Source organism: Microtus pennsylvanicus, chromosome 3 (genome assembly GCF_037038515.1).
Source record: "Microtus pennsylvanicus isolate mMicPen1 chromosome 3, mMicPen1.hap1, whole genome shotgun sequence".
NCBI lineage: Eukaryota > Metazoa > Chordata > Mammalia > Rodentia > Cricetidae > Microtus > Microtus pennsylvanicus.
The window spans coordinates 49,833,748-49,977,171 of NC_134581.1; the positions used below are offsets into that span (position 1 = coordinate 49,833,748).

Here is a 143,424-nt window from a genome sequence, read left to right on the forward strand (position 1 = left end):
GGCTGAGGAGGGGGGGGACTTAATTGGGGGAGGGGGAGGGAAATGGGAGGCGGTGGCGGGGAAGAGACAGAAATCTTTAATAAATAAATAAATTTAAAAAAAAAGAAAAAAGAGCCGGGCGGTGGTGGCGCACGCCTTTAATCCCAGCACTTGGGAGGCAGAGGCAGGCGGATCTCTGTGAGTTCGAGACCAGCCTGGTCTACAGAGCTAGTTCCAGGACAGGTTCCAAAGCCACAGAGAAACCCTGTCTCGAGAAACCAAAAAAAAAAAAGAAAAAAATGTCTCAGTGTGTGGAGATAGTATGTGTTTGTGCATGTGTGTATTAGTGTGCTCACCTTTGAAGATTGTGTAGAGGTCAGAGGTCAATCACTCCCTCCTCAATCACTTCCCACCTGGTTTGGGTTTTGTGGTTTTTGTTGTTGCTGTTGTTCTTGCTTTGTTGTGGGTTTGTCTGGTTTTTTTGTTTGAAACAGAGTCTCACTGTTTTGCTCTGGTTGGCCTGAAACTTGCTATGTAGGCCTGGCTGGACTCAAACTACAGAGATGCCTCTACCTCCTGTGTGCCGGGACCAAAGGCATGGACCACCACACTCTACCCTCTTTGTATTTGAGACAGTATCTTTCATTGAACCTGAAGTTCACTGTGTCAGCTAGACAGGCAGGTCAGAAAACCCTTAGGTCTGCTGTCTCTGTCCCTCCACTGCTGAGATCTCAGGTATGTACCACTGCACTTGGCTTTTATGTGGATGCTGGGGCCCCAAAAGCCAGTCTTCATGCTTGTAAAGCACTAGCGGAGCCATCTCCCCAGCCCTTATCAATATCTTATTTCCCAAAGTAAGACTTGTTCTTTATCTCTTTCTCCTATGTCTCAATCCCTAACACTACTAAGTACTTGTTACTGATGCATCTGTTTCAATACCCTTTGGAAAATACAAAGGTGGGACTGGAGAGATATGGCTCAGCTGCTAAGAAGATCCAGACTCAGTTCCTAGCACCCACATGATGGCTCACAACTGTCTGTAACTCCAGTTCTGGGAATCTAATACCTTCTTCTGACCTCTGCAGGCACCAGGTACACATGTACGCAAACCCCTCATTAGCATACAATAAAAATTAATGAATCTTTTTTTAAAAAAACATGATATCAAAATGATAATATAAAATTATAATCAATATCCTAAAATATAAAATAAAAAAGAACTACAAGGAATATTTGAAAATTAAAGCTATAAAGAAAAAATTGATAAAGACTGTAAAATCAAGAAAAGTCAGGAATTATTAAAGAAATAATCCATTCCCCATAACTGAAGAACATAAATTTCTGTACTGACTGTAGTTACCAAGTACACAGCACAACAAACACAAAGAAATACTAACTAGTACAATGTCAGAACATAAAATAAGAAGAAATCTGGTGGGAGGCTGGGGTAGGATGAGCGTGAGTTCAAGCTTAGTCTGGGCTACACAGCACTTTCTCAAAAGAAAGAGAAAGAAGAAAAGAAAGAATAAAGACAGAGAGAGAAGGAGGGAGGGAGGGAAGGAAGGAGGGAAAAGGAATTAGTACTTTATATGAGCATTACTATCATGACAAAAAGTTTAAAATGTATATGTTAATCTTACAAATTTGAGATAATATTTATACTTTAAGAAAAGCCTTAAAGAACCGAAATAAAACCAAAGGATTATGAGATTAGTGGCAATAACATAGTCCCTTAATTTTGGTTGTTCTTCTGTCCATATCAGGTGGTTCTTCTGACATGAGACAGATTTTGGATATTTTGGATTTTACTTTAACAAGCATGCTTGGGTTTAGAGAAGGAGAGAGCCACACTTCAACTCCAAAGCCAGCTCTAACCTTTAATTGGACAGGGACTACAGAAAGACTATTTGCATTATATGTCTGGGAATTCCAAGCCAGCCAGGGCTACATATTGTGACTCTGTCTCAAAAACAACCCCCCCCCCAAAATACCAAAAAATAAATAATAAAGTAAAACAAAGTGATTGATTCCCCGCATTGAAAAAAAGAAAGGCGCGGCAGAAAAGAAAAGAAAAGAAAAGAAAAGGAAAGAAAAGAAGGGAGGGAGGGGAGAGTTGGAGGAGGAAGAGGAGAGAGAGGTGGAAGGGAGGGCCAAGAGAGAAAGACCGCAATTCCTGAGAAGATAACAATGACCCGTTCAGTGTAAAACACAGTACTCAGAAACATACTTGATGCTAAAATGTTAATGAGCAAAGCAAAGCATTTAGTTTGTCCACCTTTCTAACCAGTAGAGACAGGTGTATCAGGTATTTGTATGTCTGACCCTGAAGGAAGACCTGTCTTGTTCGTTTTTATATCCTCTGAGCCTAGACAACTTTGAAATCCTTTTCGGAAACAGGTCAGAAGATCTGTATCCACTCTTGCAAAAAAAAAAAAATTGTACAGGCAACTCTGGCCTCTTTGCAGACGTCAGGGCTTCATGGTAAGTCAATTCTAATTAGAAAAAGTCACTTTTTCTGGAGCAGGCGCTTCCCACTCCGTGCAAAGAGGAGCCAAGTGAACAGAACCGCAAAGACTTGGCTTACTTCAAACGCAAACTAATTTATTATTATTGGCCCAAATTTACCATCTCTCCTGGGGCGTAGGCCAATATCCACAACCGCACTGAAGCCTCGGCAAGGCATACCAGTAGCTAGTGGGGAGCGGCGATTCTCAGCCAAAACCCAGGGAGAGCTGCCCCCGTGCAGCGCAGTCTTCCAAAAGCCTCCCACAGATCTCCGCCTTTAAAAATCTGCATTTCCTAAGAAAGGCTTCCAATTTTCGATATTAAAAGCTAAAGAAACGGCTCTCCGGAGCCCTTCAGAGAATGGCTCTCTTCCAGCGCTACTGCCACTGTCGGGGTTCACCAGGCACAAGCCCAAAGCTGGACCACACTCGCTCCAGCCTTGGAGACTGCCTTCAAAGTAACCGCGCGCAGCGGGCGTGCCCCGGAGTTCAACTTCCGGCCCCACACAGAGGCTATTTTCCTACCGGCCTTGCGGCTGCCCAAGCCGCGCCTTTGGTCACGCCCCAGACACGCCCCCAGACACGCCCCTAGCCTGGCTCTGCTTTCCTTGGCTGGAACGCGCGGGAGGGGCGTGGCCTCGGGGGAGAAGCGCTCTCGGTGTGGGTCCCCGCGCCTCACCGAGCGCAGTCACGCGAAGGCAGGCTCCGCTCGGGCGGGCGCGCGATCGCGCGCGCTCCCGCCGCCCTCTCCAGTGACGTGCCTGACCGAGGCCGCGCTAGGGCGCTGGAGCTGCCACTGAGCGGCTGTCATGGCGTCGGAGGCGCTGACTGAGGAGAGCCGGCCGCGCTGTCTATAGGACCAGGGGCGGGCGGCCGGGCATGGAGAGCGGCCCTGACAGCCCGCAGCCTCTGGATCCCGGGGTGGCGGCGGGACGAGAGTCGCCGCCGGAAGGGCGACGGCACGGCGGGCGCGAGGCTGAGGATGGTCTCGCAGGACGCGCGGTGGAGAGCGGCGGGCAGGGGGCGGCGGCCGCGCGGAGCAGCCCCGGGGACCCGACGTCCCTGTCACAGCTCGGCTGCGGCGCGGACTCGGACTTGAAGGACAGCTTGTCGCCGAGCCCCGCCGCCTCGGAGGCGCCTCCGAGAGGGCAGCACAAGGTGACCGCCTCCCCGGAGCTGGCCGAGGCCGCGGCGGGCCGAGGGTCGGGACCAGTGGGCGACGCGGGCACCTGCGGGGTGGAGCAGGCGGCCGAGGAGCCCAGCAGCGCCGGCGCCCTGAGCAGCAGCTGCAGCGAGCCGAGCCCCCCTGGGGACTCGCCCAGCCTGGACTCCCTGGAGTCTTTCTCCAACCTGCATTCTTTCCCCAGTAGCTCTGAGTTCAATAGTGAGGAGGGAGCGGAGACCAGGGTCCCAGAAGACGTGGAGGAGGGCGCGGCGGGGCCGCCCAGGGCTGCACCTCTGTGCAAAGAGGAGGAGGAGGACCCGGCTCAGGTGCTAGCGGCCTCCAAAGAACGCTTTCCCGGACAGTCAGTGTATCACATCAAATGGATCCAGTGGAAAGAGGAGAACACGCCCATCATCACCCAGAATGAGAACGGACCCTGCCCTTTGCTGGCCATCCTCAATGTTTTGCTTCTGGCCTGGAAGGTACAATCTGCAGCTTTCTACTTCCTACAGCTTGTGGGGAGGGGCAAAAATGGGGTGAGGAAACGGCTGTTTGTCAGCTGATGGCTTCCTTGTTTCTTCATTCATCAGACCTCCTTTTTTGAGACAAGGTTTCTCTGTGTAGCTTAAGCCGTTCTCGAACTCATGATCTTCTTGCTTCAGCCTCCGGAGTGCTGCTAGGTTTAAAGGCGGCACCACCACTTCTGACAGCCCCTCCTTACATGAAATTAATTTCAGGATTTCTTTATTGAATGATTATTCACCTGTGTGTCAGAAAGAATTGCCCCTAGCTTCAGGTCCCTTTTGTTTTAAAAGTTCAACATTCAGTTAAAGGTTGTAACTGATGGTGTACTTGTAAACAGGTAGAATCTAGACCCTACACCTACACTTTCTGAATATTTTTACTCTATTCGCCCGCATACTACTCCTTCTTACTGACATTATCACATATGCAAAACAATCGAAATTGGAAAAAGTGATCTTCAGAGTTACTATCAATGTGATATCATGGAGCAAGTTTTAATGGTTATATATATATACTGTTTTCTAGAGAATACTGGCCTGCCACCCTTGGGTGTAATACATGAAGGAATAGAGATAGGGAAGATGCAGCCAGCCCTTTTAGATAAATTCCACTTAAGGAAAGCTTTGATCTGACTCCACTTAGCATAAATTACTTATTTTCAAAGACTGTATTTTCTGCCTTTGTATGATTTTTTTTTTACTTGCCTTGTTTCTTTGGCTCTACTTCAAGGGACTGACCAGTAACTATACATTAGAATGTGTTAAGGAAGCTAAAACTTTTAACAACTAAAATAAGAAATGATAAATCTAAGTTACTGGAGCATTAAAGGGGAACGACAGGTGTATTGAGGCCTCAGAATAAAGTGTCATATTTAAGCTTGCAGTTTCTGGGTGCTGAGAAAATACATTTCCACACTTATTTTCAAATTGATAATTCCATTTGCATTTACAATGTTCCCTAGAAGAATAGCTTGAATTTTACTAGCCATTTATGAAGAAGTGAGATGGATAGTGAGAGGAATCCCAAACACCAAATGTTACAGTTTCATGTTGGGTATCTGGGGCACTTGATGGAATGAGTCATCTGGGTTCCAATCATCTGGGTTAGTCTGTGAATGAGTGTGCATGCTAATGAATTTGAAGATTATTTTGAAAATCGTTGGTTCTCAGCCCTTTTTCTGCCTGTAGGCTATTTATGCCAACAAAACTCAGTCATCATTAATGATTGATGGGGAGACGGGTGAGAGAAACAACGTCAAGTAGGATTCTCAAGCTGAGCCAGGGTTTCTAGAGGTCAAAACTGTTTCCCTAATAATACAAAAATGTTATTTACCTTTTGGAAGTCAGCAGAGATTTCTAGATTCTTTGATGGATGGATAATAATTGAGGTTAAAAAGAAGAACAAAAGGGCATTCACTATACACAACACATAGAAGTATTTGTTGGGTTATAATGTCTAAGAACGTGTGTGTGTGTGTGTGTGTGTGTGCGTGTGCGTGTGTCGTGTGTGCGCGCGCGTGCGTTTAGGTGTGAAGGTCAGGTGTTTTTCTGTATGACTCTCAATATTTCTTGTTTTGGTTTTTTGGAGACTGAGTTTTTCAGTTGAACTTGAGTTCTGGGTTTGCCTGTTCTACTTCACCACCTTTTGGTGCTGAGTACAGAAGTTTGACACTGCAGTTTCTACATGGGTGCTGGGAAGCCAAACTCTGTTGCACTTTTTCCACTGAGCCATTGTCCCAGCTTCAAGTTTCTTTTTGTAATTACTGTTATATTGTACAAAATAATGGGTTTCACTATGACATTTTTATACATATATATGACATACTTTGATCATGTTCATCTTTTCACATGATACTAATTATATAGAAAATAATGGATTATACTATTTGATTTTTCTTTTCTTTTTTTTTTTTTTTGGATTTTTCGAGACAGGGTTTCTCCGTAGCTTTTGGTTCCTGTCCTGGAACTAGCTCTTGTAGATCAGGCTGGTCTCGAACTCACAGAGATCCGCCTGCCTCTGCCTCCCAAGTGCTGGGATTAAAGGCATGCGCCACCACTGCCCAGCACTATTTGATTTTTTTGTTTGTTTTTGAGATGGAGTCTTAAATATCACAGATTGGGCTCCAGCTTGCCATGTAGCCTGAGGATGATTTTTGAACTTCCGGTTCTCCTACCTCAGCCTCCCAAGTACTGGAATTACAAACATGTGCCACCACTCCCAGTTTATGTGGTTCTGCGGTTAACCAGGGCTTCATGTATGCTAGGCAGGTACCTGTCAGCTGAGCTACATCTGCAGCCCTCGTTATCACATTTTCAAACATATTTGTAGTGTGCTTTGTTTGTCTTCACCTGACTCCAGTACTAATTTCTTCTTTAGTATATATGGGTGTTTTGTCTGAATGTGTATCTGTACACTGCATGCATGAGCACCAGATCTCCTGCAACTGGAATTTCTGACAGTTGTGAGGCACCATATGAGTGGTATTGAATCTGGATTCTCTGGAAGAGCAGTCAGTGCTCTTAACCACTGAGCCATCTAGTTTCTTAGTTTATAAAGAGCACTTAAAAATAAGCAAGAATAAAGCAGAGCAACATAATGACAAATGGAGAAAAAAATCAATAGCAAAAAAATTTTACCAGGTGATAGTGGCACACACCTTACTCCCAGCACTTGGGAGGCAGAGGCCAGCAAATATCTGAGTTTGAGGCCAGCCTGGTCTACAGGGTGAGTTCAAGGACAGCCAAGGCTACACAGAGAAACTCTATCTCAACAACGAAAGAAAGGAAGAGAGAAAGAGAGAAAAGAAGGAAGAAAAGAAAGAAAAGAAACTTTAACTTCAGATGGTCATTTCTTATTTTATCACCTTGAAGTGAAGTTCCATGTCTTTGAGCATCTTTCTAGCAGTGACTGTTTGCTATGGGTCGCCCTACTTTTTGATGACATCTCATCTCTTCTCCCCTGTGTTTTTCATAAATCCTTCACACTACTTTCTGACCATTCTGCCCCATCCTACCAATCCTGTAGAAGAACTGCAGTCACACTAATTTTTTCATGCTCTCTTTTCCTAAAGTAAGCACAAAACTCTTTTGAGGTTTTCCAAGTGTGTTTATCACTTATAAAAAAGGGAAAACAGATGGTGAGCCAAAGGTTTTATCTTAGCCTCTGCCTACTCTGTTTTAAATATAGATCTTGTAAGGAGAAATTTAAAACTTTATACAGTGGTAGGACCTTATCTACATAAAAGATTTGAGGAACAGTTCTGGAGCTTCCTTTTCCAGCTTCACTCAAGAATTAGAAGTATTATGTGTCTCTGGATTTGTGAGCAAAGTAGATGCGAACAGCGTGATCCTGCATGGGTGGATGCCTGGTTCTGATAGTAATTCCTCCAATGAAAAAGCCTTGCTTTTCCTTTTCCAGTCATGCCTATGGAGGTCCAGGTAAAGGATGTTTGATATTTGAATACACGTGGTACCAACAAACTAGGCCTTTGAATATAGTCACTTTTTGTTTCTACTTTGGTTTGTTTTGAAACAGGGTATTGCTATTTAGTCACTGCATTTGAGTTTTAGAATTACAGGTGTGCAGCAACATACCTGGCTTAAAGTCCACTTTGATACTGTTCCCCCATTATCTTCCACTTTTTATAAAAATAAGATACTCCCATGTATCTTTTTGAGGGGGATCGGCTGTTTTCCATGTATGCATGCATGTGTACCACATGTATGCCTGGTGCTGGTGGGGGCCAGATCAGAGTCCTTGGAACTGGAGTTACATATGCTTGTGAGCCTAGATGTGAGTGCTAGCGATGGAACCCTGGTAAGTGCTCTTAACCTTTGAACCACCTCTTCAGCCACTTATTCTCTACTTTTATTTTTAAATTATTTTTATTTTATCTTGTATGACTGTTTTTTTCTGTATGTATGTCTATGTACCATGTGAATTCCAGTGCCTTTGAAGGCCAGAGGAGGCCAGAAGGCGTTAGATCTACTGGAACTAGAGTTAATAGGCAATTGTAAACTGCCACGTGTGTGCTGGAAATCAAACTTGGGCACTCTGAAGGGACAGCCAGTGATCTGGAGCCACTGTACTGTCTTTCCAGTCCCTTTTTTCCACTTTTTAATTGATTAAGTTGCTTTTTCTTTAATTTAGTTTTGTGACAGGTCTCAAATTCACTATGTAACTAAAATTGGCTCTGATCCTTCTGTGTCGTCCTCCTGAGAGTGGGATTGCAGATCTGGGTCACTATGCACTGCTTGTTTTGAATGTTTTGTTTTTATTGTGTTTGGGATCTGATGACATTAAAAAAAAATTCTTACCTTAGGGTAGGTTTGATGGCAGCTTGTACTATGTTGAGAGAGCCTGTCTGAAAAGATCAGATCAAACAAAACAAACAAAAAAGTGTTGGGCAACTATTTATTCTGGAGCCAAAAGTGAGTGGCCCTGTCCTGGGAACACAAAATTGGTTACCCCAAATCCCATGTACTGATATGGTGACAGTTTCATGAAATTGTTAGAGTAACAGAGCAAAGAATATTTCAAATACATCGGTGGAAACATCAAATAGGTGAGTTATAGCAAAGTGAGGGCATGAGGGAGGTCAGAAGAACCTCAGCTGTGGGTCTCAGATGCCATCTACTGACTGTCTTCGATTTTAGGTTAGTGGAAGCTAGTGGTCTGCTACATTAATACATTCCAAAGATGATAGGCCAGGCACAGAGGTGAGCTATGAAGAGGACTAAAGATAGTCCAGGGTAAATTATAATTAGACTCTGGACCTACAATGTTCCTCACTAAATTTCTATCAGGTAATCAGGCTTTGTAGAATATTTAATATGGGTGCAACTTCTTTTTGGGAACTAAATTTAGTATGCTAAGCAAGTACTCTATCACTGATCTCTACACTCCACCTTCAGGTACTTGGCTGCTTGCACCTCAGGATAGTATGAATGTGCCCTAAAGTATAATCATTAACTTACTTTAAACATTCTGAAATTTTGTGTGTGTGTGTGTGTGTGTGTGTGTGTGTGTGTGTGTGTGTGTGTGAACTTTGTGGATGACAGTGTCATAACATAATGTGCCAGGTTGGACATATCTGATTCTGACAGACATTTTACTGACTGAACATGTTATTCATTCTTTCCTCTCTTTTTTCTTTTGAAGTTCATGCTGTTATAATGAAAAAGGAACTTACTTTGCTGTGAGTCCCAAGTCATATTACAAGTCATCCACTTACTTTGGATAAACATTTCAAAGACTTAATTTATTCTTTGAATTAATTATATCTTGCCACTTGTTTCACAGTCATCAACTAAGGTGACAAGAAAGTCGAATGACAGTAGGTAATTTAATAACTAGACGGGACAAGCTCAATTGTGTCTCTACTATTAAAAAACTATTGGAGCTGGGCATCCCAACACTTGAGAAGCTGAGACAGAAGGGCCACCGGGAGTGCTGTGTCCTTCAACAAGACAGGTGTGCTCTAGAAACTTCTGTAATCCCCGTGCTGAGGAAGGACAGGGTCAAGAAAATCACTGGGGATTACTGATACAAACTTATCTAAAAAATGTATAAGCTTCAGGTTCAGGGAGTGACCCTTCCTCAGAGGAATAAAGAGAAAAGTGACAGAGGGAAGGTCATCCAATGCTGTCCTCTGTTCATATGGAGACAGACATGGACACACATAAGCACATTAGAAAAGTTGTTAGAATTTAACCGTATGTCTCTTCAATACTTACTGACATTGTATTAAGAATTTAACAGTTACCTATGATAACTGATCAAAAACTTTTTTATCCTTGAGACAATGTCTCTTGCAATCCGAGATTCTCTGTGTGAGTCAGTGTACCTCAAACTTCGAGTGGTCTTTCTGCTTCTGCCTCCTGAGTTTGGGGACTAAAGGCTTTTATTAGTATCATCTATATAAGCTGCTCCTTTTTCCTTTGTATGACGAGTCCTCTGCATTTACTATTTCCCCATCCCCTTAAAATCTTAGCCTATCGCTTTTAGAAAATTTTACATTCCTGTTTAAAATTCCACTAATATATTAAACACAAGATTTTATTGTTTTTACCTTTGACCTCTCTTGAGGCTACTTCTAATATCAGTATAGAGGTAGTCATTCTCATTTTATGTGCTTAGGACAGGGCACAGTAGGCAGTCTCCTCTTGGAAAGCTCAAGACCATGATCTGAAATTACATAGACCCCTAGGATTATAGAATGTATATGCCAAATTCATATACTCTTCAGTGTCTCCATCTTATTCTTATCCTCTGGTCTTGGTGGCTGAACCTCAGACCTTGTCCATGGTGAACGCAGCTCCACCACTAAGCTACAGCCCCTGTCTCTTCAGCTTCTTAATTTTACAAGATTGCCGAAATTAAAAAGAAGGGTTTCTTTTTTCTTGTTTTTACATTTATTTATGTATTGGGAGGGTACACCACAGTCCATATGTAGAGGTCAGAGGACAACCTGCTTCTCCCTTCATTATAAGGATTCAGAGAATAGAACTCTTAATTGTCAGATCATTGGGCTTGGAAAGTGCCTTTACCTGCTGGACTATCTTGCAGGCCCCTTGAGAAAGGATAAATTATTTGTCCATGAAATCTTTTGATGAATTTGTCACATTGAATCTGTCTTAAATAAGAGAACACATAATTCTTTAAAAAAAAACAGCATCATTTAAGTTGGCAACAAGATTCAACAGGTAAAGGTGCTTGCCACCAAGCCTGACAGTCTGAGTTCGATTCCTAGGACCCAAATGGTGGAAGGAGAGAATAGACTCTGGCAAGTTATCTTATGACCTCCACAAGCATCCTCAAGCACATGGGCACACCATACAGGTACAAACACAAGATAAATAAATGTCAAGAGATGTAGAAACAGACTGATGGTGGTATACATCTTTAATCTCAGCATGCAGGAAGCAGAGACAAGTAGATCTTTGTGAGTCTGAGGCCAGCCTGGTCTACATAGTGGACTCCAGGCAAGGCAAGGCTATATAGTGAGGACCTTTCCCAAAAATAATAATAATAATTTTAGAAAACATTAATGTGTATGAATGTTCCTTTCAGATTGCTGTGAAATTGAGAGTTCCATCTTTATAATACAAAAAATTAACTAGATATCAGCACTCCAAATATGATACTGAAACACCTTGATAAATACTGTATAATGATAACTAGAATAGTCTAAAGCAAAAGTTAGTAAATTGTCCTGTAAAAAACTACTTAGTAGGGATGGAGAGATGATAGCTCAGGGGTTAAGAGCACACTGGCTGCTCTTCCAGAGGACCTGGTCCAATTCCCAGTACCCTTTTGGCAGCTCAACAACCACCATCTGTAACTCCAGCTCCATTGGATTTGATGCTCTCTTCTGGCCTGCTCTTAGCTTCTATGGGCACCAACCATATGAATGGTGCACAGACATACATGCAGGCAAAACACCCATACATAAAACATAAAATAAAAAAAATTAAAAACTAGTTAGTAATCATTTTAGGCTTTGTGTTTTAGGAGTCTCTGTTAGAGAAATTAAACTTTGCTACTGTAATACAAAAAATGTAGAATATATTGAAATATGGCCAAAGAATACATAAATAATGTGAGTAAGAAACCCAACTTTTTGTTAGAAAATCACAGCAAGCTATGATTTGCAAGTGAGCTTCAATGTTAAAATTATGTAGAAAGTGGGCTACAGAGCTGGCTCAGTAGCTCAGAACACATACAACTCTTGTAGAGGACCTGAGTTTGGTTTTCCACACCCTTGCTGTGACTCATAACTGCCTATAACCCAGTTCCATGGGATCTAGCACCCTTTTCTGGCCTCTGAGTATGTGTACACACATGACACATAACCATTTAGATATATACATATAAGTAAACAAAGTAAATCTTTTGTTTAAAAAATTACTTTTTTTAGAAGGATGGTTTATTGAGTACACTACAATAAGGCATTAAACTAGACAGTAACTAGAATGCTGCCTGCAGCCAAAATTATTCTTTAGAATACATTGTTACAGAGAATAAAATTCATTAAGAATAATATGATGAGCAAGCTTGTGTGGTGTATCTTGGTTTTCACAGAGTGATAAATCCAAAAGATAACTGGACCCTAAGCATCAGCTGTCATATGTGTTCTCAGAGAGGCTAACACTGCTATGTTTTTTATCAATCATTTTGAAAATTTATCATTGATCAAAAACATTTTAATATGTCATCAGCACACTTGATAGCATAAACTTAGAATGCCTTCTTTAACAATTTAACAAGGGAGCTTTTGGAGAAATTGATAATTTAAACACTTTCCTTGGTTGAACAGAACATAGTGACTAATATATTTTTAATTATAGTCTTCTCCTATCATTGAATACTTACTGGCTGATTTAATTTCATAGTTTTTTTTCTATTATCCTATGTCTCTCCACAGCTGTTCCTTTCTCATTAGCATTTAAAATTTAAAGTTAATAAAACATTATGCAATCTTTTTCTGGGGGCATTTACCATCCGTTTCTGTTATTTTAACATACCCTTCATAGTGTATATGTGTGTATGAGATGTGAGTAAGGAATCATGTGTGTCTTGATGTGCATATGTATCACACAGTATGTGTAAAAGTCAGAGCACAACTATAAGAGTCCATTCTGTCCTCTCATCCCGAGTTCCCGGGATCAACCTCAGGTCATCAAGCTCACTTATCAAGCACTTTTGCCTGCTGAACTATTTTGTTCACCCTTATTTGCATTTTTTTTGAGAAAAAGTCACACTTTTTAAGTCAAGTTTATTTAAGACTCATGGTCATCCTTCTACTGAGTACTGGGAGTATACACATGAGCCACATGCCTGGATGACTTTATTATATAAGCATAAGTGTCAATATATTTATATAGTAGGTGTTTGTGTCTATCTGCCTGCACATGTGTACTTGCTTTTGACTAAAGGAAACAATCAGTCATCAAAAACATCTTTATAGAAATAACACTTTGTTTTTTCAGGTGAAACTTCCACCAATGATGGAAATCATAACTGCGGAGCAGCTGATGGAATATTTAGGTCAGTGCTGAAGACTAGGTGATTTTGTATCTTTTAAAAAGTTAAATAAAGTTTTCAAAGCTGTTATTTTACTGGTGCTATTATACAATCTGTTTTAAAATTGTAGTTCTGAATATACTAATTAAAAATTTTATCAGTATGTTACTATTCTTGGCTGTTATAACATTCTTCTGACCATTATTAGAATCCTAAACTATAAATAAGAAGACTGGGAAAAATCCAGAGAAAAACACACTAATTAATTAATCCCAGTAAATTTCAGAATGAGAAATGATACAGAAACTTTGGCATGAGAAAAATACCTTTTTAAAATTGTGTCGACTTGGATTAAAGTTGAAGGAGTTGGGTTGGAGATGTAGCTCAGTGGTGGAGCACTTGGCTAGCATGTGTGAGGTCCTGGATTTAATCAATAGAGCAGAAAATGCAAACATAACAAGCCATACACACACACCCTAAAACAAAACAAAAAAAACCTGAGGAGGTGAGATGAGATACTGCTGCCTAAAGTATAATGTGTAGACCTGTGTCAGTTACAGTGTATTTCATCTGAAATATCTTTCTTGGTGAGGAGGCAATGTGTTGAAATGCATTCTTTCCCAGGCTTTTTATCTTAGAACAGACTAGTAGGGGCTGGAGAGATAGCTAAGCAGTTAAGAGCACTGGCTGCTCTTGCTGAGAACTTCTATTCAATTTCCAGTACCTATAGTTTATGGTAACTCCAGTTTTCAGGGAAGCTACTTTGGCTTCTGGCTTCCATAGGCACCAGGCATGTACATTGTGCACATACATACACTTATACACATATAATAAAAATAAACTTTTTTAAAAAAAAGACTGATAATTCAGCTTGTAGGGTAGTTATATTAAATTGAACTTGTCTATAGAGAAGATGATTATACATTGTACTATGCCTTTTGCAATTTGGCAAACAACTTACATATTTATATTATTACCAAATAAGATACTTTACCCATACCTACAGTACTTTTAGTGATTAAATTTTTATTTAAAAATAATGTTAGTCAAGTACTGTGAAGATGGCTTAGTTGGTAAAATGCTTACTGCACATGCATGAGGACTGACTTTGAATTACCAGTACTCACGTAAACGCTGAGTACAGCAGCATGGAAGGTAGGAACAAGAGAAGTCCTGATGCTTCTTGGTCACCAATTTAGCCAATCGGTGACCTCTAGATTCAGTGATAGATCTTAATATAAGAGATCTGAATATAAAAGATCAAAAAATAAGGTGAAGGACTGGGGAGATGGCATGGTGGTTAATGACACGTTGTTGCAGTTGCAAAGGACCTAGAGTTCAGTTCCAAGCACCTATAGCAAGTGCCTCACAAGTGTCTGTAACTCCAGCTCAGGGGATCCAATACCTCTGGCCTCTGAAGACACCTATACTCACATGCACAACCCCCACATAGACACACACATATATATATACAAGTAATTAAAAATAAATCTTAGCGTGTGGTGGGGCACGCCTTTAATCCCGGCACTCGGGAGACAGGCAAATATCTGAGTTCAAGGCCAGCCTGGTCTACAGAGTGAGTTTCAGGACAGCCTGGGGCTACACAGAGAAACCCTGTCTTGTTTATAAATAAATAATAAATAAATACACAATAAATAAATAAACAAACTAAAGGAAGAAGTCACATCTTGAGATGCTCATACAAAACTGAAAAGCAGTCTACCAGAGAAAGGCAAGTCTGTTATGGCTTCTGCAGTCAACTCTGGATGATGGGAGGAAGCATTACAGTAAAACCTGGACAAAACATACAGTATCACAATGCTGTGCAAAAATGCTTCACATCCAGAGTACAACAGGTTACAAAATGTAACATTTTATCACAGGAAGTTGGACAGGGTGGGGGATCTATCCAACCTCACCAATGCTGTTGTAAACACAGTGCGGTTGGCTGTTTTACCACTAGTTATTTCAAGATAAAGATGAAAATCTTTTCTATCTAAACAACCCACAACAATTTTAACTCTGTTAAACCCAGTGAGGGCCGGAACCGGTCTTCCACTGGCTCTCTCCAGCTCTTTCTTCTACCTCATGGGTTTTTAGGTTTGTTTTCTCCATCATGTCTCAAAGGTCTCAGGTGCTTTGGCCATGCTCCTGAACTCCTGGACTCAGTGATCCTCTTGCCTTGGCCATCCATATCCTTGCAAGAGAGACATCAGCACAGTGCCAGCATGACAGTGTTTCAGATTACTTTCGCTTGCCTTTCTCTTTTATCAACAAATGTATTTACTGAGCAGATACCCCATGGAGGTATTTGGGAGTATGTATCATCAGTGGCCATCAATGTGGCTGTACAAGTGACTCCCACAGCATACCTATCAGAAGAGTATTTCACTTAGAAAAAGTAAATAATTAGCACACCTGGGTATGTTAACATATCTCTTTAGCTAGTAAAGCTCACAAAAAGTAGGACATATTACAGAGAATTTTAATAGGGAGAAAGAAAAAAACATGAAGAAGTTAGCTAGAGCTGGTAAGATTTCTCAGCAGGTAATATGCTCTTGTTGTATAAGCCTGATGATCTGAATTCAATCCCCTAGAACCCACAGTGGAAAAAGAGAATCTATTTCTGAAAGTTGTCCTCTGGCTCCACATGTGTCCCATGCATGTGTACACACACACACACACACAATATTATGAGATAAGAGAAAAGAAAAATCTACATCCAGGTAGCCAGAGGTTTGGGGTCATGGATAAAAGGATTTAGCTACTACGAAAGGTATAAAATTTAATCCAGAGGAAGGAGAAATGGGAGTGAAATGAACAGAGTCAATGCCAATGTGGAGGTCAGGGATGGGTTCCATGAATCAAACTTAAGTCATCAAGCTTGTTAGGCAAAATCCTTTTACCTCTTGATCCATCTTACCCCCATGAAATGTTATAACACTTGAGTTAATATGCAAACAATATTAGAAGGATTATAAGACAAACCATTAATTGTTTTCCTAACATCTAGGTGAGGTAGCCCAAAGGTTGGGTTTCATGTGTATTCATCTATGTGTACATGTATGCATGTGAAAGTACACATAAGTATATGCCAGAGGACAAACTCAGACGTTATTTTTCAGACACTGTCTTTTTTGTTTGTTTTTTTAATATTTATTTATTTATTTATTTATTTATTATGTATACAATATTCTGTGTGTATGCCTGCAAGCCAGAAGAGGGCACCAGACCCCATTACAGATGGTTGTGAGCCACCATGTGGTTGCTGGGAATTGAACTCAGGACCTTTGGAAGAGCAGGCAATGCTCTTAACCGCTGAGCCATCTCTCCAGCCCCCTTTTTTGTTTGTTTTTGAGACTGAATCTTTCACTGGTCTGAAGCTTGCCAAGTAGGCTAGGCTGGTCAGTAAGCCCCAAGAATCCCCACCTCTGCCTCCCCAGTGCTTGAATAACAAGCATGCACACTCAGATTTCAGAATTTTTATTTATGTATTTACTTACTCACTTAATCGATTTTGAAATAAGATCTTTATTTTATTTTTAGTTATTTATTTTTATTATGTGCATTGGTGTTTTGCCTACATGTATGTCTGTGTGAAGGTGTCTGATCCCCTGGAAATACAGTTACAGGCATTTGTGTGCTCTCATGTGGGTGTTGGGAATTGAACCCAGCTCCCCTGGAAGAACAGCCAGTGCTCTTAATCACTGAGCCATCTCTCCAGCTCTTGAGATAAGATCTTACTACATAAACCAAGCTGCCTTCTAACTCAAAATCCCCCTGCCTCAGTCTGCAAATGCTGAGATGACAGGTGTGCACACTCATACCCAACAAAAATGAGAATTTTGCTTAGTGGAGGATAGAGCAAAAACAAATGAGTTTCATTTTGGAAATCTCTGCTCCTAGGTAAAAGAGGGGCCAAAGGCATCTGTAGCTTGTTCAAGTATTTGACATAGAGAGAGGAACATAGGATGCAGATGCCTAGGCAGTGTTAAGAAGTCTAATAAAATAGAATGAGAACTAGCCGAATGAGATAGTACATACCTAGGCTGTGTGGGGAGACCTGGTCTCAAAAACAACATCAACAACAACAAAAAAAATGAGGTAGAAAATACAGATTCAGCAAATTAAGATACTTGCTGCTAAGCCTGGTGATCTGAATTTTAGTCTTGAGCCCCACATGGTGGAAGAAAGAAATGACTCCTGAAAATTGTCCTCTAATTTCCATATATCACCTCCCAGATAAATAAATACTGTTTTTAAGATCTTATGCAAGCTACAATGTACGTTGTGACTACAACCGTCTCCAGTAGTAAGATGCTGAGACAAGTATAGTATAGTAAAGAAAAATAGTTGGGATGAGATGATGGCATTGTTGGGCTTTTAAAAAATTACCCTTTGAATACAAATAAACTATAAAAGTAGACCAGTATTAAAACATTTTAATTTTGGCTACATTTAACTATGTCTTCTTTTCCAAGATCGTCTGGGATAAACTGACTACTTGCCAGATTTGATCCTCGACCTAATGTAAAGATTGGTGTTTGTTTCTTGATTTTTAGTTTGTGAAACAGCTTCTTAGTAGCGAATTCTGATTGGGGACTTTCTATGAAATTCTTTCTCTGTGCACTAATATTTCAGAAGCTGTGAATTCTTATTATTCTTCTACCTTCCAGGTTAGCCTATACCAGTATACTCTTCCAAAAACATCAATTTCATCCTCCATCCAATTTAAATCTCCAGGGGCTGGAATATAACTCAATGGTCAGCCATTATCTAGCAGGTGTGAGGTACTAGATCTTACCTCTACACTAGAAAAAGTAAATAAACACACACAGAGATATGTATGCATATATACATCCCTACAGTCTTTTATATTCAACCACACTTTAGATAACTTTGGATTTGGATATTTTTATAATCTTGTTAGTTACAAGCCATATTTCCTTCTAAAACAAATCTGACATATTCATCTTTTAAAATAACCCATTTTAAAAAACACACTCATTTGACTCAGCTGTTTCACAGGAGCCTTGCAGATGCTTGAAAAGCGTTTTATTACCCAGCTGCAATGCCAACCCTCTTTCCCTTTAGAGCGCTTGCTCACCTATCAGTTCAGATCCCAGCATCCATGTCAGGTGGCTTACAGCTGCCTGTAACTCCAGACCTGACACCCTCTTCTGGTCTCTGCAGGCACCCATGCTCACATGTATCCACATATAACATTTTTAAATTTTAGGTGTGTGTGTGCACAAGTACACACACACACACACACACGAGCACACACACACGAACACACACACACGAGCACACGCTCGTGCTTATGAGCACAGTGCCTATGGAGGCCAGTAGATGGCATTGCATTTCCTGTAACTGAAGTGACAGACCATTGTGAGCTGCCTGACATGACTGCTGGGAACCAAACTCAGGTCCTCTACAAGAGTAGTATATGCTCTTAACTGCTGAACTATCTTCCTAGCTGTCTCACACCTATTTTTTTTTTTTTTTTTTTTTGGTTTTTTGAGGCAGGCACACCTAATTTTAAAAATAAAATAAATCTTTTTTTTTTTTTTTTGGTTTTTCGAGACAGGGTTTCTCTGTGGCTTTGGAGCCTGTCCTGGAACTAGCTCTGTAGACCAGGCTGGTCTCGAACTCACAGAGATCCGCCTGCCTCTGCCTCCCGAGTGCTGGGATTAAAGGCGTGCGCCACCATCGCCCGGCAAAATAAATCTTTTTAAAAAGCAAAAAAGGGGGCAACGAAAAGAGGAAGGAAGGAAGGAAGGAAGGAAGGAAGGAAGGAAGGAAGGAAGGAAGGAAGGAAGGAACAGAAAGAAAAGAAAAGTGTTTCTGATACTTCTGTTTTGTGAAACAAGGTCTTGCTATGTCCAGGCTGTCCTGGAGCTGGCAGTTATCTCTTTCTAAGGCTCCAGAGGTGTGGAAAAGAAGAATCTTATTTTTTTTAAATATTTATTTATTTATTATGTATACAATATTCTGTCTGTGTGTATGCCTTCAGACCAGAAGAGGGCACCAGACCCCATTACAGATGGTTGTGAGCCACCATGTGGTTGCTGGGAATTGAACTCGGGACCTTTGGAAGAGCAGGCAATGCTCTTAACCTCTGAGCCATCTCTCCAGCCCAAGAAGAATCTTTTTATATAAATGATGTTTTTAAAGTAAGACAGACACTATAATATAATAATCTAGATAAAATTGTACTCAAAGGGATTATTTATTTCCATATCTAAAACTGAAAGATGCTTTCTTAGAAGCTTAATTTCTTCTTGTTTTAATATTTTATTGATTTCATTGAGCTATACATTTTTCTCTGCTCCCCTCCCTCTCCTCTTCTCTCCCCTTCTACCCTCTCCCGTGGTCACCATGCTCCCAATTTACTCAGGAGATCTTGTCTTCTACTACTTCTCATGTAGATTAGATCCATGTATGCCTCTTCTAGTGTCCTCATTGTTGTCTAGGTTCTCTGGGATCATGAATTGTAGGCTGGTTTGTCTTTGCTTTATGTCTAAAAGCCACTTATGAGTGAGTACATATGATATTTGTCTTTCTGGACCTGGGTTACCTCACTAATATGATGTTTTCTAGCTCCATCCATTTGCCTGCAAATTTCAAGATGTCATTTTTTTTTCTGCTGTGTAGTACTCCATTGTGTAAATGTACCACATTTTCCATTTTAAATTTTTTTAAATTATTATACAATGGTGTTCTGTCTGCCTGTATATCTGCATACTAGAAGAGGGCACCAGATCTCATTACAGATGTTTGGGTGCCACCATGTAGTTTCTGGAAATTGAACTCAGGACTTCTGGAAGAGCAGCCAGTGCTCTTAACCTCTGAGCCATGTCTCCAATTCTTAATTTCTTCTTTTAAAAAAGATTTGATTATAAGGGTTGTAGATTTAGTTCAGTGGTAGAGCATACCTTAGCACTCAACAAAGATCTAGGTTTGATCTCCAGTGTATACACACACAAGATCAATCAAATTCTTATACTATAAATTCTTCCTAAAATATATGGTTCCAGCATTGTGTGCCTAGTACATTAGTTGTCTTGTACTATATAACAAGTCATTCCAAACAATAATCATTTGTTATTTCACAGTATCTTTGGGTCAGGAATCTAGGTGACAGCCTTACTCAAAGTCTTAGGAGGCTGAAGACATGGTGGCCACCAGCACTGCCGCTTCAGGAGAATATACAGCTATGGGGAATTGGTGGTTATTAACACATTCAGTTAATGGTAGGACTCAGTTTCTCTTGAGTTGTGGTACTAAAGCCCTTAGTTACCTGATGACTATTGGCCAGAAGCCTCCTGACATAGGAACCTCTCCATAAGGAACTTCACAACATGGAAGCTGGCTGTCTTTAGAGTGAGCAGTAAAGAGCACAACAATAAACGCTACAGTATTTTGTATTCTCATTATAGAAGTGACATCTCATTACTGTCATATTTTATTCATTGAGGTAAATCAGCCAGGTATGGTGGAACCTACCTATAATCCCAGCACTGGAGAGGCTGAGGCAGGAGAATCATGATTTCAAAGTTAGCCTGGGCTACAAATATGACCCTGTCTCAAGAACACAGAAAAACCAAACAAGATGAGTCAGTAAATGCATTATATATGGGAGGATATATTAAAAGGTATAAAAATTACGACAGTCTCGTCATTAGTCCCCAAGCTTTTGTCTCTGTAAGCACATCATGTAAAACTGTCTCATATAATGTTCCACATACCAGACCAACTAACATGTAACATGGTAGCTAGGAAAGCACACATAGTCTTTCATCAAAATAAGCATGGAACACAAATGAAATACAGGATTCAAACAGACCACTCACATCCATTATCCAAATAAATATATATAATTTACTCACAAATTAGTTTTCAGTTAAATGTTACATCAAAACCTCAACCTAACCAGGTTTCATGGTACCTGCATGTAATTCCAGCATTCAGAATATCATAATTTTGAGGCACCCTGGACTAAATAGAAAGAAGCATTTCAATGATGAAACTTTTGAATACATGAGACCCAGAGTTCATTCCCCATAACAAACAAAACAATTTATATAATTTTAAAATTGCTTATGCTATTCCATAAAGCAACTATTTTAGTACTTTTGAAGTTTTTCTGTATAAGTAAAATAAAGTCATTGCAGGTATAACTGTCTTAAAGATTGATGTCTACAGGAATTCTTTTACTTTCAGAGTTGCCAATCTTAAGAGAATATTTGGTGTAGTCTTTATAGGTTTATTTCAGAGTAAAGGCTATATAGTAAAGTTGTTTTGTTAACTTGTTAGTTTGTGTAAGAAGCTATTCCATATCTTACTGTTTCTATCCAAAGAAATTCCATTTAAAATGAAAGATTTAAACATTTAAACAGGAGCACACAAAGGTTAAAGAGAAAGGATATATGAATATCTATAAACTCTAAGGTGGTGGAGATATTTCTGAACATAGCATCCAATTCAGAATCTACATAGCTATTTCCATTCAGAAAAAAATAGAACAAACAATCAATACCAAACTGTCATAAAGTGTAAAAAAAAAACCCTATAAGAAAAAAATCTTTACTAAATATATCACAGGGATTATGCCAATTCCTCTCATTCTGAAAGAGCTCTTAGGGTCAGTGAGATGGCTAGAAGCACCTGCCATCAAGACTGAACAACTAAGTTCAGTCCCCAAGACCTCCTTGGTTTGAGGAGAGATCTGAATCCCTCACTTTGTTGTCTGACTTACACACACATACACGCACACACATGCGCGCGTGCACACACACACATACACAATAATAAGAAATGTGGTAAAAATGTAAAAGAGCTTTTACAACTCAATAAAATGATGATAAATATACTAATAATTTAAAGAAAGCATATTCAATTAATAATTTCACACTCAATACATAGACTGGGGCTGGAGTTCAGTGGTAGAGCACATGCTTAGCGCATGTTCAAGGCCCTAGGTTCAATACACATGAACTCCACAATGTTTGTATAAAAATGCATGTCTTTATTTCTAGCTCTTGGGAAGCAGAAGCAGGTGGATCTCTGTAAGTTCCTGGCCACTCGAGGTTACATAATGAGACCCTGTCTAAAAAAACTAAAGCCAAGAGCAATAGCTGTGTTTCCAGTGGACCCAATTCAATTGTACCCACCTGGAGACAGCTCACAATTGTCTGTAGTTCCAGTCCCAGGTCATTTGAAATCCTCTTCTGGTCTCTGAGGTACGCACATGATACATAGACATACATGCAGACAAAACACCCATACACATAAATAAAATTATAAGAAAACTGTGTGTGTGTGTGTGTGTGTGTGTGTGTGTGTCTGTGTCTGTGTACAGAGAGAAAGAGACAAATACATACTAAAATTGTGCTCCATGTTTTTTAAGGTGCCACATATACTGAAAGGCGAGACATGCATTAAAAATGATAGTAGTGATTAGGGTGCCTCAGTGGCAGATTGGTAGCATCTGTCGTTTGTGATATCGTTGGAGAAGTACTTAAATTATTTATAGCAGTTGAAATAGGTACACTCTTTAGGTCATAGAAAGATGCTCAAATATGCTGTTAAAATGGAAAATAAGAAAGAAGATTCAAGTTAGGCCGGATGGCATAGGCCTGTAAATCTAGTTATTCAAGAGGCTGAGGCAGGAGAATCAAGGCCAACGTGGGCTACAGAGCAATATCAAGCCAATCTGGGCAACTTATTGAGACTTTGTCTCAAGGACTAAAAGAAGGGGTACGAGAGAGATGACTCAGTGATTAAGAGCACTTTCTGCCCTTGCAGAGTACTTGGCTCTGACTCCTAGCATCCACATAGCAGCTCACAACCAACCCTCTGTAACCACAGTTCAGGGATGCCGATACCTTCTTGGCTCCACACACACTTGTTATACACAGATATGCATGCAGGAAAAGCACCCATATATAATTAATATAATATAGCATAAAATAATATATAATATATTAAACATATATGTGTATATATAATATTTTTAGTGAAAAAAGGGCTAAAGTTAAAATTCAATGAGTAAAATGCTTGCGTGGCATGAATAGGGCCCTGGGTTCAATTTATTGTACCACAAAAAGGAAGAAAGGTAGAAAGGAAAGGCAAAGTTCATGAGCGTTATATGTATACATTAAAAACTGTGTGAGATGAATAGTTAACTTTGAATTTCTTTGGGTAGAACTAAGGGGTTGACTTTATAAGCAACCTGTTTAAAAATTTAAATATTTTAATTTAAGTGTTTAAAAATTTATAGGTAAAATATTTTATAAGCAGCAAGAATATTTTTAAAAGGTAATTTATAATTTCTTTTACAGGCGATTACATGCTTGAGGCAAAGCCAAAAGAAATTTCAGAAATTCAACGTGTAAATTATGAACAGGTAATAAACATGATTTTATATTAAGTTTTGTGTTATTTATAACACAAAATTATTTATAAAATATAATATATAAAATATAAGCATATTTTATATAATTTTTTTAAAAACCACATTGATCATTGTCTGTAGTTTGAAACTTTTTTCTTTCTTTTTTGTTTTTTGTTTTGTTTTGTTTTGTTTTTTTTCGAGACAGGGTGTCTTTGTATAACAGCCCCTGTCTCCTGAATGTTGGGATAAAAGGTGTGCACCACCATGCCTGCCCAGTTGAAACTTTTTCTATACAGGACTGGAGAGTAAATGTTTTAGGCTTTTCAGTCACATAAGTTCAAGTCTATTGCTTATTCCTTCTTTTTTTTTTAAGATTTATTTATTGCCGGGCGGTGGTGGCGCACACCTTTAATCCCAGCACTTGGGAGGCAGAGGCAGGTGGATCTCTGTGAGTTCGAGACCAGCCTGGTCTACAAGAGCTAGTTCCAGGACAGGCTCCAAAACCACAGAGAAACCCTGTCTCGAAAAAAAAACCAAAAAAAAAGATTTATTTATTTTTTTATGTATACAACATTCTTCCTCGATGTATGCCCGCACACCAGAGGAGGGCGCCAGATCTCAGTATAGATGGTTGTGAGCCACCATGTGGTTGCTGGGAATTGAACTCAGGACTTCTGGAAGAGCAGCCAGTGCTCTTAACCTCTGAGCCATCTCTCCAGCCCTTATTCCTTCTTTTTTTAATGTATATTTTTAATATTTTTAAAAATGTAATGTATATCCTAGCTCAGAACCATATTTGGTTCGTTGTAATTTTTGAATTTCTGTTTTCTAAGTATGTGCTAATGATGTATTGATATCATCTTATAAATCTGTACAGGATAAGTTGGCATTTTTCTTTAAAAAATTGACTCAAGTGAATTTTTTATTGATTTATCTTTTGTTTCATTTAAGTTATTATCATTTTTTTCTAGTGCTGAGAATTAAATTCATTACCTTGTACATGCTAGGTAAATACTCAACCAGTCCTCAAGTCATGTTTAGGATAAAGTTGAGTAAATGCTGACTGAGATGTCCAGACACCATCTGCAATTGTGTAATTTCAACACATCCACATTTTGTGGTTTGTTCTTTAGAGATCCTGTTCTGTAATGAAGGCACAGTAGATTGAAAATTACCAAAGCTGGGAGTAAACAAGCAAGCCTCATTTTCTTCAGTGTTCTTTGTGTTTGTCAGTAGAAGGAAGAAAAAGAAATTAGCTTCTTTTTGTGAAAGGAGCGATCACCTGGGGAGGAAATGAAAATCACTGGGGATGCATTCTCACTATCCAAGCAGCTTTTAAAATACGTGATCAGCTGGGCATGGTGAAGCCTGATCTGCATAGCTTCCATGCCAACCAGGGCTGCACAGTGAGCCCCTCACTCAGAAAATGAAATAACTGTCAGGAGCAAATTCACAACAGGAAACAAAATTCATTTCTGTTTTTCAGAGTTTATCTCTTTCATTCATTTATTCATTGATTCATTGATTGATTGAGATAGGGTCTCACTGTGTAGACTTGGCTTGCCTGGAGCTCACAATGTAGACCAAGTTAGCCTTGAATTGACAAAGATCTATCATCCTCTGCCTCCGAGTGCTGGGATTAATTTACAAAGTTTCTTGAATTTGAATGTTCATATGATCATATCCTAAATACAATTGAAAAACCAACATCTTGCATTATGGGCAATCTATAACTGAAGTCAATTTTGTATGCTGATTTACATTTTTATTAGAGAAGACTGAAGCATAGCTCAGAAGGACCTAGATTTACTACTCAGTAACTCTCCCAAAAATTGCTAGGAGAACCTGCAATATACAGCAGTGATTTTCATAGTTTTTAGCATTAGAAACCTCTTTCTCAATTAAATCTTAACATCAGCTGCTAGTATATAAAATTAATAAATGGTATTTTTATTGGTTTTTAAGCTAGCATACAAATTGTGTGTTTTAGTGTAGCATTTTCATGCATGCTTTGCTCTTATGTTATTCCTATCCTGCTCTTCCTGTTTTCTGGTCCCCTTCTCCCCATATCCTTTCCTACTCTCACTTAACATAAATTTCATTACTGCCAGGTTTTTTCTTTCTTTTCCTCTCACCTTTAGATTTCATTTTCCCCTTCAGAGTCCTTTTTCTAATTTCATGTCTCATAAGTCCACATAAAACCAGTAAGTAGGGCTGGAGAGATGGTTCAGCAGTTAAGAGCATTGCCTGCTCTTCTAAAGGTCCTGAGTTCAATTCCCAGCAACCACATGGTGGCTCACAACCATCTGTAATGAGGTCTGGTGCCCTCTTCTGACCTGCAGGCATATACACAAACAGAATATTGTATACATAATAAATAAATAAATATTCTTAAAAAACAGTAAATAATATTTATAAGTATGACATGGTAAGGTTTGCTATATATATATATATCTTATAAAGTTTATATAATTTCTTACTGAACCCAATGAGGCATCTTTAGGTAACATCAAAACTCAAATCCGGAATAGTGTTGGTCACCCTGGTGTCATTTTACTTCTGTTGACGAGCCCTAAGGATCCACCTGACAAGTGTTTGCAAATGTCAGCAGCGTTTTGTTCCTTCAAACTGCCATGCAGTCTGGACTCCTGAACAGTGGGAAAAAAGCTCTGTTTTACTTTGAGACAAAGGCTATATAAGGACTTAAGGCAAACATACCTGATCCCACTGAGATGATTCAATGCACAAAGGAATTCAATTCCTGGAGCCCACTTGGGAAAGGAAACAACAGATTCACTCAGATTGTCCTATGGCCCCCACATGCATGTCGTGGCACCCACAAACTCCTCCCCCAACCACAGTAAACATTTTTCAGACTACCCTGTACTTAAAATAAGTAAAAAAGTATTGTGGAACTATTCTGTATGAATATTCCCTTTAAGAATAGTGTGTAGGAAGCACCATGCTGAGGCTGAGCACCTGTTTAAAACCCACAGATATCAGGCACCTGATTAGATAGATAGATAGATAGATAGATAGATAGATAGATAGATAGATAGATAGATAGATTTTTATTGAGCTCTCCATTTTCTCTGCTCCCCTCCCTGCTTCTCTCCTCCTCTTCTTCCCTCTCCCATTGTCCCCATGCCCCCAATTTACTCAGGAGATCTTGTCTTTTTCTACTTCCTATGTAGATTAGATCCATGTATGTCTCTCTTAGGGTCCTCATTGTTGTCTAGGTTCTCTGGGATTGAGGCACCTGTTCTTAATGAGACTTTATATGAGCTGACATGGTCAGACCTACATTTGGAAAGACCAACACAGAGCTGCAATATTCATGTGAAACCTCTGCCAAAAGCCACTCCTAGCCTTGCCAAACAGACAAAGGCAATGGATTTGCATTTTTCATTTCACTTATTTATTTTTGTGGTTGTAGGGCATTAAATGAGGGCTTACACAGCTAGGTCAGGGCTCTATCACTAACCTGCACCTTCAGCCTGACAAGCTTTTAAATTTATTTTAATTAATTAATTAATAATTCATACATGTGCATGTGTCCCAGTTTGTATGTTAAAGTTATAGTGATATTTTATTTGTGTTTTAAATAAATAAAATTTGCCTGAAGATCAGAGTGCAAAGCTAACCACACTGGTCAGCCATACAGGCCAGACAGTGGTGGCACACACCTTTAATCCCAGCAGCCACACTGGTTAGCCACAGAGGCCAGGCGGTGGTGAATGCCTTAAATCCCAGCACTAGAGAGGAATATAAAGTGGGAGGAGACAGGAGTTTAGAATCTCGGTCCCAGTCTGAGGATTCATGGAAGCAGGATCATCTATTTTGGTCTAAGGTGGAGGTAAGAACTAGTGGCTGGCCACTTTGCTTTTCTGATCTTCAGCTTGAACCCCAGTATCTGTCTCAGGGTTTTTATTATTTGTGCTGTATCTGGTGCCCAACATTTTGGGTAAGAATAGACGACAAAGGTGTTGCCTGTGGCACAGGCCAGAGCTACATGTGGGGCTCCACCTGGAGCTGCACACAGGGCTCCTGCCTGGCTGCCTAAGCTTTCTTTTCTTTTTTCTGCAAACCTCTGAGCAAGTAAGTTTGAGATTTTCCTGTTGTAGCCTCTCTGAAACAGTCTCCAGCGCCCACCCAAACTCTAGAAGCAGCTGGGCTCCAAGCACCACAGGACTTACCTGGCCTGGACTGGCTGGGTCTACCTTCAGAGAGCCTCCCAACCCAACCCCTCCCCCCACAGTGCCACCACACCTGCTTTGTCCACACAGTCCTCTGCATTTTAAGACAGCTCTCTCTCTCTCTCTCTCTCTCTCTCTCTCTCTCTCTCTCTCTCTCTCTCTCTCTCTCTCTCTCTCTCTCTCTCACAGTCCTCTGCATTTTAAGACAGCTCTCTCTCGCTCTCTCTCTCTCTCTCTCTCTCTCTCTCTCTCTCTCTCTCTCTCTCTCACCGTGGGTTGCGTTGCAGGCTTTCCCTACAAGCCCTGTCCTTGGGCTGCCACTCGCTCAAGGCTTCACACTAGCAGCCACAGCTGTCTTCAGTCAGGTTGTTCACCAGCTGTGTGCTCGCCTCAAATATGTACTCCTCACAGTTCACTGACATTGTTGGCAGATTTGGAAAGACAATTGGGATTTCTTAAAGGAGGAATTAGGTAAAAGACAGAGCTTTTAACCACATTAAAAAATGGGAAAAACACTATTAATATGGAGAAATTTAGGCCTCTGTATGATAATATGCAGGACAGTTTGAAAATAGAACAGTTAAATGAGATGTTAACTAATTTAGGTGGGACTTATGTAATGTCAATTTTTATCATTTTTGTTTTTCACTAAAAAGTTTAGTTAATATGAGTGCTAAAATACAAGTTTTTTTTAAAAAAAAAACTTAATAAAACAGATCATGGAGATATTCAGATCCAGACAAAGAAATTTAATAGAGAACCAATTTCAGCATTGCATTATGAAGTTAGAGAGGAACAGTCTAAAGTTTTCAAACAACCTTAATATATCCAGTAACCTTACATGAATTGACAAATGATAGAGGCTCTGTAAAAGCTGAATGGACTCCTGTGTCAATGTTAGATTTAAGGAGATTCAAGGAACCAATAGTCTCAAATGGCATACATTCACCTTTTGCGAAGCAAACTTGTGGTCATTCTGTAATAGAGTTATCCCTAAAGCCCGGATAGACTTGGTTAAAGCAGTTTTAGAGCCTAGTCCATAATTACAGTGGAGTACCTGGTTCAAACAAGAGGCTAAGACTATTGAACAACAGAGTAAATCTAGAGATACGGAAACCTCTCAAGATCAACTTCTTGGAGAAGGAGATTATGGTGCTATAGAATGTTGGCCACATCCTGCATGGCACATGCCACACAGCAGCTTTGAATGCTTAGGGCAGAATTGAAGAAGTAGGAAAGAAGATTGAAATATTTACTAAAATCATACAGGTCCCAAAAGAAATCATTATGAATTTTTTTTACAAAGACTAGTATCAGCAGAAAATAGAATGATACCAAATTCAGAAGCTAAACAAATAATAATTGAATCTGTGGCTTTTGAAAATGCTAATTCTCAATGCAAAAGAATAATTAGGCCAATAAAGGCATGATCAGTACCTTGCCTTGAATGAATCCAAGATACAATAATATAGAATCTCATGACCATGATCATGAATAGAAGAGAAGATTTCCAGAGGTTAGAGGAAAAATCAAAATGTCAAGTTTTATAATTGTAGCAAAGAAGGTCACCTTAAAAGGGATTGTAAACAGGACATTCCTAGGAACAATGTTTTTATAAGTATAAGCCAAACAGAATGCCCCTTCCTTCTGGATTATGCAGAAGGTGTAGCAAAGGCCTAATGAATGTAGCAAAGGTCTAATGAATGTAGATCAACAAAAGATATTGAAGGTAACCTTTTGCCATCAAGAAACACCTTGAGGGCTCTCTTGCAGACCCCTATGCCAAGTCCAGTTCAGTTATTTTTTGCCATCATAGAGGAAACTCACTCCCAGAGCAGTTAAAGAACTTCATAAGGAAGGAAGGAATTTTCAGAGAGGAAAATTAAAGCCATATGTTGTGAACATAACAATGAATTTGTAGGGACATGATTGGTTACAGCAATGGAATACTCAGATTAACATTCCCCCAGTATTAGAAACAAACCATAAATTAAGGTATATTTCTGTGAAATATATTACAAGATATTTTAGAGAAGAGTCACCAACCATTTAGGTACAACAAGAACAGGGCACAACAGCTGCTGACTTTCTAAAGGCTTCTTATAGTTGTTGATTTAAAATATTGTTTCTTCACTATACCTTTACAAGAAAAAGAGAGAGAAAATTTTGCCTTTACGGTGCCTACTTATTATAATTCTCAGCCTGCTAAGAAGTATCAATAGAAGCTTCTCCCACAGGGAATATTAAATAGCCTCACCCTGTTGCAATATTTTTTAAGTCAGCCATTGGAAATGCTACATAAGCAATTTCCTCAATTTTAAGTTTACCATTGAGGAAGAGACCTTGTCAGTTGTCCTCATCAACTTAGAACATGAATCCCAATATGGACAAGTTCAACAGGACTGCCATATACGGGCTGCTCATGCATGCTTCAGCATTGCCAGGGTATAAATTTCAAAAAAAAATGTCATAGTTTACCATTAGATGAACAATATCTTATTAGCTGACTCAAACATAGATCCTTTAGAAAGAATGTTTGAAGAAGTAAAGAAAATTTTGCTTTCTTGGGGATTTCAGATTGCTCCTAGAAAAATATAAAGAAGAGATTCTGTTAATTATTATGACTATATGTGGATTGGGTGGATCCAAATATAACTGAATTCTGGTCATATTACCCCCTAAACACTCCCCTACAGGAATTTTAATGCAGTAGGGTCATGGATATTTATCATTGTTTATGGGGTTGGTTACAAGTTGTTACTGGTTATGGTCAGAAGGAAAGTTGAACAAAGGAGAATAGCTTCTGAGTTCTTGTTTTCAAAAGAAAAAAGTGGGATAAAGACAGAATAAAGGGGTAGATTATTGAATCTACTCTGAAAAGAAAAAAGGGAGGAAATAGATATGATAAAAAGGTAGATTACTGAATCTACTTTTTTAAAAAGCAACTATTAGTTTTAAATATTTTACATTGGATTATATTTTTGTATATTGTATATAATTTTGTATATTAATACAAATTTGAGATCAATTTTGATAAAACGTACTGCACATACATTTCTAATCTTGTTCAAGGTATGATACCTGTGCAAGTCATTTAACAATGTAATGTAAATTGCTAGCCCTTGAAAGTTTTTATTGCCAACTATTTAGGATAATGAAGAAATGCAGGTTAGCAATTAGTCACCTATTACAATTGAACTTGTAGTCATATTAGATATGTTTTCAAGTTCAAACATATATTTTAGATATACAGGTCATCTTCAAACACTTCAGAGATCCACTGAACATGCTACCTAAGATGTTTTAATAGAGACTCCTAGGACAGAGAGGGCCGGAGGAAACAAGCTCCACTGGGAGCAGAAGCCAGCAGCAAATCCAGCCCTGGGAGCCAACTTAGTCCTGGGACACCGGCAGACCAGGATTGAGTCAATGGATCTGACTCAGAGTCTGCAATCTCCACTGGAACCAGAGTGGGACTGAAGCAGTTATCTAAGACACAGAGAGAACAAGCTCCACCAGGAGCAGAAGCCAGGAGCAAACCCAGTCCTGGGACATGGGCAGATCAGGACTGAGCCAACAACCAGATCCAGAGTCAGCAATCTTCACCACAACAGGTCCACTCCAAGCCAGGGACTTCTGCAGGAGGAGATCCAGACCAGGATTTACAGAAACAGATCAAAGCCAGCAGCCTAGACCAAAGTAGGCCTGAGACAGCAAACTCCAAGGGAGCAGACCAAAGCACAGGAGCACTGAGCTTCCTCCAGGAACAGGAATAACCAACAGGGTAAATAGAACTGTGACACTGACTGTACCACGAGGAACAACCATCTGAGCTTTGGATTCACTGGCACCTAGAAGATTATTCAACAGAATCTCAGACAGCCCCAGCCACACCTATTAGAGGAAAAGATGAGTAGAAAAGGTAAGATCACATGCTACACCACAAAGAGCAACACAATACAGTAAAACCTAAAGACCCTACAAAAGCAAGACCTGAACAACCAAATATGGATGAACCAGAAGAAAATGATCTAAAAAATAACCTCAAGAGAATGTTTGAAATTCTTAAAGATGAAATGAGGAATTACCTTAAAGAAATGGAGGAAAAAACAAAAAATTGGAAGATATCAGCAAATTACTTAAAGAAAACCAAGAAAAAGAACTCAAACATATAAAAGAAACTATTCAGGACTTGAAAACTGAGATAGAAAAAATAAAGAAAACACAAGCCGAAGGAATTATAGAAACAGAAATCATGAGAAAAAGATCAGGAAACACAAATGTAAGCATGAACAACAGAATACAAGAAATGGAAGAGAGAATCTCAAGTGCTGAAGATACAATAGAGGAAATAGACTCATCAGTTAAAGAAAACATTAAATCTAACAAAAGCTTAACCCAAAATATCTATGAAATATGGGATACCATAAAAAGGCCAAATCTTAGAATAATAGGTATAGAAGAAGGAGAAGAAGTTCAACTCAAAGGCACAGAAAATTTATTTAACAAAATCATAGACGAAAACTCCCTACCTAGAGAAAGATATGCCTATGAAGATACAAGAAGATTATAGAACACCAAATAGACTGGATCAAAAAAAAGTCCTCTTGCCACATAATAATCAAAACACTAAACATACAGAGTAAAGAAAGAATATAAAGAGCTGCAAAGGAAAAGGCCAAGTAACATATAAAGGTAGACCTATCAGAATTACACCTAACTTCTCAGTGGAGACAATGAAAGCCAGAAGGTCATAGTCAAGCATAGGTGTTTTTTAAACATAAAGCAAAGAAAGCCAGCCTACAAACCACAATCCCAGAGAACTTAGACAACAATGCAGACACTAAGAGAGACTTACATAGATATAATCTACATGGGAAGTAGAAAGTAGAAAAAGACAAGATCTCCTGAGTAAATTGGGAGCATGGGGACCTTGAGGGAGGATTGAAAGGGGGAGGGGAAAGGCAGGGAGGAGAACAGAGAAAAATGTAGAGCTCAATAAATATCAATAAAAAAGATGTTTTAATAACATAGGTTTTTTTTCTTATGACAATGAGACATGTCTGGTCCTGGCAGTACCAATCTAATTCAGAGAATATATGGGCATCAAAGAAACTCGGTGGAGTTTTCTTTGTGGTAAAAGTAAGCCACTGGGCAAGAAAGTGCCCTTGCATTGACTGCTGGCAGTATGTTGTCTTAATTGGACAAGCAGGTCACAACAGAGATTGACTGTCAAACCTTGTCCAGATAAAGCAGGACAGTCCTTCAGAAATTCTGCTTTATTAAAAAGTTTGTCAAAGTTGCACAATGGTGGTGCACACCATTAATCCCAGCACTTGGGAGGCAGAGACAGCCAGATCTCTGTGAGTTCAAGCTAGTTCTAGGACAGGCTCCAAAGCTACAGAGAAACCTTGTCTTGAAAGATGAGAGAGAGAGAGAGAGAGAGAGAGAGAGAAAGAGAGAGAGAGAGAGAGAAGTCTGTCAAACATTCCCTATTATAATGCTGCAACTCAGATTAGTGCCTGGTACATAGTATGTACTTAATAAAAGTCTGTTAAGGGGTTGAAGATGTGGCTTGTCTGGCATGCACAAAGCCCTGGGTTTAATCCCTAGTGCTGCAGAACTATAAGAAAAAAAAGAGATAAAATCAGAAAATGAAAGTGAAAGTGTTGAAGACGGAAATAACATGGTAAAATGGAAATTTTAATTTTTCTTTTCTTTTTTTCTTCCTTCCTTCCTTCCTTCCTTTCTTTCTTTCTTTCTTTTTTAGAAACAGGGTCTTGGGGCTGGAGAGATGGCTCACTGGTTAAGAGCACTGGCTGCTCTTCCAGTGGTCCTGAGTTCAATTCCCAGTAACCACACAGGATTGAAGCTCTCTCTGGCATGCATACAGACAGAGCACTTATACCTGAAAACATACATAAATAAATAGAAAGAGGGTCTTAGGCTGGGCTGTGGTGACATATACTTTTAATTACAGCACTCAGGAAGCAGAGACAGGTGAATCAAGGCCAGCATGGTCTACAGAGTGAGTTCTAGAACAGCCAGGGCTACACAAAGAAACTCTGTCTCAAAAAAGGAGAGAGAGAGAGAGAGAGAGAGAGAGAGAGAGAGAGAGAGAGAGAGAGAGAGAGAGAGAGAGAGAGAGAGAGAGAGGAGGTGGTGGAGGGAGGAGAAAAGAAAAAAAGATAAGAAAAGAAACAAGATCTTGGTGTGATACCTAGGTTGGCCTGGAAATCTCAGTGAGAACCCTGCGAGGACAACTATAAGCTCCTGTCACCTGTCATTACATACATTTTTTTTTGTAATTCTTATTCTTCTGAATTCTACTTCTCCCCTTTGTATTTTCAGAATATGAGTGATGCTATGGCAATCTTGCACAAACTGCAGACAGGCCTGGATGTGAATGTCAGATTTACTGGTGTACGAGTGTTCGAGTACACACCAGAGTGCATAGTCTTCGATCTTCTAGATATTCCTTTGTATCATGGTTGGTTAGTGGACCCTCAGGTAAGTAGATTTTCAGTTATATAAATATAGGGGTCTTGAGAGATGTCTTAGTGGTTAAGAGCACTGTTACTCTTGCAGACAGGTCACAATTGTAATTTAAGTTCCAGCGAATTTAATGCTTTTTTTTTGACACATGTAGCTGCCAGGCATGCCACTGGTACATAGATGTACATGCAGGCAAAACACTCATACACATAAAAATAACAGTCACATAAACACAAATGCAGGAAAGTTCATCTAAATTTATATTTTTAATATGAATATGCTTGCTCTTTGACCTGGAATTAGCAAAACTGTGAGGGAACAGATAGTTATCCAGACTCCCCAACCTGCTCAAGACTTCTGACCCTAACTGCAGAGTTAAGTGAAGAATCCATCACTTTCACATCAATTGCAAGTTTAGAGGGTTTTCCCAAATATCCTAAGATTTAATAATTTGCTAGAACCCTTGTGGTAGTTTGTAAGAAAATGATCCCCAAGGGAAGTGGCACTAGTGGGAAGTATAGCTTTGCTGGAGTAGATATGGCCTTGTTGGAGGGTGTATGTCACAAATGGAGGCAATCTTTGAGGTGTTTCGCTTAAGCTCTGCTCAGTGTCACAATAGACTTCCTGTTGTCTGCGAGATGTAGGACTCCCAGCTACTCCTCCAGCACCATGTCTACCTCCATGCCGCTTGCTCCCCATCCTGATGATAATGGACTGAACCTCTGAAACTGTAATTAAATGCCCCAATTAAATGTTTTCTTTTATAAGAGTTGCTGTGGTCATGGTGTCTCTTCACAGCAGTAGAAACTCTAACTAACACAATGGGTGTACCATTGTATACAAATAATTCAGCTTATTACTATATTGGTGCACACAAGAGAAATCAGATACAGGTTTGTACTAACCAAGGAAGATGCATAGGACAAAATTTAGGAAGTTTTTACCTGGGAAGCTCCTGTCTTCTAGGCATGCTACCCTCCTATAATTGTTATATGGCACTATCCATACAGTATCCCAATTTTAGAACTCAGCCTTCAGAGTTCAGATTCATTATGGATTGCCAATGTGGTTGATCTCAGTCACCAACTAGACTTGATGCCACATTGTTCATGGGGGCCTTAATGAGTCACTGTGCTCTAGTGTAAGCTGCAGATGTGGCATGAAGGCTCTGCCATGAATAGCACTATTGGTCTTGTTAACTAGAGGAACCTCAAGAGCTTAGAGGTTGTACCCCATGATTCTGGAAAGGCCAGCCTTCTCCTTGGTCAAGAGCATAGCATTAAGGAAAGAGAGAGATCACCCTGACATTTATTTCAAAAACCACTCCCATATCCTCATCACTCTAATGTGTGGAAGAATTTTGCACCTTTCTGTATATCCAGTCTGCTGGTGTGTTGGTTTTTTTTTATTATTATTACTCTTTATTCTTTGTGGCACCTCCACCCAGCCCCCAAATAAATGCACACAAAGACTTATCTTTTTCTTATGAATGCCTGTTCTTAGTTTGGCTTGTTTCTAAAAGGCTATTCTTAAATTATCCTGTTTATCTTTTGCCTCTGGGCTTTTACCTTTCTCTGTTTCTGTGTATCTTTCCTTATTTCTTACTCCATGGCTTGCTGTATAGCTGGGTGGCTAGCCCCTGATGTCCCCCTCTTTCTTTTCTTGTTCCTTCTTCCCCTTTGTTCTTTTCCCCCTTCCTTTTATTCTCTCTACCTGCCAGCCTCTCCTATCCTTTATCTGCTTAGCTATTGGCATTTTATTAGACCAATCAAGTGTTTTAGACAGGCAAAGTATCACAGCTTCACAGAGTTAAACAAATGCAATATAAAAGAATACAACACATCTTTGCATCATTCAACAAATGTTTCACAATGTAAACAAATGTAACACATCTTAAAATAATATTCTACAACATTTTTCTCTTTTTATCTAAATAAAATGATAGGTTTTTAACATAGTAAAACTCTATACAACAGAAACATTTATCAAGTAAGAACTAATTTACAATATTCAGTCCTTTTGTATGTAGCAAATTCAGAGAAAACACTCCACCATCCATCCCATCTTAGTGAAGCCAAGTTTTATACTTAATTTACTTTCTATCATAACTAAGGAAAAATAACTGAAAATAGTTCATTTGGTTTTTAACTCAATCAAAGACCCAGAAGGAGGTCTTTGATGACCTACTAAAAGAGACATCTTGCTGCTTGTATCGTCACCCAAAGTTCCTCTGCAACATTGAAGCATACATCTTCAGCCTACTGGCCTAGAGTATCTGGCAGACTTTTCAGTGAAGCAAAAACACTAAAGGACTGTCCTACCTTGTATTAGCAAAGTTCATCAGTTGCTTTCCTTTGTGTCCTGCAGAATATCTGGCAGACTCTTTTGTGAAACAGGAATTTTTCCTTTGGGCCTGCATGTCTTGTCTGCACAGCACATTATTAGCAATCTAAAGGCAACAACAGTCTTTTTTTTTTTTAATTTTTCGAGACAGGGTTTCTCTGTAGCTTTGGTGTCCGTCCTAGAACTAGCTCTTGTAGACCAGGCTGGCCTCGAACTCCCAGAGATCTGCCTGCCTCTGCCTCCCGAGTGCTGGGATTAAAGGCGTGCGCCACCACCACCCGGCGAACAACAGTCTTTTTGCCCAGTGGCTAAACTAACCACAATGAAAGCAAACTCCTTAAGGAGTTTCTTCGATGCCCATTATCTCTGAAGTAAATTGGTGCTGCCAGGAGCAGATGTGGCTCATTATCATGAAAAGGCTTAGGTTAGCAAAACATTTTAAATGCCATATTCTATAGGTCTTTGAAGTGTTTGAAGACCACTTATTTATCTAAAATATCTCTGATCTTGAAAACATGCCTAACATATCTACAAATTTGACTGTTATAGATGACTAAATATTAACCTGTGTTTCTTGATTATTGTAAATAGTTTATAATAATAGCTTTCAACAACTAGAGCTTTACCTTACATTTTTAAATGAACTGCATAGGTACAATACCTTAAACAAGAGTAGAAATGTATATAAAGTATAACAAAATAACTTTAAATTTGTATCAATATACTATATTTCCCTAAATGATAACAAAGATCCATAACCCACCAAATAACCAAAAGCTTCTCACACCCCTTCTTGGGAAAGTGGATGTCATGTTCTGCAGACTGCTTCCTATTGTCTGTGGGCAAAGCATCTTTAGGGGTCCCTGAGAAAACTGAGATAATGGTCACGTCCTGAGAAGACCAGCTATAACCTTTGACGGTAGATATCACCTATCAAGTTTCGGGAGGTCTCCCTTGATCAAACTTGATCCATATTAATGTGGAACAACACAGCCTTTCATTTCCCATGGAAACAAAAACAAGACTGCTTCTCCAAAGCACTGCATCTTTTAAGTTCAATTTTACAAATGCATTTTTTTACTTCCATTTTAAAGTTAAAACATTTTTAAAATATCTAGGCCGGTTTATTTCATCAGTCCCTCTTTCATTCCCATATCTCTAAGCAGCTGTTGTTTACTTATCAACAATCAAAAATTCAAAAGAAATATAACAATATGTAAGATCCAGACTCCCTGTGTATTTCCCATCTACATGGCTCTTTAAAGACTTTGTGTTACTATGTTTTAAAGTATTTCTTTCTTTGTATGATTGTCTATATCCATATTCTTTCTTTCTTAATCCTATGCACATTGTAAAACACACTGGAACCTGTTTAGAGATTTTTTTCCATCTGGACCTCTTTTATCTATGGTCTATTTTGACCGTGTGAGCAAACTTTAAACTACTAAGCTACAGCTGAGTGCTCTGTGCCACTCTAATGGCTGACTCCACTTGCTTCTAGGTTCCTGAGAACCAAGCCTAAAGCTCGCAGTCCAGTTGGAGGTGCATTTGACCAGAACTGCATTCAACATCCCCAGAAATTTAGACTTCCAATGCTTGCACTGAGGCAGGCGCTTTTACATAGTTTTTGTTTCTATTTAGCATGAAAAAGGTTGTTTCTGTGTGGCAGAATTTCATTAGCTCACAAAAAAAACAATATAGTTGGTTCAAGGAGGCCATCACTTGCCCAGTCCCCAACACTAGAAGCCTCAGTGAATATCTGTACAGTTAGAATTCTTTCATGATTATTCTGAAGCAATGGAGCTATTAGAAATAAAAGGTTTACTCAGGGTCTGAACTTGCACTATCAATTATGTAGAGCCCATTTTAATTTTTTGGTTTGAACTTGTTGATTAGATTAAACCATTTGTAATTCTTTACTGCTGCAACACCTTGTTGAAGCCCTTGCAGAGTTTGACGTTGCTCTGGTTCTGGGCACACTCCAGAAACTGATCTCGAGAGCAAGGCCCATAAGATGCCTGGTCTAGCAGCTGGGCTCCCTGGGGCTCCTGGTAAGTGAGGTCAGGCAGGCTGAGCATTACCACCTCCACTGAAGCCTCTAGTGATGGCATGACCTAGGGTGGGCCCCACTGCAGAACCCACAGCCACACGGGCTGTAGTGGTTGCCATCTGGGCCGTTAGGCATGGCTGCCTGGCAGGTGAGTCAACTGGAGATGGTGCAGCTGCTGCTGGAGGCTGAACTGCAGGTGCTTTCCTGGGAGCAACCCTCATCTGAGGGGCCTGGCTGGCCAGAGGGACCACCCTGGAAGGCAGTTTCGGCTTCCACATAACATGCTAGGTACTCACACACTTGAAGTTCAAAGACAACAAACTCAAAGGAGAACTTTTTTTTTTTAAAGGGGCCGTGTTCTTTTTTTTTTTTTTAAGCTTTTTCAGGATCTGTGGAAATTCAAGAGACTCATGTCAGGCACCAAAATGTTGATGATTGTTTTATTACTCTTTGGGAGACCCACCACACAGCTCCCAAATACATACATACAGATGCTTATTCTTTCTTATGAATGCCCGCCTTAGCTTGGTTTGTCTCTAACTAGCTTTTCTTAAATTACTGCAGCTCTCTTTTGCCTCTGGGCTTTTACCTTTCTGTTTCTGTATACCTTTCATTATTTCTTACTGCATGACTTGCTGTGTAGTTGGTGGCTGACCTCTGATGTCCTCTTCCTTCTTTTCTCATTCCTTCCTCCTCTTTGCTCTTTTTCTTCTTCTATTTATTCTCTCTGCCTGCCAGCCCCTCCTATCTTTTCTCCTGCTTAGCTATCGGCCGTTCAGTTCTTATTAGATCAATCAGGTGTTTTAGACAGGAAAAGTAACCAGTTTCACAGAGTTAAACAAATGCAACATAAAAGAATACAATAATCTTTAAATCATTAAGCAAAATGTTCCACAGAATAAACAAATGTAACAACATATCTTAAAATAATAGTCTACAATCTACTGGTATTTAATAATCTACATTCCAGTTTCTGCCTCTTGCCAAGTACACCAGGGCCTTGACTTGAAGTACAGGATACACCCCAGTATAACCAAACAAAGTGTTAAGAAGAGCTTAGTTAGAAAGGTGTGGGTGAAGGTAAAGGAAACAACCAAGGGATAGTGAAGTATCTTAGAGCTGTCAGCAGCCAGGAACCATTTCCCCTTAACTCTGAAGACACAGTGGTTAAAACCCAGACACACCACTTGCTGAAGCATGAGAGGACCGTCTAGAAGGGAATAGTTACTGGCAGATGTGCCTAACAGCAGAGATAGACGGGAAGACCTCCTCTTCTGCCCTCCACTCTCTAGTGTCCATTATTATCATGCATTAGTCAAATAAAGAGGCAGCCTTTAGAATCAACTGCAGAAATGATCTTGGAAGAACCAAAGGAAGAAACAGCCTCTTTGTCTGTAAAGATTCGGCTATCCTGGACACTTCATGTCAATGAAAACATGAAATATGTGATCTTCGTTACTTCTTTATTTATGTGCATATGCGTGTAGACTCTTGTTCTCACAGATCTACCTTACATTTACCTCCTGAGTGATTGGATATATAATTTTGATGAGACTCAATTTATCTATTTTTTTATATTTATTTATTTGTCATGTATACAATATTCTGCAAGCCAGAAGAGGGCACCAGACTTCATTACAGATGGTTGTGAGCCATCATGTGGTTGCCAGGAATTGAACTCAGGACCTTTGGAAGAGCAGGCAATGCTCTTAACCACTGAGCTATCTCTCCAGCCCTCAATTTATCTATTTTTAATTTTGTCTTCTGTGTGGTCACCTAACCAAAAGTCACAACTGTGAACTCATATGTTTTAGTGTTTACATTTAGGAATGTGATCCATTTTGAATTAGTTTTTCTGTATCTGGAAGGGGCCCAACCTTATTCTTTTACCTGTCAGTATCCCATCACCCTGTTATTTGCTGCAAAGATCATTCAAGACCTACTGAACTGACTTGATACTCACTGGCAAAGTAACCTTCTTTTTTTATTTTCTTTAATCTCTAGTATAGTTGCAATAAGGTGAAATCATGATGGGTATTTGTTGAATTTTTGGTTTGTTTGTTTTGTTTAGTCTTTATGACAGAGTATGATAGCCTGGTTTGACCTGGGACTCACTATGTAGTCCAGGCTGGCCTTGAATCCACAGCAATTCTGCCTCAGTTTAATCCAGGTTTTTATGCTCTAGACTCTGCCTAACACCACTTCCTGCCTTTCTCTGACATTCTCACTCTACTCCAGTGACACTTGGTGTTTTTCTGTTAGCTAAGCAGGTCAGCTCATTCCTCTCAGAGCTGCTGATGTTGCTACAGGTCCTGGCATGGAACCCAGAGCCCTGTGTGTGCCAGGCAAGTCTGCACTCTTAGCCCAGCTCTGTTTTGTACTGACTGGATTATCACCTGTGGACTGACAGTCTTCCAGCACCTTGTTCTCCCAGGTCTTCACAGTCTTGGTTCTTTGTATTTTAAAAGTTCTTGTCAAATATTATCTTGTAAGAGAGACCCTCCCTAAAATTATTACTCTACCTCTTCTCAGCCATTTTCTCTCCTTTTACTATGTTTTTTTTTATCATTTGTCATTAAACTATAATTATTATCTATTCATTTACCTGACTGACTGCCATTTCCCAAGAAATGCTTATTTTATGGGATCTTATGTCTCAGTGTTTAGAATAGTTTATGTCAATAGTAGGTGCTTTGTTGAAATAGGAGCAGCGGGCTGGGCTGCGTCCCCGGCACCCGGCCGCCCCCACGGCTAGCTTTACCCGAAATAATTACACGGAAACTGTATTCTTTTAAACACTGCCTGACCCATTAGTTTCAGTTTCTTATTGGCTAGCTCTTACATATCGATCTAACCCATTTCTATTAATCTGTGTAGCCCACGAGCTGGCTTACCAGGAATGATCTTAACCTGCGTCTGTCTGGAGTGGGAGAATCATGGCGACTCCTTGACTCAGCTTCTTTCTCCCAGCTTTCTGTTCTGTTTACCCCGCCTACCTAAGGGTTGGCTTATCAAATGGGTCTAGGCAGTTTCTTTATTAATAAGAAATCACTCCCACATCAGTGCTTAATAAATACTAACTGATGGAGTGCATTGTGCCTGCATTAGCTATAGAGAAAGAGAACATCATGGCAGGGGGTTGCCTATATCCTCCATCCCTGAAAGCAACTGGTATTCTGGGCAATAAAAGGGTAGTTCACTTTAACCAGGACATCTGTGTTTTGATTGGCACACTGTCACTGAGGATATCACTAAAAGTCAACTTGTCACGCACTTTACACGTCCTGGGTGTAACTTGGCAGTTAGCAATACCAGGTACTTTCACTTCTTGTAAGTCACACGACAGCCCGAGGAACATTAGACTGAGTTCTTAAAAACTAAACTCAGATCACCTATTTGTGTGTATAGCTGTAAGTTGTTTAATATGGTTGAATAATATACTTACAGAAAAAAAATGAATTTCAGTGTAGTACAGAGATGGCTCATCGGGTGCTTCTGGTCTAGGCAGAGGTTCCCAAGAGAAGCCTCAGTGCTTTAGATCTGTTTCCCTCCCTCGCTTTCTAACAAATCATGGTTATCAAAAGAGAACAAGAAAATACAAAAGCTTAAAAAAAAAAAAACCTTTCAGACTGGGCAGTGGTCTGAATCCACGCCTTTAATCCTAGTACTTGGGAGATAGAGGCAGGTGGATCTCTGTGAGTTTAAGGCCAGCCTGGTCTACAGAGTGATTTTAAACAAACAAAAACCAAAACAAACTTTCAGACCTAGATGCTTCTTTGAATTTTAATTCTGTAGTTTATAAATAGGTACCTTGCTTGGATACAGTAATACCTTTTGTATTTGGGAGGCAGAGGCAGACAGCTCTCTCTGAATCTGAGACTATCATGGTTTTATAGAGCAAGTACCAGGACAGCTAGGACTGCATAGAGAGACTTTGTCTCAAGAGAAAACTATCTTGAACATAAATATCTATAGTCATCTGGATAATGGACACTAGAATTCAGTCATTAATTGGTAACTAATCATTTGTTTGTTTGTTTGTTTTCTTTTGAGCTAGGGTCTCAAGCATCCTATTCTGGCCTCAAACTCACTATGTAACAGAGGAATCAACTTGAATTCCTGATCCACCAGCCTCCACTGCCCAAGCACTAAAGTTACAGATGCAGGCCACTATACCCTCTAACTAGCCACTTGGGAGCAAAGGTGAAGGCTAGATAATAATGGGATGGCATCGGTGAACTAAAAGACAAAAGCTAACTCAATTCTTTCCATGTGAAGTAATTTTTCAAGAATGAAGCAAAGTTTTTTTTCAAATTACATTTTAGTGATTTGCTATTGCTAGGCCTTTATTAGTATAAATATAAGTATTTGGACAAGAAGTAAATACATCTCACATGTAAAGAAAAACTAGATATATTGCATATAATATAGATAAATCTATGTGACTGATGGTTAACAAATAGCATGATCTTTTGGGTACTTAAAATTTTTAAGTTTTGCTGAACTAATAACAGAAGTTAGAAGAATTAATGAAATTAAAGTTTCCAAGGACCTAGAGTTAATTGTTAAAGATGAAAATAATTAACAATTTCTGTTTTTAATTCTGTGGCAAGTCTTGCTTTGTTACTGAGGCTGGTCATAGCAAATACTTAAAAAGACAGTAACTTGGGCTGGATTAAAACACATTTGTGTTTTGCTGTTGATAAGATATATACATAAAATATAATAACATAGAAATACTGTAAGGAACAAGAAATGACTCAAAATTGATAAAAGTGATGGACAGATGGCATGGGCATTGTGAGTTTGTGGACAGCCTGAGATCTCAAAAACAAAATAAGTGTGAAAGTGTCACAGGTGGAGGACAGGCTCAGCATCAAGGTCACAGGCATGTGCCACCACACTGTTTGAAAACATCTGTGTTATCTGAACACTGAGTTTTTCTTTTTGTTTCTGTTTTATGTGTATGAATATTTTTGTCTGCCTATACATCTGTGTATCACATGTATGCAGTGCCTGTGGAGACCAGGAGAGGGTGTTAGCTTCTGGAACTGGAGAGTTGTGAGCACCTAAAAGAGTGCTGGAAAAGGAGCCAGTGCTTCTTAACTGCTGAATCATCTATTCCCCGAATTTTCTAATTTTTCCTCCTGAATACTTCATTTATTATAGTTCCTTAAATGCATCTTTATAGTCTTTACAGTTGCATGTAATAACTATCATTTTTGCACAGTTCAAATATAACTATGTTGGAGTTTTCATAATGTGTTAGACTGAGTTGTAAACAGAAACTGCTGGGTTCTGCCTTCTGAACTGGAGTTTTCCTAAGCATTTCTATTCAGTGTTGTATTAGAACACAGGCTTACAGAGTAATGGGATTGTTTTCATTATTGTTTCTAATCTTGCCAGGGCTAGTAAGACAGTCATTTGTTTTCCAGACTGATGACATTGTAAAAGCTGTTGGCAACTGCAGCTACAACCAACTGGTGGAGAAGATCATCTCCTGTAAGCAGTCAGACAACAGCCAGTTGGTTAGTGAAGGTGGGTGAGTGCGGATGATACCTGGTAAAATAATTTGTCTTGAAATACATTGAGTTTACATTTATCTTCTATAAGTAAACAAAATAATTGTTTCTTTATAACATTTTCATTATTGTAAATTTATTAGATAGAAATTCTAAAAATATAAGTGGTGGCTCTTGTAGGAATTAAAAGAAGCATTTGTAGACATGCAGGAAAGGATTCTTCTCAAGCCATCTTCAGCTGACTGTAAAATCAGGACAGGTTGCTAAGACCAGACTTTGGATCACTTGCGGCTTTGGTGAGATCAGATGTCCAACGATTACTACTTGTGCTTACCGAGTGGATTGTGTTACTGTCCCTAAACCCTCATCTAAAGAGCTTATATGTATTTCCCACAGTGTCTCAATGCAGTTCAGTATGAAAGCCTCATTCTGGAACATGAGTAACTGACTGAAATTACTAAATTCACTGTTATGGAGACAGGTCAATATTTTTTCAGGGTTTTCCTCCTTTGAAGCCCCTCTCACTCACTTTTCCTCAATAAATCTACATATACCCTTCTTTAAAAAAAATACATCTTTTAGATGTGCTCCAATTAATAATGAGTAAAAAGATTTGAAACCAGAATTCTCTCAGGTTGAAAGCCATTTCAATAAACCTTCACCACCATTCACTCCATTGTTTCATACAAGGACATACTGAAGCTGAAGTTCTCCTTCCTTAGCATGGAAAAGAAAGGAAGGGAAAATCAAAATAAGCAGGGGCAGGGGATGAGTTTCCCACTCTCACTCAGACACAGTTCTTCAAAATGCAGCACAATAAAGATTATAGTTAACGCATTTTTATAAATTAAAGCTAGTGAGTATAAGGATATATAATAGGCTAGGGGCTGGGCAAGATAGCACATGCCTTTAATACCAACACTCAGGAAGCAGAGGCAGGTGGATCTCTGTGAGTTTGAGGCCAGCCTGGTCTACAGTGCAAGTTCCAGTACAACCAGGTCTAGACAGAGAAACCCTGTCTCAAAACCAAACAAACAAAAAGAATGGACTAGGCTAGGGAAATGACTCAGTTGGTAAAATTCCTCTTGTGTAAAACTGTAAATAGGCATTTCTCTCCTGCCCACCATTCAAATATAACCTCTCACAGACTTACTAATTATGTTTGGCCAATGACTCAGGCTTATTACTAGCTAGCTCTTATGTGTAAATTAACCCATTATTTCTTTTCTATGCTTTGCCATGTGGTTCATAGCTTGTTACCTAATTTTCTACATGTCTTGCTTCCTCCATGACTGACTGGCATCTCCCAGATTCTGTCTTCTCCTCTATCTCTGCTTGGATTTCCTGCCTGGCTCTATCCTGTCTTGCCATATGCCAAATCAGCTTTATTTATCAACCAATGAGAGCAACACATAATCACAGCATACAGAAAGACATCCCACAGCATAAGACCTATGTTGGATTTCCCACATCACACATAAAAACTAAGTACTTTGAAGACAAGAACATCCTAGGAGCCAGTCTAGCTAAATTGCTGAGGACCTTGTCTCAGACACAAGTGGATAGCAACTGAGAAAGACACTCTAAACCAACCTCTGGTCATCCACAGGAACATCACACATACCAAAGAACAAGCAAAAAAAAAAAAAACTTGTTGGAGGAGGCTGCTAGTTAGTTCCCAGCTGCTTAACCCCCAAATAATCACACAGAAACTATGTTATTTAAATCACTGCTTGGCCCATTAGCTCTTACTTCTTATTGTCTAACTCTTATATCTTAATTTAACCGTCTCCATTAATCACCAAGAGGTCGTGGCCTACCAGCAAAGTTTCAGTGCATCTGTCTCTGGCTTCAGATCCATGGCTTCTCTCTAACTCTGCCCTTCTTTTCCCCAGCATTTAGTTTAGTTTTCCCCACCTCGTTCTGTTCCCCTATAGCTCTACTATAGGTCCAAAGCAGTTCCTTTATTAACCAATGGTAATCACAACATACAGAGGGAAATCCCACATCAAAAACTATATGCGATCATATAAAAAGATATATGCATGAATCTCATATTAACTAAGAGTCCTACTAATTGTGTTAATTATCCAGGAGTTTAATGTATTTATGCAAAAATGCAAGTAATAAAAGTTTATACCTGTCTTTTACTTGAAAAAATAACAGGAACATATAGGAGCATTGATAATTGATTTGAGTGATATCTGCTTTATTATAACTTAAGGCAAAATGTTTAAATTTTAGGAAGGAAACAAGCAATAAAGCCATCATAAAAATGTTTTCTACCAGTTATAGTGTCTCATACCTCCTCTAATCCCAGTGCTTTAGAATCTGAGATAGGAAGACTGCCTTGAGTTTGAATCCAGCCTGAGCAGTGTAGCTACTTAGTGAGTCCCAAGCCAATATGGGCTACATTGTGAGATCATCTCAAAACAAACAAGAAAATCTTTTTTCTCTCCATATGCAGAATTCTACTCACTAAATGTACTCCTTTCTATATTCCCGATGTCAGATGTATACCTGAAAGGAAGCCTTTAAAAAATTTCTATCTATGAAATCTACTTTATCAACAACACCCAATATACTGTTAGAATTATACTATTCTAGTGTTGGGGAAGCTGCGGGCTGCGTTCCTGCCACCTGACTCCCGGCCGCCTGGCTAGCTTATGCCCCAAAATAACAACACACAAACTGTATTCTTTTAAACACTGCTTGGCTCATTAGTTCTAGCCCTTACTGGCTAATTCTCATATCCCGATCAACCCATCTCTAATAATCTGTGTAGCACCAGTCTTTCAGGAAAAGATTCAGCACGTCTGACTTGGTGGCTTGCTTCATTGCATCTGCCCCGGAGGCAAGAGGCATGGCGTCTTTCTGAGGCATCTTACCTCACTTCCTCTTCCTCCCAGCATTCTGTTCTGTTTACTCCACCCACCTATGTTCTAACCTATCAGGGCCAAGCAGTTTCTTTATTAATTAACCAATGACCTTCCTCCATCATTCTAGGGTTGATGATATTGTTTGGAAGTAAAGGCACTTCCCACAACAAACCTTATAATCTGAGTTTGATCCCCAGAACCCATGGCAGAAGGAAAGAACCGATTCCTGAAAGTTGGCCTCTAACTTCCATATGCATCTAGCAACATGCATGCACAACACACACACAATAATAATAACAATAATTTAAAAAATATAATTCTTGCCAGCATTTGGGAGGCAGGGGCAGGCAGATCTCTGTGAGTCTGAAGCCAGCCTGGACTACAAGAGCTAGTTACAGGACAGGCTCTAAAGCTACAGAGAAACCCTGTCTTGAAAAACCATAAATAAAAAATATATAATTCTACTGTTCTGTGATAATTAAAAGAACAGTGAGATTCAAAAAGTGGTAAGAAGCAGAATGATATCATGAAAGAGAGTTTAGGTGGGCAGTTTATGGGTGAGAAGCCACTGGAAACAACCTGACAATATCCTTCCCATGCCAGGCTGCAATTCTACAAGGGTAGGAGTTGGTAACACACTAATTAAATATAATTAATTTGGGAAAGTCAGTTCCTCCATCACTTCTCTTTTTCCCCTAACATGACAATGTAAGTCATTGCCTCTCTGACACTGACTTCCCAGGATAATGGGTAGGTATAGGAACATAAAATGGATAATTGGAAAGAATATCTTGGCAAAAACAAGACGGAATCAGCTGCTCTGCAGTACATGGAATGTTCAATGTCCAATTTGATAGCAGTGATACTCCATATGATTTTTATACTAAGAAGTAATCGTGTGTGAAGTTTATCACAGTTAGAAAGCTAGACTAGTTTTCTGGTGGCAAGAAATAGCAATATGTAGTGCGTTTAAAATAATACCAGTCATGACTTGTATAAGGCCCCAAAGTTCACACAAACAAGGAAGAGCCATCTGGTTTTGACTCACATTCCAACAACTTCTTCTCACATGGTTCATGGTCACACCAACTTGATTCATGTTCAAGAAGTAGTCTAGTTCTTTTTTGTATGTAGCCTTTGACTGTATCTTCCTTTTGAACCAATAAAGTATCCAAACTTGTTTATCTCTAGTCTTAGAAGCTTTAATCTTAAATGACAACTACTTTTTTAAATCCAATCATTTCATATGCCATAAAGTCTTAGAATATAAAAAACACTTTTGCTAGCATTCTTCTTGATGGGGAAGAATGTTACATAGCTGGTGTCGGCAGAAGCAGCCTTTCTCTTGGTGCTGACACTTTGTGAGCACAGCACAGCATTGGTACAGTAAACAGAGTGTTCATTGTCTGTTTTCTCTTTTGACTGGCCATATCTTCTTGAATCTGGTTGTTTTAATGATTGCTTGTGACACAAAAATAAGAATCAATTAGAAAACCCCCACAGTACCAGCTGCCATACTCACCCAAAGACAGTCATTTAGTTTCACACCCTTTTAAAGTAACATCTTAACAACTATTCCTAGGATAAACACATACTTAGTAAACTGACTCCAGGATATTTATTCATTTGCCCAAACGTTTTTCCAATTGCATTCATACTGCCTTTATTAAGTAGTGGCAATCATTATTAATCTATGAAGTAAAACCATAATTTTTGCCCAACTTTTATTTTGAGAATTCTCAAAACCCTAAAGACTCTCTTGGTGAACATTCACAAGCTCTTAATTCACCAGTTGTTCAAGCATTGGATACTTGCCCTTTTTCTGTAGTCCTACACAACATATTTTTTCCTACTAAATAATATTAGAGTTAGTTGTGAGTGTCACATCACTGAAGTGTATCATCATTAAAAGAAAGAATTCTGTGTGACTTCTCTATTATGATCCAAGGACCTTGGGCAAGGCAATGTTACTGCTGTGTTGCGTAGGACGTTATTTGTGTGTTCCATTTCCTGTTTTTTTTTTAACCATTACCTCTAACTTTCCATCTCTTTCAATGTACACTCCAGCCAAGGATCAGTTAGCAGTTGCAACAGCTTCAATCTCTGGATTTAGAATAGAGTCCTGTTTTTCTTTTCCTTTCTTTTATGCCTCATTTTAAACCTTTGTTTCATTCTTTGAGAATTTCATACATTTTTTATCGTATTCTTCCCTTGATCCCCAACTTCTTCCAGATCCTTTCCTCTCCCTATCCACCCAACTATATGTTCTTTCTCTTTAAAAAAGAAAAGCCAGGGGCTGTAGAGATGGCTCAGTGGTTTAGAGCATTGTTTGCTCTTCCAGAGGTCCTGAGTTCAATTCCAAGCGACTACATAACCGCACGATGGCTCATAACCATCAATAGTGGAATCTTATTCCCTCTTCAGGCATAAAGTCATACATTCACATAGAATACTTATATACATAAAATAAATAAATAAATCTTAATTTTAAAGTGTGGTCAACCACTCCTGAGTATGGAGTCTGCCCTGGAGTGTGGGGATATACCCAGTGGTCACTCCATTGAAGTAAACTGATTTTTCCCTCTCTCTAGAGAATCTAGCTGGTACTCAACTGCAAGCTTCACCTCTGCTGGCTAGCATTCATAGCGGTAGGAGGTGCTACATACACTACTGGAGAAGTAAAGTAGTCATCAGTCTCACCCAGTTACAAACCCTGTGAGTTGTAATAACAACCTGCCTGCAAGATGTGCCGCTGGTACAATTAGTGGCATGACTACTGTAGGAATAACCAACTATTTTTTGGTGTGATGTAAGGTCCACTCCATGAGATGAAACCCATACCTTAGACTGTCAATGAGGCCAAGAACCAGACATTATATAGGTCATGGGCCCAGGGAAGTCCTACTATTCTGCTAAATGAACACAGCAATAAAACAATTCCCAATGACACATTGCTGTACCCATAGATCAATGTCTTGCTTAATCCACATCAGAGAAGCTTCTTATAGCAAATAGTAATTAACACAAAGACCCGCAGCTGGACAACAAGCAGAGAGAGAGAGACTTTAGAGTATTCAGCCCTGAAAGAGATGTCTTACCATATTCTCTCCCTGTCAAAGTTCAGGCATCTGTATGGGAATGGAAGAGTGGAAGAGGAGAGGTGGTGGATGATTTTAAGGAAACAGCATTGTCCAGGCACAACAGGGCAGATGCACATATGAACTCATAGAGACTGTGACAGTGACAGTATGCATGAGACTGACACAAGCTCAAGTCAGACAAACCTGCCACCCTCCACACCCCTACAAAGGAAGGGCATTGACACAAAGTTCTACCACTAGCCAAGAAGCTATTCTTTTAAACTTTTTAAAACCCATTGTGTGTGTGTGTGTGTGTGTGTGTGTGTGTGTGTGTGTGTGTAGGGGTGACCACTGAGCAGAAAGGGGCTTTAGATCCCCTGGAGTTATAGGCAGTTGTGAGCAATCCTAGGTAGGTGCTAGAAACCAAACTTGGGTCCTCTGCAAGATCAGTATGTACTCTTAACCACTGGGCCATATCTCCAGCCCCCTTTTATACTTTCATGTGTTTGTGACATTGTTCTCTTCCTCCTCCCTACCACCTCTCTCTACTCAGCCCTCATCTAATCCCACTCTTCTCTACTAACATTTTTTAAATAGTGAATGCCAGTATTTTATAGACTAGCCCCAATTTTGATTTATCTGATTGTTCTCTTATGAGTAGATACAGGCGATATAATTTTGGTTGGAATGCCACCCAGATGATGTCCTCTATAGTAGTCTTTTTAATTGCATCAAATTGGGTGCATGAGTCAGATTATTCATTATTAGTTACATTTAAACTTGAGTGAGGTAAAATAGGTCATATATCTTTATTGTAAAATTATTCTTTTGCTTTGTAATTAATAAGTAATAATGTGTAATTAATAATCTGTCATTAGACTTTGAAACTGTGTGAATAGCCTTTTTTTCCCTAAGAATTGTATACCCAATATACTTGGAACCATTGGTTTTTAACTGAATCAATTATGATTATGGTGGTTATTGTTTTTGTTACTTATTAGCTGTTATTCTTCTGTTTAAAAATTAGCTATTCAAAATTGAACCTATATTGGATTAAACTTACCATTTAAGAGACAACAAAAGAATTAGGAAATATTGTATTTTTAAATTCTTAATAAGTTTATACCTTATGGTTCGGGGCAATATGTAATTCAGGTGGAATTCACAATCATTTCTGCACTAAATTGGTAACATTTAATACCAATATTAATTCCCATGGTCCCAGTCTTCACTTTGTCATAGCTAGTTTGGGCAAATCATCTATTTGTGAGCCTATTTCGTATTCTATAAAAGATGTGTCTAGTGTTCATTTTTTAATTTCACACCAACATAATGGTAGTCTGCTCTGTCTCCAGTGAATTTTTTGTATTTTATCAAGGAAGCATTTATGAGCATGGATACTGCAACCAGGAGTACTTTTGAGCAAACAGTGCATTCTTCAATGTGGTACATAATAGTAAAAGCTTGAATATGTTCTGCTGAACAAGGTGACAACAATAATATGAAGGGGAACTCTTATTTCCCAACGTATAAACACAAGTGTGCTGTAACCCTCAAACTCTCCTCTCCCTAACGCAAGTCCTTATTTTTGTGCTGCATTGTAACTTTCTTTAACTCCTTTGTCCTGCCAAGTGCTTGACAAAAAGTAATGGAAAAGGAGTGCCCTAACCTGCCTTGACCAGCTATGCCGGGCTTGCCAAGATTCCCACCCAGTTATTTTCAGCTTCTTATTGAAGTATCTTTTAAAACAAACTCAACTTCACCTCTTTCTGCACCTCTTGGTGCGCTCTGTCACTCTCTGCATGAATGTGTGTCTCTCTGTCTCTCTTTCTGTCTCTCTCTGGCTTTTTGAAATAGGATCTCACTGTATAGCCCTGGATGGTCTGGAACTCACTCTTTAGACCAGGCTGGCCTTGAACTCACAGAGATTGAACGCTTACACCACCATGCCTGGCTTACCTCTCTTATAAAATGTTGTAGAGTAACTTCCCTGTTGTTAAATGTGTCTGTGTCTCTTGTAAACCACCTGAAAGAGTGAAAGAGTTTTCCTAAGAGACTATACTTGTGGATGAAAGAATTTTCACATCACTGTTTCTTCAGGACAGGAATGATCAGGGACACTGCTCCCATAAGAAAATTAGAAAGATGCATCTCCAATCTGGGGGCCATTATGTAATAGGAAAATTGGCCTTTGTATACAGTTGGAACAAATGTAAATAGGAAAAGTAACTTTCTGACTTTGAAATTCCTCCTTCTCATAGTACACATTGGTTCCATAGGCTTTGTAGCTGAGCAGTTTCTAAACAATACAGCCACTCAACTGACGTACCATGGATTATGTGAACTGACTTCAACCGTTCAGGAAGGAGAGCTCTGTGTGTTCTTTCGGAATAACCATTTTAGCACCATGACAAAACACAAGGTAGGATATAGAAACAGATATTATTTTTTAATCCCTATCAAAGGAGCTTGATTTAGAGATGTGTTTTGACCTGCTACAGAATAAGATTAACCATAATATTCCTTAGCCATCAAGTTGTGAAGGTAATTATTATTAAATACTGCATTAGAATGGGATGAATTAGCAATTGAAATGTTACCTTGATGAGCTTTTATTTTAAATGTAGTCTCAACTTTTTTTTTATCTCAGATTATTGCATTCAAGTGTTTACTTTTCTACTTTCTTGGAGAGAGGATTTCACTGGGTAACTCAACTAGCCTTGAATTTGATATCTTTCTGCCTCAGTCTTTGGAACACTGGAATTACAGGCATGTGCAATCATACCTAGCTAGGTTATTCCTTACTTAGAGGAAGCAAAATACCTGGAGCTAAAACCAGGGTGACTATGAATGAAGGATTTTATTTTAAGCATTAAAAGATATTAGAAGTTAGAATTAAGATTTGCCCTAAACTGGAATGTGTTGGTGCTTGCTGTGATGAAAGCTACTGAAGAGGCTGAGCAGAAGGATTGCAAGTTCAAGTCCAGCCTGGGTTACATAAGTAGATTCCCCACCCTGAGACATACACAAATTATCTTTATGACAATGTTGACTTTTGTTAAAATTATCAGTGTGTTTATGGTTTTGCACACAGACACACACACACACACACACACACTCTTAGGAATCCATCCCTTTTAGTCATCTCTTAGATCTGTCTCTTGATTTTACAGGTAACATCTGATCTAGCTCAGGTATTTATCATCAACCTAGACTCCTATGGCAGAATGCTGTTCTTACCATGCTGATAATACAGCACAAATGTTCAATTAGCACCTATCCTAGAGGATAAAACTCAGGTCCCCTCTGCCACAGTTCTCATCCTATATGAGTTTAATGTGTTCTCATTTACTGTCATTCTTATTGTTTCATACCATTTGGGAAGCTCTCCTCACTTCTGCTTGCCTATCCCAAAATTACCCATCCTTAAAGAAGCATTCGAATACTAACTTACTGAAAGGTGCCCCTTTTCTACTTAAAATAGTGATTCTCAGCCATGATTATATCCTAGACCTATCTGGATTGCTAGGAAGGAAGGAAGGAAGGAAGGAAGAAAGGAAGGAAGGAAGGAAGGAAGGAAGGAAGGAAGGAAGGAAGAAAAAAACAGTGTCCAGGATTTACCACTAATGCAATTAAATCAGAATCTCTAAAGGAGGTGAGATCTGAAGACCAGGTTTTGTTTTCTGCTTGGATTTTGCAATCTCAAGGATTAGACCAGTGCTTTACAAATGGTAGGCAGGCACCCCACCGTTATGCTGCACACTGTCCTGCATCAGTAGCTCAAGCACTCCCCAGGTGACTTGAATGTGAGTCTAAGACTGAGGACTCCTGCGGCAACCGTCCTGTTCGTGGCCACACTGTCCTTATGGAGCTCTTTCTGTTTTGTGTCTTGTTACCAGTTTGTCTCCCATGTGAATGTCTGCTTATTTTCTAAATGAAGGTAGCTTATCGACACCATAAATCACATCTTCGTGTTTCCATCCATGCTTTTTTATCAATGGGTGACATGGGATAGTGTAAAATGATTGGTTTGCTAATGAAAGAGTACCCCAAAGCCACAGCTCTTCTATGACTGTCATATTTTTAAAAAGTACACTTCATCTTATTGCTTCATAGTTAGGAGTGTGTAAGATCTAAGATAAGAGTCATTCACATTCCTCAAGAATCTAAAGCAAAAAGATGTCAGATCCCAATGGCTGCTCTGTCATCTTGTTTTACTTGTCCTCTTCAGACCTTGGATCCGCTGATTCATTAACAAAGCTAAGCTAACCCTGACAAGTGTAGCCATAGAAACAACAGCCAGGGTTCCTACATTTGCTGCTAAGATGCTTCTGTCAAGGACACATACCAAAAGTTCTGAGAGCTCTTATCAGGATTTTATCTGGAAAGACTCCCCTGAAAAGGTCACAAACCAAAGCCAAAGGCTGACAGTGGCAGAGCACTTGCCCAACATACACAAGACCCTATATTCAGCCTCCAGAGCACTACAGAAAAGGAGAAAAGGAAGGAAGGAAGGAAGGAAGGAAGGAAGGGAGGGAGGGAGGGAGGGAGGGAGGGAGGGAGGAAGGCAGGCACGCATCTGAAATCTGTGTTGAATCAGTCCACCACAAAAAGAATAACTAAGCAGAAGTAACTAGCAGCATGCGTGCAAAGGCCCTGAAGGTGATCTCAGCAAAAGAGAATTGTGAAGTGGAAGCTTAGAAGAAAGATTATTTTCTGACTTTTGTTTTTTGTTTTTGTTTTTTGACACAGGGTTTCTCTGTGTGGCCCTGGCTGTCCTGGAACTTGCTCTGTATTTTTTTTTTTTTTTTTTTTTTTTTTTTTGGAACTTGCTCTGTAAACCAGGCTGTCCTTAAACTCAGAGAACCACCGGCCTCTGCCTCCTGAGTGTTGAGATTAAAGGCATGTGCCACCACCACCTGGATGAACTGTGTTTTCTTAATGATCCTGGTATTTCTTTTCTTCTTCTTTTGGCCCAAGAGTGAGTTGGAATGAAATAGTCCTTTGGGAAAACAAGGTCTCTGACTGTCTTTGGTGACCAAGAGCTTTCTCTCCCTCTTTCCTCCCCTCCCACCCCTCACCTCATATGTGCTAGGTAAGCACTGTACCATAGAGCTACATTGCTTCTGATGTTCTCTGTTCTGTTAAAGCCTTGTTCCCAGACAGGAAGCCTTTACTGACCAGCTAGGTATCCCCAGTTTTGTGTGGCTGAAGAGGATGTGCCTATATATAGACCGAGTAGGCCTATCTATGTCATAGGAGCTCAGAAAATATGTACGTTCTGCCTTTTATTCTGCTTCGAAGATTTCCTATTAAGTTTATTCTGTAGCTTAATACTGTACTAGTGTCATGCGCCCTCATGTCTCTTGTGTGACATTAATTTACTTTAAACTTTGAGAGTGGATGTAGAATTTAGTTAGGAGACACTCCAAGAGATAAAGGAAGGAGGTTATAGTGATTTGGACAAGGGGTAGTAATGACTATACAATGTGGAAAGATTCCAGAGTGGGTCAGGAGATAGATCAGCCAAATATATTCATTGGATTTGAAAAATAAGTGATTTCTGGGTCCTCTGTAGATGGTGATAGTGAGGCATGGTGGCTCACACCTTCAATCCTAACACTTAGGAAGCTGAAATAGGTGAACCTCTGTGAGTTCAAGGCCAACCTGATCCACAGAGCAAGTTCCAGGACAGCCAGAGTTACAGAACAAACAAACAAACAAAAGAATTATAGATAGATAGATAGATAGATAGATAGATAGATAGATAGATAGATAGATAGAGATACAATACAATGTTAAGGGTTTAAGATACTTCTGAGGTGACATTCAAAGTGGAAATACTGAGTAAATGCTTTGGACATACAGATAGAACTTTAGGATTTACAAGAAACTACTGTAATTTTGGAAGGGGGTTATAAGAAAAGTGGTGGCCCATGGCTTTAATCCCAGCACTCGGGAGGCAGAGGCAGGTGGATCTCTGTGAGTTCGAGGCCAGCCTGGTCTACAAGAGCTAGTTCCAGGTCTCCAAAGCTACAGAGAAAACCTGTCTCGAAAACCAAAAAAAGAAAAGGACTCAGAGGAGAGAACCTAGGATTAAGATTTAATGAATGCCAGTTTTTAGCCGGGCGGTGGTGGTGCACGCCTTTAATCCCAGCACTCGGGAGGCAGAGACAGGCGGATCTCTGTGAGTTGAGGCCAGCCTGGTCTACAAGAGCTAGTTCCAGGACAGGAACCAAAAGCTACAGAGAAACCCTGTCTCGAAAAATCAAAAAAAAAAAAAGATTTAATGAATGCCAGCTTTTAAAGGGTCAACTCAAGAAAGAAACATTAGTAAAGACAGCTGAGAAAGAAGAGGGCACTGGGGGGGGGGAGTTAAGAGTGAGACAGCAGGGTAGCTAGGGGAGAAGAGATAAGAACTCTGAGGGTAGAGTGGAAGGAGGGGACCAGAATGGCAGCAAAAGAATTTGAGTTGCTTAAGAGTGGTTGGAATGCAGAAGGCAGTAGCAGGCACTCCTAGAAATGATTTGCTGAGTGCCAGAGAGATGCTTCAGTTAGGAGCACTGGCTGTTCTTTCAGAGGATCTGGAACCCAAGTCATGTGATTCTTACACACACACATACATAAAAGAAATAAACATTAAGAGAAGTTTGTATATATATATATAATAGTTTGCCAAAATAGGAGATATTATTGAATATAAGGGTAATGGCTCCTCCCTGTAGGGGATTTAGGGTTATAGGTATGGATCCCAAGGTTGGCGTTTTTCATGTTTTTGTTATATTTTGTCTTATGAGGCAATTTTACTATGTAGGTTTGGCTGGCCTGGAACTCACTGTGTAGATCAGGCTGTCCTTGAACACACAGAGATTTACCTGCCTCCTAAATTCCAGGATGCAAGTATTCCACCACCATGCTTGGCCTCAGACTATATACATTGCTAGCTCAACCTCAAAAGCCAGGACCCAAATGATGTTTCCACCTCTAGTTCCTTTGCACTAGTACCATAGTCACAGACCACTGCACCTGCCTCTGGCTCTTGGGTTGTTTTGTGTGTTTGCTTGTTTGTTATTCATTACTATGGGGAGTGCACAACGTTGTGTGACCACTGAGGCACAGACACTTGTCTGCCACGGTGCACATGTGGAGGTAAGGGGACAACTTTAGCAAATCACTTCTCTCTCTTTCTACCATTTGGGTCCCAGGAATCAAATGCAGGTTGTCTTTTACCCCTGAAACAATTCCACTGTTCCCCCCAATTTTTATTTCCTTCAGTGTTGGAGACTTGACTGCTTTAAAACATTGGCAGGCTCATTAGAGAGAGAAAAAGTGAAGATCCTAAAGATGTTAGAAACAAAGCATAAAGATGAAATGAAGTGTGGGTATCTGTCCCATGCTAGTGAAATCAGCATGTGATTTCACTGTATTATTTGTTTGTTTTGAAACGGGGTCTCCCTACATAGCCCTGGCTGTCTTGGAACTCACTGGTAGACCAGGTTGGCCTTGAACTCACAGAGATTCACCTCTCTCTTTCTCTGTGTCTCTCTTTCTCACTCTCCATCCCCCCTTTTTTCCCTCCCTCCTGAGTGCAGGATTAAAGACATGTACCACTATACAGAGCAACCTGTGATTTTAAAAGGGATCTGTGCATTGTAATGAGGGGGAAACAGGCTATCAGGTTTGCTTTTGCTTACTTTTTTCCTGTTAGAGATTAGAAACAAAAAGTAGTGTTCTGGATGATACTAAAGTTGGTAAGAAACAAATATGAGGTTTGAGGAGTAGCAGAGTGGTAAAGAAAGTTGCTTAGCAGGTTCTACAAAGCCCTGGATTCATTCTCCAGCACTGCTAAATAAATAAATGCAACAATCATTTGTTAATTCTTTTTACGCTTTGACTAAGAGTGATAGCTTCTTCCCCGCAGAATTTTAACATTTAACATTAAGTGAAAATCCATTTAGTTGTTTTAAAGGTGACTGATAAATTAGAAATTTATTTTAAAGGTAAGAAAGGGGAGGAGAAGGGGGAGCAGGAGCAGGGAGTGACTCCACCACTGGCAGAAGTGTGTCCTTCCCTAAGAAGGGGCCGAAGGACAGCATGTTGTTCATTAAATAATAGCAGATTAAATAATACATGTGTAGTTGAGTGGTGGAGCACTCCCACATACAAATGGGCTGGAGTGTGTCTCCATTTAAGAACATGCACTTGCCCCACAGAGCTCCTGCTTGAGGATCTGACTTACTTCTGGCCCCATGGGGCACTGCACTTGTGCACCAGCCACACACAAACACATAGATTGGGGCTTTTCGTTGATGTTTAAAGGAGCAAAATGGTACACAGAAAGGGAAAGGCTGGTTTGGGTTAGATTGGTCCTATCAGCTTAATTTTTTAAGCAAATAAGACCAGACAATGTAGAATTTTTTTTGCATATGCTTTCTGGTTGTATCTCTCTATTTTGTGAAATGAGATTGTAAGCCCCAGAGCTGTTTGTCAGTTAGCATGCCAGAAGGTTCCTCCTGTTCCTTTGTGATGTGTTGACTACCAGCTCCAGGCAAAACCAGATGAATTTGAGCAGAGAAGCTATCTGTTTGGGCTCTTTATTGGATTGCACAGATCCAGGTAGAATAATTACTGTACTTCAGACATATGACTTTAAACATATTCCTTAATATAATGTTGGCTAGTTTAGGAAAATTTAACAAATTTTCATTTGTTGTTTCTGATTAAGGGTCAACTGTATTTGTTGGTAACAGACCAGGGGTTTCTTACTGAAGAAAAAGTTGTCTGGGAAAGCCTGCACAATGTAGATGGTGATGGGAATTTTTGTGACTCAGAATTCCATCTTCGACCTCCTTCAGATCCTGAGACTGTGTACAAAGGTCAACAAGACCAAATCGATCAGGTAAAATTGTTTTTCCCCACCACCCATTGCATTGTCTAAAGTGCATATTCTTTCTCTTCTTCCCTCTCCCCCTTTTTGAGATATGGTCTCACTATACCCTGACTTGTCTGGAGCTCCCTATGTAGACCAGAACTCAGAGATCTGCCTGCCTCTTCTTCCCAAATGCTGAGACTAAAGACTTGTGCCACCATACCTCACTAAAGTGCATATTCTTCACTGAGGCAAAGTGATGTGCACAGCTGCTTGGGAGACTCGGGGATGTCACTGAGCTCACAAGTTGGAACCAGCCTGGGCAACATAGCAAGATCTGGTGTCAACAAGGAAAAGCAAATTCTTTTCAAGTGTCAGTTAATTCATGTATTAATTTTATTTATTTGTTTGTTTTCCAAGCCAGGGTTCCTGGCTGTCCTGGAACTCACTATAAAGAACACTATGGCCTCAAACTCACAGAGGTCCACCTGCCTCTGCCTCTGAGTGATAGGATTAAAGGCGTGTGCCACCACTGCCAGACTATTCATCCATTAATTTACCTGTGAGTTCTCCTCACATCTCCTAAATAGGAAAGTGATCATTCTATAAATTCTCTGTGAACATCAATTACACACTATGATTCAGAAGGTGGATTGTGTTGATGGGTCAAGTGAGGACTTTGAATTTCACTCTAATTACACTAGATCAATTATGTTGAGGATTAAATGTGGAAACCGCATGAACCATTTTATTGTATTTCTTTACTTAGTTTGTTTGTGAGTGAATATGTATATCACAGTGTACCTGGAAGTCAAAGGGCAGTGTGCAGATCTGTCCTTTCCTACCAACCATGGGTACTAGGAACTGAACTCCAGTCATCAGGCTTGGCAGGAGGAGCTGAAACACAGACACACACAGTGAGGGGCTCTCTCTCTCTCTCTCTCTCTCTCTCTCTTTTCTCTCTCTCTTCTCCTCTCTCTTCTCTCTCTCTCTTCTCCTCGTTGTCCTGGCTGTCCTCGATCTGTAGACCAGGCTGGCCTCGAACTTAGAGAGTCACCTGTCTCTGCCTCCAAGTGCTGGGACTAAAGGTGTGCACTACCACCACCCAGTGAGAGATAATAAGTAAGTAAATAAATGTAAAAAATAATAAGTCGGGTATAAGTTTGACCAAAATTAACTTCTTCTCATAGGAGATAATCTCGGTATGTAGCTAGAAGATATAACTACCCAGTAATTGAATTCAACAATAGCTACTTTGGCTTTAAAAATCATCTTTTGGGGCTAGGAAAATAGCTCAGTTTATAAAGTATCTGCTGCCCACTCATAGGACCTGAGTTCAATCCCCAGCACCCATGTAGAAAGCTGGAAATGGTCACATACACTTGTAATCTCAGTGCTGGGAGGCAGAGACAAGATGATCCCTGGGACTCACCGGCCAGCATGAAAACCTGAGTTCAAATTCCCAACATCCATGTAAAAAGTTGAGTATGGCAACGTATCCCTGTAACCCCAGCATTAGGGATGGAAACAAGTGTCTCCTGAGAGCTGACTACCTGGCTTGGCTTAGTCCAAAAGATGAACTTCTAATTCACTAAGACACCCTGTCTCAAGACAGTTAATACAGGGAGTAACACAAGATAACCAGTGTCCTGCTCTGACCACCAAAGTGTGCACACATGCACATACTTGTACTACTCCCACCCTCACACACACAGAAAGAGAGAAAACGTGGATGACACTGCGGTTGTCCTGGCTTCCACTCACAGGCAACTTTGAGGTGAGCCAGGTCTATGTAGCAAGGGTCTTCCTCAAAAATGAGTAACTAAGGACTGGGAGATGGTTCAGTTTATTCAGGCTACTCTTCCAGAAGACCAGGTTTAATTCCCAGCAACCACATGGAGGCTCACATCTGTCTGTAACTCTAGTTCCAGGAGCTCTGGCATACATGCAGGAAAAAAATGAGTAACTAAATAATGTAAAATAAAAACCCGAATCATTCTTTGAGCTGAATATGGTATTAGCTGTAGTCCCGGCCCTCAGGATGCCCAGGCGCACAGATCTGAAAGACCAGCCTGAGATATTTCATAAGACCTGGTCAGAGCAGAGCAAAACAGTCTGGGGGAGGAGGAGAGAATTGAGCAAAGAATCTTATGAAGTTCTTAAACTATTTAAAAACAATGCTAAATGAAAAATAAAAAGCTTAAAATAGTTTTGGAGGGTGGGAGATATGTTTGAATTTCTATGTGAATGTGGAACATACTAGAGGTTATAAATACTCCACAGTTACATCTGTTAAAGTGATTTCAGCGCTCACATGTCTGCTTTTCTGCCTTTTCTGCATGTTCCTTGCTCACGTGTTTCTTTTGAAAATGGGAACTTTTTTTAATAGCTTTCTTATATGACTTATTTATTGCTTCTAGAACAGATTTTAAACTAAATGTTAAAACTGTGTAGAACCGTGATAATAATGAAGGAAATCTGTAGCTCTACAAAGAAGAAAGTCCTTAGAAATAGAGCTTTAAAGGCCTATGCTGTAAAAGTCATCCTCGGACTCATAGTGGGTGTCTGTTCCTGGGTCACATCTCAAAGCTGACGCGCTGTGATTGAACTCCTCAGGACTACCTTATGGCACTGTCACTGCAGCAAGAACAGCAGAGCCAAGAGATCAACTGGGAGCAGATCCCAGAAGGAATCAGTGACCTGGAGTTGGCAAAGAAACTCCAAGAGGAGGAGGACAGACGGGCCTCTCAGTACTACCAGGAGCAGGAGCAGGCACAGGCGGCTGTGGCTGCTACCACCACTTCCACACAGGTCCAGGTAAAACCGTAGCTCTGTGAATCTCAAACACAACAGTCACTTTAGCAGTAAAAGAATTTCTGCTTGGCAGAAACAGTTGTAAGTCAGCTCTGGCTTTTCAACTGTGTTAGCAGGTCAGCACCCAAGGGGTTGAGGCTCTTTTGTTTGTTTTGCTGGGTTTTTTTTTTAGATTTATTTATTTTATTTTATTTTTTGTTTTTCAAGAAAGGATTTTTCTGTGTAGCCTGGAACTCACAGAAATCTGTGTGCTTCTGCCTCCCAAATGCTGGAATTAAAGGCATGTGCCACCACTGCATGGCTTAGATTTATTTTATGCGTTATGAGTGTTTTTCTTACATGTGCACCATGTATGTGCCTGGTGCCTGTGGAAGTCAGAAGAAGGCATGGGATCCCCTGGGATTAGAGTTATAGACGGTGGTGAGCCACCATGTGGCTGCTGGGAATCAAACCCAGGTCCTCAGCAAGAACAAGTCTTCAATGTTGAGTCATCTCTCCAGCTCTCCCTGTGTGGTGTTTCACATTGTTCTAAGGTTTTTACCATCCAAACATATTTCTGATTTCATGAAGACATTTTTTTTAGAGCTTCTGATAAGATAGGAGGATCTCAAGAACTTGCTGGCCACCAACTTGGCTCCAGATTCTGTGAGAGAAAGTCTCTCAAGGAAATAAGATTGAGGGTGACAGAGAACACCAGATGAACACCTCTGACCTCACACTCATACCCTCCAACACACACACATGGGGCTTAAATTCTAACTGCTATTAATAATGAAAACCCAGAGTCAGATATAGGGGTTAATGCCAAAGATCAGAGAAGCAGAGCAGCCAGACACTAGAGAGACCTTTACCTCTACTGAATCCTTCAACTGAAGGGGTGATCCTGGCTCTATGAATCCTCAGACTGCAGACTGCATCTGAGCGCCTGTCTCCTCCCACTTTATATTCCTCTTTCCGCCTGACCATATTGTGTTTTAATAAATGAAGCTTGCCTGAAGATCAGAGAGCAAAGCAACCATACAGGCCAGGGAGTGGTGGCACACACCTTTAATCCCAGGACTAGAGTTTAATCTTGGGGGTGGGACCACAGAAGCAGATGGACCTCTTGAGTTCAAGGCCACCTGGGCAACACGTGATTGACTCTGTCTAAAATAGAAACAGAGCTCTCACAAAGAAGCTCACGGCATTTGAGATCCCACACCTTTAATCCCAGCGCTAGGGAGGTGGAGACAGGGGCGATATGGCTAGGCAGAGAGGAATATAAAGGAGTATGGCGTCTTCAGTATTAGAGGAGACCATATCTCACCCATTTTCAGTCTGAGGTGGAGATAAGAGAAAGTGGCTAGCTGCTTTGCTTGTCTGTCTCCAGGTTGAACCCCAATATCTGTCTCTGGGTTTTTATCATTTGTGCGACAATATCCCTTTCTGTCTCTACTTCCCTAGTGCTAGGATTAAAGGCATGTGACTCCCAAGTACTGGAATTAATGGTTTGAGCCACCACCAGTTGTTTCTCTTTTAGACTGAATCAATTTCCTGTAGCCCAGGGTGACCTTGAACTCACAGAGATTTGTCTGCCTCTGTCTCCTAATGCTGGGATTAAAGGTGTGAGCCACCACTATGGCTAACTAGTGGTTTAGCTCTGTACTCTGATCTTCAGGCAAGCTTTATTTGTTAGATTACAAACAAATTATCACTACACACACACACATTCTCTCTCTCTTTTTCCCTCTTTCATTAAAATACATGCAAAACTTCTGCTTCTAAACAAAGCACTAGCTATCCAAACTTAGCAGGTGAGTGCTACCATATTATTTTATTTCATTCAAATTCTCTGATCTCATAGTACACACTTATTATTTTACACTCTCAGTTATCAGGATTCTTGTCTTTTGCTTTAAGATTTGTTTGTTATGGTATACAATAAAGTCTTGAAGAAATATTACAGTTTTCCAAAATTGTCAGTTTAACATAAATATTTCTCTTTTGAAGGGGTGGGATGAGACAGGGTTTCACTGTTTAGCTCTGGCTGTTCTAGAACTTGCTTTTAGACCAGGCCGACTGTGAACTCACAGAGATCTGCCTGCCTTTGCCTCCAGAATGCTGGGATTAAAGGCATGTGCCACCACTGCCCGGTTACATAAATATTTCTTAAACTAGAAGCTTAAATAGTTTAGATAATTATAGATTTTGAATAATGAGTACATAACTAATTATACATTATTTGTGTCAGTTATTCTGTATATTAATTACTTCTCTCACACCTGACAGAAGCAACTTAGAGATTTGTTGAGATCTGCAGGAAAGGGTACAGCTCCTCAGGATGAGGAAGGCATGGTTGGACAGTGTTCAGTTGATGAAGGTGGGAGTTGGTGGCACAGCATCTCCCATCCTTTCCATCAGGAAGCAGCAACCTAAGCAGACAGGAAGACATGCCCTGCCACTTGCCTCACATCCACTCTTATGTGGACCGCCAGGCCCTCTTACTTAAGATACCCCAGACTTCTCACACAACAGGCCAGCAACAGGGACGGGCCATCTGCCATTCAAACCTTAACACCTGTAAACAGAAATCGTGCCCCGCAGCATCTGTAACTGTGAGGATACCTTTTGCCTTGTGGTTCTAGCTAGCTCTGATTCTGTTCCGGTGTGTGTTTCTCCTACAGCAGGGCCAGCCAGCACAACCCTCTCCATCAAGTGTAAAACAGCCTGGAAATAGTGAACGGAAACGCAAAGAACCTCGGGAAAAAGAGAAAGAAAAGGAAAAAAATAGTTGTGTGATATTATAGGAAGTGCTGGCATCTGTGGGAACCACCTATGCAGATGACGGAAAGGAAGACCCAGTACCTACCGTCTGTGCCTGATCTCTCAATGGATTTTGTTCTTGTTTTCCAGGGGAAGGTTGTTACTTTGTTACAATCAACTTTTTTTAAGTTACACAATATACTCTTTATGAGCTGGAGTTTTGTTACAAAGTGGAACTGTTGTATGTTGTCACTTGTAGCCAAATAAGTATATCACTTCTATTTTATGTTTAGTGATATGACAACTCTAATCAGTCTGTAAGCTACTGTGTGTCCCACAATGGATGGAGGGCACCTGAGTGAGTCCTATCCTTCTCAAGATGTAATTATCAGCACAGCTATTTCTGAAACATTTATGCTAAATTATGTTCTAATCCATAAGAAATGAGGAATTTAATACAGGGAGAGGAAAAAAAGCAGGAATAAATGACCCTTCGTTGTACACTGAACTGGCTCAGCCCTTGAACAGCTTTACCTTTCTTTAGCAATGTACATTTTAGATATTATCTTGAGAACTGATAATGAAGCTTGGATCCAATTTAGATAGATTTTTTTTTTTTATTTTCCAATAGCAAAAAAACCCCACAAAAATTATATGACACTAATACATATAACCTATCCAAATCAGATACTGACTTTGTAGTATTGTGAGATTCTGAGGAATTTTAACACCTTTAGGTAACCTGAATGGTGGTTTCTGTTTGTTGAGGATGTGGTGAGTGAGGAGACCACACTCATGTTTTAGCCTTGTAAATAGGATGGCAGAGAAGAGCAGAGTTCACTGTCTACCTTTTTCTAGATTTACCTTGAACCTTAAATTTTAAATCATGTTTATTGCTAGAAAATTAAGCATAGTTATTTAAACCAATAAAAAGCACATTTCTGAAGGAAAGTTAATCTCTTGACTCTAATGAAAAGATATTAATAAAATTCTGAACATAGCAGGAATCTGAAGGAATTTATGTAAAAGCAGTCAGATTTTTTAACTTATGAGAACCAAATAAACCTAAGACATCTTATATCATTTATAGGATTCTGAAATAATATTTACTCAGCTTTGTGATGAGGCAGCACATATTGTAATTTCTAGATCAAGTTTGAAAACTATCCTTAACAGTCCTTTTTATATACTTCGTATTTAAAGTTTGTTTCAGTCATTTTTTTAAAGATTATTGCCGGTACAGGTAGCTGTATGATTTGCCCTAAGCCTCAGTAAACTTGTTTATTCAGGACCATCACAAATTGAACGTCCAGTCAGAGAATATTTCTTGTGGTCTGGAGACAACGAAAGACTACAAAAAAAAAAAGTAGTCTCGAGTTTCTTAAGACTGTTGTCATCAACATTCTCCATGATCCCAAACCAATGTAGGATGGATCTGTATGTAAAAAGTAGAGTTTTATTTATGAAAAGTATTATTCTAAGGGGAAAAATTCAGGGCTATGCTGTATCCTTTATACTCTTCTATATTACACGTCTACTTATGTTCTTTGTTATTCAGATTTCCTATGCTAGCATGGGAACCAATCAGAGAACTTGCTGGGCTATAAAATTTGTGTATAAAATACTTGGTAAGTCTCTTGATTCCAACCTAGAGTGAGTATGAACTGTCAAAGACCAGAGCCCTGTGGTGGGCTGCCTCGGCAGAAACACATAGACAGCAGCACTCTGATACTCAGAGGAGAAAGCTCAATCCTCAGGGTTTGCTTTTCCCAGAACCGTCTATATTTTAATTTAGAAAATAACCTTGAGTAATTTTAAAAAGTATACTTGAGGCATATTTTTCCATAATTATATACAATATCTATTTATTGCCCTTAAAATCTATATATAGAAATTATGTTATTTTTACTATCTTAATTTGTTCCAAAGATAATACTGCCATACTGCATTCCCTCTAGAAGAAAAAAAGAACAAAGTAAACACAACTCACTCAAAACCAGCATCGCTATCAGATAAGTAGGTGTCAGTGTGTACTCATGACAAGCAATGAATTGTGTTTATTAATCCAATCTTATGTCAGATTTCCAAGTCGGGCTTGGTTACATTCCTGGAATTGTTTGATATGACAAGAGTCATAATATTTGTTTTGATTACTGTGGGAGAAATTAAATGCTTGACTCTTAAAACAAATTTGTGAGATGCTTTCCTGTCCTCAAAGGCTGTCAAGGATCGAAACTGTAGCATGCTTGTTTCCTATGTTTTGCTCAAGGTAGCAAGTGGTATTCAGGCATATTGTTGCTTATTTGGGTACAAAGGACTTTGAATATGGTATTTTGAGGGATTTTTCCCCCTCCCAATACTTTGTAATACTTGAAATTGTTATACATATCTTGCTAACAGACGTTAGAATTTAAACATTTTGGAGCTTAATGTTTCTAGACTAAATTTCAGGCACATTTGACCAATGTGCCCACTCAGCATGAGAACTGGCAGGAGGCAGGTGGAAGAGCAGATAGGGTCCCTGGCTTTTCTCTTGCTTTCAAAGCAGAGTCTTAAAGTTAGTAGGTCAGTCTTTATTAGTGTGCACTTCTTGATGGGTAACCCTGTTGTATAACTTGCTATGACTTGTACTAGTTTGTCAATACGGAGGAGCGTGTTCTGTTTCTGAAGTAGGTTTCCATGACCTCTGTTTGGGTCTCAAAGCAAAACTTCCTATCAAATGAAAGTCATCATTTTAAAAATATGCACAAATCCCAGCACTCGGGAGGCAGAGGCAGGCGGATCTCTGTGAGTTCGAGACCAGCCTGGTCTACAGAGCTAGTTCCAGGACAGGCTCCAAAGCCGCAGAGAAACCCTGTCTCAAAAAACCAAAATAAATAAATAAAAATAAAAATATGCACAAACACGCCAGGTTTAGGAGTGTCACCCAGATGTAGAACATTTACCTGGCATGCTCAAGGCCCTGGGTTCAGTCCCCAGAACATGCATATGTGCACAGACACACTGAGAAGTATGGTGTCAAGCAGTTAATCATGGCGTTGGCTTTAGGCCCAGTCAGTGTTCATGGGCAGAATAACTTCCTCCATGTTTTAAGGTCAGGCTAGGGTTTGAGCAAGACAGAGGCTTAAGTTTGGGTTAGGTGATCTGGTTTCTATTGCCTCGCTTTTCTTCAGTTTGTTTTGAATTCTTCCTCATGCTCCTCATATCAGATATAAGTTTAATAAACTCGTGTTGGCCATTCTGTTCTCACACAACAGCTTCACAGCATTTTGTTTTCTGTGAGTCAGAAACTCAGTGCAGACCTTGAGGACCAGAGGGCAGATGTGAGGATGATCACTGTCTGTGTTGGCATGTGAACAGGTGTCTGTAAAAATCGTAGCAAATCAAGGCAAGAATTTTAAGAACTGTCATTGGTCTTGCTGTGTAGCCAGCTGACCTGGAATCAACTGTTGTAGCCCTGGCTAGCTTCAAACCCACAATCCTCCTGCCTCAGCTTCTCACTGCCGTGATTACAGGCATATGCCATCATAGCCAGCTTGTTTAAACTTTTGTAAAGCTAACAGCAAATGGATTGCATTTTGCTTACCTTTCTTATCCATTGTACCAGTTACTATTTTTCTTACGAAAGCTTATAGGTTTGCACATATCACGGTCATAGGCATAGAATTTAAATTGAAAAATTAATGTTTGACAAAATAAGGCAAAAAGACATTAAAGGTAATTATTCATATTTTAAGGGATTAGACATGTGAAATCCTGGATCATTTGATGTTTGAAGCTTTTGTCTGAACATGGTAATACACACTGTCACCCAACCTTTGAGGAAGGTGAAGCAGGAGGATCCTGAGTTCAAGGCGAGCCTGGGCAAGTAGTAAGACCCCGTCTCCAAACACAAACCTGACTTTGTCTTGTTTTGGTAATCATCGTGCGCCTCAGTTTCCTCTGTGTTCTGCCGCTCCCCATACTTGCTTCTCCTGAGCACTGAGAATTACTGAGATCATCACAGACATTGCACAGCCTCTGTTCTTGAATGTGCAGACTTTATGACTTAAATCAGTTTTTTTAATGCCATTAGCTTGTAGAATTATTTCAAATGTGGCATTATGGCTTTCAAAAGTATATTTTGCGTTGCTTTTGTATGTGGTAGACTACTATCAAGAGCAGGAGTCTTTGGCATATAAAATAAAATGCCCTTTACAGACCTGTTCTCCTGGTATTGGGCATATAAAATGCCCTTTACAGACCTGTTCTCCTGGTATTGGGCATATAAAATAAAATGCCCTTTACAGACCTGTTCTCCTGGTATTGGGCATATAAAATAAAATGCCCTTTACAGACCTGTTCTCCTGGTATTGGGCATATAAAATGCCCTTTACAGACCTGTTCTCCTGGTATTTTTTACAGATTAAGTGCTTAGAGCCTCTTGGTCTTTTCCTCCAGGGTAAAGTAGCATCAGGAACTGGCCGGTCTCTCCGCTGGTATCAGTGTAGACTACTTATTTGTGGCTTGGTGTGAAAATGGACTCTGGTAGTGTGCAAGTCAGCTCCTTTAGAGAGTGAGAAAGCATAAAGGAACGCTTGAATCGGAGAGTTCTGTTTCTCTGATAATTTAGTGTCTTTTGTTGCTGATACAAAAGTTATGAATAATTGAGTTCACTTTTCTCAGATAACAGTTGAGAATAACTTTTAAAATTAAAAGCTCCCTGAAGGGAATAAATACAGAGAAGATAAAACAGTGGGGTACCTTGCAGAATGCTGGAAAACTTACTTTGAAAATCTAAAATTTAATTCGTGCATGTCTTTACTTAATCCTGGTATTTCTGCTATTAGGAAATAGAGCTTAACAAATTGATAAATGCATATATTTTTTTACATGTAGGATTCTAGTTTCTTCTGAACTCAAGAAAACTAAACGAACAGGGTAAATATCTTCAACTCTTGCCTCAAATTCAATGTTCCTTTGTCCTGACAAAGGTTGGTTAGATTTGTCTAATAAGCTGGTATCTTTAGGGCATGACACCCTCCCATTAACTAGTTGAAATCCGATGGCAAAGATAGGAAACCCAACCTTTGTCCCATGGTGAAGTTAAAAGAGCAAAAGCCCCATCCCAGAAAGTGCCCACTTTATCTAGCATGAATTGTAAAGATGTCACCCTTTAAATGTTCAATTCTGCACTGTCGCACCTGGAGAGGCAAGGTGGCCCTGTAACTAGAGAATGCGGTCGCAGTCCAGGCCTGGCGCCTTTGCCTTCAGTAGTCATTTTATAGCTGAATGCGGAAAGTCAGGGAGCTGAAATGCCCGTTAGAAATCCCGAGTCACAACATCCTAACAGAATCTCCTATGAAGCAGCTGTAACTCAGATAAGAGATTGGTGTTCAATCTTTAAAATGATGTCTGGTTTGTCAGAATGTGTGTTGCTGTTCCTTCCCACCCATTATTTGTGTGAGATAACCACTGTGAAAGGATTCAGTGTCTCTTCACTTCCCAGGTTTGTGTTTTAGTGAAGCTTTGCCCTAGTAGTTTTTGTTGACTTATTTTCCTCAATAAAATGGCAACGATTGTCACAGATCCACATAGGACCAGGTAAATGACAGAAGGGATAATTCCCCAGCACATGTGATTCGTTTCCCTTGATATGGGCTGCATACGAAGGTTGAAACATGGAATTGGGAGAGCAAAAAGGTAAACAGAATGATAACGGAAACTGTTGTGAACAGCAGTAAGGAAAAGAAACAGGTCTTCTCCCCCGACTTGAGTGTGAGGCCAATTTATTCTGACCTGAGGAGCTATGTGCTGGCTGAAATGGGCTGTGGGAACTGTCTGTCCCAGCATCTTTTCTACTTCTAGCAAGTCACTCTTCTGCTTTAAATGCAAGTGAAGAATAAAGGCACAGGGACTGGGATATGTTCATTGAAAAGAGACACCTAAAATGCGCCTACTCATCACAGGGCTGAACTGATTTCTGTGAAATAAATTTATTGTTTTAAATGCTAATTATGCTAAGAACACCTCTAAAAATTATGTCTTAAATTTCAAGTTTCACTTTTGGAAACTACTCCTGAAAAGACATTGAACACAGGTGGGAAAGTATAAAATGTTCTGACAATGATTCAGTATTATTGTTTAATCTCAAATTCATTGTTATACAAAGTGTAGTGTCATCATTGGGTTAAAACGCTGGATGTTTTTGTTAATATACTTAAAACTGTAACCAGTGAATAACATTGTAGTATTTTTTATTATAGATTATATTTTATTTCAATAAACTTTGATATTTAGACCGAACATTCTGTGTGTCAGCTCATCACATTAAGCTGCTGTCCGTGTGGCTGGTCACATTTACCTGAGACTCACTTAGATCAATGTTTGACACAATAGACAGTTAATAATCAGCTCTAAACTGCAACCCTTGATTCTGGTGAGGAAGTCACCATCTCACACAGCTCTCTTATCAGAGGAGTTAGTTCAGGAAAAACTGAAAGGGATCATTTCCTCCTGCCCCTGTGGATCAAGCTGCCAGGCTACTGCTACATGTACCTCTCTCTACCCATAGAGCCATCTCATTTTATTTTGTTTTCTAAGTGATTTTCAGAGCTATTTATGTTACAGCTCAAAATTAGTATCCAACTTGAATGGTCAAAAACTCTATTTTGGACACTCAGGGTAGTTCACACTTGTAATCCCAGTACGTAGGTGGCTGAAGCAAGAGGATCACTGTGAGCTAAAGGCCAGCCTAGGTTACGAAGTGAGACATTGCCTCAAGTTTCAAAAAAAAAAAAAAAAAAAAAAAAAGCTCCAATCACAGCCAGTTTCTCTTACTGAGTTGACTAAGTTCAAACCTCAACCATGTCCCTCATTAGGGTCTCAAATGCCAGGCTACTGCTTCCATACTTAAAGACATCAGGGACAGAACAGAGATGACCAGAGTCAGCCATGCCCACAATGAAATCATTCAGATTAGTCCAGAGGGGAGTCCTGAGTGATGGCAAACCTCACCACTCTTTCCCATCAATAACTGGCCCCAGCGCTGTAGCTGGATGCAATAACCTTGTGGGTGGTATTACAGGCTTTCTCCCTATCACATCAGGACTGTAAACAAGAGACCAATTTCATATACTCAAGCATCATACCGAATCTCATCATCACAGCCATCTTTAACTTTGGAGGTGCAAGCTTGGCATTCCAACACTCTGGAGACAGACATGAGAAATCAGAAATTCCAGACCAGCTTGGGCTACATAAGACCTTGTTTCAAAATGAAGCAAAAATGAAGACAGTGAGCCTGCATGGTGGTACATATTAGTAATCCCAGTACTCAGAGGTAGAGGGTGGTGAATTAAAGACCAGTTTGAGATACAGCAAGACTCAAGAAGGAGTAAAAAAGAGAGCAGGCCATCAACAGGGACACAATATTCCCCAGGACAAATCTGATAAATAATACATGAAAAGGGTTTAGAACGCAAAGATAAAGACAAAAACACAATGAAAATGAAGTAAAGATGTAGCCAGGCAGTGATGGTGGCAGCACACTGGTCTAAAATTCAGGCAGACAGATCTCTGTGAGTTTGAGGCCAGCCTAGTCTATAGAGCAAGTTCTAGGACAGCCAGGGCTACACAGAGAAAAACTGTCTTAAAACACAAACAAAAAATATAAACAAATAATGCAAAGCTATACTGGTGCAGGAGAATTGTCTGTATTCTGTCAATCATGTTTTAAGTAAATGCTGATTGGCCAGGCAGGAAGTATAGATGGGTCAACCAGACAGGAAGTAGAGGCGGGGTGAGGAGAACAGGAATATTCTGGGAAGAAGAAAGCTCTTCCACAAGTGCCCAGACCACCGAAGAAGCAGGATGTGACCTACCCCACTGAAAAAGGTACTGAGCAATGTGGCTAAAACAGATAAGAATAATGGGTTAATGTAAGATACAAGAGCTAATAAGAAGACTGAGCTAATGGGCCAATCAGTTTATAATTAATGCAGACTCTCTGGGTGATTTTCTCTGGGTCTAAATGCCTGGGGGACCTGGCAGAACAGAAACCCCAATGAGCAGGCCCTCATGTTACACTATACCAATTGCATGTAAAATATGCTTAACATCATTAGAACAGAAATTCAAGAGCCAATGAGATAGCTCGGTGGGTAGGAGAGCTTGCTACCAAGTGTAACAACCTGGACTCAATCTCCAGAACTGTTATGGTAGAACTGATTTTCAAGTTGTCCACTGACCTTCAGATGCACAATGACACATATACACACAAATTTATGTAATAAAAATTTGTAAGTTTACTAAGAGTCAAAAAAAATTAAACCATAGCTAAATAACACTATATCTATGGGACGGCCAACACGCAGAGTTGAGTCTGGGCAATGTAAAGATGGCACACACTTGATTACTCTCCAGCAGTTTCCTGCAATTACAGTTTTCTGGCAGCAACACCTGCCAGTCCCAAGCCTACTTATGCAAGAGAAATTTAAACAAGGCCACAGAGACTTATACTCAAAACATTTACTCTGCAAGCAAGCTAAATTCCCATCAGTAAGTGAAGGCATAGGAAATTATGGTACATATGTACAATGGAAACCTACACAGCAACAGAAAATTGCTGACACATAGCAACATGGCCCAAATGCAAACTGCACTGAATTAAATGATGTTTTTGTATGGCTCTAGGCATATCAAACTTTAAAGAAAACTAAAGGCAACAGTAGCTGTCTAGGCTGGAGAAGCAGCTTGGGATGACCAGGAAAGGACATGGAGGGCTGGAGAGATGACTTAGCAGTCAGAGCTTGTACCGCTCTTGCAGAGGGCCAGAGTCTGGTTCCCAGCAGTCATGCAAGTAGCTCATAACCACGTGTAACTCCAGCTCCAAGGGGACCTGCACTCATGTGCACATAATCACACACACACACATGAATACACATCATTAAACAAATTTTTAAGAAGGAAAAAACATGAAGATTTTCAGTGACAAAACTGCCATTTAAATTTGCTGATAGTTGTGTCTGGTCATTTGTATATTCTACTTTAAAATAGTTTCAAATGCTTTCATACATTAGCAACAAATGAACAAAAACTGAGATTTTAAAAATTCTAGTTGAGGCTGGGCGGTGGTGGCGCCTTTAATCCCAGCACTCAGGAGGCAGAGGCAGGCGGATCTCTGTGAGCTTGAGGCCAGCCTGGTCTACAAGAGTATAGGTTCCAAAGCTATAGTGAAACCCTATTTCAAAAACAAAACAAAAAAATTCTAGTTGAGAGCTGGGAAGACAGCAATAGGATCTGAGCTCTGTCTCCAGAATTCATGTTTGAACGAGTATATCCCCCAACAGCACCTAGGTCTCAATACTTGGTCCCCAGGTGGTGGAACTGCTAGGAACATTAAGGAGGTGTTCTTTTTGGAGAAGTTGTCACAAGGGCAGGCTTCAGAAGACTTGTATCATTCCCAGTGTGTGTCTGTGCCTCCTCCTTGCAGAGTAAGACGCGAGTCCTCTGCTCCCTGCCTCCAGACCTTCACTCCACCGTTATAGACTCTGACCCTCTGAAACCATAGCCCAGTTAAACACTTTTTTTTTATATATAGTTTGCTTTGGTCATAGTGTGATACCAAGAAACAGAGAAGTAACTAAGACACAGGCATGGAGTTGTGCCTTTAATACCAGTGCTGGAGAAGAGGACACACTCAAACCCCTGGTTCACTGACTAGCCAGCCTAGTCTGATTCCTGAGCTGCAAGCCAATGAAGAGATCCCATCCCGACACCAAGGTGTGTTGCACCTGAGGAAGGATACCTGAGGCCGACATCTGGGCTCTATGGGCATATTGCACAGAATCACATCCGACGTAACATCAGAAAATTGAGAAATTTTAGTACGAGCCCCACACACTGAAACCCTGAACATGAGTTACTTTCTTTTTGCCATTCCTTAATCACTGGATTTTTTTGTGTATTTACATTTTATTCATATTTTGCCCAATGGAATCAACAAGGGTTGGAGAGAAATGGTCTCAAGTTCTGAGCACAACTATATCTGAGTTTGAATCTTCGTTCTATCATTCTCTGTGATCTTGAGATCATTACTAGGTTTCTTTCCATACGGATGCCCACACGAAGGCTGGTCGGCATTAAATTATTGCACACAAACTGCCTGGATGCTCTGGGAGATGGCTCAGTGGTTAAATCACTTGCCATACAAGTGCGAGGACCAGAGTTCATATGCCCAGAGCCCACGTAAATGTAAATGCCAAGTGGGCATGGCTGCCCACCTGTGAGTTCAGTCTTCAACAGAGAGGTACGGTATCAAGTAAGACCAGCCATTTCAATGAGCTCTAGGTTTGACAGAGACTCTGACTCAGTGAAGAAGGTGGAAGAGTAACCAAGGATTCTAATATCGCCCTCAGTTCTCACATGCGCACACAGGAGAATACATACAACACAAACATACATGAAAACGGAAAAAGGAAAAACTAGCCTAGTACATGTCTCCAGGTCAGGAAGAGCCCATCTTCCTTTAGAAAATCCTCCCTAAACCCAGTTTTCACTACTAACTTAGGTACATTTGTGCTAATTAATGGCCCAACTCTTCAGAGCTATTCTCAACCCCTAAATAATTCCAGGTGGGTTTCTCAAGTTTTCTAAACTAGAAAAAGCTGTAACTATGGCAACATTAGGGAAAAAATATCTGAAGACTGTTGGTCACTTCAGTGTAAGCAACACTTAAAGTTAATTTACTTATACTGTGGATTGAACAAAGGGACTTTTCCACATTAAGCAAGACTTTTACTAAAAACCACTAAACATACCCAGCTCTTCAAAGGCCTGTAACCATTTTGAAATGATCTGGTAGCCCAGGCTGGGATCTCACACACACACTCCAAATATGTATTTTTTCACATATGTATGTGTGTATTTGCACGTTTACCACACACATAGGTGTACATGTGTGTAGGCCAATGTGTGCGTGTGTGTGTGTGTGTGTGTGTGTGTGTGTGTGTAGACCCAAGGCTGATATCTAGTGTCTTCCTAAATCACTTTCCACCTTTGCTTTTTGAGGCTGGATCTCATCATGTAGCTTTGGTTGGCTCTGAAGTCATGGGGACTCCCTGTGTCAGCCTTTCCTGAGTGCCAGGATTACAAGCATGAGCAACCACACCTGCAACTGTAGATGGGATAGTACATCGTGTGTAGGTATGTGCAGGTATGCACACAAATGCCGAGGCCAGAGAAGACTCCAGGCTAACAGTCTCTGTCCTATTGCCTTGAGACAAGCAAGGGCTCTCACTGAATCTGAAGCACGGTTTCACTTAGGCTGACTGACCAGCAAACTCTTATCCCCCAACACTGGGATCAGAGGCACATGTGATCATGGCCTATTTTTTTATGTGGGTGCTGGGAATTTGAACTTAAGTTCTTGTGCTTGTAGAACAACCACTCTTACCCACCAAATCACCTCAGTTCTTCAAAAACTCATTTTTAAATGGCACTTCAGTAGGTTGAGAATGTAACTCCATGACTAACACAGCGGAGACCAGTGAAAAACCAACAAAAAACTAATCAAAGAAACATTAACAAGTCAACTGCTTCTAAGATGTCCAAGGAAGGACCGTGCAGGACACAAACTGTGCCCTTGGCTGCTTATGAGCACCAAAGCAGTTAAGCCAAGCATTTGCACGGGTCCCTGCTTAGCAGTGAGGCTTAACAGTGTCACAGATCACAGCTACCAATAGGAGCATGACCCAGTCTACAGTAGTAGTCAGCGAACACTGAAGGTTCTGTTATGCCACTCTTAAGTGCCAGGAAGCAGGAAGTCAGATGGAGATGGACACACACACACCCTCCCCACCCCATCTGTAGGGTTTGACACAGATGTACATACACCCACACCCCACAGCTGAAGGGCTAGACATGGACACACACAGTTGTAGGGCAGGAAGGGACAGATTATGAGAACCAGGTGTATTTAAAAGTGAGCTCCCCTTGAGCCAGGCTTGATGGCCTACATCTTTCACTAGCACTCAGGGGGCAGAGTTGGGCAGATCTCAGAGTGAGTTTCAGGACAGCCAGGTCTACACAGAGAAACCGTGTCTCAAGAAAACAAAAAACAAAACAAAACAAACAAACAAAAAAAGTAGGTGGTGGTGGTTCCCCAAAGAACAAGACTAGAGTCCTCTGGCTGCCTGTAGTCTCTCAAGAGTCTGAGACATCTCATGTCCCTACATCTAGGGTCAGACACTGACAAGAACTTTTCCAAAGACTCCACAACAGAGTACCACTGTCCCATCCTTCACTAGGCATGAAGAGATCATTGCTGTGACCAAGATCCTAAATCCTAAATGGTCTCAGTTATGGTGGCTAGTCTCTATGAAGAGGAAGCTGCTGTGAAATAAGTCATCTTCTGTCCAGAGCTTTCCTACCAAAGATGCTTAATAAAGGATTAGAGAATTTCTTTTTTTGTTTTCTTTCTTTTTTGGTTTTTCAAGACAGGGTTTCTCTGTTGCTTAGGAGCCTGTCCTGGAACTAGCTCTTGTAGTCCAGGATGACCTTGCACTCACAGAGATCCTCCTGCCTCTGCCTCCCCAGTGCTGGGATTAAAGGCGTGCACCGCCACCACCTGGCTGGATTAGAGTATTTCTAACACATCCACAGTGTGCTAGCAACTCTTGACCAGAGCAAGGCTTGCTGCATGTCCTAGGAACAGAGAGCAAATGTTGCCATTTCAGTTCTTACCAAGTCTGCTGCTTGGGACTCACTAGCAGGAAGGCTGGAGGACTAAACCCTGAGGCTGGAACAAGATGAACACAGTTCTAAGTGTGGGCTTTTATTCTCACAGAGAGATTATTGCTGCACAGTAGCATTTATAAAACCTGACTGAGTCACCCTGTCTAGAATCTGAGATTCTTCCACTTCTCAGCATTATTTGGGGAGATGGAAATGTTATCACACAATTCTGAGACATGGGATTTATCCATCAAACCATGAAGACCCTCAACAAGTGCAGCTTACCTGCTCAACTCAGTACAAAACCCTTGTGATACAAGGCACATAGACAAAGTTTCCTTCATCTATGGAGCCTTATACCACACAAACTTGGACAAGTGCACTGCTCCCTATATAAAATCTACCTTCAGTTTACAGTTAAAAAGGTTAGGTTCAACACTTTAGCAACTATACAGAATATGAAGGTTTATTTCAAAAAAGATTACATTTTTTTAACCAGGATACACAGATGCACTTAATGTAACAGTACCTTCTGCAAAAATAGGTTACATAATACTCCGAAATGCAAGGAACAATCATATTCTCTAGAAATTAGACAGCAGGCGTCTGAAGCTCAAATAGCCTTCAAAATGGAGGCAGCAAACACTGGTGACACCACAGAGCTAACGCTGCAAATGAAACCACTACCACTCAGCTGCAATCCACTCTCGTTCACACAGAGCCAAACAAAACAGCCTTGGTGCCAATCCTTTAAAATGGGTCTCAGTGCTGCAAGAAAAAAGTTGAATGATACACAAAACTGTGAAAAGTTTCAACAGAACTATTTAAACATCTTCTCTAAAATTGAGAAAAGCAATCATGTTAAATTTTTTTAAAAAAAGAAAAACAACAGTCAGATAGAGCTTTCAAGCAGTCAGAGGTCCTCCTCGTAAGTAGTCAAGTAAAGTTTACAGGAGATCTCAATAAATTATCTGGAAGCCTCGGCAGGAAGTCTGTGTTCAAAACCGCCGTGGAGGTCCACTCTTAAACGGCTTAAACCCGGAGCTGCTTCCTCTTGGCATGGAATTGCCACTCATCTGTACAATCCTATTAACTGGGGATGCGGTGCTGAAAGGGAGTTTAAAAGGGAAAGGGTCAGAACAAACAATCACAAGAAATACCCTCCCAGCACTTAGCACTCCCAAAGGCTTCTCTGCTTTCCTGATCTACATCTAGACTCTAATCCTGTAAGGTGGATACCATTACTAACCCCTCTTCACCAAGGAAGAAACTGAGACCTGAAAGTAATCTTGTCCAAGACACAGAGCTAATACGTGGTGGGCAGCAAGTGTGTGACCTTGGCACTCTTATTTCAATACCGGCTTCTTCAGAAGCAGGAAGTAGTGCATACGACAGGACTCCAGGAGGCTGGACCTCAGCCGCAGCAGCGGCAGTGGCGGCTTGTGCAAAAGGCACACACAGCCTCTTCAGGTCTCCCGCTGCTTCTCCCTCACTTTTTAAACAGGATGTAATTCTGGAGATGAGGAAAACCTCAAACTCAAGATCCTTCCTTTAGCCTCCACTGCTAGTCCTATGACATATACCACTCTAACCCCAATCACTACTCCAGGCTCTACAGTCTGTTTTAATCAGCAGTTAAGGAGATAATGGTACACACTAGAGTTTCAAAAATTGACTACCAGGGCCGGGCGATGGTGGCGCACGCCTTTAATCCCAGCACTAGGGAGGCAGAGGCAGGCGGATCTCTGTGAGTTCGAGACCAGCCTGGTCTACAGAGCTAGTTCCAGGACAGGCTCCAAAGCCACAGTGAAACCCTGTCTCGAAAAACCAAAAAAAAAAAAAAAAAAAAAAAATTGACTACCAGGAAGTCACTCAATATTATTTCTAGTTTCTTTATGTATAGAGCAGTATTATAGATGCCAATAAATGTCAGGAAAAAGATACTCTAAAACTCTATCACAATGGAGAGGTAAAAGTTGACAGTGAAATACTCCAAATAAAACCAGCTGCAGCCGGGTGATGGTGGCACACACCTTTAATCCCAGCATTTGGGGGCAGAGGCAAGTGGATCTCTGCAAGTTCAAGGCCAGTCTGGCCTACAGAGAGAGTTCCAGGACAGCTGGAGTTAAAGAGAAACCCTGTCTCAAGAACCAAAAAACAACAGAAATAAAATAAAATGAAATAAAATACTAGCCAAGAACTCAATTTGTTACCTACAGAAGCCGCTATGGTTTAAGCAAGTAAATGATACAACAAAACATGTGGTCCCACAATCATGCAAAAGCAGTGCGAGTATCAGGGAGCTCTCTGGGAAGACCAGGCACAGGCTGGATGCAGGAAAAGAGCGGCATCAGAAACACAATTTTGGACAGCATTTTTAATTTCTTCTAGGAACAAAGACAAGGCTGGGGCATGTTTCCCCAGTCAAGGTTTTGAGGATGGCAGCACTGAGAGGTAAAAGCTTGAGGCAAAAAAACAAAGCAAACAAACAAAAAATTACATGGAAAAGACAGTGGAGAGTACCTTCTGAAGCTCTGCTTGGAGGAGCCAGAAAGGAGGATCAAGAAGGGAAGAAAACAAAGGACCAAAAGCCGGGCGGTGGTGGCACACACCATTAATCCCAGTACTTGGGAGGCAGAGGCAGGCGGATCTCTTTGAGTTCAAAGCCAGCCTTGTCTACAGAGTGAGTTCCAGGACAGCCAGAGCTGTTACACAGAAAAATACTATCTTAAAAAACAAAGAAAAAGAGGGCTGAGCTGGTATGGTAGGGCATGCCCACAAACACACCACCTGGAAGGCTGAGTCTGAAGACAGTCCAGCCTACACATTCTAAGACTCATCACAAACCAAGCAACCAAAATACTGCCCCAAAATCAGGAAAGCAACAGGGTGAAAAGCAGCATCCGGTGAGGAGCCCAGAGCTTATATGGAACAACAAGTCACTGGCCCTCTCTCAGCAGCACAAAAGCAAATGGCATTGCTATGAGGATGTGACACAGGAGTCACCAGCAGAAGTGCAAAGCAGCAGCTCCTCCAAACAAGGGTGTGAGGGAGAGGACAGGGAAGCAGGCGAGGCCACAACAGTGGGCTTCACCAACAGCAATGTCACCTCACACTCCAGCGCTCTCTAACGACTACTCGGCTATGGAACAGCAGAAAAGGTCTTAACAGGTCTCACCTTGAATGCTGGGTTATCATGCCTGCTCCTGACCGGCCATCACCCATTCGCCTTGTGTCATGGTAGCCAGGCCCCTGAGAGGGTGGGCCATGCCATTCTTTCCTTGGTCCACTTGTGTCCCGTCCATGACGTTCCACTACATGTCGTTCTTCAGGGTAGTGCTGAGGAAAGCCCATAAAAATGTGAGTCCGGGCCCCTTTGTCCCATGCACTAGCTCATACTGCTGTGCTTTAACGGCAGAGCAAACGAGTAGAATGTAACAGACGGAAGGAGTGACCACAAATGTACTCTGGCAGGAGCTCCTCTGGACCTTCATTTCTATGTCCACACCCACTACTACTCCAGCACTATTTGGGCACAGGAATTTCAAATGTTTGGATAGATCTAAAGAGCTCTCAATTTACACAAGAGGTCAAAAGTTAAAGGGCAGTTAAGTCGGCTATATAATCAACACATCAAACCAACTTGCAAAGAGTATACAGCAAAAGTCACCCAATTGTAGACAACCCTGCTTAGTGCTGTGACTTGGCCAAGATGCCCCATTATGGCTATATTTAGAACTAAAGACGAGAGGAGGAGTCAAGGCCTGCTGACACCTCACTTAGGCAAAGCTGTCGGCATCCACAAAGGCTTAGAGACAATACTGGTCAAAGAACTAACAGACTAACATTGAAAACTTCTGACAGAAGACTTTTTTTTTAAAGGGATTCTGAATGTAGGGTGCTGGTCTAGAATAATTTCTTAAATTCTACCCTAAATAGAGTATCTGCATCATGCTTAGTTTTAAGTTTGTTCAGGGTAACCAGCTTAATGGACTTGTACAAACATTTCTCCTTATTAAGACAAATTAATTCTTCAGAATCACTGAGCTGCAAACCTACTTCATAAATACGCTGGGTGAAATGATTCGCAGTGACACTCTACATGCCAAGACAGTAAGACATTTTCTGTCTAAAACAAAAATGCTATCATTGAGGGCTGAAGTTCATTCAGATCCCCAGAGCCCACATAAAAGCTGGGTAAGAAGCTGGGAATGTTGGCACACACCCATAATCACCACACTTGGGAAACAGAGGTAGGTGGATCTCTTGAGTTTGGGAAGAAAAAGAAAGACTAGGTAAGAGCGGCAGCTGCCACCAGGAGAGGCAGAAGCACAAGGTCCCTAGAGCAGGCTAGCTGCCATGACTAGGCAGAATTGGTGAACTCCAAGTTCAGCAAGAGGCCCCAACTCAATAAATAAAGTGCAAAACAATGGAGGACACCAGCAACGCTTGCATACTCATGCCAACACCTGTGCCAAAAGATGCGATGAGACCTGGTCTGTATTCAAGGGTATAACACAAACACAGATCCAAATTCCATCTGGCATAGAACTTTAAAGAGTGTACTCCATCAGACTAGAGATGCAGGTCAGTTGGTAGACTGCTTGCCAGCATGCACGAAACCTTGGACTGGAGTCCCAATGCCAGAGAAACCCCAGTGTGTGCCTATAATCCTAGCACTCCAAAAGGTAGAGGCAGAAGGGGCAGGAACCCAAGGCCATTCTTGGCTTCATCCTCAGCTACACAGCATGCTAAGAAGCCAACCTGGAATATGTCTTTACAAGGAAAAAAAGCACATCCTTTCTACTCATGCTGCAATAACCTCACTGGCACGACAGTATGTTATCAATTAAGAGAATGCTTTAAGCCGAGTGCAATTTTTACATATTTGTATCATTTATAATTTTCCTCTACTAAGCTCAGCAACTTAAAAGAATATTCAAGTCAACAAAATATCAAAAGAATAAAAATTGGGATTCAAGAGATGATTCCGTGGTTAAAAGCACTAACTGCTCTTCCAGGGGACCAAGGATCAATTCCCAGCACCCACATGGTGGCTCACAACTGCCTGTAACTCCAGTCCCAGTGGATATGATGCCCTCTTTTGGCCTCTGTGAATACTGCATGTACAGAATACATGTAGGCAAAGCATTCACATACAATACATTTTATCTTTTAATTAATTTATTATCATTTTTTTTTCCCAGACAGGGTTTCCCTATGTAACCCTGGCTGTCCTGAACCTTGTTTTGTTCAAGCTGGGCTGACTTCAAAATCAGAGATCTGCCTACCTCTGCCTCAGGAGTGCTGAGATTAGGGGGGGTGCACTACCATACTTGGCTTACATAAATATTAAATAGAAAGCAATTTCAAATGATTCTACTTGTCTACTTTTTTAAAACAGAGCAGAAGCGACTTTTACTCTATACTTAATATGCTATCGTCAGCAGTACATATACTAAAATTGGAACAGCAGAGATTAGCATGCTCCCTACTCACAGACACAGATCAAGTTATGATGTGTTGTTCTGTGTTTGAAAAAAGCCAAACTATCATTTGGAAGGCTCACTTAACAACTATAACTACTGTCAAAGTAGAACAAGAATTGCAATAAAAACAAAGTTTGGGGGCCAGTAAGATGGCTCAGCAGGTAAAAGAACTTGCCATGCAAAGCCTGGCCTGAGCTGGCCTCTGGACCCCATGTAAAAAGCCAGATGCGGGAGTCCACATCTCTAATCCCAGTACTCCTAGGATGGGAAGCAGAGGCAGGAGAATCGCCTGCAAGCTTATAGGCCAGCCAGTTTGAAACAGATTCTGCCTCAACAGGGTGGGAGGAAAGAACTAATTCCCAAAATGTAGTTCTCTGACTTCTATATGTACCATGGCACATAGAGGATCCCTCTCTCCCATATACAGACATAAAATATTTTATCAGGTAAGCATGGTGGCACATGCCTTTAATTCCAGCACTTGGGAGGCTGAGGCAGTTGGATCTCTGTGAGTTCAAGGCCAGCCTGGTCTACAATCGAGTTCCAGGGCTACACGGAGAAATCCTATCTTGAAAAAAAAAAAGTTTTTAAGGCTAGTACTTCTTCTTCGGACAACTGATATTTATTTATAAAGCACGAACCTGAGAAACATCTGTTGAGGAAATTGGTCTCTCAGTCATTCCAATTACCCAATCTTAGCCACAACAGAATGGTTCTCCTTATGGACACCTGTCAAGAGCATCTCCTATAGGCTGGAGAGACGGCTCAGAGGTTAAGGCACCAGCTGCTCTTCTAAAGGACCCAGTTCAATTCCCAGCAACAACATGATGGCTTATAACTGTAACTCAAGTCTCATGGGATCTGAAGCCCTCTTCTAAACTCCACAGGCACCAGACATAAGAATGGTATACAGATCCATACAGAGGCTGGCAAAACACCCAAACACATAATAACGATAAACATAAATTAAACAATAGAAAGAGTGAGCATTTTTCTCCAGTGCTTCAGTGTCTTCAAAAGATTCAATAGGCCGGGCGGTGGTGCGCACGCCTTTAATCCCAGCACTCAGGAGGCAGAGGCAGGCGGATCTCTGGGAGTTCGAGGCCAGCCTGGTCTACAAGAGCTAGTTCCAGGACAGGCACCAAAGCTACAGAAAAACCCTGTCTCGAAAAACAAAAACAAAACAAAACAAAAGATTCAATAGGAAGCGCCCAGCCACTTTTACCTGTGCTCCGCTTCCTCGGTCAGAGATGACTCCTCTGTCTCCCTCTCGGCTTCCATAGCCTGAGGCACTACTGCGATTCCCAGGGGGTGCTCCCCTCACACTGTGTCCCGAGACTTCTCTCCCAGATCGCTCTGGCCTTTCAACTCTGTAACACAGCACAGGAATGGTCAAACCCTTATCTAAGAACACAGAACACAGTTCGCCATGAAGCAGCAGCAGCACATGACTACCTGGACTCCCGTTTGTCAGTGGACATGCTCCCTTCGCTTTTCCAGGAGGTTGGTCTAGAAGGATTGGGCCCAGCTTCTCGAGGATGTCTAGGGTGAGCAACCTCAGCTCTGTCATGAAGGATTACTGTTCTTCTTTCGTCTCTCTCCCCTCGTACCTCTCGTCTGTCTGCTTCTCTAAGTTCATTTCTTGGTGGTGGAGGCTCATTTCTTCTGGAATCACCGAAGTTTTTGGGGTACCTTTCAAAGCTTGGCTCTTCTCTTCGGGCTGCTGGTCTTGGTTTTTTCCCTTCACTTTGACCAACAAACCGTTCTCGTCTACTAATGAGAAACAAATGCAGATCCTCAGAAGCATTTACTTACTCTATTCTCAACTTCATCTGCATGACTTACAATCATGAAACTTAGGAGAAGTTACGACAAGGCCACCAAAAAAGCTTCATTACTAACTCCAATAGTTTTCTTTTAGACAGAGCTAAGTCTAGCACAAAGGATTCTTTTCCAGGAAAAATGGTATCAATCAAGTTACTACCAGCCCGAATGTTTCACTGTTCCTGACAGCCACAGTACATCCAAAATTAGCATTCTCCACTCACACTTGTTTTTACTTAACTTTTTAATTGGTTTTTATAAAGCAGAATCTCAAACTGCTGTGTAGCCTTGGCTGGTCTCAACTCTTCAGCCTATACCTCCCAAGGACCCCATACAATTGCAGTTAATAGGATACCTCTTCCCCACCAGTGAAAACCAAACTAAACCCTCAATTTTGACTCAGCACTTCTATTATTAGTATTACATTATAGAGAATCAAAGTTCTGACTAGCAAGGCTCCGGTCTCAAATGTGAGCATTTCAGTGTGTCCATTTTACCTTTCAAAGGACGAGGACTGCACAGATGCAGTTTCAGGAAACCTGCTCCGCTCTCGGTGACTGAAGTCAAGGAACCTGTTCTGCTGACGATAGTCAGATCCATGGCCAAATCGTGCATCTGTATCTAGAGACAGCTTTTTATTCTCGCTCCAGTAAGGATCATCTCGCCTTAAAGAGAAATGTTTGCTCATTTATACAAATTATTGTGTAATAATCAAACAGCATCCACTTGGAATCATAGATACCATATTGGAACTATGGACATAAAAGGCTCCTGAATTCAAGACAGAATAGTGAGGAACTAGGACAGGACTGTTTGATTCTGTTGTCACAAATATGAGAGGAGAAAAACAGTTGAAAAGAGTGTGCCTGAATTTTGTGTGTGCACACGTAAACGCTGTCTGGGAGCACATAGACAGCTGTATGTGGAGGAAAGAGTTCATCAATGTGGGTGTTTTCCTCAGTCACTCGCCACCTTACTTTTGGAGACAGAATCTCTCACTGAACCTGAAGCTCACTAACTGAACTAATTTTTCAATTATTTGGCCAGAGAGCTCAGCGATCTGCCTGTCCCTGCCTCGTCAGTGCTAGGATTGCATAGGTGCCGGATATATAAACTCAGATATCACTCCGCCAGTCTACTATCTCTCAAGCCTAAACTACCTGTTCTCACATCTCCCAATAAAAAGACAACACCTGACATCATAAGGGATTCTCATCAGCGTTTTCAGTTACATTCTTTCCCCCTTAAAGTGCTGGGGATGGCCCAGAGCCTGGCACATGCAAGGGAAGTAGGCCCTCCATCACTGAGCTATTCTCAGCCCTCAGCTACCGTGAACCTCATAAAGACTGCAGAGGTAAGACCTGAGCATTATACTGGGTCCTAACAGTACTGCAATCCTTTCCCTTCTATGTTAGCCAGGACCTTTGATTCTAGAGCAAGTGTGTTCTAATTCTCTAACCCTAGCTCATTAAGAACAAGATAGCAAGCAAGATCACTAAGAAAGAAAGGAAGTACTACCTATGATCTACATCACGTGGGCGTTTCAAAGAATTCCTTTTTTCTTGTTCATAACGGAGCTGCTGCTGTTGCCTTCTGAGTTCTTCTCTCTCTCGAGCAATCCGTTCAGCTTCCTTACGCCGTTCCTTCAGATATACAGGAATGAACCAAATACAAAGTAAAGACATAAGGTAAGTGTGCATCTGGGTTAAGAAACCAACCTAAAGAAGCACCAGGCAGAGCACACAACTGGGACAAATACATTAGATTTTAATCACCTAGACTAAAGCTACTGTTGGGTGACATTAAAATAGCAGGGGTTGGGTGGTAGAAACTGGTGAGCATTTGGGGGAGGTCAGATTTAGTTTAATAAATTGACTTAAACAAAAGCACCTAGCAGGAATGAAAGAATTGGGTTCTTAATACATATGGAAAGAAGTAAGTGTCATAAGTCCTGAGTGGCAACTATGCAGAGAGGCATTATTTCCTTCCAGCCCTGGGAATGATTCCCATAAGTAAGGAAGTACTTGTCATTTTCTAAGTCTGGGGTGGTGACAGAGCCTGGATTATAACTACTCTGGACTCAGTCCTATGCTCATACTATAGGCTGCCATTACACTGCAGAGCTACAGGTTACTCGCAGTCAATAACAAAGTCACTCTTGAGTGTACTTTTACGAGTGCCTAATTCATTACCCGTCAGGGACACTTCAGTGCTCATTCTCATCTAGAGGAGCTTTACAGCAAGTAAAGCAAACTGGAGGGCAAAAATCACAGGGTTTGCAAAGGTGAGTTGTTCAAGATGAAAAGATGTTCTGACTGCACCTGTTCAATACGAATGCGTTCCCTTTCCAAGCGTTCGCGTTCCATTCTCTCTCTCTCTAGTTTTTGCCTTTCAATTTCTAGGCGCTCTCTCTCTCTCTGTAAGCGTTCCCGTTCTTCCCGTTCACGAATTATTCTAATGCGTTCACGCTCTCGACGCTCTCTTTCTGCAATCTCTCTTCGTCTAACAAAAATCAGTATTTAGAAATACTTAAATTATGCTAGCACTGTGTGAAAAATAAGAGCTTTGATTTGAATCACTTTCCTTGTGATTGGCAATTTTAAATTTCACATTAATCTTAGTAATTTTAATGTAATTGGAAAGAACGCAAAATAAAACTTTAAACATATTCCAGTCTTATCACTTATTTATAAGTGTCAACTAAGCAGCTAAATTTTACACACTATTTGCCTTTTAGATGATTTTGTTAAATAAAAATTCCACCATAGTAAAAACCCAATAATTAGCATTTTAAAAATGTATATAAATGTATAAAACTACAATTTTTCTTTTGGCTTTTTGTGATAAGGTGTCACTATGTAATCCTGGCTGGCCTCAAACTCAGTATGTAGACCCAGCTGGCCTTGAACTTATAGTAAACCTCTTGTCTCTGCATCCAAGTACTGAGATTATAGGTACAATTTTCTACTATCTACCACATATCCTTATCTCCTTAAATAATGTATATACTTCATTCTGATGGCTTGGAATTATAATCACAAACACAATTATAGCAAATGTTATATAATAGAATGGTACCCTTAGGGGTCACTATGGCTGTACACTGGCTTCTAATACACAGTTCCAGGGAACATACTTTTGAGCCAGAGACAATTCAGTACAAACATATACTAGACCTTGCACAGTGCTTCTTCATTTCCTGACACTCAGGTAATCCACTTTTACATTTTTGCCCACTTGCGTATTTGCCTGTAGCAATTCAGCATTCTTAATGGGTCAGTACTATTCCCATAAAAACTGATGTGGCATTTTAAATGAACACAGCAGTCAATGGGTTGTTACTACCATACAGTGGGTGAAGACCAAGAATTCTACAACACTTGATGATGCATGAACTGTCAACAGTTTTACAGACTGAAGAATGTGCTCCACAGAGCCAAGAATATCTAACGCTTTTGAACCCTTTCCTATGTCACAGAGGACAGCCATGCCCTTGAGAAAAAGATAGCCTAATTTAACTGTTTTCATAAATGCTAGGCTTATTTGCTTTAGCACAGATGTATATATTAAATTTTTCAATAACACAACTCAAAATTTATCTTTTTTTAAAGGGGGGAATTGAATTTTGTTGAGGGCTTTACCAAGAGTCATTACCATTTCAGAAATCACATCAAAATGCCTATACTTCTCCTGTTACATGACTCACCAATACGACACACAGAATTGGTCTGCATCTGCAACTTTCATACTCTCAGTGAGTCTAATAGGATACAAACATCTGTCTAGTTCAATGTATCTTCTACACATCTAAATATTTATATTTGGAATATATGTATTTGTTACAAATCACTTTTATTTCACTTTAATATTACTGCTAAATCATCACCTTTTTCTTTTTTTAATTACAGGCAGACGACTTTCTTTCTCCCCAGGAGTATGAAGAAGGCACACCTCAACAGATTATTTTAAAGGGTCACTGGGCAGGGTGCAGTGGTGCAAGTCTGTTATAGGTCAGCAGGAGACTGAAGCACAAGGATCCCTTGAGCTCAGGAGTATCTGATGGTAAGTCTGAGCAACAAGGGAGACTTTAAAAACCCAATAGGCATGGGTTTGACAGGTCTGAGAGCCACTGCCCTAATAGCTCCCCACTTCATTTTTTCCCAGACCTAAAAGCTAGAGTTAGGTGAGTTTTGCAAGAATCATTTCCTTTAGCCACACACAGGCAAAGGTTGTATTCCTAAGCTACAACTTTTGAAGTTCCTAACATCTGAGACTGAGTAGCTGAAGTTCCACAAGTGATCCCTGTGCTGGATAGGTCTAATAGATTAAAAACACACTAGGAGATCTTTCACGTGGCACCCAAAAATGGGTGCGTAGATATGAACTCATGTTGGTTTACTGACACTGACACTAAAAATGGAAGCATTTTTCTTTTGGTTTCTGATCAACTTTAACGAGGAGTAGGGACTGCATTAAAGCTCACAGAGCAACTCAGCCTTCACTTGGGTACTAACTTGGGTACCTGCAGGTTTCCACCCTGTGATAGCAGTTAACACTGTAGCTTACTCTGATACTATCTGGAATTATCTTCTGCTTTTTTAAGACATGATTTTTATGGCAGCATCTTTGGAATAGAGGAAAGAGCACTGGACTTGGAGTCAGACTTGGATCTGAGTCCCGACTCTGCCACATGGCATTGGAAGAGTCATGTAGCCTCTCCAGGCCTCTGTATTTTAGTATTAGATAGAGGGCTTAAGTAACTGTACAGATTTGAGTTGGAGATAACAGATTAAAATAATTTTACAAGCTATAAAGTGTTATGCAAACTTAAAAATCATTAGGTCATACCTTCACTTCCTGAGAATGAGTCTTCTGGGGGACACAACCTCTAGCAGGCTGGACTATAGCTAAAGGCGCACATTACAGACAGCAGTCAAAAATGCTCCTCCTACCTTCTGAGTTCCACAGCTCGCCTCAGTCTTTCAAAACGAACTAAATGTTCTCTCAATCTTTGTTCCTTCATCTTTTCAAAAGGCAAGATCTCTTTCCTTCTGTAGTCTTTGTCTCTTTTTTTATCTAGGCTAGTCCTCTCCTTTTCTTTGCTTCTTCCATGAGCCTACAAAAGAAAAACCATAGGAGAACATGAAGTTAAAATAATCTGAGGTCATGTATTTTGGTTTTCACTGGTCATTTAAAAAGTTCAGATGAGGGGACCTGAGAGGTAGCTCAGAGATTCCGTGGTTAGAGGTGCTCACTGCGCTTGCAGAGGGCCCAGGTTTGGTTCCTGGTGCCACAAAGCAGCTCACAGCTGCTGGAACTCTAGTTCCAGGGGATGTAACACCTTCTTCTATTCTCTCTCTCTCTCTCTCTCTCTGTGTGTGTGTGTGTGTGTGTGTGTGTGTGTGTGTGTGTGTGTGTGTGTGTGTGTTGGGGGGTGGCATCCTGCATCTGTGAGGTACACAAAAGTTCATGCAAACTTATACACACACATAAAAAAAATAAATCAATAAAACACTTCCTAAAGTTCAAACAGCTAGTAATATTTCCTTTTTAAAAACTTAACTTGAACTATGTCTTTCAAAGTGGTTCGGAGATAACAGCTTTATCTTTTGGAAGCAGACTTACTTTTTCATATCGGCTCCGTCTTGATGGCCTACTATGATCTCCCTTAGTTTGGTTTACTATCACCATATGTCCTGGACTCTTTGAACCTAAAAAAGAGAAATACTTTAAACAAACAAAATATCATTGAAAAGGAGCATAAATAAATTTTAATTTTCAACTTCTAGAATAAAAAACTTACTCTACTTAAATGCAAAGAAATCAAATTATTTAATCTGTTAACAAATACTTTCAAAGGACACCAAAAGATCCTAATTCAGTAAGATACTGAACATCAGTGTCCACTGCTCACATTTCGCTCTTTTGTTCTGTTTTGCTCCATTCCAAACCCATATCAGTTTGGACTTAAGGATTCAGTCAGGGAACTTGCTTAGAATAATAATAACTTGTAGTAGGGAAGAAGACAGCTGGTCTATAAAACCCCCTTTTCTACTATAGGCTCTATCAACATTTGAAAAATAGTCCCTTCTAAAATACAAAACAAGCAGTGGACACAGTGGCCCGAGAGAATGTGACGTACTTATCCGTTTCTTTTCCTCACTCTTTTTCACCGATTCTGAAGCCTGGCCACTTGAACCACTGTCATTCTTCTCATCTTTCTCTAGTTTCTTAGTGTCTTTGTTTTCTTTTTTTTCCGATTTCTCAGACGACCGTTTCTCTTCTTTTTTGATAGATGCTTGTGTCCTGACCATATCATCCAAGACAAGAAAAGAGAGTAACTACTTTGTTGTGGTGTCAGAAAGCAGTCTTAGTCTAGCAGCTGTCGATCACCCTTACTTGGCACTCCTATCACTGGTATTCTTTTTATCGCCAGTACTTCTTGAACTACTCTTCTCATCATTTTCTTTCTTCATTTCTTTCTTAGAAGGATCACCTTTCACCTGAAAAGTTTAAACAAATGCTTTTCAAGTTCATAATTCATAAGCTTTTTTTAAAGTTACATTATCTAAATGGTGCTGAGCTGGGCACAGCCACACATGCCTGTAATTCTAGCATTTGTGAGGCAGGTACAGGGTGACTGTAAGTTTGGGGATGGTCTTGGCAGGTTTGGAACTCACTACACAGCCCATAACAGTCTTGATTTTTCTGCCTCTGCCTCCCAAGTTCTGGAATTACAGCCATGCATCACCATTCATGACAGAGACATTTTTAGCCTGAGACTACAGGTTGACTCTTCTTCTCTGAAATACTTGGACCAAGACTGTTTCACATTTTAGGTTTCAGATATCTGCATCTACTTTCCCTATTGATTTGGATTTACAAGTACCATACCTACTTTCCTTGCTGAGCATTTTAACTGAAAACTTTCAAAAGAATGAAATTCAAAATTTTTGACCACTAATGACACTCAAAAAGTTTTAGATTTGGGAGTTTTTTAGATCAGTCCTCCTCTTAATCTCCCTTTTTATAAACAGGTGGTCACACTTACTTTCTCCACAGAAATCAGTTGTCCGTGTAGCTCTGTACGATGGAGATGTGCAATGCATCTGGACACTTCTGTGCTTGAGGACATAGTTACAATGCCATAGCATTTTGCCCCAGGACTTCGAGCATTTGTAACTACCTTTGCACTTAAAACCTGTAAAATTAGATTAGACTTCAGAATTTCATAGCTGTATACCCCTAAAGCAATCAGACTCGGCACTGAGACCACGCACATGAAAGGCAGTGAAGATGCACTGGAGGAATCCTGTCCTCTCATTTCTTTTTTTTTTTTTTTTTTTTTTTTGCGGTTTTTCGAGACAGGGTTTCTCTGTGGTTTTGGAGCCTGCCCTGGAACTAGCTCTGTAGACCAGGCTGGTCTCGAACTCACAGAGATCCACCTGCCTCTGCCTCCCGAGTGCTGGGATTAAAGGCGTGCGCCACCACCGCCCGGCTCTGTCCTCTCATTTCTATGACCAGCACCTACTTTGATAATGTGTACTTCAAATATTCAAGGGAATTATTTATCTAATTCTCTACCCAAATATACAGCACAAACAAGCTTCATTTATAAAATAAATAGTGCAAAATTACAAACAAAAAGAAGTTGGATTTGAACCAGTTTTCTCACCATGGATATACCCTGAATCTCTTAAGAGAAAATTATGGACATGTCTGAAGACAGTTTACAGAAGTCTTAAATCTTTCCTTTGAGTGACTTAAGTTTCAAAATCAAGCAAAGAGAAAAGAAAAAGCCGGGATTAAAATGCCTTTAATCCCAGAGGCAGGTGGATCTCTGTAAACTGGAAGCCAGCCTCGTCTACAAAGCAAGTTCCAGGAAAGCTAGGGGTATACAGAGAAACCCCATTGAGAGAAAGAGGAGTGGGGAGGGAAGGCAGGCAAAATATAGCTTAAGACTAGGCCACAAAACCTGTAAGGTAATCAGTAGCTAACTGACAATTTCAATACTAGAGAATGGTGGAAGAACGAAAGGAAAAGCAGAGCTAATCCAGGGCTGAAGAGAGAACAAAGACATAACGGCAGGAGGCAGAAAGGGAACCTGGCCAGTATTTTGTTGGGGTTGTTGGAAGCTTTAAGAAAAGCTGCTTTGTCCTACAGAAACTTGAGCCCCAGTCTTGTCATCATGTATATGGTATTCTCATGCCAACACTGAAGTACTGTTTTGCGTCTCTAAAAGCACACAATATATGCTACAGTTGATTACAGGACTATCACTCTGATAACCAATACTGGTTACTAATTTAACGAACATTTAAAACCTACCATGTATACACAAAATAGGGTAAGAACTCTACCCTCAAAGAGCTAACAGCAGAGCAAGTTAAAAAAAAGCAGGATGTATATTTGGAGGATGAAAGTGTAAGAAGTCACTTTCCAAGTAGGACGAAGCACAGCACTAGCTGTTGACTGAGTGTTCTGTGACTGCTCTCTGCCGTGAGGGAGCCCAGTCACGGCACAAACCCTTCTAATGAATCAACTCACATATCTTCACAGCACTTAAGAGACTTCTTATTTCACTGTTTTCACACACGCATGTGAGCGCACTCATACACACACGTACACCATTAATGTAACAAAAAACCCGTTTTAATGACTTTAGAAGCTTTCACTTTTTCAAATACAAAGTCGTTTAGGCAAAGCAAGTTCTTGCAGGTGTCAGAAACACTGAGAATAGTGGTCCCATGATCAGCAATAAAACACAGCAAGTTTTACATTTCTCTAGTTCATGGCTAAGACCCTCCACAACAGGATATGTTTCCTCTACAGTTCACATACTTTACTACCTAATTCCAGCTACTTCTATTTTCAGAATGACCAAACAGTCTCAGCATCTTCTAGATCCTTTGCATCATGATAAATAAAATACAGTTCTTGGTGTAAATGAGTATAGACTTGGAACTCAAGTTATAATCCAAGGCTCAGGGATACAAAAATATAGACTATAGGTCTAGAGAGATGGCTCAGCTTTTGGGAGCACTTATTCTCACCTAGGACCCATAGCATCCACATAGCAGCTCACAACTTTCTCAAGTCCAGTTTCATAGACCTCTTCTGATCTCCAGAGGAATCAGGCACACACCTGGTGCACAGACACATTGAAAGCAAAACACTCACACACGTCAATTAAATCTAAATTTGTAAGTAAATAAATAATAAAGTAAATATAAGTAAATCTAAAAACTTAAAAAGTGTAACATATATCTACATAATTATTTTGAATACTAAAAAAATAAAAGGTAAAAAGAATGTACCTTTCCATATTTGCCAAAGAGGTTCTTCAAATCAGCAGCTTTGGTATTAGAAGACAATCCACTGACCCAGATATTCTTGGTTGAGCTTCCACTGCTACCTCCAGCACTGCCTGTGCTCCCTAGGATGGATTTAACACCAGAAGCTTAAGTGCTTGCAGTGACTTACAAGGCTCATAGGCTTCCATTATAAAATCCTTTCTCATTTAAATTTTGATAGCCTAACACCACAATATCTAAAATCTTAGAAGCTTACCATTATAAAAATCAATCAGAGGAGTGAAAGAAGAAATCTGAATGTTCATACACTCCCTGTTACGTGAGTTCTAAACAAGTAAAAATTCCACTAAATCGTGGACATTTTCCAGCAAATGCTAACCACCTGTCCTCACACCATTACAATTAACTGGGGTGTCTGGAAGCAGGCCTGTGGCAACGAGCAGACTGCTCCAGTGCTGGATATCTGCCATGGACCCTGAAAGGTCTGAGAAGTGGGAATGAAAACAGGGTGATCCAGAGTTGGGAACAAACATTCTAATAATTCACTTTCATTTTCTTTTTTGAGATAGGTTTTCTCTGTGTAGTTCTGGCTGACCTGAAAGTCAATATGTAGACCAGACTGACCTCGAATTCAGAAATGTGCCTGCCTCTGCTTCCCAAATGTTGGGATTAAAGGTGTGCATCGCTACACACAGGCACCTTCATTTTCTACTAAAGAAAGGTTAGAAGAAAATGGGAATTATATGTAGTTGGATAACTTAAGACCTAAATCATAAACAATCTTCTAAAACAATCATTAGAAGATTAGATACCTTAAAATAACTTGAACTAAGGAAATTATCATAGCTTATTTCTGAATGGCCTCCATACAGATATGCCTTCACACACACGCATATGAAGCACAAAGCTAGTTAGTGTCCACAGTGTTTTCTTCCTTTAGGGTTATGATGCAAAAAAACTTTCTAAGATGCTGTGCACATATACAAGAAACAGAAAAAGTAAACATTTCAGAATTGCTTTAAAGTCACATGAGATAAACGCCAACCTCTGAAAAGCTGTGCAGTGAAGGCTTTTAGGGAGAATCAATACAAATGACTCAGTTAATGCTTTTCCTATTCTTGAGGGCAGTCATCAAAATATTTTACTGTATGACATGCAACTTAGAAATTTGTGTAGCTACACATCACTAGCAATATGTAATTATAGGAAAAAGCTTTAAATAACAGGAAAGAAAGTACCACTTAATCAAAATGACTGAATTTCTCAATTTAAAGGATAAACCTTTTCTTATCCATTAACCCAAACTATAGAGGTCAGGGGTATTACCGTTACAGTTACTGAATCAAGTCAATCATTACGTCCAACTATGAAACACACCAATATAAGACAAACCAAAGCAATATGCCAGGTGGTGGTGGTACAGACCTTAACTCCCTGCACTTGGGAAGCAGAGGCTGGCAACCTCTGAATTCGAGGCCAGCCTGGTCTACAAAGCAAGTTCCAAAATAGCCAGGTTGTTACACAAAGAAACCCCATCTCAAAAAACCAAACCAAACCAAACGCATAGCAATGCATGAAATCCTTATAACACCCAGGAATATCTGAGGATTTGGCAGTACACAAGAGCAGTGCATGTTCCTTTACACTGCTTTCTGAGAAAACAAACGCTCCTCAAGCCATCATAGCAGAAGTACAAGATGAAGCTATATTGCTCATGGGCACAAGATAACCAGCTAGCTCCGAATGACAAGAAATAATAATAAGCCCCCTAGGGGAACATGGGGAGATATGCTCAAGGAACAACATACACTTGCATAAAAATTCTTATGTAACATACAACAATGTACAATTATGAAATAAATATACAATGAAAAAATTTAAATTGTTCCTCAGATCTTACAGCAATTGAATATAAAATTATTTCCCTACATAAAGACAACCATCAATACAAAATAAGTCAAATTAGGAAATGAACTCTGAAACAATTAAATACTACTATATACTTGCTGTGTTAACGTAAGTATATACTAATTTAAAGAATGAAGTACTACCAAATGTTAGATTGTCTTTCTTCTAAATAGTAGATTCCACAAATATATTTATGATACAAGTTTCTTCCCAGACAGAACAGGGAAATGGACGTGGTCATGTCTGACATTTCAAACTCACTGCAACTAAAACCACTCCAGTCTCTCATGCTCATATGAGTTTACAAAGTAACTCAAGGACAGAGTTTTAATGTCAGGGTTTACTGTAATTTTAATGCCACCAGTTAAAGCTTATCAAAACTTCTATCTTATCAACAAAGTTCAGAAGACTAAATGTCAAAGGAAGCACAGACAATTAACACTTTTGTTGGGAAGTGTGTGATGTTACCATGAAATAAATAGAAAAAAATATCTGTTACCTTTGTCATCTTTAGATGATGTCTTGCTGTCTTTAGATTCCTTTGAAGAGCTAAAGAGGCAAATCACCAGAGAAAATTGAAAACAAAAAACAAAACAAAACCGAACAGCTTGATATTGACAGCATTGCGAACACGGGTTCTACTCATACACATGAATAACTCCAAAGGCCTATAATAGGCTACTTGAACAAATGGCTCCCTTAGGATTCTTGCACTGATTTTGCCCAAGATGCCTGAAGATCTAGATTTTCTGACAATTCTATTCAGTGGATATATGGCCATCTTCTCCAGATTTCAGGACTGGGACTTGACTTCATTTTGTGTTCTTAGAACTGATAGTTGCTCATTAACCACCATCACAAGGGTTTTAAAAAATGAAACACAAAAATTGTCAATTTGAAAAAAAAACAAAAACAAAAAAAAAACAAAAACCAAAAAACATAAAAATAACCAAAAAATAAAAAAAATAAAAAAACAAATATATGCTGAAAATTCGACAATGCACTCAGTAGGACACACTGCATATCATGAAGATCTTGAATGTTTTTAAGTAACTTATGACGGTCAAAAATATTCTAGGCAGGATCATAAGACACTAATTATTGTACATGGTCTTGAAGCCACCCCCTTAATGTAGCGTGATCTTATTGAATGCTGGAATTTCAGTATCGTAAAGAACTGACATAGAAAAACAAACCTCTTTGCTTGACCAGAGGCCCCTGTAGACGAGGGCCCTTTCTTCAAAGTATCCTTTTCTTTGTCTCCAGATTCTGCTTTCTTAGAACTTTCTCTGGCTTCCTTCTCGACAGGATCACCCTTCACGGAGTCTTCCTTCTTACCATCTTTATGGTTCGGATTCATCTCATAATCCTTGGTTTCCTTCTCCGGACTCTGTGCAATGGCGTCCTGCCCATCTTTTGGCTTACTTGCTTCAGAATCTGTAATTTTCACATTTTTACCTGTTTCTAGGAGGTCATCACCATCAAAATCCAGAGTGATGGCATCTTCAGCCTGGATTGTGACCGAGATGTTGTCATCCTCAGCTTCTTTCCCAGTCGCATTAGCTTCCATCTCTTCATGAGCTGTGTGATCAGCCTCAGCTAGGCTCCCTTCTGAAGGAAGAGGTTTAGATACTTCTTGTGTGCCATCACCAGAACCTGCTATATCTAAGAGGATTTAACAGGAATAAATATGGCAAAACAAGAAGTTTAAACAATTTCACATTCATAAGCTAGAATAGGACCTAGAAAATATAAAGCCAGTCATTAGCACTGATGGAGGGTTAGGGGGAACACAAGGGATTAACTAACATACACAATCCTTTACCTAAGATCACTATTCTTCAGGGGAAAAAATGATCTCTACATACAAACATCAAAACAACAACAGTGAGAAGATGGATCCATTCTCAAGATGAGGTTCTTCATTTCTGCTTATAAGTTAATGGTATTGGAATTGTTTTCCTCCATGGTAGAATGGCAGATGTGCAGGTTTGTTATTCAATGTTCGGCTCATCTTGGAATTTAATCCTTGTCACCTTGGGAGCTCCTTGGTGACTTCTTGGAAGGTCACAGTCTGAGGACATTGGTCTTCAGAGTATCTCCAAGCCCCATCTTTTTCACTCTTCAATCCCTGGGTAGTCCAGAATCGAATGTAAAACTGCTATGGAAGACTCCGAAGATGCTCGTCCACGTCATCTAGGAGAGTGGCTGCTTGCTATCCGCGTCCTGTCCAGGGGGTCTACAATGACTGTTTGCATAGGTATCTTGCATTCCCACAGAGTGAAAGGCCTCAGGTATGTGAGATTTTTCAGTCAGTTGCTTTATTTCATCATTGTTTCTGGGCTTTTTATTCTGCCTCACTGAGGAGCCTGCTCCATGTCCTGTCTAGTCCAAGTAGGACAATGTGACTTCTGTTCGAGAACTCAACCTCATAGTGAGCACACATGTATTGCTACTGTTGTCCCTGTGATTGCATTGGATAAGATAGTTCTCCCAAGCCACTACACATGTCAGAAAATCACATGAAAGTTGCTCTAAAGAAGCAAACAAAGCCAGTTTCCTGGTCATTCACCATTCTTAGGACTGGTGTAGAATTCACTGAGTCATAAACTAGACTCCAATAAGCACGTATGAGTTACTGCAGTGTCAGTCCTAAAGACAGAAATCTACTTACCGTATGCTAAAAGTTATTTTTAAAATAAAACAATCTACGATGAAAAAATGGTATCATTCACTACAGTAACTGATATGTACTATTAAGTCAGAACATATCTTGTGTTCAAAAGAAAATAAAAACCAATTGAAAAATTAAGAGGCTAATTTAATTCACTAAATTGATAATTTAAAAATAAACTATTTTAAAATAAGATTCAAATAAAGAATGTTTATTTTCATATACTTTGTTTTTCTAAATGTCTATAAATTTGAAGCTCTACTTAGCATCAAACATACCTTTCTCATTTTCTTCTTCCTCACCATCCTGAAAGTCAAAGAATAATCAAATGTAAAATAAACTCATGGAGAACTACATTTTAATAATCACAAAATCAGTCAAATTAAACTGGTGGGTAATTTAAAAATATTGATTAGAGATACACATCACACGCAAATATATTCCAATCAGAACTCAGACCCACTTAAAACTACAGAGCACCCTCTGCTATGTACAATTCTACAAAATAAGAGGCAAATAGCTCATTAAGGGTTATCATTTCACTAAACAAAACTAGTTAATATAATCCAAACCTTACTTGAACCACAGAGCTGTCAATAAAGAGACTGACATAATTATTTTATGTCACTCAGTCCACACTTTTTTAAGAAATCTTTTTTATATTAAGTGGGGGAGGGAAATGAGAATGCCATGACCCACATGATTTAAGATCTGCAATGGATTGAATGCATGATAAAGAAATAAAGAAAACAAACAAAACCCTGCTTCCCTTTCTCCATACTTCAACACTGGAAGGGGATGACTATCAGGAGTCAATTCCAAATTACTTTCTTTAAAAATATCTGTTAAATGAGCTCAAAGTCATCACAAATACATAGCAAATGGCCAACTTAAAAATGGGATTTGTGCTACAGGCAATCAAAGCAAAGAACATAACCGGGGCTGAAATATGGCTCAGAAACTAAGAGCACTGACTGCTCTTCCAGAGGTCCTGAGTTCAATTCCCAACAACCACATGATGGCTCACAACCATCTATAATGAGATCTGGTGCCCTCTACTGGCCTGCAGGGATACATGCAGGCAGATGCTGTATACATGATTAATAAATAAATCTTTGAAATAAAAAAAAAAGATCCAAAATAAAAAAGCATAACCACTTAAAAGACATTATTTAATAAAACATTTGATATTTCCCAAAATTAACTGTGTAGTAACTTCAAAACAGAAATATTTCAATAAAATGATGTTTTTCTTGGAGGAGGAATTTTTGTCTTTTTAAGGAAAAATAACTTATTGAAAGGGCAGGGTGTTTGGCAGTTACTACATTACTGCCTGCAGTCAGGAAAAAAAAAATCTTTCGTTATTAAGAAAACACTGCAAAGATTACTGAGGTAGTTGTTCCAATATAAACTCTCCCAACATAAGCCACAGAAAAGTGAGAGAGTTTCAAAAGATGTTTCCATGAACATCTTGGTCACACAACTTTTTTTCTTTGGTTTTTCAAGACAAGGTTTCTCTGCAGCTTTGGTTCCTGTCCTGGAACTAGCTCTTGTAGACCAGGCTGGCCTCAAACTCACAGAGATCTGCCTGCCTCTGCCTCCCAAGTGCTGAGATTAAAGGCGTGCACCGCCACCACCTGGCCGTCACACAACTCTTAAAAGACGCGCTGTGCAGATACAGATGAATAAGCTGGGAAGCTGGGAAATTTCCCACTAGCAAAGCCTTAAAGTACTGCTTCTCAAACACCAGTGTACAACAGAAGCCTGGAAGCGCTTGCCAATCAGGCTGCCGGCACCAGTCCCACAGCTTCTGATTCTGCAGGTCTGAAACAGGGCTGAAGGATGTGCGCCACTTAACATGTTTCCAGGTGATTCTGATGTTGCAGGTCCAGGAAGGACCCAACCAACTCCTCCTGTCTAGCAGTGAAAGAAGATTTCATACAAAACTTTCAATTCAAGTCAAAATGAACTTTTTACCACGGATAACAATCATAACATTGTGTCTATGTGTTGGTACACATGCACATAGCAGCCAGGTCAATGACAAGTGTCTGTCCTCTACAGTCCTCCAACTTGTTTGTTTCTTAATGAGATAGGGTCTCTCAATGAACCCAGAGCTAGAACCCAGTTAGCTAGATTGGCTGGCCAGAGAGCTCCAAGGATCTTCCTGTCTCATCCTGTCATCCCTACCTCACCTCGCCAGAGTTACGGTGTGCATCACAACAGGCTTTTACACAGACGCTAGGGATCTGAACTCAGGACCTCATGCTTGTTAATACAAATCAACAACAACATAAATGCTATCGGTCTACAATATCAAACCTATTGGTCTGTGTACCAATATTGCATACTATGATTTCTTTTCAGTTGTGAAGTTTAAATTTTTTTGAGGGGGGAGAGGGAAGGAAGGGAGGGAGGGAGGGAGGGAGGGAGGGAGGGAGGGAGGGAGGGAGGGAGGGAGGGAGGGAGGGAGGGAGGGAGGATACTACAGTTGTCCTTGTCCTTGATGCTGGGGGATAATCCTCTTGTACACTGTAAAGATTTGTCATTCATATTGGTTCAATAAAACACTGATTGGCCAGTAGTCAGGCAGTAAGTATAGGGAAGGGCAACCAGAGTAGGAGAATTCTGGGAAGAGGAAGATCGAGAGTTAGTCACTAGGCAGATGCAGAAGAAGCAAGATAAGAATGCCTCACTGAGAAAAGGTACCAAGCCATGTGGCTAAATATAGATAAGAATTATGGGTTAATTAAAGTTATAAGAGCGAGTTAGTAATATGCCTGAACAATAGGCCAAACAGTTTATAATTAATATAAATCTCTGTGTTTATTTGGGACTGACAGCTGTGGGACCGGATAGAACAGAAACTTCCATCTATACTTGAAGTCCAGAAGAAGGCATCAGATCCCTCAGAGCCAGTATAGGCAGAGTATAGGCAGTTATGAGCTCCCCAACATGGATGACAGGAACCAAACTCTGGTCCTTTGAAAGGACGGTGTGTACTCTTAGCCACTGAGCTACCTGTCTATTCCCCAAGAATTTAATAAACTTCCACATGGGGTTGGCAAGATGGTTCAGTGGGTAAAGGCACTTGCTACCAAGTCTGACAATCTTGAGTTTAATACGTAGGGCACACATGTAGAAGGAAAGAACTAACTTAACACAAGTTGTCTTTCACCTCCACAGATGTGCTATGGTACATGTGTACACACACATACACTTCAAAATTAAAGAAATAAATCACCACCTCTTGAGCATTTAATTACACAATTAATGTGTAGCACTTGAACAATGCTTTGGGTAGAGTAACTGGTGGTGGCAGCAAGGGGACAATAAGTTATTCTTAAATTTTGAGTAAATTTTTTCCTTACAAGCTCAGGTATGGTTTACTAATTTACCTTGAAAGGGTAATAAAATGAGGTATCTTAATCATTTACTTGCAGCACCAACACCACTACTTTCAAGCTATTCTAGTCAAGATGCAACATGACGGACTGAAGGAAAAGATGTCTAATTAGGCTGGGCACTGGGGGCAAGGCAGAGACAGGCATATCTCTTCAGTTTAAGGCCAGGCAGATCAACAGAGTAACTTCCAGAACAGCCAAGGCTACCACTGGGCCTTCTCTCCAGCTCCCTAGATACTTTTCTTAATTCAACAAGTCTACTGAAGATCTCATAAGTCAAGTGTCTCCACACAGGGAGACACATATCCTCCAAAGCCCAAAGGACAGAGGGGTCTGACCTAATTCTTAGGAAACAATGCTGGTAACAGCAGAGTTGACAGTGAGTGACCACATGTGGAAGTGCACACTCATTCGAATAGTCTACATGTGTTTCAAACTCCTTATAATAGACAAATCAAGAAGCATGGAAATGTCCATACCCATAACACCTGTGTACAAATATACAATGTGTTTGAAAACAGTCTCCTTACTGAAAGCAGTCTTTAAATTAGCCACTGTGGGAATTATCTTAAATAAGAGAATTTCATGAGTGGAAATGAATTATATTTTCTAGAAAGCAGGTGCTCAAGTAGTTATCTTGTAGTGGAGCCTATAACCCTACTCAACACCAAGCTCCTCTCTTTTCACATAGCCTAGGGACAGCAAAAAGTCAAATCAAGCCTCACGCACACTTTCAGTCAGCCACATTCTACTGCCATCCTTTAGGTTAGTCTGTGATATACATGGGTCTCTATGGTAAATAAAAAGATATATATTCAGCCTGTCTGAACAAGCCTTCAAAATTATCTTGCATCAGTAACTGCCTGACATCTAGATGACAATGAGCTAACCTGTGTGGGAAAAACAAACTAACTCAGCTAAAAATAGGAACAATCTGAGCTATATGGATAATAGTAATGGGCTAGCATATGTTACATATTTTAAGCCCATAATAAGCACTAAGTATCTGCTGAAATAAAGTCATTGATAAATATACAGTAAGGTATTATTCTTTCTAAAGGACTTCTAAGTTCAACAGAGCTTAGAAAACTCCTACTAGTGTGGGGTTACTTACTGAAAATATGTAGTATGAACAAATAAATAATAAATGAGTCACAAAGATGACTTAGCAGGTAAGGGGTACCTGCTGCCAAACCTAATGACCTGAGTTCGACCCTGAGGACTCACATGGTTGAAGGAGAGAAATCACTCCCACAAGTTTTATCCTCTGATCTGTACACACACACACCAAATAAGTGTAATTAATTTTTAATGAGACATATTTCTTAAAGGATGAGGTTAAGCACGAGATGTAGGTAATCAGTTGGTCTTTACCATTAAAACAGTTTTTTTGTGATGCCACCCATCTAGACGTTATCTGTAGACTTACATGTGATAGAAAATGTATCAAGAAGTAAAAGAATGAACAGCGAGTAAGCACTAGACTGGAGAAGCATTAATTTTATAAAGAGAACAGATGCTTTGAGAAGCACACAGATCCCCCAAAGCACACCCCAAAAAAGGGAAAGTTCCTCACATTAGAGAAGTGTTGTATGCATAGGTAAACAGATAAAAGAACAGACATGGTATAATCTTAGGGCACTACAGGGGCTCTTTTCATTGCTCTCTTTGAGGATATATTCATTTCTATTTTATAGTAAAAGTGTTTTGCCTACATGCATGTAAGAGCACTGTGTGCCTGGTGACTTCAGAGGTCAGAAAAGGACACTAGATCCCCTGGAACTAGAGTTTCAGATGGTTGTGAGCTACCATGTGGTTGCTGGGAACCAAACCCAAGTCCTCTGCAAAAGCAACCAGTGCATTTAAAGCATTAGGCCATCTCTCTAGTCCCTCTTTGGTTTTTGAGATAGGATCTCACTATGTAGCTCTGACTCATCTGGCACTTGCCTGGTCTCAATTCACTGAGATTCTTTTGTGTCTGAATCCCAAGTGCTAGGATTAAAGCTGTGTACCACCAAACCCAGCCACCAAAGAGCTTCTTGAGAAAAGAGGAAACGTTTAAGATTTAAAATCCTAACAAGAACATTGTAGAAAAAAAATGTTCAGAAAATTCCAAGTAAATGACATCTTCAAATGAGCCAAACAACACCACAAAGACACTAACTGCACATGTTCATACAATACCACACCGGTCAGCAAGGTAAAGTTTGTTTTAAAGTATGGTGCTAGAGTCAATCCAACCCTTTGTTCATAGTAGGCAAGCACTCTACCAACTGAACTACACCCCCAGCCATGATTTTTAATGTTCAAACTGACTAAGAGAATCTGCTCAAAGTCATAGTACTATAATTAAGTAGAATAGAACAGGAAGCAGCGTTCATCCAGAGACTTAACCTCAAGTCAAACGCTGAGAACTGGGTTTAAACACTTAACACTGGAGTTACTGCCCTCACACAAACATCATCCTTGTTTGTATTTTATAAAGAGACTATGTCAAGGACTTTTTAAAATGTGTTTTATGTATATAGGTGTTTTATTTGCTTGGATGTCTGCACCCCAGAAGAGGGCACCTGATTCCATGGGTGCAGACATAGACTGCAGTTATAAAAGACTGAGTGCCATGTGAGTGCTAGGAATTGAACTCAGGGCCTCCTGAAGAGCAGCCATTGTGTGTGTAACCACTGAGCATCTCTCCAGCCTATGTCAAGAATTTTAAAAAATTAATAAGGGAATGGCAGGGAACTACACGAACATCTTTTTAAATATCTCATTTCATACCTTGATGTAAAATCAAATATATATTTTAAATATGTATAGAATTAGATTAAAATAACTGTAGAATCCCAGAAAGTTACAAATTAGGTTTTTAAAATCAATCATTAAAAAAAAGATGAAGCAAATCAACCAAAATATGTTTCAGTAGGTGCTCTACTCCTTGGGGGCAGAACTGATCTGCAATACAGTACTTTGTTCATCCTTAATAAGAATATGCTAATTGGGGAGGTCTTAAGTCATCTTCAGTAATGACCTTGGTGTGAAGAATGTGAGTTAAAGGAAATGAGTAACTTCAAAGTATCCCTATGAATGATTTACAAAAAAAGGCCTAGAAATAATAAACAACTCAGGAGCAGTGAACACCCATGAACCTGACTGCTGTCCTGACAAAGGATTTACCACTAACATGAAGCAATGACTACATAAAGGTCTAGCAGAAAGAAACCAGAACACCTATATATACACCAAAAATAAAGAGCTAAAACTGCTCACTAACAGAAAGTGAGAATCTTCTCAGCTTCAAGGATAACAATAGACTGACATACATTAAATATATTAAACCCATGAGCCTGAAATAAAAGGACAGAAAGCAAAGAAAAAGATCAAAAGCTCATTAGTACTATTGAAGATGCTGATCAACTAGCTCATTATTTGGAAATTAGTGAATAAAAGGGGGGAAAAAATCAAATATATATCCTGGTTTTTCTTTATAAATGGTACTACTTAATAAACAAACAGTATATAAAGGGTTAGTTTTTCTAGAAATATTCCAGTTACTACTATGACCAGTTTGTAAGGTATCACCAATGACTTCGGTGCCATATAAAAAGACACAACAAGCAATTCATAGGCAATTCCACATATGAAACACCTGTCACTCATGCTATCCTTAAATGTGAGAGTAAGCCTAGCCACCAACTTATCAATTTCAAGTAACTATAGTAAGCAGAAATATGTTCAAAGACACAGTGGAATGTATCCAGCAAAATCTAGATTTTGGCTAGGCAGTGGTGGTTCACGCTTTTAATCCCAGCACTCAGAAAGCAGAAGCAGGCAGATCTCTGTGAGTTTGAGGCCAGCCTGGTCTACAGAGCAAGTTCCAAACAGCAAGGGCTACACAGACAAACCCTGTCTTGGAAAAAAAGAATAAAAAATAAAAATTAGATTTTAAAGGCTCTATTGCAGTGCTTGGAAAACTGTTATTTTTATTGTAATATAGCCAGGCCCATTCATTTTTACATTGTCTGTGGCATAGGTGAGCAATTGTGAAACAGACCTTATAGCCCACAAAAGCTAAAATATTTACTGTCTGGGACCCTTTAAGAAAGGCTTTGCAGCCCTTCCTCTATGAGATAATCAACTAAGTTTTTCAACAAGTAAAACAAGAGAAACTAAGTTACAGAGCAAGCCACAAATTAAAAGGGCCTTGGGCTGGAGAGATGGCTCAGTTAAGAGCACTGACTGCTCTTCCAGAGGTCCTGAGTTCAATTCCCAGCAACCACATGGTGGCTCACAACCATCTGTAATGAGATCTGGTGTTCCCTTCTGGCCTGCAGGCATACATACAAACAGAACACAGTATACATAATAAATAAGTAAATATTTAAAAATAAATAAATAAATAAATGGGCCTTAACAGGCATATCAATCACAGTAGATAGGTCTGGATTCAAACAAGACCTGTAAAGAAAAAAACATCCATAGCTAAAGGAATATTTGAATATTAACTTCATTGCTTAATGACATTACAATTTTTATATTAGGAATTTCTTTTAAAGCTACATATTGAACATGGTCATGGACAATGGATTTGGTTTTAAACACTACAGAAAGTACAATGTAAATGAAGGTAGGGGAAATAAGATTGAAGGAACTGAGAATACCTCAGGTTGGCTAATAATTACAGCATCTATACCCCTAATTCATATATTCATGAAACATGTTTAAAAACATCAGATCACAGGGGAATCTGCATAAATTTGTATGTCTATACAGTATATAAATATATTATAATAAATTATATATTATATAAATAATGCATATACATTATTTATAAAAAGGAAAATAAAGGATTATAATTTTCTTTCTTACTTTTATTTTTTTGTTTGGTTTTTGTTTTGTTTTGTTTTTTTGAGGCAGGGTTCCTCTGTATAGCCCCAGCTGTTCTAGAACTCGCTCTGTAGACCAGGCTGGTCTAGAATTCAGAGATCTGCCTTCTTTTGCCTCCTGAGTGCCACCACTGCCCAGTTACATTGTCTTCTTGTGGATTTTCAGACAGGGTCTAGTTCTGTAGCTCAGCCTGATCTTGAATTTGCAATCCTGCTGCCTGTGATGCACCTGTTTTGTCTTCTAAGTTCCAAGTTAAGGCTGTACTATAATTCTCAACTATAAGATTTTATTTAAAATCTCTCTAAAGATGTCTTGTATCTTGGTCTCTGAAATAACTGTTTCTTACTATCAAGATGGAATGGTTCACTTATTCTATCCTATAAAAATTAGATTAAACTTTAAAAAGATAACCATTCCATGAAATACTTTACTTCCACCTATTAAACATGTTGCAATAAAGTAGCCTGTGGTGTAAACAGGGTTCTTAGATGCAACACTGCCAGGCAGCTCACAATCTGTATAACCCAGAAGCATCCCAGTAGTGGAACCAAAATGCTAGTTGCTGCTGTGTGGTGGTGGCGCATGCCTTTAATCCCAATACTCGGGAGGCAGAGGCAGGGGTATCTCTTATGACTTTGAGGCCAGCCTGGTTTATAGAGAAAGCAGGACAAGCTCCAAAGCTTCAAAAAAATCTAGAAAAACAAAACAAAAACAAAAAGCTAGCTGCCAAAGATACACAGAGCTCAATTCCAGTTTTCTGAAAATTTAGTAATCTAGAAAAATACTCCCCCGTGTGAAGGTTCATCTCCCTCAGCTATCATGCAGAAACGAATGTGCACAGACAGAAGAGGGACAAGTCTGCTGCCTCTCACTGTCCAAATGGCCAGAAATGTCAGTTCTCTTCCACTGTGAGGGAGCCACAGCTCATCTCACAGCCAGAGACAGTCAGCTACACAATCGTTGTGGGTTTTTTTAAGATTTATTTTATGTGTATAGTGTTTTGCCTGCATGTATGTCTGTGTACCATGTGCATGCCTATTGCCAAGTGTAGGCCAGAAGAGGGTGTCATATCCCCAAGGACTGGAGTGATAGATAGCTGTGAGCCACCATGTGGGTGCTGGGATCTAAACCTGGCTCCTCTGTAAACAGCAAATGCTCTTAAGCAGGGAGCCATCTCTCTAGCCCCAGCTCTGCAGTCTGCATACACATTCCTCAAACTGCTCTTCTAGCGGATACTATCAAGTCACAGACTCATCACCATTTTTGCTAAACCTAACAATCTAGTCAATGGTGAGGTATCTCTATTTGAAAGCATGGCTATTAAAGAATTAATATACAATAGGTCCTTGTGACTAGGCGAAAAGACAAAGGATAGTATTTAACACTGCAGAAACAAAGATATAAATATTGTTTACAATGGTAGCATACTCCCAAATGTACACTATGCATAGCATGGACTAAAACAAGTTTCACCAAATTCACGCACAGCCATTTTTCACATTCTACCTTCCACAACAATGTCAAGAACAAGATTTTTCCCCACTGTTATCAAAGTTGATCCACCAATGTTAAACCAATAAAAAATTAAATAAAACCTTGAAAAAGATATACTTTATGCCACATAGAGAAAAAAAAATCAAGATTATACACCTCCCAAAAGTCCAGTTTTTTTTTTTTTTGAGAAATCTCTACTATTTTACACAAAGGTTGGACTTTCTAACTCTAAAAATTATAGGAACCTCCAGTCCTAATCACTTTTGTGGTACCTGGACCTTCAACTGCCAACAGTTATGCACATCACATTCAAAGCTCAGGGTTAAACTTAAAGCAGTTTTATGAATTAAAAAATTAAAGTAAAAATGAGATTGCTTTTCCAAGCCCTTCCACCCGCAGTATTATACTCACAAGACTAATGCAAACTTACTTGGGCTGTTAGAAAGGTGTCATCTTCACCTTCTTGAGCTTCAACGTCCTAAGTAAAAGGTACACAACAGCTTTGCTTTACAAGACATCGGGGCACAATGGGAATGCTCTGACGCTCACGCCTGCTTATCGTCTGCCTCACTCTGATAACTGCGGGCACCAACCAGGAACTCAGGCTATCCTCTTTATGACAACATAAACATACCAACCATGTCACTACATGATTAGAATGTCCTGAGCCCTCAGTTACTAGGCTAGGCAGGAAGCAAGAGCCTTATGGACACTGAAGCCCTCATTCTCTAAAAGCCAAAGGTTTTTCTAAGATCTAACATACTTCACAGCAGGATAAATGGTCTGTTTCAAAAGAAAAATCAGAAATTTGCTTTATATTTCAACTTTCATTTTCTTACCCTTAATAATAAATGAAAAAATGTACTTTTTATCCTAGTGAAGCAGCAAACAAGGGTGGAGCGACCGACCACCAAGTAATACTGACAAGGTCTGAGTGAAACAGGCACACTCATTCCTAGTGACATAAAAAACCCCCCAAACCTTAAATATTCAAGGTTGTAAAGAGGCTATCAGACATACAGAATATAGCCTAATTACGAAGTCATTATGGCATGTTGTATAAAAGCAAAATATAGAATCAACAGCAATTTCTGGCATGGTAATAACTATGTAAATATATACGTAAAATAAGCAAAAAATTTAAAAGCCTTAGATGATAGGATTCTGGATAATTTTATAAATTTCTTTTTAAATTCTGAGACCTCCAAATCAAACTAAAAAAAAATACTTTTTACTAGTAAATCTTAATTTCTCTGTGTCATGTTTTAACAAAACTGGCTAAAGACCTGACTTTCGATGTCCTCTTTTTCTCTATCTTCTATTGCTTCTGCCTCTATTAATTCATGAGTTTTCTTGTTCTCTTCTGCAGAAAGCAACTCCTGGGAATGCACAATGTCTTCTTCATTTTCACCAAATTCTTCCAAGTCCTTTAGCTCGTCATTTCCATCTTGTTCATGTGTCTCTTGATTCTCCAATTCACAGTCCTTTTAATGGTAAAAACATTTGGTACAACCAGAGGCAAGTAGTGTGGGTTATCCACCAAACACTTTCAGAAATTGACAACTCTACACGAGGCAGATTTGATTTTACTTTATGATATTCCCAGAGTGAAAGTCTAAGCATTTTTATCTGTCACATTAACTGTTTTTTTTTTTTGTGGTTTTTCGAGAAGCATGTAGTCAATACCACAACCAATGAGCCATGACTGAATCTCAAATTTCACACTGAAATATAAGCTGAATTGATTGCTAGAGAGATGCTTTAAGCTCAATTATTTAAGAGTTTCTAAGTCACAGTATAAGAGTTGTCCAAAAGACATAGCTTCTAAGAAATGAACTGATTCTCCATTCTCCATGTGCCAGTCAGATTTAACATCAAAGACCCCAAAAGTCATATGCATATTTTAACAGGAAGTTTACTTCTAGTTAATAATAGAGAACTCCCAAGTGCTGCATCAGTCTAGTCTTTAAAAGTATGAATATTATTCATTTAAAAGTATTTGTTTTAAAAATCTCCCACTGCCAATTTAAATAGGATGGGGACATAAGATTTAAGAAGTTGGTTTGGGCTAAAAAGGAAAAATGTCTAGTGAGAAAGGAGGGCAGCAAAGACCATGGCTGCTCTACAGTGCACACTGACTGAAGACTGGCTCCGGTGAGACTGACATCATCACAGTGTGGCTAGGCAGCAGTGGGAACTGATAACAGTGCAGAAGCAAAGAAGCAAAAAGATGGGAGGAGTCACTGAGGAACTACACCATTCTGAAGCAAACCTAGACTTCACTTACCCACAGAAACAACTGCTGTACTGTCCAAGCATCTAGGCAGTAGGTGCCATTTACCCACCACTATTCTAAAAAAATTCCAAAATTAGCGCACGCCTTTAATCCCAGCACTAGGGAGGCAGAGGCGGGCAGATCTCTGTGAGTTCGAGGCCAGCCTGGTCTACAGAGCTAGTTCCAGGACAGGAACCAAAAGCTACGGAGAAACCCTGTCTCGAAAATCCAAAAAAAAAAAAAAAAAAAAAAAAAAAAAAAATCCAAAATTACAAATTCTAGAAGCAAGAAAAGAAATTCAAATATATCACATATACTTTCAAAGCGAAGAAAGAAATACTAAGAACTGAAGGTATATTCACAGAGTTTTCTCAAAATCTCCTTAGCTCTCCCAGACCACAGGTCACTTTAGGGCTGACACAGAAGCGTTCCTCCCAGTAGATGCCATCTCAATACTCCCATCAAAGAGACCTGAGTCCTCAACAGTTCACACTGACACAGACTACAGCAGGAGGAAACTAAACACATTTTACAAGTTTCAGTGTTTCCAGCTTATAATTTTTGCTTAGTCACACATTAGTAAAGAAGTACAGAAAATAATAATGAAATAGACCTAGTGAAAAACATACCACAAGAATAATGGATACCAAAACTAAGGAGTTCTTAAGGGCTCAAACAAAAGCTGATTATGGGAATGCAGTCACGAAGTTTAGTGGCTCCGCAAGCAAAAGTTACTAAAACGATCTGCTTTCAGGGTTCTCAATAAAATGCATCTATCTCTGTGTGGGGTCACGTGTGTGGAGTAGAGAGGGCACAGAGCTGGGCACATGAGCTGACCTCATAGTCAATACACAAACATACCCAGAGACAACTGTGACAATGTGAACTAACACAGAACATAGAATAGGTGAGAATAAAAATGTGTAATTTAAAAAGAACTGTGATCATTAATACCTGTGAATGTCACAGTGTTTAAGACCCAATGAACAGCACGCTACATTTTGCTCAAAGAAACAAAATACCCTACTAAAAATAACTTGCTCTATACTTGTAATACAAAGAACTGTCACTGCCCCAATCAAAATTACTATTTAATTTTCTGTTTTTGAGGCACATTCCTTTTTGGTTCAAAAAGATGTGGTATATTTAACTTTAAAGGGCATAACGAATTCCTTAATTTGATCTTTACTAGATAGTAACACTTCAGCAATCTTCCCTCTCCAGTTTTAAAGTATATATTATCAAGTCCTACATACTGTAGTACATAAAAGTTAATGCAGTAAGTAGACTGGGAAAGTATCAGCAGCTTGTGTCCACTAACACCCCATTATCCAGGCTGTCCTCCAGGTCCACAGGCCTCAGAGTCCCACTTGAATGCCCAAATATACTCATTTGTTTTAGTTTAATTTGTTTTCTTAAGCCAAGGGTCTGCATAGCCTAGGCTGGCCTGAGAGATCTGCCTGCCTCTGCTAGGATTAAAGGCATGTATCACCACACCCAGCTTAGATTTTCTTCATGTCTCAGTTGGTTACAGTTACTTCTTGTATAACTCAGTTATGAGAGATCATGAGGCTGCCAATATTTAAGTCTCTTTAATCTATGTACTTCAGTGTCTATTTTCCAAGTCAAAAATCCATGAATTCATCACACAAAGTAAACATCTTAACCTAGAGATTAACACTTTACCTTGACAAAAGTATCATCTTCGACAGAAGCATCTCCGCTCAACTCATCTGCTTCTTGTTTTTTACCTGCGAAAGAAGGACAATAGGCTAACAACCAGTATTTTATTACTTTAAGAAAATAGAACATTCTACACTTACTCTACAGAATCACTCTCCACACCTAAAATCATCTACAAATGGGAACTACTTAAAAATCACTTCGTCACAGCTATCCCAAACAAAAAAAAGTTTTCCCAAAGCCATGCCACCTCACTGACATGCATGCTATCAGGGACCCATCACCTCAACTCACCTAATGCCAACATATATTTTCTTTATATACATACACTCTGTCTTCAGTTCTGTCTGCAGTAGCACCTTAAACAGTATTTTACAATCTATATATGTAATCAGATCTTATAGCCAAGTTCAAGATTCAATACCCATAAAATCCTCAATCCTCCTCTTAAATAGCTTTATCTAATAAAAATTTCACACTTGGTCACACCTGTTATCCTACCAATTCGGGAGGTGGAAGCAGGTGGAAGCAGGCGGATCAAGAGCTCAAGTTACTTCAAGTCTGAAGCTAACCTAGGCTACATGACAGAAGTCTTTCCCATCCCCTGTACAACACACCAGTTAACACAAACTGCCGGGTTTTGTTTCCAGGACCTCGCACCTCCCCATGGAGGGAAAACAGTCTTTGGTTGTACCTGGCTAAATGCTCTTTACCCCCAAACCTCAGTATAGCAGTACTGACCCCTTTAGCATGAGGACCGGATGCTGGTCACTCAGCATGACACTTGGCAGATGCAAAGCAGGAGAACTGAATTCCAGATGCAGACTATCCCCAGTTTCCAGGCAGACTACAAGATTTCTCTGCTCAGCCCTCATTTCTAGAACTGTGTTATTTAGTGGAATTTAACGAGTGCTACTGCAGTTTTGGGAAGAAAAAAATTTTTTTTCCACACAGCCAATGCTAAAAGTTTCTTGTCTCTTCAATAAAGATCCTCCCCCCACCAAAAAAACTGCCTAGAAATCTGTAACACACCATAAATGCTGTCTTTAGAAAATCAGAGCCATTGAAACTTTCATATTTAAATTTTAACCTTTTTTTCCATTTCTTTTGAAATGTAAATGGACATTTCTTCTGAGGCAAACTAAACTGCATTTTCCTTTTGCCTGGATCAGGTATTGACAGTGCTGCTGTCTAGATTCAGTGACTCGAGAGACTCTAGTTACTAGAATAAATGTTAAATAGTTTTTCCATATCCTCTACCCAGTCACCCCTTTTCTTTCACATGTTGCAATTTAAAACCCTCTCTATGAATGAATGAGTGAGTGATAACAGAAAACAAAATACTGGTCCTACAACTGTAAGAAGCAAGACTGAGAGAATATGCTTTCCATTTAGTCAAGTGAGACTACATATAGTTTTTAAAAGATTACTTTCAAAGAGGAAGGAGTTAAGACAGGGTCTCACTCTATAGCCCTAGACAGCCTGGACTCACTATGTAGCTCAGGTTGGCCTTGGACTGGCCTTCTAGTGCTGGGATTATGATGCATGAACTACCACTGTTGGTTTGAACTTCCTATTTAGAATACTGGGGCCTATATTTTAGGGAGCTCATAGATGTATAATATACTTTAAAATTTACAATTATTAACATTTTTATCAAAAATTTACTTTTTCAGTATTTTTATACAACAATCAAAAAAGCCCTTGGGAAGACTGAAGTTTAAATATAGAAATGACTTGAAAGCCAGCCACTTCATGGCCCTAGTAGAACCTTTCAGTTTGTTGGGAAGAAAACAAACAAAGGTACTGCTTTTCTGAAAACTGGGTGCAACAAGCTCATTAAATTATTCTATTATAGAAGGACACATCATAACAGAACTATTTAAGGACAAGCAAGTTGACCCAACTATTACTAGCACTTGCAGCTCTTCTACAAGACCCAGGTTCTAGTCTCAGCACCCATGTGGCAGCTAACAACAGTCTGCAACTTCAATTCCAAGGTCGGATGCCCTCCTCTGGCCTGCACCAGTACCAGACATCAGTACACTTATATACAAGCAGGCAAACACTCAGACACATAAAGTAATAAACATTTTTTTTTAATTTAAGGATACTATATTTTGGGGGAAAAAGTTTCAAAAACCTGAAGCCCTTCCCTTTACAAATACACATCCAAGTTACCTAGAGGGCAAAGCTTAGGGTGAGCTCCTTTAGTTGCCTCAAAAATTCTAAGTTTCACTTTGTAATTAAAATCTGTCTTAGAATTTGCAAAGCACTTTTTAAAAATATGACTTATTTTTACAGGCATGCTTGGGTACACAAGACAGGTTTCCACAATTTTACAAAGTGATAAGGTGCTCAGAGGTCAAGTAGCATGCCCCAAACCAGCGCAGTCTCCCTCGGTTCCGGGGAGGCTTTTCTGACCCACTAACAAGGTCCATTCTAGGAAATAGTTAATGCATACAATTTACAGGCGCCACACAGCATCGGAACAAGCTACACATCGGGCACACTCCAAAGGGAAGCCCACATGCTTTAGTTTACTTAGAGGAAGCTCAAAGGCACTTCAATAAAAATTACCAGCAGCACTGCTACTGCTCACTGGCTTTCTGCTGTCCAGACTCTCCAAGTCTATACAGTCACATACTTCAGCTATTCACCCTCCTCCAGCTACTCTGAAGCACTCATTCCACAAACTAGAAAACTGAGGCTGAAAAGATCACAAAGACAGTATATTTAAATCAAGCCCAATTCTACTCCTGGAAGCCAGGAGATCTTTGAGAAGTTAAAATGGGTCACATGTTCAACTACTATTTCTCATGCTGTAAATAAAGGCTCCGAAGTGCCATCTTTAAAAATGTAAATGGTGGTGGCACGAGCCTCTAATCCCAGAACTTGGGAGGCAGAGGCAAAGGCAGGCGGATCTGAGTTGGAGACCAGCTTAGTCTACAGAGTAACTTCTAGGACACAAAAAGAAACCCTGTCTCAAACGTGCCCCAACACCATCACAACTGTAAATTGTGGAATTCTCAACAGTTAAGTAATTTGCCCCAGGACACACAGTCAAGAGGCAGAGGAGGGTACACAGAAATGTCTTACTATTGCTCTATGCTATTTCCAGATGTCATGTTACACGAAAGCACTACATAGTTACCATTTCCTTATACACTTTAAAACCACAGGATAAAATTGGGCAACACAGTGGTGAGACTGCCTTACACAGTATTTGAGAAAACTTAAAACTCACACTAGCTTTTGATCACTTTCATAATCTATAACTCTGGGTTTATTTAACTAATGCTGAATTTGAAACTACAGTGAAAAAAGAAAAACTATTCTGCAACTGCTTCCTCTGTACAAAGAAGTTATTACCTCTCCCTACAAATATAACTAGCCTGCATAAGTCACCATGTGCACCATACAGCAGGGAGCCCAGTTTGCACTAGAGCCAGCAGGTGTGTTCATTGTCCTGCACCTCCTGGCTGGTCATAATAGACTAAGTAGTATGTTGGACACTAGTAGGCCCAACTGGGACAAAAGTAAGAGGTGGCATGGCAGTCAAAAAGTTATATGCAGCCTCATCCTGTCAACAAGGCTGCAGTCACTTTAACTGACGCTATGAATTGTGTCTGTAGTTCTCCAGCTTCTCGTGCAGTCACAGATGTGCAAGGACTTCAATTTCAATAACACTACACTTAGCACACTTTATTTAGGGGTAATCATTTCTGTCTGCTCCTCTTAACCCTGTGCTATGCAAAGATCCTACAGACAGGCAACTTCACCTCCTTTGTCCTTCAGGGAATCTAGCATGTACCACAGAAAGGCAAACTGGCCCAAAGGAAAGTAGCATGACCAGGATGAAGACTAACTCAAGGTAATGAAGATTGCACGTTATTTTTAATGCTTTGTGAAACAAAACTGGAAAATAAGTTGGCTAGTAAATATTGTCTGAAAAAAAAACAAAATAGAAAATTAAAGCAAAATTAACATATCATATCTTAAGTTATAGTGGAAGAGGTAACTATTTTGACACATATAACATTCACCAAAATGCTATTTAAGCAAAAATCACACAAACCAAACATTGACAAATTAGAAACATGTCTGTGAATGACAGTGTATAGGTAAACAGGTTTTTTTTACAATTGATTTGTATTTTATGTACAATGGTGTTCATAAATTATGTACATATATTGCATGTATACCTGTGTAAGGATGTAAGACACCCTGAAACAGGAGTTATAGACAGTTGTAAGCTGCCATGTGGGTGCTAGGACTTGAACCTGGGTCCTCTGGAAGAGCAGTCAGTGGTCACAAACACTGAGCCACTTCTCCAGTCCCACTGAACTTGTTAATGAAACCTTGAGGCCAGTAATGTCTGAGAACTGCGAACGTACAGACTTTGCAACAGTGGGCATTCTATGTTCCACTTCCTAAATTCAATTCCCTTACAATCATCAGAAATGCCAGGTATGGTGGCACACGCCTTTAATCCTAGCACCTAGAGGGCAGAGACAGGCAGATACCTGAATTAAAGGCCAGGAGAGAAACTACCTCAAAAAACAAAAAGCAAAAAATAAAAAAAGAGCCGGGCAGTGGTGGCGCACACCTTTAATCCCAGCACTCGGGAGGCAGAGGCAGGTGGATCTCTGTGAGTTCGAGGCCAGCCTGTTCTACAAGAGCTAGTTCCAGGACAGGAACCAAAAGCTATGGAGAAACCCTGTCTCGAAAAATCAAAAAAAAAAAAGAAAAAAAGAAAAGAAATATTTAGAGAAATATATGAATAGTATTAAAGGTTACATCAAACAGGAATAGCTCATTTTTACCAAATTTTTTAAGCTTTCAGAACATATACATTTCAGAAATCATACATAAAAGGTTTTAGGTTGCTGAGTGGTGGTGGCACTCACCTTTAATCCCAGCACTTGGGAGGCAGAGTAGGCAAATCTCTGTGAGTTCGAGGCCAGCCTGGTCTATAACAGCTAGTTCTAGGACAGGCTCCAAAGTACAGAGAAACCCTGTCTCAAAAAAACCAAAAAAAAAAGTTTTAGGTTACAAACTGATTTTTCTTCTCCAAAGATAAACTGGTCCTTATAAGATTTACAATCTTCCTTAAGTTCAGAAGTAGTTACAAAACAAAATCTACTTAATAAATTGATTTTAAAGTAATTTTTCCAAGTAACTTTATCCTTAAACACAAGATGTTGCTATGAAATACAAATAAGGGCTGAGTTGTAAAGCGTGACGGTGGCTCTTGCCTAGCAGACATGAAGCCCTGGGGTCTAGTCCCCACTCTCAGGGAGGGAAAGAAGCTTAGTTACCAAATGTCTGTTGGAAAGGATATGGCTTCCGATTGACGCTGATGTTTCTAGCCAAAACCTCCCCCCAAAGGCATGCAGTAGCCTAGAATAATCTTTTCACTACGCTTTCTTTTGTGTGTCTGGTATGTGCATGGGCACATACGCTGGTGCGTGTACAGAGGACAGCCTGCAGGAGTCAGTTTTCTCCTCAGGGATCAAACTCAAGCTGTGCAGTGGCAGGCACCTTTTATCACTGAGTCATTCTGCCAGCCCCAGCCTAGAATATTTTTACCAAAAAATCATTCCTGTGGTAACTGCTGGCATGTATTTTAGCTACTGCTGCTTTATTTTACTTTATTCTTGAGATAAAGTTTCCCTATACAGGCCAGGCTGGCCTCAAAATTAAAACTCCTGCCTGCCTTCCAAGTGCTAGGATTACAGGTGTATACCATCACACCCCGCTGTATTTAGCTTCTATTAACTAACACTTTACTAATAGAACAAAATTTCTCAGTCTTTGTACCCTGTCTTAAATATAGCAGTTGCTGAATAAATGAGTTTTTTTTTCTAATCAGGGGAAAGCAAGGGGAAAGAAATACATACACATATATATTTATGTATATAGATCTCTGTGTGTATGTGTGTATAAAAGGTGATTCACATTCATCGTAATGAAATCAATACCCAAAGTATGTTTTTTTTAAGTCCCTTAAATCTGTCATCTAAAGATAATTAGTATAAGGCCAGAGAGGATCCAGGTTCAATTCCCAGCACCCACATGACAGCTTACAGCTGTCTGTAACTCCATTTCCAAGGGCTCTGATACCGTCACACCAATGCACATAAAAAAGTTAAATAGAAAAAATGCTTTCTTTAAAAAAAAAAAAAGATAATTAGAATAAACAGTCATGATTTTTAAGGATAGTGAAAGGGCCAGAGGTATATATAGTTCAGTAGCTGAGCATCTGCCTGGCATGTGAGGCCCTAGATCAGGACTGACACCTCAGCACTGAGAAAATAATAAAACAAGTAAAAAAATAAAAAAAATAGTAAAACAAATAAAAATAAAAAAGTAGTAAAACTTAATTGAGTTCCTGTTAGGCTAAGGTTTATACCTATCAACTAAAAACAGTTCTAGGGCTGGAGAGATGGCTCAGTGATTAACAGCAACCAATGGCTACCTTTGCAGAGGACCTAGGGGTGACTCACAGCTATCTGTAACTCCAGTTCCAGGGGATCTAATGCCTCTTCTGGCCTCCAAGTGCACCAGGCACACAGGTAGTACACAGACATAGAGGCAAAACACACATAAAAGGAATAAATCTAAAAAATGTTAAAACTCTTATATATGTGTGATGTGCGCATGAATAGATAAAGTCCACTCTCATATATGTATGATGTGCGCATGAATAGATAAAGTCCTGCTTACATCTCAGCACATCTGTGAGAATCAAACAAATGCAGTGTGAAAGGTTTCTGGAACTACAAAACTGATGAGTAGAGTCTCCCAGAAAAGGCAGCATAGCCCCAGCTGCACATGAGAACCATCCGGAAGCTTCCAGAGAAGACTGGTACCTAGGCCCTGCCAGAGCATGGAAACTAAGCCTCAAAGAAGTGGGAACCTGGTGCCTGATTTTGAAAATGCCAATGACTTTAATGCAGAGTATAGAATATTATTTAAATGATGGGTTTGACAAAAGAGGCCAGAGTGAGAAAAATATGAGAGACAAATGACTGTTTTCAGATTCTCCACACTGAGCAACAACTATATGATGTGGACTTATTTAAATTGCTGAAAAGGGGGGAAAAATAGGCCTGGAGTGATGGCTCAGCTGCTGGGAGCACTTGTGGCTCTACTTTATAAAGGACCTAAACTTGATTCCCAGCACCCACACAGTGGTTTACAACCATCTACAACTCCAGATTCCAAGCTGCAAGGGATCCAGCATCATCTTCTGACTTCCTCAAGTATGCATGCGATATGCATACAAACATTCAAGCAAAAACTATATAGATAAAATAAATTTTGTTTTTGTTTTTTTGAGACATGGTTTCCTTGTGAGCCCACCATTGCCTGGAACTCACTCTGTAGACCAGGTTGGCATCAAACTCAGAGATTCACCTGCCTCTGCCTCCAAATACTAGGACTAAAGGCATGTGCCTCCACAACCTGGCTGATAAAATTAATAAAATTTTAAAAATTAAAAAAAAAACCACAATGACAAATTCAAGATGGTAGAGTAATGAGCTATTTTTTTGTTTTTTTTTGCATTATTCTGAATTATCTAATTTAAAAAAGAAAAACACTTCACCTTTATGACCAGAAAAACACTAAGCTACTATTCCAGAGTAGAAGGGCTGACACACAGCGACTCAGGCTGTGCAGCTTAGGATTTGCAGTTAATTCCAGAAGCTGTAAAACACTGTGGTCCTTTCATTCTGTCAGAAGAATGGCTGATTAAATAAATCAATAATCCACATGGGCTGTAAGCCGTTGTTCAATCTTTCCATTAAAATCTCATGCCATCAACACTAATAATGACTTCTGTCTGTAATCCATGCAAAACCAACAGTTTATTTTACATGAGTTCACAAAATGGAAATAAGTCTTAAGTCTCCAGCCTCTGACACATAATACTTAAGATGACTGCCCTGGCAGTAAAGTCCTATATTGGTATAAACTAGCTATAAGCCATATTTGATATCATAGTTGAAAACAGTGCAATAGTACCCTATTGATAATATTGTTTTAATGGATGGGACAAATGGGCTGGCTATGTGAAATGAAAACAACATACGAGCCCTGACACCAGGTGATATTCCAGCAAGGGACAGGAGGCATTCCAATGCAGCTACAGCTTGGTAACAAACAGAAGAACACTACAGTGAACTGTGCATTCTCAAAGTATACTTCACATAGTGAGGATATTAGAAGAACCCACTGTGCTCCTGAGATAGCCTGACGGACTATTAATGCCTGATGTAAAAGTTTCCCACAAACATGTAAGTGAAACAAGCGACAAGAAATACTTTGGAAATTATTAGTCAACAATAGTCTTCAGAACTTATTCAACAAACATCTGAGCAGACATCACTTGCCCCAGGCTGTTAGAGGTGTAAAGACTACATCCTGGGTCTTCAATGATCCTTACATTATGAATCTTTCAGTCTAGCAGGCACACAAGAAGCACCCGTGACAGTCCTGCGCTCAAAGTCCACCTTCCACTACACCTTTATTAGTGACTAAAATTCAACACGCTAAAATTTAAAGTAAGTAGCAGGGCAGAACGACCATCCACTGGGACTGAACTACTCAGAATGTGCTCTGTGGCTACTAATTACATTATCCTAGTTGGTAATTTTTGAAAGTTTTGTAGAATAAACACATAATATTATCTATTCTATTTTCTCGCAAAAATATTAGATATCAGATGCTTGGCCTAACCAAAATTCCAATTACACTTACTCCTAGAGGGGGAAATTCTACATCTGTTTTGGTTTTGGGGTGTTTTGTTGTTGTTGTTTTCATTTTTCTTTTTAGCCTGTATGCACTAAAAATTACTTTCAACGCCAATTAAATTATTATATTTAATTCTGAATGCTATATTGACTTGGTAATACATAATTTGTTGAAGTTTATAGGTGATTTTGAAGGTTGAAAATATAGACAAAATCAAATACAATATCTCTGAAACAAGGCAGGGAGGCCTTAGCACCACCTGTTTAACTGCTTTCTTAACACACACCCAAGTAATACGAAACTAACTCTCGATGGGAGAAGCTTTCATCTAAGTTACTTATTAAAAAGTTCCCCGGAAAGAGACTGTAAAGAAACTGAGAACTAATTCAGAATACAAACTGCTTAATGTTAGCTACATGTTATTACAAATACCAGAATCCACTAGAACATAATCAATACCACAGACTTTTGTCCTTGTAACTGTGTTTTTTAAACATCCTATATGTAAGATTATAAACTCCTTTTCCTCTAACCTGTCTGAGAGTAATCATTTAACATATTTTAGGTGGGGGAGTACAGGGACTGAACGTGGGCTAGCCCACTGAGATTTACTCTGGATTGAGCATACATTCTTTTAAGATATATGTATGTATATGCCAAGAACTACAAATATAAAGAATAAAAATTTCAAAATCAAACAACAAAAGCATGTGTGAACTGAATAAATCAGATGGCATATCAAAGTTAAAATCATTAAGTTAACTTGAGACTATGATTAACAGGCTTTTTAGCTATCACAATACATCAGATAAAAGACGTGAATCAGAAACCTATACAAAACATGTTCATTCCTATAATATTTCTTTCCTGTTATGAAACAATTGCTTCACTAGCAGCTTCCAAGGTGATACAAATGTTTAAAAGCCACAGATCTTCAAGGTAACTCTGTTAATCTTCTAAACTTCTATCACCATGTTGTCATTACTACCAACCCAGGAAATGCTTCTTCTCCCTTTTTAATTTCTATCAGCACATCCAGGGAACTCTTGAATCAAGAAATCTCAAATAGTATGCTGACCAGGTGCTGAGATACAGTGTTTAAGGTCAAAATTGATTCCCTTCTATTAAGATTAATCTATTCAATCATCGTTGGTTGGTTGGTTGGTTGGTTGGTTGGTTGGTTGGTTGGTTGGTTGGTTGGTTTTTCCAGACAGGATTTCTCTGTGTAGCCCTGGCTGTTCTGGAATTCACTCTGTAGACCAGACTGGCCTCAAACCCAAAGATCCACTAGCCTCTGCCTCCCGAGTGCTAAGATTCAAGCAAGTGCGCTGCTGAAACTGTCGGGCCTATTCAATCATCTCACTCCCATTACAATCCTATTTAGGTAGATCAGGTACAGCAGTGAAGAAAGTTATGTTAGAGTAACAAAGTGTCATAGAAATCCACGACTTACTCCACCTAGATTTTCTAGAGAGCCCGGGCATCAGACAACTGCTTGTCTACCCTCTGCCACAGTTCTTCATAAGTGTGTGGGGGTGGGGTGGGGGGGTGCAATTATTCAAATAAGATTACACTAACTGGATGTTTTCAAAAATACCTAATTACCATTTGTTACCAAGACATTCATTTGAAAACTACTTATAGCTACTCACACCAAAACATTCTTCCCTTGGAAATACACCTAACCTAATTTAAAAGTTACGACATTAAAAACCTTTAGTATCCCCATAGCTTAAAAACTTCTTTAAAAGCTAATTAATTATGGAAGTTTTGCCTTTATGAGTATGACTGATGAAGTCTTTTGAATTTCACTGGAAATTATTAGACTACATAATGGAATAAATGCAAAATAACCAGTATGTCAACTAAAACACTAAACACAAAGGTCACAGAACTTTAACACACTAGAAAGAACAGCAAAGAGCCAAGGAAAGGTCTGGTAGGAATTTCATCAAAACTCTGCCAATTGTGGGGCAAGGTAGACACGGATCAAATGGTATTTTATTCTTCAGTACATCCTACTATGAAGGCTCGGTATGCAACATAATTTTACTTTCTCCAGAACCAATAAAGAACTTTCTCACTTTCTAGTCAACTTCAGCCCGATCTAAAAGGCTACAAGGACTGGGAGCCTGGTAACTTTTCTTCCTTGACCCAAGAAGGCAGAGTGCCAGAGGGAAATAGCAAAGAGTAGCACTATATAAACAGGGCAAGTGGTACAAGAGCAGAGCCAAGTTATATAACCAAAATATAGTTTAAAATATGTTCAGAACTCGTAACAACCTTTGCCTTTGGTTGGTTTCTTGTTTGGAGTATCAGTTGAAACAGTTAATTCAATATTATCTGGATCGCCTCCTTCCTCTTCAATAGCCTACATTAGAAAGAGAGGTTAATATGCTACACAAACTATCTAAACTTACTTTATAAAAACTTAATGAAAATATATTAGCAAACCTCAAGCCTCAAGACATTAGAATTGCCAGTTATTTTACAAACCGACTTCACAAACGAGTTATTACAGTACACGGGGAGGGGGTATGTCATTAAGAATCAAAATGTCATGGGACTTGAAATTCGAACCAGTCGATAGTTATATGTCACATATACGGAACAAGAATCTAAATATATTACAGAAAAGTTTGTAACTACTTAAGTAACGAAGAGTTTTCCTAACGTGTATTGCGTACACTTGTTCCTCAGCTTCACGTGAATAAACCTGAAAGCTTAGCAGGGCTGAGAACATAGATGATTACGCTGATGCAATCAGAAATTAAAAATTAAAAATAAATCAACTAAAAGCCCAGGGGAAGAAGATAAGCCTTCCTTCTCATTTACCCATCAACTCCCACTACCGATTTCTCCGAACAGGGGGTGAAGAAACGGTTGGGCACAATTAAACGGTAACTTCGGTCAAGTCAGCAAACTAACCATCGCCTCGGAGACCGAGCGATGCACGCGCTGAGCACCGACCGCAGGCCAGGTTACCCGGCACCGCCCGGGTCTGCAGCACCGCCCTCGGCAGGCCGCGGCGCCGACCGAGAGGACGTCCCGGGGGAGACAGGGGGCGCGACCAGCGGCGGCTCGCGAGGCCGCTGAAAGGCCGGGCTTGTTGCGGAGGCTCGGGCCTCGCGCGCCCGGCACGCACAGGCGCCGCCCGGTCCGCCCCGACCGCGGAAGCGCAGTATCCAAGCGGCGCGGCCTAGGCTGCGCGCCCGGGCCTCACCTGCTTCAGCCGGGAGACCAGCACCGTCTTGACCCCGTTGATGTCCAAGTTGCGGCGCTTCAGCTCGGACCTGAGGTCGATGACCCGCAGCTCGGTGATCTTCTTCCCTTCCGCCTGCCCCGAGGCGGCAGAGGCTGCCACGGCCCCGGCAGCGGCAGCCATTTTGGGAGAGCAGCGCGCTGCCGAGGCAGCGAGTGGGCTGCAGGGCGGCGGCGGCGGAGGAGGAGGCAGCGACGGTGGAGGCGGTGGCCGCGGCAGCACCAACTTCCAACCCGGGCCCGGGTGGCCAGCGGCGCCGCGCAACGCTGCGCACAATGAGCCGCTGGCCACGCCCCCGCGGGGACCACGCCCCCCGGCCCGCAGCCTCAGCGCAACCTGCAGCGGCACCCGGATGATGAGTGCGCGTGCGCACTGAGCAAGCATGGCGGGGGCGGAGCTCTGAACGACTACCGGCGCTGCCCCTGGCGTGGCCCCGGACCGTCCCGCGTGTCCGACCGCGCAGCTGTCCTTGGCCCCGCGGTCCCCACTTCTCCATTAGCCATCTTCTCGTCGCGTCTCGCCTCTGGAGCTACCGCCGCGTGAGAAGCACGCCATAGTACAGAGAGTAGGCGAGTCTCCCCACCGAAGCCAAGGGGGCGTGTGCGCACGCCAAGCCTCCCCGGAAGAAGTACGGAATCGTCGCGGAAAGGTGGTCGGGGTACACCGTGAACCTGGGTCGGCGGGTTCCGCCCCCGAACGCCCAGAGAAACCTCCTGAGGCTCTGAGCCCAGGGGACCTGTAGGACCCTGCTCGCTGGCTCTCGCAGTGTCCACGCTGCAACCCCCTGAAGCCTAGCTCGTTCTAGGGCTGTCCCTTTTTACCTGAAAACCACCAGAAAAACGTCCTGTCCGTGTTGATCTGTTAGCTCATCCTTCCCGGTGGGCCTGGCGGCTCAATGAAATTGTTCACAAAAGATTAACTCATAAGTAGTTGTTTCCTCGATCCTATGCCATGTGTACTGTTGCGCCCCCAGCATTTGAGATGTCAAGGACAGGGCTTCTTTTTGAAGAACCAGCCCCTTAATAGTATCTCTTCGTAATTTTAGTCAGTATTAATAATCACAACATAAACATGGAATAAACTAAAAGTTCGATGAAGTTAAGTAGGATACACAAGGAACTGGACTAGTATTTACTGGTGGTGGAGGTTTTTTTTTTTTTTTTTTTTTGCGTAACCCCTTTCTCCAATTTCCTGCTTTTGAAACGTAAATTGATGAGGTGTGACTCACATTGGGTTACCGTCTTTTCTGATGCAGTTAGCTCAAATGGAGGAAAACTGGATGTTATAAAATCATACCTGACAGTTCAGTATTTAAGGTAATGTTTTGCTTTGTTTGATTCAAGGTTTGTCTGTGTAGACCAGCTGTCCTGGAACTCACATCAGTTTGCCTCCTGAGTGCTGGGATTAAAGACATGTGCCACCACTGTTATGATTTTTTAAAACCGCCCAGCTTTCTTTGTGACTTCTAAGGAACTCTCAAATATAACAACCCCTGTGATCCAACCCCACTCTGTGAGGTAAATCTCCCATAAGCTAAAAAAGATAAAATGACTTTTAAAAAGTTTGCATGGCTTGTATGTGGCAGAGTTGTCCTGATTCTTGGTTCAACTGTATTCTACTACAAATGAGTTTCACACAAAATTTTAGAATTCAAAGGTTCTTAAATCTTGCAGACCAATTGCAACCCACCCCATCCCTTCACAATAAAGATGTTAACTTAGGGCCGACACCTATTGTCCATGTTTGCAGCAAACCTTAGATCTTATGCTATTTTTGTTCTCCCTCTTCCAGATCATCTTCTGTGGATACTTTTAACCAGGGATCTAATTACTGACTCCAAATTAATGATATATTCAATCCCTTTTCGGGAAAAAAAAAGGCCTCTAATAACTGAGTAATTTTAAAAGGAAAATCTCTGTATTCTCATCTGAGAAAGATTTCATTTTCCCAAATACAGAGAGTGCTTACCATGAATCTGGTAAGCAGTAAATAACAGATCATTTTCAGTTCTCAGTAAGGTGTCAGCTCTGACCTCTTCGAAAGAACAAAGTGGTGAGAATAAAAGAAGTGAGATAAAAATGACCAGAGACATGGCAAACATGATGGGTGCCTAGTATCTGGGTCCTGGCTCAAAGAAGGCAGCAATAGTAAAGGGATAAGTGGAACCAACTTCTTAGATCGTGTCACTCCACCAATGTTAAACACGTAGAATAGGATAGGATTTTGTAGGAAGTCCTAGTAGAAGTAAACAATGTGGTTCTGCCTACAGTTTATAATTAGCAAATAATTAGAGAAAGGAGAAAAATGTCATTATGTTAGCAAAAATCATAAAAGTAAATGTAGTAATGTAGTAGGAGCTGCGGGCCTCTTCCCACAGCCCAGCTCCTGGCCACCTGGCTAGCTTATGCCCCGAAATAACAACACACAAACTGTATTCATTTAAACACTGCCTGGCCCATTTCTATTAATGTGTGTAACACTGAGGTGCGCTTACCAGGAAGATTCTAGCCTACGTCCATCCTGGGTCAGAGCTTCATCGTGTCTGCCTCAGAGAGGAGAGCTATCCAGTCTGAGCTCACTTCCTCTTCCTCCCAGCATTCTGTTCTGTTTACTCCACCCACCTATGTTTTAACCTGTGAGGCCAAGCAGTTTCTTTATTAATTAACCAATGACCTTCCTCCATCATAGTAAGATGGTTTTGGTTTTTTTTTTTTAATTTATTTATTTTGGTTTTGGTTTGGTTTGGTTTGGTTTTTTGAGACAGGGTTTCTCTGTAGCTTTGGGGCCTATCCTGGAACTCGTTCTGTAGACCAGGCTGAGCATGAACTCAGAGAGATCCACCTGCCTCTGCCTCCCAAGTGCTGGGATTAAAGGCATACGCTGCCGCCACCCAGCTTGTAGTAAGATGTTAACAGGGGTAACAAGTATGGCAAAGTTTTCATTAGTTAGATGAAATGCAAAGAACTGTGATGGCTGGAGACGATGCTAAGTGGTAGAGTGTTTGCCAAACATAACTGAAACCCCAAACCTGAGCCCCAGTGAAGGCAAGTGTGCAAAGTTGTTCATTATATACTGTTCAAGCTTTTTAAAAATACGTTTGAGCCGGGCGATGGTGGCGCATGCCTTTAATCCCAGCACTCGGGAGGCAGAGGCAGGCGGATCTCTGTGAGTTGGAGTCCAGCCTGGTCTACAGAGCTAGTTCCAGGACAGGCTCCAAAGCCACGGAGAAACCCTGTCTCGAAAAAGAAAAACAAAAACAAAAACTAAATAAAAATAAGTTTGAGGGCCAGCAAGATAACACTTACTAAGTAAGCCTGGTGGCCTGAGTTCCATCCCCAAAACTCTTATAAAGGTGGAATTAGAGAGGAGGCTCCAAAAAATTGTTCTGTGACCTCCACAAGTGCTCCATAGCATAGGCACCCCCCATGCACTCAAGACACAATAATAATAAATACAATTTGTTTAGATAGTAACTCATTATGTATGTAGCTCTGACTAAGCTAGAGCTCTCTGTGTAGACCAGTTAGACCTAGAACTCATAGAAATCTGCCTTCTTTTGCTTCCTGAGTACTGGGGTTAAAGGTGCGCACCATCATGCCAAGCCCAAAGTACATTATTTAAAAAAAAATATGATTCAAGCTGGGCAATAGTGATGCACATATTTTTTAAAATATTTATTTATTTATTATGTATATAATATTCTGTCTGTGTGTATGCCTTCAGGCCAGAAGAGGATACCAGACTCCATTACAGATGGTTGTGAGCCACCATGTGGTTGCTGGGAATTGAACTCAGGACCTTTGGAAGAGCAGGCAATGCTCTTAACCTCTGAGCCATCTCTCCAGCCCTGATGCACATATTTTATCCCAGCATTTGGGAGGCAGAGCTCAATTCAAGGTCAGCTTGGCCTATAGAGCAAGTTCCAGGACAGCCTCCAAGCCTCCAAAGCTACACAGAGGACCCTGCTTGACAAAAGAAAGAAAGAAAGAAAGAAAGAAAGAAAGAAAGAAAGAAAGAAAGAAAGAAAGAAAGAGAAAAAGAAAGAAATAAAGAAAGAGGACTGACAATCTATGATGAGAAAAATGGCTCACCAGGTAGCAATGCTTAAGCCACTAACTCTGTGCCCTCCATCCCCAGAACTCTGATGAGTTCCATCTCCAGAACCCATGCCAAGGTGAAAGAATCAACTCCATAGCTATCTGCTGGTCTCCAAGCATGTACCATAGCACAAAGTGCCCACATTCACACATATACACACAATAATAATAATAGAAAAATGATACTGCAATACATTTTTATATAAAGTCACTTGTTTATTGAGCCTTTAACACGTATGTTTTCATAAAAGCTTACCAGTTAACAAATCTATGTTCAGAATATAGTATTTACTATTTTAAAGGCAGACCTGGCTCTCAGAAGACATTATTACCATATCTGCTTTGCATATATGGTATGGACTCTTAACATGTACTCTCATGAATACTGAAGACTTAAACAGCAACTGTTCTGCCCATATGAAATTTAACGTTCATATATCAGAAAAAAGATGTGCAATTACAACTGTAGCCAGTGAAATGAAGTAGATGAACATAGTACCCTGAAAGCCTATAATATTCTTTAAAAAAAAATAACCCCGAGAAATGGATTAAATGGTTTGTTTTATGGAAGAAATGGATACAAATGGATAGACAAAGTTAACTGTGTCGATAAGTCAGGCATAGTAGTGCACACCTGTAGATGGTTGGAAGTTCAGGGTCAGCCTGAAATAGGGAGATTGCCTCTCAGAAGAAAAACAAAGAGCACAGACTACACTTGGGAGGCACAGGCAAGCAGATGTCTGTGAGGTTGAGGACAGCCTGATTTACAAAAGTGAGTTCCAGGACAGAGAGGGTTGTTAACACAGAGAAACCCTGTCTCAAAAAACCAAAAAAAGAAGAAAAAAAAAAACATAGACTAGCCGGGCGATGGTGGCGCACGCCTTTAATCCCAGCACTCAGGAGGCAGAGGCAGGCGGATCTCTGTAAGTTCGAGATCAGCCTGGTCTACAAGAGCTAGTTCCAGGACAGGCTCCAAAACCACAGAGAAACCCTGTCTCAAAAAAACAAGAAACAAACAAACAAAAAAAAAACAAAAAGAGAACTGGGTGCTCTTCCAAAGGTCCTGAGTTCAATTCCCAGCAACCACATAGTGACTCACAGCCATTTGTAATGAGATCTTGTGCCCTCTTCTGTCATGCAGGTATGCAGGCAGAACACTGTGTACGTAATAAGTAAATCTTTTTTAAGGCAGCATTTTTTTTACTTTTTGGTTTTTCGAGACAGGGTTTCTCTGTAGCTTTGGAGCCTGTCCTGGAACTTGCTCTTGTAGACTTCACTGGCCTCAAACTCACAGAGATCCACCTGTCTCTGCCTCCCGAGTGCTGGGATTAAAGGTGTGTGCCACCATGGTCTGGCAGCAATGCAGTATTGTATCATTGTCCTAATGAAAAGTGTGGAGCTTCTGGTAATGACAGAGGAGGCAGAGACACAAATGTTCACTCAGGTGTATTTAAGGCCCAAAGGTGTTACTGAGTGTCAGGGGATGTACTTACCTAGCATGAGCTGTGGCCCAGCATTTGATTCCCTGCAGCAGAGTGGGGAGGACACACAGAAAGAGACTGAGACTAAAATCTAAAGAGATGAGCCCACTCTTTGAAGTTTAAAAAAAAGAAACAGGCATTTGTTAATGCTGATTCTGTTTGTTTGTTTGTTTGAGACAGTTTTTCTGTATCTTTGGGGCCTGTCCTTGAGCTCACTCTGTAGACCACGTGGGCCTCAAACTCAACAGAGATCCGTCTACCTCTGCCTCCCTAGTGCTGGTATTAAAAGCATGTACCACCACCGCACAGCTGAACATCATTCTTTTTTTTTTTTTTTTTTTTTTTGGTTTTTCGAGACAAGGTTTCTCTGTGGTTTTGGAGCCTGTCCTGGAACTAGCTCTGTAGACCAGGCTGGTCTCGAACTCACAGAGATCCGCCTGCCTCTGCCTCCCGAGTGCTGGGATTAAAGGCATGCGCCACCACCGCCCAGCTTGAACATCATTCTTAAGTGGTTTTTAAGGACATAAAGTGAAGGGGGAAACTGCAAGGGCTGTCCTGGAAAAGAGGCCATCCCAGGGTTTATTTTGAGATGCTAATGTGTAGCATTCTAGAACCAAAGATGAACTTCAACCAAAGAAATCTTGCAAGGACTGTGTGGTAGTTTGAATGAAATTGACCCCCATAATCTCACAGGGAGTGGCACTATTAGGAGGTAAGGCTTTGTTGGAGTAGGTATGGCCTTGTTGGAGGAAATGTGTCACTGTGAGGGCATGGGCTTTGACGTTTCCTATGCTCAGGATACTGCCCAGTATCTCAGTCGACTTCCTGTTGCCTGCAAGATGTAGGACTCTTCAGCTACATCTCCAGGACCATATCTACCTTCATGCTACTGTGCTCCCTTCCATGATGATAATGGACTGAATCTCTTAAAACGGTAAGCAAGCCCCAATTAAATGCTTTCCTGTTAAGAGTTGTCATGGTCATGATGTCTGTTCACAGCAATAAAAACCCTAAGACAGACTGCATCTATGCATCATATCATGTTAGAAACAACATCATGTCCCCAGTACCCATGTCATTTGTGGTATTAGTGCCACATTGTACCCCCAGTACCCATGTTGTTTGTGGTGTTAGTGCCACACTGTGTCCCCAGTACCCATGGCATTTGTGGTATTAGTGCCACCACTACTTGGGTAGGTCAAATGTAAATTATCTTTACATTAAGATATAAACCTTTAACTTTGTTCACAAATATTTCTACAAATACTAGAAATTAAATGTCTAGCATCAGTCATATCATAGAGAGGCAAGATCCTATGACTAGAAAGTAGATTAAATGACAAACAGCAGAACAAACTATTGGCTCTGCACATAGAATGATCAGATAGTGAAGAGGCAAGCAACCAAAACACAAAAAGCCACAGAAAAGTAGGATATGGTGGTGCATGCCTTTAATCCGCAGCAGATCTCTGTGAGTCTAAGGACAGTTGATCTACATAGTAAGACCCAATCCAGGGGGAGAGGGGAATCAAGGAACTTGAAGTTATGAGTGTTACTACAAATTTGAGCTGAAAGGAGGAATTCTAGAACCAGGCAATGATATAAATAAAACTAAGAAATTGGTGAGCAAGTTTTTCAGTAGAAAAATATAGAGGTCTGGTTATCTGGAATCTGAATGGTAATAAATTACCAAGAATGAATAACGAACTGGCCTAGGCCTGTAATCCTACACACTTGAGAAGTTAAAGCACAAGGATCAGAAGTTGGAGGCCTGCCTGGACTCTAGAGTTCAAGGCCAGGCCGGGTAACTTAGTGAGACTTCTCAACATGAAAAGAGGCTCAGTAGTAAGGCACCTGTCTATCATAGATGAGGCCCTAGGCTCAACCTTCATTACTGAGTGGGTGGGACAATAAATGAACCGCAAAGGGGATGGGAAGTAACTCAGCATGGTGTTTGACTAGCATATGTGAGACCCTGGCTTTGATCCTCAGTGCTTGATTGGTTGTTTGATTTGAAATCAAACAATCAACAAAACACACTGGCATGGATTATGGAAAGAGAAAGGGTGGAAAGCATGAAGGAGTATTAATATTCTGGCAGGAAAGAGATTGCAAACGCAAATTGAATCACTTAAGAAAGGCTTAGTAAAGGAAGTATTTGCAAAGATGAGGGTGGTATCTAGGAAATTAATATGGTAGTTAATCTGGGTTAAAATCATTGTCCAACAGGCAGAGAAGAAATGATCATTAAAATACAAGAAGGAAGCTGGGCATGGTGGTGCACGCCTTTAATCCCAGCACTCAGGAGGAGGCAGAGACAGGTGGATCTGTGAGTTTGAGACCTTGTGAGCTACACAGAGTGAGTTCCAAGGTATGTAAAGAAACACTATCTTGAAAAACCAAAATTAATTAATTAGTTAGAAATAAAAAAATAAAGCCTTATAAAAAGAAAAAGACACAGGAAGGAGAGCTATATAGAGGGTCAACAGGCCTGTGTCTCCAGGTAAGACATACCACCATGGTAACTTCATGACAAAGCAGCCATTGGGCAGGGTGAGCTGAGGGTAGGGCCATAACAGTATATACACAAGCCTCTATCTAGGTGACATTATCTATAAAAGTTGTTCGGATTTTGGGATGTTTTGGCAAAGTTTCTGGACCCAGTATCAGTGTAGAGTAACCAATTGTTAGCCAGGCAGTGGTGGCATGTACCTGCAATCCCAGCACTTAGGAGGCAGAGACAGGCAGATCTCTGTGAGTTCAAGGCCAGCCTGGTCTACAAGAGTTAGTTCCAAGACAGGCTCCAAAGCTACAGAAAAACCCTGTCTTGAAAAACCAAAAATAATAATAATAACAATAATAATAACCAATTGCATTTCATTGCATCATCTTTTCACAAAATAAAATTGGGGGAAAAATAAAAGCTCTGGGTGTAGCAGTGCATTCCTGTACTCCAAAACCCAGAAAGCCAAGGAGGAATGATAATGAGTTTCAGGCCAGCTTGGACTATATAACAAGACCCCATATTAAAAAAAAAAACAGACAAAACAAAACCCAAATTTACTATTTAAAATTACCAATATTCAATCACATATCTGGTTTGAGATCTCTAAATACACACAAAAAAATTCATTTACAATAGCAAGAAGAACACCAAGTGTCTTGTACCAAGACTAACTTGTGGGAGTCACTACATGGAAAACTGAAACAGTATCAAGAGAATTAAGGCAGGCTGGAATAAAGGGAGAGACATCCAGTTCATAGATGTAAAACATTCCATATCGTAAAGGTATCAGTTCATTCTAAACTTATGTACTCAGTATAATTCCAATCAAAATACTAACCTCTTTGTTTGTAGGATGATGAGAGGGATTCATTTGGATTTTATATGGGAGGCAAAGTCTAAGGATAATTGATCTCTCGCGCGCTCTTGCTGTCACTCTCTCTTGCTCTTGGTCACACTCGGTCCTCACTCATGCTACCAACGCTGTTTAAAGGAAGAAAATGGCAGTCAGTACTTGTTCAGTGTATAGCAAGATTATTATAGAGTGTGGTATGACCAGAGTACTGGAAATGGACCAATGGGACAAAATAAAGAAAAGCAAATCAGGCCCTTGAACTTGATTTTTTCAAAATACTTATTCTTTATGTTATGCATATGAGTGTTTTGCTTGTTTGTATGTCTGTTTATACACCACGTGCAAGCACTTTTCTTAGAGGCCAGAAGAAGAGTGATAGGTCACCTGAAACTGGAGTTACCGAAGGTCGTGAGCCCCCATGTGGGTGCTGGGACCCAAACCCAGGTCCTCTGTCAGAGCTAACAGTACTCTTAACCCCAGAGCCATCTTATGTCTCAAAACAAGCCAAAATTCCATTGTGATTGCTTCACAAAAAACAACTCAATTTTATGTAGATCATAGATCTAAATATGCGTCAAAATAATTTCTTAAGCCAGGTATGGTGGCACACACAGAGAGTTCCAGGCCAGCCAGGGCTACATAGTGAGACCCAGCTTCAATAACAACAACAACAATAACATGATGATGATGATGATGATAATGTGTAATATAATTAATAAAGATTATCATGCAAAAAAATACATGGACACACATACTACCAGTTTCAGTGTGTGGATATAGTAGGGAAATGGAAGTGGAAAGACAGAGCAAAGCATCAACAGAGCATGCGTAGTGTTCTATGACAGGAAACCTGGAGATGGGGTGTAGTTGGAACTTTCTTTAGGCCACCAACCAGCTCCCAAATAAAGACATGGAGCCTGATTTTTGGTTGTTAATGATCATTTTAGCTTAAGTTTGTCCCATTAGCTTTTTTTAACTTAACTGTTTCTATTCATCTATGTGTTGCCTCAGGGCTTCTGACCTTTCTTTCATTCTGTAGGTCCTACTTTCCTGCTTCCTCCACATCCGGCTGGCTGGCCCCTGGCGACTCTTTTCCTTTCTTTCACCTAGCCTAAATTACTCCTCCTATTTACTATCTCTGCCCAAAAGTCCTGCCTATACCTCCTCCCTTGCTATGGGCTGTTCATCGTTTTATTAGGACTAGTTAAGTACCTTAGGCAAGCAAGGTAAAAGAGCAACACATCTTGAGGTAATTAAACAAATACAACACATCTTTACATAGTTAAAGAAATGCAACGTATCGTTCCAGAGTTAAATATTCCACAACAATGGGACATCATCTTGTTTTATAAATTATTCTAGGAAAAGTAGGGACAGTGTGATGTGGGAGAGTCTTCTGTTTTGTGTTGATTTCATTGGTTAATATAGAAACTGCTTTGGCCCTTTAATAGGACAGAAAATTAGGTAGGCGGAGTAGACCAAACAGAATGCTGGGAGAAAGAAGACAAGTCAGGCAGTCCGCCATAGCTCTCCTCTCCAAGATGGATGCAGGTTAAGATGGATGCAGGAAAGCCACCATCTCGTGGGGCTACACAGATTATTAGAAATGGGTTAATAGAGATGTGAGAGTTAGCCAATAAGAGGACGGAACAAATGGGCCAGGCAGTGTATAAAAGAATACAGTTTCTGTGTAATTATTTCGGGTAAAGCTAGCCGGTGGCCGAAAGCTGAGCGGTGGGAAGCAGCCCGCCACTCCTACTTCAACAATGATCAGACTTTTCTGTGGCTACATGGTTGTCTGACCCAGGAAATTTTTTTCAGAGGATCCTTTTCCATTGAACTGAATTGCCAGAGGGAGGAGTAAATCATTAGTTCAGAGATGTGTCCCCTCAAAGCTGTTTTGGGAGTGTGTGGTCAGGATTTTGTGTAAGAAAAGACTTATAAGTACCCACCATTGCACCACCAACAAAGGGAAGGCCTCACAGAGATGACTACAGTGTGAATAAGAATGTCTGCCCTGTTGGGCAGTGGTGGCACACACCTTTAATCCCAGCACTTCGGAAGCAGAGTCGGGCAGATCTCTGTGAGTTCAAGGCTAGTCTGGGCTACAGAGTGAGTTCCAGAACAGGCTCCAAAGCTACACAGAGAAACCCTGTATTGAAAAAAATATATAAACAGAAAGAAAAGGAAAGGGAAAGAAAAGAAAAGAACGGAAGAAATAAGAATGTCTGCTCTTAGGGAATGTAACTCAGTTGGTAGGAGTTTGTCTGGTGTGCTCTAAGCCCTGGGTTAGAGCACTGTATAGAGCTGGGTGTGGGGTTGCACACCAGTAACCCCAGCACCCAGGAAGCAGAGACAGAAGGATCAGCAGAGACAAAAGGATAAAAAAAAACTCAAGATCATTTGAAACTACATATTCTTTTGATGCCAGCACAATTAACACTGGTCTTAGTAATGATAAAAATTAATAATGAAAATTTCTTTTAAATTTCTGTAAAAAAAATGGTCGAGACTTGAAAAAGCACTTTTCAAGATGAAAATTCAAAGTTCATTCTGACATACATCAATGTATATAAGAAATATATTTATTTCAAATTATAATATATAAGTATGCGTATAATTAAAATGTACATGAAAATCAAAATCAGCATATCAAAACCAATGTCTTGTCTTTAGATCCCAGTGTAATATCTCCATCAGAGAGGATTAATAATAGTATAGTTGGAACTCATTAGTACTGAGAGAAAATATAGGTGAATCCTAGCAAGCACTTAGAATTATTTAAGAAAATGACAGAACCACATGTTTCTTTGACCCAGAAATTTACTTCTAAATACTTGCTCTATTGAAAAAAAAATACAGTCATATGCAACACACCATGTTAGCCTTTAGTTCTCATAAGATTGTACTGACCAGGGCTGGAGAGCTGGCTGAGGAGGAAGAATATGTGCCTTCTAGCAGAGGACCCAGTTAGTTTCTTGGACCTACGTTGGGCTGCTCACAACTATTTGTAACTCTCGTTCAAGGATATGACACCCTCTTTTGACCTCCGTGAACACCTGCACTTCTTTGCACACACACAGACACACAAACATACACATGATTAAAAAAAATAAAATCTTTTTTTAAGCTGTTAAAAAAGGGTCATATTACCCAGCGACACCATAGCCATCTGGTTTGTGTAAGTACTCCTTCTGATGTTCACATAATGACAAAATCACACAATGATACAGTTCTCAGATTATATCTCTGTTGTTAAGCAACACATGACTGTGCACATAGCCGCAGTATTTCTAAGTCACACCTCAGAGCCACCCAAACGTCAATTAACAGAAAAGAGACTAAACAGATTGTGGTATAATCATGCAATGTAATATTCTCAAGTACTCAATATGAAGCAACTATTGTTTCCTACAGCAATATGGTTACAGCTAACAAAAATGATGTTGGAAGAAACCAAGTACAGGGCCAGGGGAGAAGGGTTGGAATATAAAAAAGATACCTAACTTCAACCTGTATCTTCCTCATTTTCACCACCACCCACTTTATTTAACTTTTAAAAAGAAACCAAATATAAAATATCATAGAATTATGACATTTCACTTATATTATTGAAAAAAGGCTACCAGGAGGTGGTGGTGCATGCCTTTAAACCCAGCACTCAGGAGGCAGAGGCAAGCGGATCTCTGTGAGTTTGAGGACAGCCTGGTCTACAGAGGTGAGAGAGAGAGAGAGAGAGAGAGAGAGAGAGAGAGAGAGAGAGAGAGAGAGAGAGAGAGAACTATGGGTTCCACTACAGATGGTAGTGAGCCATCGTGTGGTTTTGAACTCAGGACCTGTGGAAGAGCAACCAATACTCTTAACCTCTGAGCCATCTCTCCAGTCCCTAAAATAACATTTCTAATGAAGGTAGACTCTGGGGTGAGGTCTTTCTTTTTTTATATTTTTATTTTATGTATGTGGATGTTTTGCCTATATGCACGTCTGTGTACTATGTGCATGTCTGTGCATACAGAGGCTGGAAGATGCGTTAGATCTCCTGGAACTGGGCTTGCAAACCATTGTGAGCTACCCTCTGAGTACTGGGAATTGAATCCTGATCTGCCCAGAGCAGCAAGCACTCTTAACATCTGTCCAACCCCCCACACTCCCTTTTAGATTAAAAACATTTCACAGGCGTAATTTTAGGAGCCCTTGACAAATGTTGCTATTAACTGACAACTTTGTAAACATTTAATATCAGCAACAAAAAGCACTTACTCTTACTCTTTTAATACAGGAAAAGTGTCTTTGTAACAAACAGTAGCAACACAGTAACAGATTTGAGAGCCAGGTTCAACTTCAGCACCCACATGGCAGCTCACACTGTCTGTAACTCCAGTTCCATGGGACCTGGACATGGGATACCCTCACACAGACATCATGCAGGCAAAACCCCAACGTACATTAAATAAATAGGTCTTTTTTAAAAAAAAAAGTGGTGATGAGGTGAAGCAGCAGGATGGGCATGTAGGGAAACGAGGGATTTGAGTGTATCGCAGTCAGGAAACTACACGTGTTGCAAGGGAGAGATGATGAGACATGTCTAGAGAGGCAGCATGGGGATTCTCATGTGGGCTACATTGAGAAAGGAGGCCGCAAGACCAGTTAGGGAGCTATTAGTATGTAAAGAGTGAGGTGGAGTAGGAAGGGATGGGTTACAGCAGTACAGTCCACAGGCCTTAGTCATTACATCAGCGGGGGATCATGACATCAACTGAGATGCTAAGGCCAAGTAAAGGGAACTCATTAAAAAAAATGGTATCAGAGTTGAGTTTAAAGATAGGAGCTGCAAGGATCCAGGAAAAGGTAAGAACAGAGGGCTTGCTTAGTGTGAGAGAGGTACTGGGTTCCCCCCAGCGCTGGAGGAGGAGGAGGAAGAAGAAAGGAAGGAAGAGGAACAGAAGCAGTGCAGAGGAGAAGGGTGGAAGTTTTTCTGTTGTCGTTGTTGTTTGTTTTCTTTTGGTTTTCATGGCAGGGTTTCTCTATGTAGCCCTGGCTGTCCGGGAACTCATGATGTAGATCTGGCTGGCCCTGAGCTCAGAGATCCGCCTGCCTCTGTTTCCCCTGTGCTGGGACCAAGGGCATGTGCCACCCCTACCTTGCACTGGTTTCTACCTTCAGCACTGGAAGGAAGTGGAGGAAGAGGTCAGAGGGCAAGAAAGAGGGAAATTCACATTTCATTTGATTTCAGGCTGAGGATGTAGCTCAGTTGGTAGGATGCTGGCCTAGTATGAATGAAGCCCTGGGTTGCATCTCAACTTCTTTGTAAAACTGGACATGGAGGGGCATGCCTGTAATCCCAGCACTTAGGATCAGAAACTAAAGGTCATCTTAGTCTATCTTTCCTTGTACAGAGAGCATTCCGGAAGAGCTAGCTACATCCGCTCTGCATTTACTTTCTTCCTCACATTTCTATGTCCTCTGAGCTCCTTTCGACATGGCTTCTGTCCCTACTACTGCCTTGCATTTGCTCGTTCTAAGTTCCCCTGTCTCCCGCTGGGCACTAAAATATACCATAAGCGGTTGAGTATTTAAATTGCCAGCCACCCACTCCATTTTTGACGGTGATTCCTGTTTAAAACCCCTTCCCCTCAAATTCAGCAATATTGCCATCCTCCCATTTTCAGCTCATCACTACAACATTCTGCTTCAGCTGTAGACTCCCTTCTAAGCCAACCCTTTCTTGTTACCTTCACTCAAGCGTTCAGTACTCAGGGTTGTACTGGAGGAGGTACTAGATAGAGGTCAAGTCAGTACATGCCCAGTTTAATCCCTCTTTCTCTAGCTTTCTTCTAGCGGAAAGATGAAACACTCAATCCTTTACTCTGAAGTTAGGGAGAGCCATGGGCCACAGTTCAGGACCACAAGCTGTATGTAGACAGAAACTTCAGAAGTTTTCTTTTCCCATGAAGAGTAGCTGGCAGGTCTGGGAATGTGGCTCGGTGGCAGAGTGCTTGCCCAGCATATGGATGGCCTGAGCTCAATACTCAACATTGCAGAAAACAAACAAACAAATAAGGCATCTGGCAAAGGGAAGGCTTGAATGTCATCATTCCGCCCTTTTATCACTAGAGCATACATACAGAATTGGAAGGGTACTTGTGGTCTTTCAAGACTGAGGGTGACGCAAAGGTGGTGTAGGAGAAAGATGATGGTGATTGCTGGCATCATTCGTCCTTGCCAAAGTGAGCTGCTTACATCCAGTCTCCTTATTGCATAGCTAAATAAACTATGTTTTTAGTCAAATTACAGTTCTCACTTATAGAAGTTTGTACTCTTAGGATACCCCCCACCTTTCCATTATGGTAGAGGGAGATCTTAACCACCATCTTGACTTTCACCAACCACGTGGAGTTAGAAAACTCACATCTGGGCCTGGGCAATGGTGGTGCATGCTTTTAACCCCAGCACTTGGGTGGCAGACACAGGCGGATCTCTGTGAGTTCGAGGCCAGGAAAATCTACAGACATAGTTTCATGACAGGCAGGGCTATACAGAGATACCTTATCTTGAAAAACCAAAAAACAAACCAAAAAGTTAAAGAAAACCCACGTCTCCATCCAGACCTCTCAGTTTTAGGACCCTTGTGTCCACCTGCCTTCTAGAGCCTCCACGCAGACTTCTACCTCCAAGGCATTTAAAATATGCACATTTTCTTATGCCTTCCAGTTTGAAATAGCTAAGAATTTTTTTAAAAGTATAACAAACACCTTAAAGAATAAATGTATAGGAGTTGTTCTAGACAAAAATGCAAAATGAATGTTCTCTGTCTGATATTTATCTATCTGTAAATTTGTTCTAAACCTTTCCGTGTAAACTCACTCATCTAGCAATGGAAGCAGAGATCCATTGTCTCATGAAGGCAGAAGTATGTGGTTTGGAAAATATGACTGGACAATAAGTACTGCTGAAGATTCATACTGAGAGGTGAGATCTGCAGAAAATTTTGCCTGACATCAGGACCCTCTGCCCTGTCTTAATGACTGCCATCTGTGTGGGGAGCTGCATACGGACACATTTCAGGTAAGGTTTCTATTCCTCTATTCCTCTTTTTTTTTTTTTTGTTTGGTTTTTCGAGACAGGGTTTCTCTGTGGTTTTTGGAGCCTGTCCTGGAACTAGCTCTTGTAGACCAGGCTGGTCTCGAACTCACAGAGATCCGCCTGCCTCTGCCTCCCAAGTGCTGGGATTAAAGGCGTGCGCCACCACCGCCCGGCCTCTATTCCTCTTTTGACCCTGTTTCACTGATGACACATCTTTGAATATTTACATTTAAAACATAAAGATGTTGTCTAAACTTTTACTGGTTGAGTAAACCCGTCTAGGTTCAAACATCAATGGTGGCAATCTGCTATTATTAAACCTCTAAGAAGCTGTGAAGCGTGTTCTCTCTCTCTTTCTCTCTCTCAATGTGTGTGTGTGTCTGTCTCTGTGTGTGTGTGTATGTGTGTGTGTGTGTATGTGTGTGTGTGTGTATGTGTGTGTGTGTGTGTGTGTGTGTGTGTGTGTGTGTGAACATCAACAGGAGTAACTAATAACTAAGGTCCTCAAGACCTACCTTTATTCTTCATGGTGGTCAGAAGTCCAAATTGTCCAAGGCAATGAACACTCTCTAGACCAGGGGCACCGGACTGACAGGTCAGCAATTGTCTTTGATTCTACTTCAAAGCTGGAGTGAGGCGGGGCGTGGCAAGCACAGCTGCAGCGGGAGCAGGTCCCTCTACTGCCATCGTTCAACAGCTGCTCCTGCTCCTGGGAGTTCAAGGAGCCTGCCTGAAGTCTCAGGGAAGCAGGCCTAGCTGTGGCTCTTCAAAGGGATGAAGACTTTTCTTTGAATTTTGAAACTTATATTTCTTAGACTTGAGTAATAGATAATTAAACCACATAATTAGAGTAACACTTAAACTGGAAAAACAGGTTCGTAATAAATCCATCTGATTCATGGTACGCACACAGGCCAGCTTCTCAGGCAGAAGTCAGTCACCCCGGTAAGCAGATGTCCCACTGTAAATGCCCAAGCTGTGGATGCCAATCTAGTTGACAAAGGAACACTAAATATATGAATTACTACGTTAAAGGAAAGGAGGGTGATAATGTTTCTTCTTTGTATAGGTATCTGGAAATTATGAATAATCTTTTGTGGGGATTTGAGGAGGCCCCTCCATTCATCCAGGTTTTCTTTTTTTCCTGCAGCTGCCATACATTGTCACCGCTAACTTTACATTCGTTTCTTTGTTACCTTTCCGTGGTGCTAGAGACAGAGCCCAGAACCTTCCTTCCACCAGCCTTGCTGGGCTACAACACCACAGCCTCTGGAGAGTTGCAGAGAAAGTGAAGCTATGTGTTACTTCTCCCTGTTGCTGAGGCAGTTAGCTTGAAGCAAACCTCCCTAGCAGTTTAGCTAATGGGATGAGGGTGAAACTGATGTAAGCTATTTTCATGGCTGGTCCTTAAAAGCTCCACGGGCAATCTTCCAGCCTCATTTTCACTACAGCCCAGGAGACTTCATAATTCAGGATGTCAGAGATTCACCTGAACATGATCTGGTTGTGCATTGAGAATTAATTTTGTTTATTTGCTTGTTTTCAAGACAGGATTTCTTTGGGTAGCCCTGGCTGTCCTGGAACTGGCTCTGTAGACCAGGCTGGCCTCAAACTCACAGAGATCTGCCTGCCTCTGCTTCCCGAGTGCTGGGACTAAAGGTGTACAGCACTGATATCAGACTGAGAATTAATTTTTTGCAGCACTAACTCGGTGAAATTCTGGGGACTTGTTAGTTGTAGCAGACTGTGTTTACCATAACAAATACACAGTTCAGAACTGTGTAGCAACAGAAGCAGATAAGATCAGTTGTCTCTGGGAAAATCCGGATGTTTGTAGAACAATTTTGGGACAGAAAACATCCACAAACAAAGAAAATGTTGGTGTTACATCTTTCTGTAATACACACAACAACAAGAAATATGTATATATGCATATTTTTTCATCTGTTGCATATTGATAGGGACATATTTGAAGAAATGTGCTGTTAGTTTTCCAACATATGAACATCATAGACTATACAAAAACTAATATGGCTATAAAGTCTCTAGGCAATAGAATTTTTGCCATATTTATTGATTTTTATGAGTTTGACAATTTGCCTTCATGTATGTCTGTGAATATATGCGTACAGTGTTCTTGGAGGCCAGAAGAGAGCATTGGATCCCTTGGAACTGGAGTTCCACATTGTTGTGAGATCCACATGGGTGCTGGGAACCAAACAGAAGATCTCTACAAGAACAGCCATTACTGCACACCGACTCATCTCTCCAGTCCCTAGATGATCAAATCAGTGATGGCACATGCCTTTAATCCCAGCACCCAGGAGGCAGAAGCAGGCGGATCTCTGTGAGCTGGAGGCCAGCCTGGTCTACTAGAGTTAGTTCCAGGATAGGCCCTAAAGCTACAGAGAAACCCTGTCTCAAAACAACAACAACAACAACAACAAAATCTTATGAAACAACTGTTGTACACATGATCTTTGAGCATTGCTTTATTTGTGTTCAGATATAGCCAACTCAAGATAGAGAACGTCTTTAGCAGCCAGGGAGAATCCATTACATATCTTTCCAATCAGTGCCCACCTCCTCCCAGATAACCACTCTTCTGAGTTATATCATGGTCAGTTAATTCCGTATATTTTTAACATTTATGATGGATTTAGATACTATTTACTCTTTTGGGGTCTCTTACACACCACAGAGTGTAAAATGATGTTGGTACAATAGTCCATCTTGTTGTAATCTATGGTGTGATGCGACAGGGTCTGAATTTACCAGATAATGACTCATTTTTTCTCTGTAGACATTTAAGCCATTCACGGTTCATGGCTGTTGTAAGAAAAACTGAAGAATAAGGCTATGAAAATTCGTGTATTTGTCGTTGTTGTTTTGTTTTGCGGTCAAGCTTTGTTAAGGAGATTCTTTCCTGGTTCATTTTTTTTTTTCCAGGCTGTCCTGGCACGCTTCTAATGGCATCAGGATCAACTGGATCAGTGACAGCAGTGTGCACACTGTGTAGTATTTTCCACATCCTGTGCCCAGCTCAGGATTATTGCCCCTGCCCTGAAGGACACCAGTTCTGGCCGCTGTGCCATAGTGTTCTATTTCAGATTTTCCCTAAGCAAGGCACTTG

At 40.3% G+C, this 143,424-nt stretch overlaps 2 protein-coding genes and 1 pseudogene across 9 annotated transcripts; 1 reads left to right on the forward strand and 2 right to left on the reverse strand.

The window, feature by feature from the left end:
• Positions 1–3,120: 3,120 nt before the first annotated feature.
• Positions 3,121–70,871, forward strand: Mindy2 (MINDY lysine 48 deubiquitinase 2). Of its 2 annotated transcripts, none has more exons than XM_075965326.1 (9): positions 3,121–4,130; positions 13,164–13,221; positions 23,544–23,608; positions 34,144–34,302; positions 44,116–44,218; positions 52,441–52,583; positions 58,887–59,060; positions 61,647–61,847; positions 64,511–70,871. In XM_075965326.1, exons 1-9 carry the CDS (start codon positions 3,363–3,365, stop codon positions 64,628–64,630), a joined length of 1,791 nt encoding a protein of 596 aa, XP_075821441.1. In that variant the 5' UTR covers positions 3,121–3,362; the 3' UTR covers positions 64,631–70,871. The 2 variants fall into 2 exon arrangements, with proteins under 2 accessions (XP_075821441.1, XP_075821440.1); XM_075965325.1 differs by having other exon boundaries at positions 3,122–4,130; positions 64,508–70,871.
• Positions 38,523–38,958, reverse strand: LOC142846670 (coiled-coil-helix-coiled-coil-helix domain-containing protein 2 pseudogene; annotated as a pseudogene).
• Positions 70,872–77,748: 6,877 nt separating the features above from the next.
• On the reverse strand, positions 77,749–124,782 carry Sltm (SAFB like transcription modulator). Of its 7 annotated transcripts, none has more exons than XM_075965319.1 (21): positions 124,233–124,632; positions 123,293–123,380; positions 112,253–112,317; positions 109,578–109,775; positions 108,722–108,769; positions 98,788–98,815; positions 97,032–97,500; positions 96,335–96,384; positions 93,931–94,049; positions 91,665–91,814; positions 91,013–91,116; positions 90,756–90,919; positions 90,239–90,324; positions 89,566–89,729; positions 86,935–87,115; positions 86,132–86,256; positions 85,111–85,278; positions 84,245–84,559; positions 84,015–84,159; positions 80,479–80,639; positions 77,749–78,407 (listed from the first exon to the last, which is right to left on the reverse strand). In XM_075965319.1, exons 1-21 carry the CDS (start codon positions 124,392–124,394, stop codon positions 78,299–78,301), a joined length of 3,099 nt encoding a protein of 1,032 aa, XP_075821434.1. In that variant the 5' UTR covers positions 124,395–124,632; the 3' UTR covers positions 77,749–78,298. The 7 variants fall into 7 exon arrangements, with proteins under 7 accessions (XP_075821434.1, XP_075821437.1, XP_075821438.1 ...); XM_075965322.1 differs by having other exon boundaries at positions 97,032–97,446; positions 124,233–124,631; XM_075965323.1 differs by having other exon boundaries at positions 97,032–97,272; positions 124,233–124,630.
• Positions 124,783–143,424: the final 18,642 nt, after the last annotated feature.

Excerpts from the sequence above, each read along its gene's own strand:
- Mindy2 (XM_075965325.1), top strand. The coding sequence starts at position 3,363 with ATGGAGAGCGGCCCTGACAGCCCGCAGCCTCTGGATCCCGGGGTGGCG. Across the intron at positions 44,219-52,440 it reads CAGCCAGTTGGTTAGTGAAG|GCTTTGTAGCTGAGCAGTTT; the intron begins GTGGGTGAGTGC and ends TTGGTTCCATAG. Across the intron at positions 52,584-58,886 it reads GCACCATGACAAAACACAAG|GGTCAACTGTATTTGTTGGT; the intron begins GTAGGATATAGA and ends TTTCTGATTAAG.
- Sltm (XM_075965317.1), bottom strand. The coding sequence starts at position 124,767 with ATGGAGAAGTGGGGACCGCGGGGCCAAGGACAGCTGCGCGGTCGGACA. Across the intron at positions 109,776-112,252 it reads AAGATGATACTTTTGTCAAG|GACTGTGAATTGGAGAATCA; the intron begins GTAAAGTGTTAA and ends TACCATTAAAAG. Across the intron at positions 84,160-84,244 it reads ACTGACAAACGGGAGTCCAG|AGTTGAAAGGCCAGAGCGAT; the intron begins GTAGTCATGTGC and ends GCTGTGTTACAG.